At 43.2% G+C, this 144,179-nt stretch overlaps 1 protein-coding gene across 1 annotated transcript; it reads right to left on the reverse strand.

Annotated features, from left to right (window-relative positions):
- Positions 1 to 32,673: 32,673 nt before the first annotated feature.
- Positions 32,674 to 111,544, reverse strand: LOC126175607 (D-beta-hydroxybutyrate dehydrogenase, mitochondrial-like). Its single transcript, XM_049922490.1, has 5 exons — positions 111,166 to 111,544; positions 78,384 to 78,536; positions 53,796 to 53,948; positions 35,095 to 35,213; positions 32,674 to 33,115 (listed from the first exon to the last, which is right to left on the reverse strand). The coding sequence occupies exons 1-5, from the start codon at positions 111,536 to 111,538 to the stop codon at positions 32,846 to 32,848; spliced, it is 1,068 nt and encodes a 355-aa protein (XP_049778447.1). The 5' UTR covers positions 111,539 to 111,544; the 3' UTR covers positions 32,674 to 32,845.
- Between the last annotated feature and the right edge of the window lie 32,635 nt (positions 111,545 to 144,179).

The following is a 144,179-nucleotide window of genomic DNA, read 5'->3' on the forward strand; positions in this document are numbered from 1 at the left end:
TTTTCTGCAAGTTCTCCAGCATATGGCCACTTTCCACCAGTGTTTACATTGAACACTGCTCTTCTTTGTGTTCCCCAGTCGTATTCAAGTTTTTGATTAAAGTAATTTGTTAGCAATGGCTTGTTTTTTTCCAGTGCTGGCTTTTGGTCTTCCTTAGCAGCAATTGTTTTCATCAAATAATTCAGTTTATGTTTTTTGAATTCGATTTTTAGTTTTCTTTTTCGTACAAACAACACACTAGTAGCACGTAAGGAGTAATTTCTTTAATATGAAACGGTAGTCTGTTCGATACATTTGGTATTTTTTCCCTTGTGACCTGTGGAATAATAGTATTTGTGGGAAACCAATACTAATTCGGCATTTTCCCGAGCTTTAATATAACACTTCTGTGTATTACGTTAGTGAATTCTGCGTAGTTTACGGGTACGCCTGATGGCAGGCAACCCACCTAAGGGATGTCAAAGGGATTGCCTGCCATCAGCGCCAGAGCTGCCACGAGGCTTCGCTCAGATGAATGGGTGTCCAAGTCTCTGACGAGTACATTTGTAACGAGCTCAGCAAAGGGGTGTGGGTGGCACCAAGGATGTTGACGATCTGGGAATCACAGAGGGACCCTTTGCCATTTATTCACGCACATGTCAGTGTTGCATCCATCCGTGATGCCACAGGAAAGCGCAAAACAGGAGGGTTCAAAAAATGTAAGTATCCTTTGCTGCTTTTGATCACGTCAAATTTCGTTGAACATTTTTGAATGGTTCCTGGTGGTTCCACCCTGTATACCAGCGCACAAAATTGCAGTTGCACTACACTCCAAAGTGGTCAGATCATGTTCAATGGGGCTGCAGCCCTACAATGACCTTAGAGTAGTGCTGAGTCGTCTGGGGGGGGGGGGGGGGCGTTCATCAATGTCGAACGTTGTCAAGAATGTCGTACTGTTGCTCACTGCACAGCGAATTGTCGTTTTGACTGCTAAACGTGTGGGAACCAACGTCCCAAGGGAAAGGATTGTTTCACTGATATCCATTATGTCACCTCCTGAGGGCTCTTCGTGTCATTTATGAGCAGCAACATATCTGAAACGTTTTCCTCGTCCAACCATAAGAAAATCCCGTGATTCAAACGCTGGATGTCCCGGTTCTGACCTCCATAGCAGAGGCGTCGTAAGAAGGGATGAAATGTGTGTAAGAGGAGGGGTGACGATCTTGGTATCGTACGAGACGTCCACCAGGACATTGAGCAGGATCGTGGACAAATTTTGTGCTAATGCGACATCACTAACCCGCCTTACAGCTCACATGATTTCTGATCTGCGGCCATTTTTGTGATATGTCAACACCTTGCTGTCTGAAGCGTCGCCCAACCCCAGAATGACGTCGCAGGACGCCACACTTTTGCACCATTACAGAGGAAGGTTGTAGGCGATTCTGAGCCAAACTTCAAACTTATTCTTCGCAATGTGAGACAGTTACGCATTTCGCAAAAGTGACCTTTTTTTGAGCAGTGTATATACTATAAAAATAACCGTCCTGTCGTATTTCCTTGGGGTAGTCCGGAAATTACCTCTACATTTGACGATTTAGTTCCATTATGATTGATGCGTTAAGTCGTGACTGCAAGGAATTCGTGAACCCAGTCACAAATATGAGCCGATACTGAGTAAGCCCGTATTTGTTTCACTAAATGACAGTGCGTAGATATTTCAAATGCTTTCCTGAAGTCCAGGAACACGCCTTCAACCAGAGCGCCGATGTGTCTGGCGGCTGAGTTTTTCGAGGTATCTGCTCGTGAAATCCGTGTTGATTTTTCTCCATTAAAGGTCACCTTAAAACATGCTACATAATTCCACAACAGACTGAAGTCAGCGTTAGGAGAACGCATTGCGGTCGGGGTGTACCGTCAATAAAGTAATAACAAATCGCAGTGATATGTCCTAGTTACATTCCGCGATTACCACCCGAGGACTTTAGATTTCTGATTGTGGAATTTAAGGGTCGTAGGAAACCATAGTTTTAACCTACTACGGTCAAACTGGTCTCCATACGCATCTTGTAGCACATACAGGACAAAATATCACGAAGCCTAGTACCACCTAAGTAATAGTGACCCATTTGGATCTCCCGGTAGGATCTACTGTGACATTGCGAAGCTGGTTAATGGGGAGACCCCACCTTAAACCTACAGTTATTTTCAAAATAATTTAATTGCTCTTTAAAATTTTTGAATTGTTTGTTCTTAGATGCCGAAACGATTTGTCTGTATTCGAATTACGAGTACTAGGTGAAGTGTCACGACCTCACAGAGATAATACTCGCACTACTCTTAGTGCTGATGTTGCGGTCGAGATAGTACCTGTCTATCAGAGATTTGCATCTGATGCACTCCTGGCAGGATGCACTCATGGCGAGACACTAAATGACAGTGAAAGTTTGCACAGTATCATTTGTTTCTCGTGTTCCAAATGAAATTTTGCGTGTGTAAAAAGAAGATTCTTTTGGGTCTTGTGGAAGCTGTTTCTCTGTTCAATATGGGATGTTTGCAGACTGAAGGGTCCCAGCATTCTCCCCTCGGAGAAGAAGATCTGCTTATCTAGAGATCAACGAAACTGTCCACAAGATGCTGTCTGATGAAGAAAAAATTTAGGAAAAAGTCTACCCTAATCTTGAAATTACAACAAGAAGAAGCCTTACAGGAAGGAGCAGGAAGGGGAAACGTATGGTACTGATGAAACTGAATGAGTGGGTGTCTTGTGCTACCACTCATTTTTTAATATAATTTTAAAATCCATTTTCCCATGAGTTTATTTTTCTGAATTCAGTGCCAATATGTTTATTCTAAATTCTCATTTTTTAATACAATTTTAAAATCCATTTTTTCGTATGTTTATTTTTCTAAGTATAGCGCCAAATTTTATGCAAAATATTAAGCAATCTCAATGAAATGCTTGCAGGAATCAGTCTTGAGGCATCTGCAAACTTCTAAGCATTAATGTTATCGAAAATGTAGTTTGTTTTGTTAACACATTAATGTATCAGTAATTAAAGAAAATTTAAGTTTGAAATTTGAAAGAAATACTGAAACTAAATTAATAACATTTCTCTTAAAATGAGTGCATAGAACTATAGAACTATGTCCAGTAAATGTACCTAAGAATCTGGAATGGGAAAATTTAGACCCGAGTACAAAAAGTTGGTTTTCGAGAATATCATTAAAATCCTATTAACGATTCAGAGCTGAAACCCCAATGAAGTTCTGGATGGCAAAGCTTGGGTATTGCTACATCTTTACATGTTAAGACATGAATTTGAAATGTAGTTGAAATCGGTAAAGTAGAAGAAAAGTTAAATTTTCGGGTCAAAAACAAATGATCTGTGATACACAGCCAATAGAAAGCGCCAATTCGTTTTTCGTTTAAAAAAAAAAGTTAAATTTTAATATCCCATTCCATAGAGCGATCTCAAATGAGTCTAGTGAGATATTTGGGTTAATGATACCCCTCTAGCACTTTGTCATATCAGTAAACATTTCCTCTCCACGTTCCTTGCCCGACCAGCCCCACGCCGTTTATTGGTCCAAGCCACGCTTGTTTGTCAGTTCCTGTCACATAACCGTGTCAGCAAGTCACTGCTGGAGCTGTGGTAATTCTTCGTGCTTTGTACCTGTTAACGATACATATACTTACACTGATAATGCAACACATTAATCTGAGACTGCTCTATCGACTGGTTACATAAAATACCAAATTAACGGAAAACTATTATTGTAATTAGTAAGTAACCGACATTTGCCGTTGATTGTAGGCATATCATGAAACACGTTACGAGTAGTACGTGTTTTGGCTGACTCCAGCCATTTACATAGTGCAAGAGCTATACTGCAAATGTCTACCGAAGTGACGGAGAAAATACGAGGACTGTTTTTTTTTTCGACCTTTGATGGGTCACGAAAGTAAAACCATAAAGAAAATATGGTGAAGCTTTGCGCAAATGCGTTGCGCAGTGTCTCTACTATGCCCGCCTATCGTGCCAAGACATACTTTTCAGATCTGAGTGCACAGTGAGCACGTAAACTTGCCTGGAAAATACGTTGAAGCGCCAAAGAAACTGGTATAGGCATGCGTATTCAAATACAGAGATATGTAATCAGGCAGAATACGGTGCTGAGGTCGGCAACGCCTATGTATGACAACAAATGTCTGGCGCAGTTGTTAAATCAGTTACTGCTGCTACAAAGGCAGGCTATCAAGCTTTAAGTAAGTTTGAACGTGATGTTATAGTGGGCGCACGAGCGTTGGGACACAGCATCTCCGAGGTAGCGACGAAGTGGAGATTTTCCCGTACGACCATTTCACGAGTGTATCGTGAATATCAGGAATCCGGTAAAACATCAAATCTCCGACATCACTGAGGCTGGGAAAAGACCCTGCAAAAACGGAACCAACGACGACTGAAGAGATTCGTTCAACGCGACAGAAGTGCAACCCTTCCGCAAATTGCTGCAGATTTCAATGCTGGGCCACAAAGAAGTGTCAGCGTGCGAATCATTCAACGAAACATCATCGATATGGGCTTTCGGAGCCGAAGGCCCGCTCACGTACCCTTGATGGCTGCGTGACACAATGCTTTACGCCTCGCCTGGGCCCGTCAGCACCGACATTGGACTCTTGAAACATGTTGCCTGGTCGGATGAGTCTCGTTTCAAATTGTATCGAGTGGACGGACGTGTACGGGTATGGAGACAACCTCATGAATCCATGGACCCTGCATGTCAGTAGGGGAGTGTTCAAGCTGGTGGAGGCTCTGTAATGATGTGGGGCGTGTGCAGTTGGAGTGGTATGGGACCCCTGATACGTCTAGATTCGACTCTGACAGGTGACACATATGTAAGCATCCTGTCTGATCACCTGCATCCATTCATGTCCATTGTGAATTCCGACCGACTTGGGCAATTTCAGCAGGACAATGTGACACCCCACACGTCCAGAATTGCTACAGGGTGGCTCCAGGAACACTCTTCTGCGTTTAAACACTTCCGCTGGGCACCAAGCTCCCCCAGGCATTAAGGTTATTGAGCATATCTGGGATGCCTTGCGACGTGCTGTTCAGAAGAGATCTCCACCCCCTCGTACTCTTACAGATTTATGGACAGCCCTGTAGGATTCATAGTGTCTGTTCCCTCCAGCACTACTTCAGATATTAGTCGAGTCCACGCCACGTCGTGTTGCGCCACTTCTGCGTGCTCGCAGGGCCCCTATACGATATTAGGCAGGTGTACCAGTTTGTTTGACTCTTCAGTGTAGTTTGTCCCGCCCAGCGTTAAGTTCTGCCGAGAGCTTTCGCCTATTTCTTGCAGCCCACCCAACGTAACTGTCATGCGTTTCCTTCTTCATGACAATTCTCGGCCGCATACTGCAGATGCAACGAAGACTCTCCGCATCGTTTTCGATCACCCACCATACAGCTCGGACTTGGCTCCCTCTAATTTTCATCTCTAGGCTCATTTAAACCGCTGTCAACGAGGATAGCATTTTGAAATAGATAGCAGACAAGCATAGGGGATTGGCTGATATGCCAGGCGGCTGTCTTCTATGACAATGGTATTGGAAAGTTGGTACCACGCTACGATAAAAATCAATTAGAACGGTGATTATCTAGAGAAGTAACTGGTAGGTGTAGCAAAATGTTGCAAGTGAAACCATTTTGATTTTCACTGTAGTTTCCATTTCGCAACCAATCAGACGTTGAAAAACAAGTAGCTCTCAGAAGTTAGTGGCTAGACAAGACGTACGGTATAAGTAGACAGTATGAACATTAAGTCTTCCCCTGATTATACTAATTTATTCCTAAGGAGCTATGGTAGATACAATTATTCGGCTTGTTGCACGTGATAGCTCCACTCAGAAGTTTTTTATGGATACTTTTACACCTGTGCCCCGTTTGTTTCCCGGCGATATTCAATTTCTCTACGTCTCTTTGCCAAGATTTCTTCCGCCATAGCATCTCGTATTCGTGTTCCAAAAGTCTGCACATCAGGAACTGATGATCTGAACACTTTAACCTTAACGTAAGGCTAGAAGAAAATCAAGAAGGGCTATGCCTGGTGAACGTGGTGGCCATGATGTTGGACCCTCTCTATCGATCCATCTTTCCAGAGTGTTTTCATCAAAGAACTGGCGAGCAAACAAACCCAACTGCCTACAGCTGATATTACTGTAACTGAAAGCTGAGGTGTCAGAGCACTTGCAAAAGTGTATGCATAAGAACTTCATTAGTTTAGCTACCATTTGCGTAAGTTTGAGTGAAGCTACCATTTGCAACTAACCACGTAGCTGTATCTAGCATAGTTCCCTAGAAATAATTTTTTTAATCAGGGGAAATGTTTATATTCACCTTTGCAGCATTTGTAAACTTGTTTACGATATTATGGACATTGTTTACGACTCTTCCAAATGATTTGAAGTAACAATGGTTGAGGCACTGGACTCATCTTCATTTCATTAATTCAACTACAGCTTTAACCTATGAGTTCTCTTTTTAAATTCTCTAACCTTCTTAAGTGATTAAGGAATCGAAAAGTCCACGCTCTGACCAGTCGAACGCCAGTTTTATTGTTCCCAATGATTACATCCTCTTGTATAGCTCCTGCCCGGAGATCCAAATGGGTCAGTATTTTACTTCCGGTGTATCTTACCACAGAAGATGCTTCCAATATCAGGCCATACAGTACAGCTCCCTGCCCTCGAGAAAATAAACCATCCGAGGTTGTGCTCCAACTGCGCCCTTCGTCAACGAGACTTCATATGCCAGTTTTCTTCCCGTATTTTCCTAAATCGCTTGAAGTGAATTTTGGAATATTTCTTTAAGGAATACCACATATTTCCTTCCACATACAGAGCATGTATGCTCTAATAACCTCGGTAATAATGTCTGTTAAACTCCTTATTTTTTAATCATCTTATCTACATTCTCCTACGTGTACTCCCATCGTCACAAAAAAATGCTTTAAGAAAATACTATGTTTTGTCATAAATTAAAATCTCTATTTTTGTATAGTACTTTTTTACAGCAGATGAATGTCAGTACATTCTGGAAGAACATCAGTTCATCAAAAAGGAATTGCGCGTGAGACACTTCAAAATCTTTCATTCCCCACATTACCAGATATTGGTTATAAAAGGTATAAGTGCAGCTGTTTCCAAACGCAAATGTTTCTGAGTCTAACAGTCTTCCTACAAACACGTCACAAACTTTACGACCTGATGTTTTCTGCACAGTCGTAGCTGCACCAATATATGAATTACACCTGCTGCCCGTGGGGAAATAAGTATTAGTGGCTTGCTCTTATAACACGTACCTTGAGGTATATCCAATCTAAATGACTTGTAAAAGCTGTACGTAAGCTATATGTAAGTACTATGTAATGTTCACTGCATCGTCCTCAGTCGCCAATAGAAATAGCTGCACTTACACCCGTTAACACCTTGTATAAGACGCTGCCTCCCTATGTGAAAACTCCATTACGAAAAAGTTATTTTTGAGACTGAAATGAACGTTGTTCCAAAGATTTGTTACGTAAAAATTAGAGATAAAACTCTGTCCTCAACCCGAAGTTTGTTTTGAACACCATTCTGTTTTATTCGGCATTGTCGTATTGATGGTGGTATGATTTTCGTTTCTCTGGCCACTGAAGCGACAGAAATAGGGGGATTTACAATTCAATGCAAACTCTGAACCATAGTAGAACATTGCGTTTTTCACATGAACAAATCATTTTCAGCTAAATAAGTGAAGCTGGTAGTAAAAATAGACCTACTGCAGTTTGAACCAAATAACTTTGAGACTGACAGATTGCAATAACTCTAACAAGGCTCGACTCGCGCCTACAAAACAGGCAACACTGCGAGCACGTGGCGCTCGAGAACGAACTGCGATCCTATAGCTGCTGGCCCTACTACTTGGCTTGCTGAAACGCCCATGTGAGTCAACAAAACATAGAGAGCAGTTCCGGCTGGTTTCCGGACAAAAAAGCTGACGACCAAACATCTCCCACTCATATTCTGTACGTGAGATGTCAGGCGGACGTGCAGAAACAGTGTTGCCATCGTTCTTTGAAAGTAATTAGCACATTCCTCACCACATGTGGATGGACGTTCTGAATAAATTTGGGATGTACAGTTGCCTGAAAAAGAGGGTAAAATTTCCAGCTACAGAATCTCCCTGATGTGGCGATTGCTGTTGAGCAATACGTAGATGTCCTTCCTCTCCCCATGAGCCGTGGACCTAGCCAGAGGGCAATGGCTTGCGTGTCGTACTATAGGCGCAAGCATATAGGAATAGTATCTATGGAGGGAGAGACCGCACTAACAAGGTTCCTGAAGTGGGGCAGCTGCATTTCCAGTAGCTGCAGGGACAATAGTCTGGATGATTGACTGATCTGGCCTTGTAATATTTAGCAAGATGGCCTTGCTATGTTGGTACTGCGAAGGCTGAATCCGAGAGGAAACTACGGTGGTTATTTTTGTCGAGGACAAGGAGCTCTGCGCTACGGACTGGTAATGGTAGCATCCTCTATGGTAAAATATACCGGAAGTAAAGTAGTTCTCCATCTGGAGCTCCGGACAGGAGCTACTAAGGAGAATGTAATCGTTGGGAAAAGCAAAGCCGGCATTCAACGGGTCAGGGGGTGGAATGTTAGATTACTTAATCATTTAAGAAGATTAGAGAATTTAAAAAGAGAAATGATAGGTTAAAGCTACAGCTGAATTAATGAAGTGTGGCAGCAGGAAGACAGGACTTCTGGTCAGAAGACTACAGGGTTTAAATCATACAGGAGAAATAAAGGTGTAGGTCCAATAATGAATAAAGAAATAGGAACGCACGAACAGCTTAGTGGATGACACAGTGGATGATTCGCTAGCTTCTCATTTACATAAAAAACAATTTTGTTTTTGTTTATTAATTCTATATAATATGTATGTTTGATATCTTCATATGTTCCTTTCTGCGTTGGATTGTTTAAGCCAAGAGCTGACTCTCGCAGCGGTTTACGAGTCACATATTACTCGCAAAGGCTCTCTGAAAGTGAAAAACTCACGTGTATACCTAGCTTACGACCTATACAAAGGAAACGAACTTGAACATAATGTTATGCATAGGGAAATGGAATAAATGAAAGTGAAGGTGAAACGGTAGGTATGATACTGCAAGAAGAATTTGACAGAACACTGAAAGAACTTAAGGGCCTCTGGCTTAGACGAAATTCCCTTAATATTATTGGTATCCCTGGGAGAACATGCCAGGACTAAACTGTTCCACCTGGATGCAAGACCTACGAGACGGATGGGTAAGGGGTGGGGGGTGGGGGGTGGGGGGTGGGGGGTGGGGGGGTGGGGAGGTGGAGGGCGGAAGGCAGGTGCAGTAGGTGTGAATATTAACAAACTATCAGTTCAAAATATCATGGGTGCAAAATACTGGCAAAAATTATTTACAGAAGAATGAAAGGACTGATAGAAGCAGACCTCTGGGAAGATCAGTTTTGGTTCAACAGAAATGTAATAACACAAGGGGAAATGCTGACACTAACCCATAGAAGATAGGTTGAAGAAAGGTAAGCTTAGGTTTATTGCACATGTAGAACTAGACAGATTTTGACACTCTTAATTGGAATACACTGTTTGAAATTCTGCAGGGAGCGAAAAACTCATACAGTAACCACCTTGCAATTATAAGAGTCGAAGGACATGAAGGGAAGCAATGATTGAGAAGGGATTGAGACACAGCTGTAGCAAATGTATATAGCTTACAGTAGCTATGCAAGATGTCGAGGCTTGCACGTTATAGACTAGCGAGGAGAAGCAACAAATTGCATTAGACTAAAGACCACAGCAACTACGACATGTTAATTTCATTAAATAATGATTTATGTTCTGACCTTCAGTGAGATGGGTCCATTAGCACATGAAGTTCTGGGGGAACGCTGCAAACGACCTATGAGATGACATTATTAGCGAAGACAGTTGCAGGGAGGGATGGAGTTGGGCCATAATATGATACGACGTACTATTGTACGAACGGCGATAAGGCTGCTAGCTATTTCCTTTTTTATTTTACGTGTCCAAGACTTACACAAAAGAAAATAAGAATAATAACCAAGTTCTGCCAGGCACTGCTGATTTTCTGTTAGATGAACCATATAGTCCAGAAGTCCGCTGTCTTGATCACTCGCTGAATATAGATTTTCTCTGGTGTATAGATCGAGCAGGTTTATGCAGACCAGGATATGTTGTGGGTCCCGCAGGTCATCACACTCATAGAACTAATCTTAAGTCATGAAGCCCCAATTCCTGAGGTTCGCCTTGTATCATGACACCTGTCCTCAGTGGGTTCTGTACCTATGTGAAGATATTGCTAATTGTGAGAGATAATTTTTTTCTTTATCATTTCTCTTGCTTCATTTGTTCTGTATGTATATCTCTGATGGTCTAGAATAACGTATATCTTTGATGGTCTTGAATAATTATTTCGTTTTGGTCTGTAATAAGAAACGTGACTATGTTTTGCTTTATTTACATTGCTACGTGAATGACTATACAAAAGTTTCAATACACGTTTCATTTTCTTTGTAATGCTTATGTGTAATGAGCTGTGTGAAACCAAATGTAATATGCAGCACTGTTGTATGAACTGAGATGCAAGAGCGATATCGATAGCTACATTCGAACAGTGAAAACAGTCACAAAGTGTGCGGGTGTCGTGGCGCACGCGCGCTTATGTTGTGTAATCATGCTAGACAGAATCACACGAAAATTCGTGGTCCGTTCTTATTTTTAGGTCAGAACTTAAACTAAACTTCAGCGTGGACGTTATGGAACAAAATGTTAGACTCTGTGAGTTTAAGAGAATGTGTGAGGTAGAGAGGTCTTTGACGAACACATACGAACTTGGATGTACACAATAGCAACTACGTCTAATCGACCTGTGACGAAAGGAATTATACTGAGGTTAATATTATCGCTGTGAAAATCATTCGCTAAGCAAGAGGATGCTTCCATGGCAATTCGATGACTGATGAAGCTACATACATTAATTACGCCGTCAGCACCAACAAACACCCGTTGATGACACGACGCATCGTTTACAAACAAGAAAACATGCAATGCCAAACGCTCTCCCTCTATAAAGACTCAAAGCATTTCAAACTGTTTCAGTTGTAATTCCGTTTTATTTTGTAACTAACTTTTCTCAATATTCACTTTCCTCAAAAACAAAGGTGGTTTCTGTAAAGCGTGTTTGTAAATCAGTGTTGACATTGTTGAACACACCGTTAACAGCAGTTATTACTGTTTCTGTCTCTGTCTCATTCATTTGTTTTGTTGTCGCTCTTATTGCATGTGATTTTACGTATTCTTTTGGACAGTGTATTTTCGTGTATGTGGACAGCGTTTTTGTCGGGCGCATTTACTTGTCCGTTGTGGTACGTGTAATCTCGCGTATTTTGTGGCGTCTGCCAATCATAATAAAGCTGCTCGCTGGCTGTTGGTGTTACTCGCGCAAGCAAAGTTGACACTCGGCGCGCTGGCTGATGGGAGCGACTGTAAATGGGAAATGCCTTTACAGTCACTCCTTATCAGCCGTCGTGCCGAATATCAACTTAGTTTGCGCAAGTTATACAATACACGCTGTAGATGGGATCTTTGAATCTGACAGCTGTCAACTACGTAACCTGTGTTTACACTCAACTAGAAGTCACATTGTGGCATTCTCATCACCAAGTGAGAGTTAATTTGGCTTTATAGTTGAAAATAAACGAAATTATAGCCGTTTCATTGATTATACACGAATTTATTTCTGGGAGTTTCCGTGTTATATGTTCTTTTGGTGTTTGTTGCCGAACTCTGACGTGGTTACTTTCGTTAAGTCTGGGAAGTAAAACAGGTTTCTTTGAGATTAAATAATCGAAATTCATGGTCAAAGACTACGCCAAGTAGATGTCTGAGAACCGCCTTCTATGTCACAAATGGCAGGTGGGACGCCACAGCAGCTTCCTCTATGATGCTCTCCCCAACCCTTTACATTAACGAATTTCGCCATAGCTCTGTTCGGCAACTTCCGTGTGTTGATGGAATTGCTAAACGCTAATGGTGTGCAGGCGAAGCTCCTCCTTGACCTCACTGCAGGTTTTTGTGGTTCATATCCAAATAGTGGGTGCCTGGGATCGACTACCTGCTTCTTTTTCTTCATTTCTGCGACTGTACTTCTGCGGATATGACGTGGGACTATACACATAATTTGATAAATTATGTTGACAGGAAATGGTAGTAGGCAGTCACTCACAATGCTTTCAGTCTCGCGCAACACGTGTCCACTGTTTGACATGTACGGAATTTCACCGAACAGGTGCTGCATACTCTTCTGCAGAGAAGCGTAATGTCAGGGCAGATTAATAGTGCACGTTTGGCTGTGAGCTCCAGTGATATCAGTAAGTTAACAGACGATGATGTTTCGGGCAAATACTTTTAGCTTTATTTCTTGGCAATGATCATTGAATGTGGGACTACAAGTCATCTTTATTCCCAGTTGTTTTGGAGTATGGGAGTGGCATAGTTATAGCGCTCTACTCCTCCTAAGTTAAGAGGAATCCTAGAGGCAGATTCAAGGTCCAAGGTCGCTAGTTTCAAGCGTATACTTATGTTCATTAGTGGTTGGCACTGAGTTTGTTTAAATTATGCTGAACATTTAATAGCGTTTTTGTGCTTGGTCAGTTTATAAACATTTGTATGAGATACTCGACATATCACTTGCATGAGAGGACTTTATTGTTTCAACCACTGCAAATGTGAATACTTTGAATTCTACGACAAAATATTATGTCTCTGTCTGGTCGACCCTAACACAGAGAGCGGTCCGAAGATTTCGTTGCAGACTGCGTATTGTCCCAACGCCCTCTGCACAAATTTGTGTTAATAACGAGCGATGGTGTCGTAGAGAGTATCTGAGTTTAGGAAACTGGAAACACTCCAAGAACGACTATCTGATGACAGCAAACATATGAAGAGTCTTTCTACATCTACTTGATTACGCTGCAGTGCACTTTTGAGTCTTTAGCAAAGGTTTCTTACAACTACCTTCAGACTACAGACAAAAGACATGGGATATCTGATAATATTGTGTCGGACCTGCTTTTACCGGAAAAAGTGCTGCAACTGGACGTGGCATGGATTAGCAAGACGTTGGAAGTCCCCTGTGGAAATATTGAGCTATGCTGCCTCTACTGTTGTTCGTAATTGCGAAATTGTTGCTGATACAGGATTTTGTGGAGGAACTGACCTCTCGATTATTGTCCATAAATGTTCTATGGTATTCATGTCGGGTGATTAGGCTGGCCAAATCATTCACACGAATTGTCTAGACTGTTCTGACATGGTGCATTGTCCCCCAAAAATTCCATCAATATTTGGGAACATGAAGCTCCTGAAGGCTGAAAACGGTCTCCAAGTAGCGGAATATAACCATTTCCAGTCAACGATCGGTTCCGTTGGACCAGAGGACCCAATCCATTCCATGTAAACACAGACCACACCATTATAAAAATGGTTCAAATGGCTCTAAGCACTATGGGACTTAACTTCTGAGGTTATCAGTTCCCTAGACTTAGAACTACTTAAACCTAACTAACCTAAGGACACCACACACATCCATGTCCAAGGCAGGATTCGAACCTGCGACCGTTGCAGCAGCGCGGTTCCGGACTGAAGCGCCTAGAACCGCTCGGCTACAGCGACCGCCTACACCATTATAGAGCCACAATCATTTGCACAGTGCTTTGTGACAACTTTGGTCCATGGCTTCGTGGGACCTGCGCCACTCTCGAATCCCATCATCAGCTCTTACCAACTGAAATCTGGACCTATCTGACCATACCGCGGTTTTCCAGTCGTCTAGGGACCAACCCATATGGTCAAGAGTCCAGGGGAGGCGCTGCAGGCGATGTCGTCCTGTCAGAAAAGGCAGCAGTCGCATCAGTCGTCTGCTGCCATGGACAATAACGCCCAATTTTGCATCACTGCCCTAACGGATACGTTCCTCGTACGTCCGACATTAATTTTTGCAGTTATTTCACCCGTTGTTGCTGGCCTCTTAGCACTGAAAACTCTACGCAAACAACGCTGCTCTATGTCGATAAATGAGGGCCGTCGGCCACCGCATTGTCCGTGGTGAGGGGTCATGCCTGATATTTTGTGTTCTCGGCACGTTCTTGACATTGTGGACCTCGTAATATTGAATTTTCTAACGATTTACAAAATGGAATGTCTCATGTGTCTAGCTCCATCTTCTACTCCGCGTTCAGATTCTATTAATTCCCGTGGTGCAGCCATGACCACGTCGGAAGCTCTCACATGAACCACGTGAGAACAAATGAGAGCTCCAACAAGCACTGCTCTTTTTTACCTTGTGTACGCGATACTACCTCCATTTGTGTACGTGCATATCGCTATCCTGTGACATCTGTTACAGGGTGACGATTATTGAACTATATGAAATAAAATCGTCGTAACTTCTGAACGGTTTGCGTCAGAACGTTCAAACTGCACAGTTGCCCGCGGGGCATGATGGGAATTAACATGCGCATGGTTTGGTTTAACCCACTTTCATTTGGATGGGTTCGTGAAGAAGCGAAACTGGCGCATTTGGGGACTGACAACCCCCGTTTCGCAATCGATATATCCATTCAATCTTAACGGGTGATTGTGTGATGTGTAATGTCCAGTCAGGGAATAATGGGTGCGATGTTCCTTGATTACATGCTGACTACCGAACGGTAAGTGAAGGTTTTGGAAGATGATTTCATACCCATTATCCAAAATCATCCTGATTTCGACAGGATGTGGTTCTTGCAAGACAGACCTCGACCCCATGGAAGCAAGAGAGTGTTTGACGTCCTGGAGGAACACTTCGGGGTCCGCATTCTGGCTCTGCGGTATCCAGAGGCCACTGGCATGGGTCTCGATTAGCCGCCATGTTCTCCGGATCTGAAGACATGCGACTTCTTTTTGTCCAGCTATATTAAAGACAGGGTGTCCAGCAATAACCTCAAAACTATTTCTGAGCTGAAAACAGCCATTCATGAAGTCATCGACAGCATCGATATTCCGATACTTCAGCGGATCATGCAGAATTTCGATATTCTTCTGCGTCACACCATCGCCGATGATGGCAGGCATATCGAACATGTTATAACCCATTCCGAATATCTGTAGTGACGCTTACATATTGAATAAAGTGTGTCTGCGCCGTGGTTTGTAACTAAATTATGTTCAACAACTGTCACCTGTACCTCAGCGTATTCCTCGACCGTTCAACTCTCAAATAGCACGTGGGAAAAATGACCGCTTAAAGCTTTCGGTACAAGCTCTGATTATTCATATTTTATGACGGTGGTCATGTCTCTCTATGGAGCTTGAAGTCAACAAAATAATTTGAAATTCTGAGGAGAGAGTTGGTGATTGAAATTTCGTGAAAAGATCTTGCCGAAAAAAAGAAACGCTTTTGTTTTAACAATCGGCATCCCAACTAGTTAATCATATCTGTGACATTAATCCCCTGCCTCGCGATAGTACAAAAATAATTAGTCTTCCTTGAACTTTTTAGATATCGTCCGTTAGTCCCATTTGGTATGGATCCCAGCCGCTTAATAATACTACAGAACAGATGGGACGGACAAGCGTAGCGTAAGCACTCTCTTTAGTAGGTTTGTTGAAACTTCTAAATGTTCTGGCAATAAAACACTGGTTCTCGTTCCTTATAACACATTCCATGTGATGGTTGTAATTTCAGTTGTTTGAAACTGTAATTCCTAGGTATTTAGTGAAGCCACGACATTAAAATTTGAATTATTTATTGCATAACCACAATAAACGGAATTTTGAAGTACTCATGTGGAGGAGCTTACATATCTATGATTTTACTAGACAGAAAGTGACAGCATCATCTGCAAACAATTGAGGAGGGTTACTCAGATGTCTCCTGAATCGTTTATATAGAACATGAACAGCAGAAGGCCTATGACAGTTCTCTGGGGAACGCCAGATATCGCTTCTGTTTTACTCGATGACTTTCCGTTAGTTACTACGAACTGTGACCTTTTCGACAGAAAATGACGAATCCAGACGCACAACTGAGACGATACTCCAGAGACACCCAGTGTGATTAGAAGCTATTTGTGAGGATCGTTGGCAAGAGGCTTCTGGAAATTAGAAATATGGATTTAATTTGCAGTCTGTTGTCGATAGCACTTTAAATTTAGTTTTTCAGCGCAGTTATCCCTCTGCGGTTCAGTTGTAGAGTGAAAATCAATAAATGGCTAAGTGCCAAAAGACTGATTCCAAGTTATTTAGTTTTTCTTCTTTTGACAAAAATATTTTAATGAAAAAATCTCAACAATAATTTTTATTTATTGTCTGCAGTAAAAGTCATACAACTGTCGCAAAATATTTTTTTGAGTTCTCTTCTTTTTTTCAGTGAAAGTAAGCATTTTATTCCGACAAACGCAGAACATGATAACTGCCACATGTATCGGCCAATGAAAGAAATTTCAAGTATTTATCAGTTATTGATTAACTGATCGAAAAATGTTGTATTAGCTATTTTTAAATACGGCAGCATCTGATGCAGATCCTCTTCAGCCGACAAGTAGTTTTTACATTGGTGTGAAGGTACAGAGCCGAGTGGAGGGTCTGAATCAGAGGCTGAGACGGTTCTGCGACCGTGTGGGCTGCAGATTCCTCGACTTGCGCCGTAGGGTGGTGGGGTTTCGGGTTCCGCTGGATAGGTCAGGAGTCCACTACACGCAACAAGCGGCTACACGGGTAGCAGGGGTTGTGTGGCCTCGGGCAAGTGCAGAAAGGGCAACAGCCTCAACGGGTGCGGGGCAAAGTCAGGACATGCGGGGACCAAGCAGCAATCGGTATTGTAATTGTAAACTGTCGAAGCTGCGTTGGTAAAGTACCGGAACTTCAAGCGCTGATAGAAAGCACCGAAGCTGAAATCGTTATAGGTACAGAAAGCTGGCTGAAGCCAGAGATAAATTCTGCCGAAATTTTTACAAAGGCACAGACGGTGTTTAGAAAGGATAGATTGCATGCAACCGGTGGTGGAGTGTTCGTCGCTGTTAGTAGTAGTTTATCCTGTAGTGAAGTAGAAGTGGATAGTTCCTGTGAATTATTATGGGTGGAGGTTACACTCAACAACCGAGCTAGGTTAATAATTGGCTCCTTTTACCGACCCCCCGACTCAGCAGCATTAGTGGCAGAACAACTGAGAGAAAATTTGGAATACATTTCACATAAATTTTCTCAGCATGTTATGGTCTTAGGTGGAGATTTCAATTTACCAGATATAGACTGGGACACTCAGATGTTTAGGACGGGTGGTAGGGACAGAGCATCGAGTGACATTATACTGAGTGCACTATCCGAAAATTACCTCGAGCAATTAAACAGAGAACCGACTCGTGGAGATAACATCTTGGACCTACTGATAACAAACAGACCCGAACTTTTCGACTCTGTAAGTGCAGAACAGGGAATCAGTGATCATAAGGCCGTTGCAGCATCCCTGAATATGGAAGTTAATAGGAATATAAAAAAAGGGAGGAAGGTTTATCTGTTTAGCAAGAGTAATAGAAGGCAGATTTCAGACTACCTAACAGACCAAAACGAAAATTTCTGTTCCTACACTGACAATGTTGAGTGTTTATGGAAAAAGTTCAAGGCAATCGTAAAATGCGTTTTAGACAGGTACGTGCCGAGTAAAACTGTGAGGGACGGGAAAAATCCACCGTGGTACAACAACAAAGTTAGGAAACTACTGCGAAAGCAAAGAGAGCTTCACTCCAAGTTTAAACGCAGCCAAAACCTCTCAGACAAACAGAAGCTAAACGATGTCAAAGTTAGCGTAAGGAGGGCTATGCGTGAAGCGTTCAGTGAATTCGAAAGTAAAATACTAGGTACCGACTTGACAGAAAATCCTAGGAAGTTCTGGTCTTACGTTAAATCAGTAAGTGGCTCGAAACATCATGTCCAGACACTCTGGGATGATGATGGCATTGAAACAGAGGATGACAAGCGTAAAGCTGAAATACTAAACACCTTTTTCCAAAGCTGTTTCACAGAGGAAGACCGCACTGCAGTTCCTTCTCTAAATCCTCGCACCAACGAAAAAATGGCAGACAACGAAATAAGTGTCCAAGGAATAGAAAAGCAACTGGAATCACTCAACAGAGCAAAGTCCACTGGACCTGACGGGATACCAATTCGATTCTACACAGAGTACGCGAAAGAACTTGCCCCCCTTCTAACAGCCGTGTACCGCAAGTCTCTAGAGGAACAGAAGGTTCCAAATGATTGGAAAAGAGCACAGGTAGTCCCAGTCTTCAAGAAGGGTCGTCGAGCAGATGCGCAAAACTATAGACCTATATCTCTGACGTCGATCTGTTGTAGAATTTTAGAACATGTGTTTTGCTCGAGTATCATGTCGTTTTTGGAAACTCATAATCTACTATGTAGGAATCAACATGGATTCCGGAAACAGCGATCGTGTGAAACCCAACTCGCTTTATTTGTTCATGAGACCCAGAAAATATTAGATACAGGCTCCCAGGTAGATGCTATTTTTCTTGACTTCCGGAAGGCGTTCGATACAGTTCCGCACTGTCGCCTGATAAACAAAGTAAGAGCCTACGGAATATCAGACCAGCTGTGTGGCTGGATTGAAGAGTTTTTAGCAAACAGAACACAGCATGTTGTTATCAACGGAGAGACGTCTACAGACATTAAAGTAACCTCTGGCGTGCCACAGGGGAGTGTTATGGGACCATTGCTTTTCACAATATATATAAATGACCTAGTAGATAGTGTCGGAAGTTCCATGCGGCTTTTCGCGGATGATGCTGTAGTATACAGAGAAGTTGCAGCATTAGAAAATTGTAGCGAAATGCAGGAAGATCTGCAGCGAATAGGCACTTGGTGCAGGGAGTGGCAACTGACCCTTAACATAGACAAATGTAATGTATTGCGAATACATAGAAAGAAGGATCCTTTATTGTATGATTATATGATAGCGGAACAAACACTGGTAGCAGTTACTTCTGTAAAATATCTGGGAGTATGCGTGCGGAACGATTTGAAGTGGAATGATCATATAAAATTAATTGTTGGTAAGGCGGGTACCAGGTTGAGATTCATTGGGAGAGTCGTTAGAAAATGTAGTCCATCAACAAAGGAGGTGGCTTACAAAACACTCGTTCGACCTATACTTGAGTATTGCTCATCAGTGTGGGATCCGTACCAGATCGGGTTGACGGAGGAGATAGAGAAGATCCAAAGAAGAGCGGCGCGTTTCGTCACAGGGTTATTTGGTAACCGTGATAGCGTTACGGAGATGTTTAACAAACTCGAGTGGCAAACTCTGCAAGAGAGGCGCTCTGCATCGCGGTGTAGCTTGCTCTCCAGGTTTCGAGAGGGTGCGTTTCTGGATGAGGTATCGAATATATTGCTTCCCCCTACTTATACCTCCCGAGGAGATCACGAATGTAAAATTAGAGAGATTAGAGCGCGCACAGAGGCTTTCAGACAGTCGTTCTTCCCGCGAACCATACGCGACTGGAACAGGAAAGGGAGGTAATGACAGTGGCACGTAAAGTGCCCTCCGCCACACACCGTTGGGTGGCTTGCGGAGTATAAATGTAGATGTAGATGTAGATGAAGGTAAAACGAAGTTGCTTATTATATCAATGGTAATTGCTTTCTTGAAAATATTGTAGGTGCTCCACTCTTCAAGTTCGTTAAGCATTGTCCTCTTCTTGACAACATCAGGTGCAGTTTTTTTCACTTGAATCCAAATTTTCATTGTCTTAATATGTGTATCGGCTGCTTTTTTAAAATAAAAAAAGTCCTCAGGCTGGAGAATAGCAACCACAAATGGACTGTTGGGTACCGCATTCTCCGTAAGTTTTACAAGGTCCTTAGGTAGTTGACACTTTGACATTCTTCCAGCCTCTTACGTTTCTCAATCTGGGCAAAATTTCTGTCGCACGCTGCAAATAATTGCAATGCTTTGTGGCACTTAGCTCGCTTTAGCCTCACCAGTGGGCCAGCATATACAGCTACAGCCCTGTGTGAGGCAGTATGCGGAGCTTCAAAACTGACCATATTAATGAGAAAAACACTCTAAGATATAAAAACTAACACTCGTTTCTAAAATTGTCGGCATTAGTCTTTCTTTGTAGCACCCCAACGACTAGCCTGAAAGTTGAATTCCATTCAAATCAATTATCAAAAGTGCCTCAATACCTGGCCGCCAGTGGGCATTGTAAAACTTTCAATGTCAGGTTCAAATGGTTCAAATGGCTCTGAGCACTATGGGACTTAACATCTGTGGTCATCAGTCCCGTAGAACTTAGAATTATTTAAACCTAACTAACCTAAGGACACCACACACATCCATGCCCGAGGCAGGATTCGAACCTGCGACCATAGCGGTCACGCGATTCCAGACTGAAGCGTCTAGAACTGGAGGCCACACCGGCCGGCTTTCCATGTCAGGGATGTAGCCCTGGATACAAAGCAGGGATGTAACGGAACTGCATGTATCGGAATCGAAGTCTCAGTGAAGTCGACGAAAATACTGCGCAGTGTAAAAATTGTGAGAAAACTCATTTTTAAAAAAATCATATAACTACATCTTTAGAAGGATATTAAAAGTCCTTACACTTCTGAATATGAAGGGGGCAGGAAATAAAACATGAAAGAAGGGTCACTTTTAGTCATTCTGAGGCGCTACAATAAACGGAGAAACAGGTAAGTTTGAAATATTCTTTGACGACAAGTCGAAAACGGGATATTCTATATCTAAAATAGGAGAAAAAGACAAGTTAATTCGTGAAATGATTGTTTTTGAAGTCCGCCCATTTAATTGCGGGTTTAAACCCTCATTGTAATTTTTCTGCTATGTTATGAGTTAAGAGGATACCGCGTATTTTTATTTCCAATAGTCCTTGTAATCAGTGATTACAAAGTAATTGACACTAATACTAATTTTTTAATCTGAATAAATGAACTGACAATTTTTCATAGTGTTGTCGTTAATTTGAAACGGTAATTACACAGATACCACTGCCAGCCCCGACTTGACGAAACAACTGCACAGCCACCGACTGAGACTTCGCTTCCGATACATGCAGCTGCGTATCCGGGACTATTTGCCTCACAGGGGAAGTTTTCACAATTCTCCCTGGTGCCAGTTACTGAGGGCCTCGAGACGCTTGTCATTAATGATTTGACAGGAATTCAACTTTCGGGCTGGCCTCTACAAACAAGAATTAATACCTACAAGTTTTGAAACAAGTGTAAGTTTTTATATCTTAGAATGTTTTTCTCACTAAAAGCAGATAAATATACAAACAAATATTTTCCTTCCAAACAGTTAACGCAACAACAATCGGTCTTCATGTTTTCAATAGCAGTTTCGCTCTCGTCAGCAAACCATTTTTAGAGAGAATCTTGCCATACTAGTGTGTTTCACAATAATGATCAGTGGTGAAAGCATGCGTCTCTCACATCCAAACCTGTCTGCACTGGCTTTCGTGAGCAGAAATGGGTGAAGCATGCTGTCAGTTACATGCAATAAACTACTGCTACGCTACAGTGACCACTCTCACTCGACAAGTCGAATACCCTAACTGAGGAATTTTGACGGAAGCTAAATTTTTACTGGCATTCGAGTTTTGTGAATTTTTTGTACCGCTACACTTTCGGTATTTCATTGTTCAGCGGTTAGTCTCTATTGTCTTGCCTGCTGCTGTCAGAAAAAATTTCTAGTCAGCGTTCAGTGGTGTCAGCACGGCGGAAAGGAACTTGTTTCGCTCATGCGCTCGGTTTCATGCACTCCTCTATTCCTGTCGCTTGTCTTCATTTCATCCCTCATTGTTCACCGTCCGACCTATATGTATTGGCCTTACCTTCAACATCCCTTTAGCAACAGTTTTAGTAATAACTCGAATCATAATATGTGCACGACCAATCCCCTGCTTCGTTTCATTATGATCTTTATTAGATTACTTCTCGCTGATTTGTTGCAGGATGCCTTCATTTATCACTCGACACATCCATACAATCAACAGTTTTCAAAAGGTTTTATTTCTGTCTTCCCCTTTGTCCCCGGTTCTCACCCATACAGATCGGTTATACAAAGATAGCTTTGCGTCATACCTTTTTCTGATCTCAATATTCATGTTTTCGAATGTTAGGATCTGGTTCTCATCATAGTCGTTCACTTTGTTGTCAGCAAATTGCGCCGTCCTGATTTTCTGTTCGAGACAAGCCACTATCAGATGTCCTTTACACTCCTCATTGCCTTCTCAACTTACAATTTAAATGCCAGTGGTGAGAAAGAACAACCTTGCCTCACACCCTTCTTTATTTTGGCCTCCTGTACCTTTCCAGTAGTCCTTCGCTTCAAAAGAATGGATTACCCTTTCACCCCCGTAATTCACACCACATTTCCTAAGAAAACGTCTTATTATATTCCACTTGCCAAAAGCCTTAGAATTTAGAAATACAATGCACGTTTCCTTGTTTTTTCGCAAAACTTCCATCTACTATTAACTGTAGCGCTAAAATTCCATGTCAGTGCCCTGCTTCTGCTGGAACCAAACTGGTACTCGCCAAATCTGTTTTCAATTTTCCCTTCCATTCTTTGATAAAGTTCTCTTGTAACTAATTTTGTTGTATGTGATATAAGATTGTGTGGTAATTTTTTCAGTTCCAGATCTTCCTTTCATCGGAGGCGTAATACTCAAAATCCCCTCGAACTTCTCCAGTTACATAAGTTTCATTCACGAGGTGGTATGGTTATTGCTCTGCTCTTTATCCTTGAACCAGTAAGACTTTCAATGGAATTTCATTTGTTCTTTCGTGTTCGTTTACAGCTTTTAAATTCCCAACGAAGAGTAGTGCATAATTTTAAACAGCAATAACAGAGAGCAACGGTTCACAAACTACCAGTGTATTTTTTCCTGCAAGACGAGTGATTCTGACGCTGTCTTTCTTACATGATTATTAAGGAATGAATACAAAATTGATTAGACTCTGTTCTCATTCAGCTACACACTGGCTATAACTGACAATCAAGAAGACGTATTTCTCCAGTTCGAGGAGTTAATAAGAACGTTTTTACTACCTTTGGACAGGTACCTAGCATTATCAGGGTCATCTTTTTCTTTTAGTATTGGACCTTGCTAATTCCACGTCTTACCTATGACTTTGCTTGACAAGAGTTTGCTCCGAGCTCTTCATAGCAGACACTCGTTAATGCTAGGCTTTGGGGACGTTTAGGTACGCGAGATTCCCAAACGAGTCTTACATTTTACGTGGCGGCGCTTTTCGTAAGTTACTTAAAAAGGAAAAGTTAGATACATCTTCAGGCAGGTAAGCAATGAGACACCATTTCGCCAAATACTTTATGATAGCACCTAGATGAGGTTTACCGTTCCGTTGACGACTGACGATGAAGTCATTAAAGGCGGCGCATATGTTCGGGTCAGAGAAGCTTAGGGAGGGAATCGTTCGAGTGCTTTCCAAAAGTACTGTCCAGGCTTTTACCTTAAGTGATTTGGGAACGCAACAGGAAATCTGTCTGCTGAATGTAAGTTCAGTGCCCTACCACTGCACCGCCCCATTCGGTAACTGTCTTACGGCTTACGAGTCAGAGAATTCCTGGCGCTGGGAACACTTTTATCTACTCTGATGTTAGAGGTACTAAATCAGGGCATCTTTCGGAGGTACTATCTTGGATGCAAGTCAGTGAGTTTTTTTGTGCCATAGATCACTTGAACGGTTCTTTTATCGAAATGATATGGTATGAGTCAGTTCACAGGATATGTATACGTGATTAGTGTTAACATTAATGAACACACTATTATTATTTTTAGTCTTTTCACGTAACTACACTTCATTTTTTAAATTATTTACTGGCTATCAGTTTTTAAGTAGAAGTTCCTCAATGGAATAGAAGGAGTTGTCCAGGAGAAACGATTTTAAATCAGATTTAAATCTTGCTTCGCTACCTGTCAGACATTTTATGTAATTGGGCAAGTGATCAAATATCTTTGTTGCTGCATAATGAACTTCTTTCTGAGCCACTGACAGCTTTCAGAACGAATAATAAATGTTATTTTTCCCTCTAGTGTTGTGAGTACGGACATCACTCTTCTCAAACTGTGCTGGATCATTTACGACGAATTTCACCAGCCAATACATGCATTGTGATGGCGCGGTTAGAATGCCAAGCACCTTGAAGAGGTAGCTATATGACGTTCGCAGTTGAACACCACATATTATTCTTATAGCTCGGTTTTGCGCAATCAGTACTTTCTTTCTGAGTGACGAGTAACACCAGAAAATAATTCCTTAAAACATTATTGATTGGAAACATGCAAGACATGTCAGGTTGCTGATACATCTATTTACACGATTAGCGATTGTATGAAGACAAAAAGTAGCTGAACTTAACTGTTTGAGAAGCTCAGTAACATGATTCATTCAGTTCAAGTTTTCATCACTATTAGCACCACAAAATTTGGAGCACTCTACCCCACTTACTGACTCCTGCTCATATGCTGAATCAGTTGCTGGTGTGACCATTTGTTGTACAGACCTGAATATAGTATTTTTTTTCAAAATTTATGGAGAGTCTATTTTCAGAGAGCCACTTAATAATTCTTTGAAACATATCATTTGTCAACTCTTCTGTTGCTATTTGTCTAATGGGATTTATTACAATGTTTCGTTTACTAGTTTAGTAAGACAAACACATCTGACGAAGACCACATACGATCGAAGACTATTTTGAATTCCAAATAGATAAATAAAACGAACAAGTATAAACAAGGGCGTGGGTCTCAACTCACGAGGTGTTGATAATGGAGCTTTGATAGCAGATTGCAGGTAAGTACTGTAGTTAATGGAAAGCAAAACGATGTGCGAATGTCAATACTTAACTCTTGGAAACCATACTGCAAGACTATAAACACACGTTAAATTAAAAATGGATGCCTTCTTTTGACACTGCCTTTGTCCCGCAGTTTTCGCAGGGTCGGCAGGTTTACAATCGGATGTGGCATGGTTAATTTAAAGGGGTGGCTGGAGGCGCTTCCTGCCGCCACCCTCACCCTGTACCCCCCGCCCCCCCCCCTCTCCCCCTGAACATAATCAATGAAACCCAGCTGTCTGTTTCTAGTGTATATCATTAAAGAGTGCGAACGTGTTGCAGATGTCTGTGAGTCGTGTAACTGAGGCGGGACGTGGGGACCAGCTCGGTATTCACCTAGTAGGATGTGGAAAACCGCCTAAAAACCACATCCTGGCTGGCCGGCACACCGGCCCTTCATTGTTAATCCGTTGGGCAGATTCGATCCGGGACCGGTGCGCCTACCCGAGTCCAGGGAGAAGCGCATTAGCGCTCTCTGCTAATCGGCGGGGCCGGCCGGAGTAGCCGAGCGGTTCTAGGTGCTTCAGTCTGGAACCGCGCGACCACTACGGTAGCAGGTTCGAATCCTGCCTCGGGCATGGATGTGACGTCCTTAGGTTAGTTAGGTTTAAGTAGTTCTAAGTTCTAGGTGACTGATGACCTCAGATGTTAAGTTCCATAGTGTTCAGAGCCATAACCTGGCGGGTACTAAATTAAAAATGGACGTATTTTATTGAATTCAGATTCCTTTACAGGTATCTGTCTATTAGTTTGTCATTTAGAAGTCTAGCACTTTCTTTTTGTGCTAGAGTTCTTACAGTTGCGAAAATAGTAACAAGTAACCAACATCACATGGGAATGTTTCAGCCACTTCACGCAGAGATATAGATAGAGAGACTTTTACTGTCATAGATACACAGAAAGAGATCATCAAGGATATAGAACGTTCCAGTATAAATTGTATATAGTCAAGTAAACGTCCTCCTTCGTCACGCTTTTACCACATTAGTGGTTATACACTCTCTCCATCCCGTCACGTATATGAGTTCATTTATATAACGTTTTCCATAAGCGGTGCTCCGCAGTTGTCAGAGATTTAAAGAAAATCGCATCGAAAACTCCCCCGCCCGGATAGACGAGCGCGTTAAAGCGGCCGCCTCAGACGCATGGGGAGACGCGCCAGCCCGCACCGAATCCGCCCAGCTGATGAACGACGGTGGCTGGTGAGTCGGCCAGCCTGGATGTGTCTTTTAGGCGGTTTCTGACACCCCACTATGTAAATACCGGATTGGTTCCCGCGTTCCGCCTCCGATACACGCTTCGCAAACTTTTAGAAAACGATTTCGCGCTTGCACAGGATATTTACTCTAGATGCAGACAGCGGGGGTACACGGATTACGTCCTGGGGAGAGTGGTGGTGTCAGCGAGGGCGTCAGACCTCTACCACTAGCATTTGACACAGCCCAGTAACAATGCTGACCCAGTAGAAAAATGGGAAAAGGAAAAGAAGAAGTGCTGAAAATACCGACAGAATGTGAGATGAACCAATTTTTCGCTACCAGTTTTGATTATAAACCATCATACTCAACCGCAAAAACTACCAGCACGGCGTCACTACGCGTAACAATCATTATGTCGGCAACGACTACGCTCTGCTCCATTTGTTACTACTATAACGCCAAATCCAGTTAGAAATATTTAACCTCAAAAATAACATTTGTAATCAAACAAATGTTAAGATAGTTATGTATCTCAAATTTTCGATTTATTATTGATAACATTTAAAACAATATTATTAAACAGCGTAGCACATAGTTCTACTTTACGTACGATCCAGAGAGCAGGCGGCAGGCAGCGTGTCGATTAGAAATTATCGTCTGCCGAAGAAAGCACACATACAGGTGTTGGACAAAAGCACGGAAGCAGCGCGAGCAATGTATGTTTGTACATAAATACAGATGTGACTCTTCAAGCTTTCCCGGCGGATATGTTGTAAATCGTCTTCACGGGTTTGCCGCCGGATCACGTTGTGCAAATTCCACAGTATTTTCTCGGAGCAACTGCCCGACATCTTTCGACCTTGCTGGTGGCTAGGTACGACTGTACGTCGTAGCTAAAGATGTCGGACAGCTGCTCCGAGAAAATATTGTGGAATTTGCACAAAGTGATCCGGCGGCAAACCCGTGAAGACGATTTACTAAATGTAGACGCTAGCCAAGCCTGCTGGTTGCGCCGTTGTACTCGACCATGAGCGGTACCTGTGCAATGTCCCCAATATGTTGCATGTGTCAGCCGTGATCAGAGCAGTGTTCCGTCCAGTCGTGAGAGCATTATGTCGGAGCTAAGTGATTTCGAACTCGCGCAAATTTAGGTGCTCGTGCTGTGGGTACTTCCGTAACCAAGATGTCTGAAATGTTTCGTGTTTCAAGAGGCGCCGAATCGAAGATTTATACGGCATGCAGGGAAAGCGAAGAAACATCACCCGCTATGACACAACGCTTACGAAAGTATGTGTTGATTGACCGTGGCACACAGTCATTGAAGAGGATTGTGACTAAATGTAAGAGGGCGACATCAGCAAAAGTCAGTGCAGAGCTGAATGTCGCATTCGTGAATCCTGTTATCACCAAAACAACATGAGGGGAGCTCCAGAAGCAGGGAAGTGCAGGGTGAGCTGGAACTAAGCCACTCATCAGTCTACATCTAAATCTACATCCATACTCCGCAAGCCACCTGACGGTGTGTGGCGGAGGGTACCTTCCGTACCTCTATCGGTTCTCCCTTCTATTCCAGTCTCGTATTGTTCGTGGAAAGAAGGATTGTCGGTATGCCTCTGTGTGGGCTCTAATCTCTCTGATTTTATCCTCATGGTCTCTTCGCGAGATATACGTAGGAGGGAGCAATATACTGCTTGACTCTTCGGTGAAGGTATGTTCTCGAAACTTCAATAAAAGCCCGTACCGAGCTACTGAGCGTCTCTCCTGCAGAGTCTTCCACTGGAGTTTATCTATCATCTCCGTAACGCTTTCGCGATTACTAAATGATCCTGTAACGAAGCGCGCTGCTCTCCGTTGGATCTTCTCTATCTCTTCTATCAACCCTATCTGGTACGGATCCCACACTGCTGAGCAGTATTCAAGCAGTGGGCGAACAAGCGTACTGTAACCTACTTCCTTTGTTTTCGGATTGCATTTCCTTAGGATTCTTCCAATGAATCTCAGTCTGGCATCTGCTTGACCGACGATCAACATTATATGATCATTCCATTTTAAATCACTCCTAATGCGTACTCCCAGATAATTTATGGTATTAACTGCTTCCAGTTGCTGACCTGCTATTTTGTAGCTAAATGATAAAGGATCTATCTTTCTGTATATTCGCAGCACATTACACTTGTCTACATTGAGATTCAATTGCCATTCCTTGCACCATGCGTCAATTCGCTGCAGATCCTCATGCATTTCAGTACAATTTTCCATTGTTACAACCTCTCAGTGACGCAAATGCCGGTAACAGGGAAACATGGGGCCGAAGCCACAAGACCTGGGCTACGGAGCAGTGGAAGAATTTCATTTGGTCTGCTGTGTCTTGTTTCACACTTGTTCCTAACTTCTGGCTGAGTTTACGTCCCAAAAATGAAACACGGCGTGGGTCTAGTGACGATTTCGGCAGCGATATCATGGTATTCCGTGGACCCCATAAAGTACTCTGCAAGGTTCCATTGCTGCAAATTTTTACTGATCGGGGTCATCCCATGGCACAATGTTTCTTCCCCAATGGCGATAGGTTCTAAGACGACAGCGCCGATGTTCACACAGATCGAGTCGTCCAGGGTTGGTTTTGTGAGCACGACGATGAATTATAGCATCTCCCCTGGCCACCACAATAACTCGATCTCAGTATTATCGAGTCTTTGTCGTTGCCTCAATTTGCACCATTTTGCATGGTACAAGAGTCCCTTGAAAACCATACAGAACTTTTATTTATCCACTCCGCGATGAATGGAAGCTGTTTTGAATATCTACGTGGTTTCCTACTTCGTATCATGCTTCATAATATTTTGCGTTTTTGGTGCTTCCACACTTTTTATCCACCCCCTGTAAGTCGTTCAATGTTCAAAGGAATATTTATTAGTTTCTGTGACATCCAGAATATGATTTTGGATAAATATGGCTCAGTAAAGAAGTAACCCAAAATCTTACAAACAAATTCTGGAAAAGACTACATGAAGTGTCAGAAGCAACATCAGTTGCAGACGAATTTCGCCCCGGGACAACGGCGCCCACAATACTTTATCTTTAAGTAACCATTGTCTAGCAGAAACAAGATCCTTGAACGTCCATCTCATTTTCTGAAATGAACTCGTGTTGCTTTTTTCTGTTTCCTGAAATCTGCTCTCCTTTAAAATAGATTCATTTTGCGATGGTGTAACAGGTAAAGTCAAATACTTCTGCGCTGTAATTTCATGATAAATTAAAACTCGATTGGACGAACTCGGAACAGACAAAGTTCTGGGTTCGGATACATCCAGTACACAGGTTTACTCTGCCGCGAATTTTTATAGCAGCGCACACTGCGCTGCAGAATGAGAGATTTATTCTGGTTACTGCAGAACAGCTGCTTAGCTTCACGGAAAGTGCCGCGCGGAAACGTTTCGCGTAGTGAAAGAAACGATTGTAGATGGGCCTATGTAAAGACCTAAATGGACTCCACTTTGAAAGAGTCCACCGCCATCAACTACTGAAATCATTTGTGCTATCTCGAAAACCTGAAAATAGAAGTGAAACAGTTACGAAAAATAAATAAATAAAAACGTTCCATTGCAGCGATTGCAGGTGTTCCCATTCTTTGCATGCCACGATCCACTCTGCTAGGGAGTTAATACTGTTGGTCCTAATAGACGCCCAGAGGGAAAAAAAAGAAAAAAAAAACAGGGTGAATCGATTACATGTATTCTGGATCGGCACAGTCCTCCCAAGATGCAGCTTTTGTTTCATTCTTCTTGGGTACCTGTGAGCTACAGTTTGCTGGTAACAGTGGTCAGCTGATATTGCCGACCGTGGAGGATTACAACGAGACACATCTTAAATTGTTTGATAGCGGGTGACTGAATATATATCTCTGTGGTGTGCGCTGATTTAGCTCTGAACACTATGCGACTTAACTTCTGAGGTCATCAGTCGCCTAGAGCTTAGAACTAATTAAACCTAACTAACCTACGGACACCGCACACATCCATGCCTGAGGCAGGATTTGAACCTGCGACCGTAGCGGTCGCTCGGTTCCAGACTGTAGCGCCTAGAACCGCACGGCCACTCCGGCCGGCTGCGCTGATTCGCCAGGCTACTTCCAGTGCTGACAACACTCCTTGCCGCAAAATTCAATACAGGCGCAGTATTCGTTCGACATGACTCTTCGAAGCACACTGATAAACTAAACAAGTAAGTGCACTCAGACTGTGTTGCCCTGTCCTGTTGACTGGAGCTGCAACGCGCTCTGTTCAGCTGCACTAAGAACCTGCATTACACAGGGGCCATATCGAAAGAGTGCTGAGAAAGAGATTTTCTCTTGAAAGAAAAACAAAGCAATTTATAGAAGTCATTTTTTAGCTGTTTCATTACCGTAGCTTCCGCTACTACCAGTACATTCCGCCTTAAAGTAGTTGCCACTTGATAGCTAGTGGACTGGGCTGTTGCCACCAGCAGCACACCATTGGGAGGCTGGCACTGTGAGCTCCCACAAAGCTGCCACTTGCTCTGCGCGAAGCATTGTCGCTGCCAGTTCTCAGTGAGAGGCTGCAGCAGGAGACTGGTGTAACGTTTAGTTGTGCGCTGAAGGCAGTCGCAAAAGGGACATGGGGAAGGCACTGTAGACATTTATACCATACGTGATTTTTATAGAAGAGAGAGTTTGAACTTCATACTTGTACCGAGTTAAATGTCGACTGTAAGTAGGCTGTTTAGGTTCTTATATTGGTAACGCCGCCGCCACGTAGCGCTCTCTGTATGAAAATCACTGGCTGTGCTGTGTGCAGTCTGTGGCTAGTTTGCATTGTTGTCTGCCATTGTAGAGCGGCAGCTGGATGTGAACAGCGCGTAGCGTTGCGCAGTTGGAGGTGAGCCGCCAGCAGTGGTGGATGTGAGGAGAGAGATGGCGGAAGTTTTGAAATTGAACTGCTATATATATTATGATTATTAAGGTAAATACAGTGTTTGTTCTCTATTAAAATCTTTCATTTGCTAACTATCCCTATCAGTAGTTAGTGCCTTCCGTAGTTTGAATCTTTTATTTAGCTGGCAGTAGTGGCGCTCGCTGTATTGCAGTAGTTCGAGTAATGAAGATTTTTGTGAGGTAAGTGATTTTTGAAAGGTATAGTTTAATGTTACTCAGGGCCATTCTTTTGCAGGGATCTTTGATAGGCAGATTGCGTTGCGCTAAAAATATTGTGTGTCAGTTTAAGCACAGTCTTGTGTATAAATTGTTCAAAGGGGACGTTTCACGACAAAACTGTAAACAAACGACCCTTTCCGAAATTTATATATCAAAAGCAACATCCGTTGCCGAATGAGAAATTTTGATAACGAAATAAGTATTTCATTGACTTTGGTAGTTTTCAAAATACGAGTTCTGTTCAGAAAATAACCGAACATTTTGAATTACGCGCCAACAGAGATATTTAGTGACATGCGGTTGGCAGCACTGCTTTGCCTATTATCTTCTATGTAACCACTCGTTTTTGGAGAGTTGATACCTTGTTTACTTTTCGCGATATCGTCATCTGAGTGCAACATGTTTTAAGTGTTAGTAGTGATTTTTGAAATGTGCGATTTCCCGGAACAAAGATTCACAAAATTTTGCGTGAAACTGGGGAAAACTTTTACAGAAGCATTTCAACTTTTGAAACAAGCTTATGAGATCACGCTCTGGGTCTCATACAATGTTAAAAATGGTTTCCAAGGTCTGAAAGTGGACAATCAATTGATGATATTCTACGAAGAAAGTCTTTTACCTCACCTGGTGACTCAGATGTTCAGGAGAGTTTTTCAACTGTTACCTGAAAAAATCCGCAAAAAGAGACCAGAGCTGTGGCGAGGCGACTCATGGCCCTCGCACCACTAAAATGCTCCTGCACACTCAACTTTGTCAATTCGTTGGTTTTGTGGCAAAAACCACTAACTGTTCTCCAATGAAGTTATCCGCAAGTGCAGCACAGAGGAAACACCGCTGGGAAAAGTGCGCGATTGCAGGGGAGAAAGGGGGGGGGGGAGTGCTTTGAAGAGAACAAATACCAGTAATCTGTAAAATTAATCTTAAAAAAGTTATATTATTTTCTGAACAGACCTCATATGTCGTGATTGGTTTGAGGCTGTGTCACAATCGGAAAAATTCCTTCAGTTTCAAAATAATTAGCACAGCTGTGGCTTAATTAAAGAACAGAGTTATGAAATGCTTACAGACATAATAGAGGTCTCCATCAGACGTGAATATGGGTTTTTTCTTTTGCCTTTTTGGTAGGAGACGAAGATCAAAAGCGATTATCTATCGCCACGGGGAGCGGAACAATGTGGTGGTCAGCTTTGGACCTATAACGTCAGAGGCCACCTAATTTAAGTCAGAGTATAGAAGAGGAAGAAGCCGAAATATAGAACAAAAATTGTTGCTTGTTGTGATTACTGTAAGGTCAGTGACATTTTATTTTCAGCTGTTTTTACATGTTACAAAAAAATAGTCATCTTCGTCATCATAATCTGTGACAACCTTGACTGTAGAAATTCGTAAAGGCACTGGCAGTGGAACGTGACATCTTAGAGGAACAGAGATCGAAGTCAGGTGGTGTAGTTGGCAGAGGGAGTACCGAGTTTCCAGGACGGCAGCCCCACGAAGCGTCGCACGAGGGCGTCGCGCAGGGCGGTAGAGGGTGAGATGCGGCACAGCGTGTGGTAGACGCGGTAGCGCAGCGGTGCGCGCTCGTATACCGCTTGCGGGGAGACCAACGCCAGCGCAGAGTCCAGCGCCGCATTGATGCCCGCGTCCGGCACCGCAGACGGCGACTCCGCGCTGCACGCGCACGCATCGCCCAGCGGCCGCAGGTACGCCTGACAGACAGTCGATACAATTACTAATATCTGTGTGCGACTTATCCAACTGCAGAAACAAAGTGTAAAGTAGGGGAGAAACGCTAATGAGGGAGAAAAATGTGAAGATAAATAAGGAAAAAACGAAGGGATAAGAAGAGGGACAAATAAAAGTAGAGAGAGAGAGAGAGAGAGAGAGAGAGAAATAAAAGTAGGGGGGGAGAGAGAGAGAGAGAGAGAGAGAGAGAGAGAGAGAGAGAGAGAGAGAGAGAGAGTGAGAGAGAGAGAGAGAGAGAGAGAGGGAGGTAGGGAGGGAGAGTATCGAACTACGGAGCAAGAAAATAAAGGATGAGAAAGAAATAAAATGCAAAACGAAAAGTACAGAAGAGTAAAGGAAAATGGAGAAAAATGAAAAGAAAGAAAATATGAAGAGAAAGAGAATAGATAGAATTAAAGAAAATAATACAAGTAAGATTAGAGTTTAACATCCCATAAACATCGACGTCATTATAGACAGATCACAAGTTCAGAATGTTTCAATGCTGGGGAATGAAATCCACTGTGCCCTTTCAGGGAGCATTTTTCTTGAACGATTTAGGGAAATTATGGAAAATCTAAAGGAGGATAAATGGACATAGATTAGCAATATCATTTTTTCGAATATGAGTCCCTTGAAAATAAGAGAGGGACAAACAATGGGCAAGATAGAGAATAATAATATAGAAGAAGGAGAAAAATGGTTCAAATGGCTCTGAGCACTATGGGACTTAACATCTTAGGTCATCAGTCCCCTAGAACTTAGAACTACTTAAACCTAACTAACCTAAGGACATCACACACATATATGCCCGAGGCAGGATTCGAACCTGCGACCGTAGCAGTCCCGCGGTTCTGGACTGAAGCGCCTAGAACCGCACGGCCACCGCGGCCGGCTGAAGAAGGAGAAACAGTTATCAAGAGAGATAGTGAGAGAGAGAGAATGAAGAAGAAGAAGAAGAAGAAAAAGAAAGACAGGAAGAAAGAGTGAGAAAACAATGTGCAACAGAAAGAATGAAGAAGAGGGAAACAGAGAAACAATTTGGAGAGATACAGAATGAAGAACAGGGAGAGAAAGGTTGGTTGGTTGGTTTGGGGAAGGAGACCAGACAGCGTGGTCATCGGTCTCATCGGATTAGGGAAGGATTGGGAAGGAAGTCGGCCGTGCCCTTTCAGAGGAACCATCCCGGCATTTGCCTGGAGTGATTTAGGGAAATCACGGAAAACCTAAATCAGGATGGCCGGACGCGGGATTGAACCGTCGTCCTCCCGAATGCGAGTCCAGTGTCTAACCACTGCGCCACCCCGCTCGGTCAGGGAGAGAAAGAATAACAAGAAAAGAGAGAGAGAACAATGTGGAAAGGGAGAAAGAGAATGAAGAAGAGGCAGTGTGACAGAAAAATAGGAAGAGAAAGAGAAAATAAACAACAAGATAAGGGGGAGCTACAAAGAAAGTTGAACAGAAACAAAGAATAAGAAAAGAAGTTCAAGGCAGTGGGACGAAACAGAGAGAATCAGGAAGTCAACAAAGTTAGTTTCACCAGTGGTGAGATTAACAAATAAGAAGTTCGAGTACGAATGTCATGTCTGTGAACCACAAGAAAGTGTTGGTCTTTACATGAAGAATGACGAATGCTATGACAAATCAACTTTGTCATGTCTAATAACCGTAAACATGGTCCGTAGTAGGCTGTAATGTGTTTTTTTATTTAATCGTGCAATTAATTAATTTCGAGATAAATAAAAAATCACATTACAGCCTACTATGGACCATGTTTACATTTATTAAGCATCTGGTGGCTGTGGATCCACACAAATACAAAATTTTAACTTGTTCGTCATGCTTTGGAAAATAATATATAGGCTCCAAAAAAGCTATAGGACACTTACGTGGTCAACATTGCTGTTTTTGACAGTCTGTCCAGAAACTAAGAGACGGCTTGGAACGTTTGCTGGCAACTGACCTGATAGCGTTTGAAGTACTCGCCGTAAAACTGGTGCTGCTCGTCCGTCATGGCCTCCTCCATCTCGGCCGCGTGCTGCTGCTGGCGGGCCAAGAGGCCGCTGTGTGCGAAGAAGGAGCCTGCAACACAACACGCACCACTAGGCCGCACTCATCCCAACCCGCCTCTCACGTGCATCAACTGTACTATTGTTCCCGGCTATCACAAAATTAATCGTACATATTTGTGGGAGAGGTAGAGACCGCCAGGTAATCGTTGTGTCCCGATTTTCGTAGGAGTCCCAATGTTTAGTGGAGTCACAAACCGTTCCTCGAAACCATTATGCTGGACGCCAAATGTAACGAATTTTGGGCACTGTTAACAGTAACATAATACGTATTCACTTATAAAATGGTCGAGTACATGAAAGTTCCAAAATGAGCTTATAAACGCGTCGATGGCGCTAATGAAGGAAGCTGGAAAGCTGGAATACCGTTCTCCTGATGGTCGCAGTCAGCCGATAAACTAAGAGACGCCTTAGAGCATGCGCGAACTATAGGTTTCGAAAGCAGTCAAGTGGCTCTTACCATCACGCCGCTGTTTCCTGAACAGTGATCCAACTTTTCTCATAGACTTGCTACGACTTCTTTTCATATTCCTATTCCATAGGGGTCACCGCTCTTGGCGCTCTCTCATATGCTCGTTTCTAATGTGAAACGCAACGTGACAGAAAGATGACTTAGGTATGTGCATAACGCCTGCCAACATTCTCAACTTAGCCAGTCAGTGGAAATACGACTGATAAGTAATTTATACACCATGTTTCTGTATTGAAACATGGGTGACCGCAGAAATTTATGCTAGAAGGGACAAGATTCTAACACTTTCATTTTTTACACAATGATTCTGTAAGTGTCCAGTTCCAGGAACTAACGGGACAGCATGCATGTAAAACTTATTTGATCTCTAACAGTTGATAGTTATCCAGTTTGTACTCTTAAGGTAGATTACTTCGATACTAATTACTGGGCATATTTCAATACCATGTGCAAAGAACATCTTTTTATATTTTAACTATCATAAAACTGTACCATCATATGATTAAATCTAGGGTACTCAAAGAATTACAAAATATAGCTAGAAAATAATCATAAAAAATTTTATTATTCCAGTTGTGTTATGGTGACACTGAAAATTAAAAATCAGAAATTTAAAAGAATCGGAATGACAGAAAATCTCGTAGAATATCAACGAAAATTGCCAACAAAAGTGCCACATTAATGTTCCTCGAAATGGAAACATGACATAAAATTAGTTTGCGTACAGAAGTCTACAGATGATAATGTTACTGGGTATATTGCAATCTTTCGTTTCCTTTAATTTTAATGTAGACTGGCATACATAAAGTTAATCAAAATGTGTTTTGTAAGCTACACTTTGGGCCGATTGGGTATAGCGTAACTCTGGGCCAGTATACGACCAGTCAATGTGGGAGGCATCCCAAAGCTATCCTCTGCAGTTTGTCACGTTATTGGGCAGCCACGCCGTCAGACCTGCACAACTTGTAGCTGTGTGGCTGCACGTGGCACCCTGCTGCATCCCACAGAGCAGTGGTCGTCAAATTGCGGAACGCGGGCCGCGTGCAGCCCGAATCAGGTTTCCGTGTGGCCCGCGGTTCCCAGCCATATTTACTAATAATATGCTGCTAGCAACTAATAGCAGTAAGCAAAAACGTCCGTTAACGTTAAGAGGTTCTTAGGACTTTTATTTTTCCTCCTCAGTAACAAACAAAAAATTGCTACACCACGAAGATGACGTGCTACAGACGCGAAATTTAACCGACAGGAAGAAGATGCTGTGATATGCAAATCATTAGCTTTCCAGAGCATTCACACAAGGTTGGCGCCGGTGGCGACACCTACAACGTGTTTTTGTTTTTGAGTCGTCTGAAGTAAGGTAAGTCGTTTATATTATTCTTCACACCTCAGTTATATGAAGAGTACGGATTTGTGAAATATCAATGTTTAAACAACGTCTTTTGGCCTACAAATGTAGTTATTTATTATTTATTTCAGTTTGATAGTTCTTCTGAGGATCCCTAATTCCAGTGAAACTGGCCTACTTGTTCACCCCAATGAGAGTTACTTACTTCTATATATCACGCAAAAAATACAGATCAGACTACCTTTATATCCTTTTAAATATGCAAAGCAGCTGTTGTTGTGGTCTTCAGTCCTGAGAATGGTTTGATGTAGCTCTCCATGCTACTCTATCCTATGCAAAGCTATCACCCGCTATTCTACCCGTTTGTGACAATTTTGAATTTATAAATTTATATTATTTAAAACCGTTTCTGTTCTGTTATATTTGGCCTAATACCAGAGTCTGACTCAAAACGATATGCTACAGTCGCTTGGTATTCTTTCAGATAGTAGGACAATGGGATGTCTAGAAAATGTGCCCAGAAATCGGAACAAACATGGGATTTTAATGGCATGGGCCATAATACCCGAAGAGGGACGGAAAATTAGTCACCATGTAAGTCTTCAGAAAAATGCAAGTAGTTCCATTATTGTGTCCCATTCAAACCTCCCTGATTTCAAAGACACAGGGAAAAAAACAGTAGATACGACAGTGAAAAATGCAACACATTGTAGAGCATCTCAAAAAATTTATTTATTTATCGTCAGTACACCTCTATATGTGAACCATTTGTTGCACGAAGAATATCGAGTCTACATTCAATTTCTTGGCAAGTTCTTTGTAACATTTCCTCTGTTATTCTGCAATCGTATTAGTTATACGATGACGCAATGTAGGATTATCGTGTACTTTGGTTGCATACATGCGATCCTTCACGAATCCCCACATGAAGAAATCAAGCAGCTTTTGTCGTGTGAACGTGGTGGCCAGGCAATGGGTCCTCTGCGTCCGATCCAACGGTTGGGAAATTTCCTATACAGGAACTTGCGAACAGCCGTTGACCAATGCTGCGGAGCTCCATCTTGTTGAAAAATGATGTTGGGTTGCAAGTCTTATATCTGAGGGTACACAAACTGCTCTAACATGTCCAGATACACTGACCCATTCACTGTTCTGCAAAGATGAACGGTCCAAAAATCCTGTCATGCATTAGCCTGCACCAGATATTTAGTTTAGGGCTATCACGAAAATCTTCAATGACAATGTGCGGATTTTGCGAACCCCAAATTCGAACATTATGCCTATTAACCCTTCCTGATAGATGAAAGGTTGCCTCATCTGAGAATAAACATCTTTCCACGAAGCTGGCATCCATACCAATACGCTACAGCATATCTGCAGCAAATTGTTGTCAGTACCTATGGTTTCTCGTACGGCGTCATGTGTTGCAGAATTTGCACTTTGCAAGCACACACACGAAGACGCTGCTGAACTACACGATGCAGTGTTGATCGAGGTACATCAGGTTGCCTAGATGCTTGACGGATTGACTTACGTGGGCTTCTGAGAAACGTTTGTCTCATGTCCTCCACTGTCTCTTCTGAAACTCCGTAACGTGCACCGCCAGAATGTTTCGAAACACTTCCTATTGCCAGAAACTTCCTATACCATTCCTTAATTTTCTTCACATCAGGTGCATCACGTTCATACACACGACGATAATTTCTTTGCACAGTAATCGGCGATTTTGTTTTTACAAACCTCACTACTGCTTGCACGTGCTGCTGTGGAGGCGCCATTTTCACTTCATGGGACCATGCTGCACTCTGGCGACGTAACTAGGCACTTCTGACGCGGAAATATAAATTCTTTGAGTTGTTCTACAATGTGGTGCATTTTTCACTGTCGTACTGTGGTGTTTCTCTCCTGGGTCATTGAAATCAGGGATGTTTGAGTGGGACACCCTGTATTATTTACTTTTTCACTTACATATTTAATTTGATACCTTATAAGGTGTTGATTCAAAATGTTTAAATGGTAAGCTTTGTCGAGAGCCATGGTTTGGTGAGAATTGAATTTCTCCTTGAGTGGCCACTGCAATAGCTTTCCCTGCCTCTCAACTTTCGATGCGGGCTGAGGTGTCGCCCTGCAATGTCAAAATAGGCATATGAGCAAAACCTTTTGGCTGCCTTTGCTCTAGAGCTTGAGGGGACCTGAATTCTGGAGTGGACATCGTTCCGACCTTGAAATTTCACAGGTTGTCCGTGATTGCTCTAAATCACTTAGGGCAAACGCCGGGATGGTTCGCTCGAAAAGGCACTGCCACTTTCTTCTCCATCCTTCCGTAATCCGAGCTTGTGCTCCGTCTCTAATGACCTCGTGGTTGTTGAAACGTTAAAGACTAATTTCCTCCTCCGGCCTTGAAATTTCAGACTTTCTTGTCTTCTCCCCTGGCGGAAAAGTGGTGTCCCCTTTTTTAGACTGATGAATTTGGCCCCAATAGGGCTTCCGTATAAAACAGAATGTTTAATCAATAAGCCACCACGGACCTTCTAAGTCTACAGATTAACAATAAACCACTGTCGTGGTTTCGTTGTGCAACAGTCAGAGGTCGTTACGGGAACTGCAGACAGGTGTCGGACAAATCTGCTGCTATAACTTTCAAATTGTGCTGCGAACTGACGCTGGAATTTGTGCGCCAGTGCGTGATGCACCGGCTTCTTTCTGCAGCTTGGAAAGGACTGTGCGAGGAAGCTGCAAAGGAAAGATTCAGTACACCATTTATTTAGACACTTTTCTGTAACACTTCGCACCTATCTTGAGTGCAGAACAGCGCATAATCTGTCGCCGCATCAATCAATCAACTTAATTTCCCGTAAAAAAAAAAAAAAAAAAAAAAAAAAAAAAAAAAAAAGGTTCAGATGGCTCTGAGCACTATGGTACTTAACTTCTGAGGTCATCAGTCCCCTAGAACTTAGAACTACTTAAACCTAACTAACCTAAGGACATCACACACACCCATGCCCGAGGCAGGATTCGAACCTGCGACCGTAGTGGTCGCGCGGTTCCAGACCGAAGCGCCTAGAACCGCTCGGCCACATCGGCCGGCTCTCGTAAACAGCCTGACAACCAAAAACACCTCACATACATTGTTGTTGTGGTCTTCTGTCCCGAGACTGGTTTGATGCAGCTCTCCATGCTACTCTATCTTGTGCAAGCTTCTTCATCTCCCAGTACCTACCGCAGCCTACATCCCTCTGAATCTGCTTAGTGTACTCATCTCTTGGTCTCCCTCTACGATTTTTACCCTCCACGCTGGCCTCCAGTACTGAATTGGTGGTCCCTTGATGTCTCAGAACATGTCCTACCAACCGATCCCTTCTTCTGGTCAAGTTGTGCCACAAACTCCTCTTCTCCCCAATTCTATTCAATATCTCCTCATTAGTTATGTGATCTACCCATCTAATCTTCAGCATTCTTCTGTAGCACCACATTTCGAAAATTTTGTTACGCATAACGAAAATCGGTAACAAGATTCCAGGAGGAAGCAAGGGCCCTCTTTGCTGACACTTATGATAAATAGTTAAGACAAGAAGAGAATAGATTCTCTTCATGTCTTAACTATTTATCGTCCATGTTTCACTTCCATACAGGCTGCACTCCATACAAATACTTTCAGAAACGACTTCCTGACACTTAAATCTATACTCGATGTTAACAAATTTCTCTTCTTCAGAAACGCTTTCCTTGCCATTGCCAGTCTACATTTTATATCCTCTCTACTTCGACCATCATCAGTTATTTTGCTCCCCAAATAGCAAAACTCCTTTACTACTTTAAGTGTCTCATTTTGTAATCTAATTCCCTCAGCATCACCCGACTTAATTCGACTACATTCAATTATCTTTGTTTTGCTTTTGTTGATGTTCTCACATACATAGTGATTGCTAAAGCCACGTATTTCCCACTGCGCCCGGCAACGTGAAATCTGTGCTTCAGTACCAGACAACCACTGCTAGAAGTCCACGAAAATTTTTTTACGCATAACGAAAATCTGTAACAAGATTCCAAGAGGAAGCAAGGGCCCTCTTTGCTGACACTTACGCTTCGAAATACAGTAAAGGTAAACATTCTGAAGGCTGGTTACTTACGTCAAGTAACTACACTAATAAGGTAAAACATCGATCCGTCTTACGTTTTAAAGTTTCATTAGTACTCTTAAGAAACGTGAAACCTACAATTATATACTGTGTGTGCGTTTCTTCATATTTACTTATTTACACCGGTAATTATTTTTATGAAGGTTTTTCCATGTCTCGGATGGCTCTGAGCACTATGGGACTTAACATCTGAGGTCATCAGTCCCCTAGAACTTAGAACTACTTAAACCTAACTAACCTAAGGACATCACACACATCCATGCCCGAGGCAGGATTCGAACCTGCGACCGCCGCGGTCGCGCGGTTCCAGACCGTAGCGCCTAGAACCGCTCGGCCATCGATGTCTCGACTTTAAGTCTTGATCCTGGTGATTTTAATATCATTTCTCCTCCCCAAAGCACACACACTTCTCTCCTTCCCTCATACGTTAGTTGTCGTTCCTTCGGATCTTTGCAGATATTTAACTCATTTCCACGCTCACTTGATTTAGATTTGTTTTCGACACACTCCGCACACAGATTTTGCAGTAAGGGCGCCTATCCTGAAGTGAGGTTATCCTCAAATTGCACTGTGAATTCACTTTAAATCCCAATCGAGGCAGGAAAGCTAGATATCTTCGGTCGCTGTAGCGTCGTCGGAGGCGATTACCGGACTTCTCGCCCCCCCCCCTTCCCCCTACCCCCCACTACAATCACCATCGCCCGTTCCGCCATTTCACCATTTTTAGTGTTCGTACCTCAGTTGGTAAAAACGAACCCTTACAGGACCACTTTATTGTCTGACGGTTCAAAATCTTGTTCCTCATGAATGGGTAGACGTATCAAGTTGAGGTTCATGTCACATATTGAGGCCCATGGTCTCCCGGCAGTATAATAAACGTTAACTTCTAAGTCAATGCACTCAAAAGATACGGAGATTCATGTAATATATTTTGATACTCGCAAACTCACTCATCAAAACCTACAGAGCTCTTTCTGTTGACCTAGAATCATCAAATTTAGCAAGAAGCTAAGTTTCACACTACAACCAAAGAAAAAAAATCTACAATTGTTAATTTGTAGCTATATCGTAAGGAAAAAAATCCTTGTCATTTGTTATCTGACCTCAAACTTGAAATTATAACATTCTCGAAAGTGAAACTTCCTGGCAGATTAAAACTGTGTGCCGGACTGAGACTCGAACTCGTGACATTTTGCCTTTCGCGGACACATGCTCTGTCAACTCGCGGAAGTAAAGCTGTTAGGAATGGTCGTGAGTCGTGCTTGGGTAGTTCAGTTGGTTGCCTGCACGGTAGCTCAGCGTGTTCGTGTGAATGGATCAACGAAGATCCTAAACGGGTGTCATCGGACGTCCGCCCCGAACAAATTCAACGAGCAATATAGAACAAAATGAGATCAACAAAAACAAAACAAAAAAAGTTGGTAGAGCACTTGTCCACGACATGCAAAGGCCCCTAGTTCGACTCTCGGTCCAGTACAGAGTTTTAATCCGCCAGGAAGTTTAATATCAGCGCACACTTCGCTGCAGAGCGAAAATTTCATTCTGGAATTCTCGAAAATGCTGGAATCCTCGGAACCGATATATTGCCATTATCAATGTCGACAACAGGTAAAAACCGTCGAGATTCTCGTTCCCCGGAATGAATCAAGTCTCTACATTCATAATCAAGTCTGGACGGAACCCTCGGTGCGCGAATCCTACTCGCACCCGGCTTTTTTTTTTTTTTTTTTTTTTTTTTTTGTTCCATCCTCATCGCTGCGTAACTCGTCAGTTCGTTTATTGAGATAAATACTACTTTACAAAGGTATACAATTCAGTAGCTATTTCTTTGTACGATTCAGTTCAAGCCACTGGAACGACACACATTCCGAAGGTATTGATTGTGACTACATAACGATTCTGCTTTCATTGCTATATAGCCGCCCATAGTAATAATAAATAATAATAATAATAACAACAATAATAATAATAATAATAAAATCCTATGGCCCAATGACCGCGTGCCTCTCGATTGGGCACCACGTCGGTGACTTGCGTATTCCCAATCTACTCCAGTTTTCCAACCTGGGAAGGGATACCTACAGTTTAACGTGGAATTCTAACCACGTGCCTTTCTGGCTGCTCCTAACATCGTTGAGAGGTGAAGACTAGATTAACCCTCGTAGCACCTTTTGAAAATATCGTAATCTAGCATGGTATTTTGTATTTTAAAATTTTGAAACAAGAAATTACTGTTTTTAATAACTTCCATTTAAGTCCTTGTAGTGAAAGTAACTTTTCGTAAGAAATGTGTTATTCGTATTTTCAGGTTAAGGACGCTTCTTACAGATCTATATAATTTTAAAAGGTATGTTGTGAATGAAAATCAACGATGTTTATCGAAATGTCTATTTCTCAAATACTTTGTGGTGGTCATAAAATACCCTTCCGCTTGGTGTAAACATTGCGAAAAATGTGTTGGTGTTCCTAAGATTGTGCTAAAAGGTCTTTTCAGGTTCCGTACCCTACTTTTACACCAGTACCTTTAGAAAGTATCCCCCCCCCCTCCCCTCAGTATTACGTGTTACGGAAAATGCGTTGGTATTGCTAGGATTAAGGTAGACTGAAAATTTCCGTGGTCTCCCCGGTCTCGATACCACTACCTCTGTTTCCAGCCACGTGCTTCACCGCTGGACCGTCAGACCAGTCATTGCTGGTCAATGCAAAGCCGTAACAAACAAAACAACAAACGCGAATTATACTTTAATACTTTCGTCCCATCGTTGGTTCACTTGATATAACGGTAATATCTAGCTGGGACCTCGTCGGGACACTGAGTGGGGGTGTATAAATGAAGTAGGAAATTTATTTAAAATAATTTTTATTTAGAACACAATTCCATGGAACTTGTTGCAGCAGAAGTAGTTGGAACACTATAATTTTCGAAAGATTATACCTTTTTCAGCAAGTCTTTTTTCCCTTCTAACGTATTTATAAAACTGTATGCAAGTCAATCCGTAGTTGAATTGGCACTCTAAGACTGATACCCCAGTCCCTGGCGGTAGTCGATTTCTTTCATCGGTCCACTGGGCCGACATCAGCGAAAGTACTCTTTCAACAGTGGCGTTGTGTACGGGAACAGAAAATGCGGGAATAGAAAATGTGGGAATAGAAAACAATTACTCGCATAATTTTAGCAGTTGGTATTTGCGTTTAGGATTTTCGGTTTCCTTAAGAAAGTAAATCCAGCTGTTTCCCACGGAATGTTTAGATTTCCATTCTTCCGAGTCACGCTTAGTTTCCAAAAAGCTCTTCAGCTACACATATTTCTGAAAACAATTGCCGCCTTAAATCTTCACACCATTTTTAGTCAGAATGATAACCCAATCCGGGGTTTCAGAGAGCGCCATCCCATCAAATACTTGATATTTATTAAATGAAATAGCCCATTTCTCAAAGAAATAAAATGCTGTGTTTTAGAAAGTCATTGTCTCTTCCTCAAATTTCGAAACCAAATAATTATTTATTGGTTAGGGTTCTCATTCTTTAACTTGTTCAAATACATCTCGGTTTGCATGCCAATAAAATTGGCAGTCCTCCTTTCATCCAGACATCTTTGAGTATCTATTAACATGTTTCTTGTTTCAGTTATCGAGACTTTATTCTTCTCCACGCATTTTATATATTTTTTCAAACAAAGCCAAGTTTGACTGCTGAAACATGAAGTAAATTTCATTGATCCGACTGCTGAAAAAAAATGAAATTATTTTACATGGCCTGTCTTCGGCTTCAAAACATTATTTCAACGGAATCCAAAGCTTACGAATTCTCTCAACTGCGGGCGTTAACTACAGCCATCTTGTTTTTGAGTGAGATAGAAGATTCTGATTATCGACATCAACGCGTGAGCACAATTCTTTCAGCTTCTCTGTCCTTACCGAGTATATTCAAAAATAACTGAACATTTTCATGACGATTATTTCAGTGTCGACAGTTGTATTGCGGAGAAACGGCAATCGAATTCCTTCTACATTTTTTCTGGTTCTTCTTGAATATGGTGAAACACATTCTGCTAGCCGCGTCGATGAAGCCCTCCGGAGATAGTACTGGTACTGGCTCCTCAAAATGCGATTAATTTATGAAATGGAATTCGTAGTTGTCGTAAAGTGTCTACACAAAACTTTGCAACTGTCGCCGATGTTTCGTTGTTCAACGAATCAAACTTCAACAACTTCTGTCGGATTCCGTCAGTTACAAAAAAGTATTGAGCAGCTAAAGGAAACATCTTTTCAGTCCCGTGGTTCGATGCGACGGTGTCTATATCGTAAACGTACGTCCTTTCTCGACGAAAGACCACTCTCTTGTGTAGTCTTCCGGAAAGTGACACTTTATTTCTCGATCCTCAGGCATTTTCATAAACTATAATTAGATATGTGACTCCGTTTCTGGAGATACGTCGACGATACGTTTATGGTATGGCCACATGGGAGGCATGCTCTAGTTCGTTTCTTAGAATATTTTAATTGCCTGCATCCCAATGTTAATTTCACGATGGAAGCTGAAAAGGATGGGTAACTTCCGTTACTAGATGTCTTGGCCTACAGGAGGGATGATGGGACATTAGGACTTAGTGTTTATCGTAAACCTACGCATACGGAACAATATCTTCATGCATCACGTTGTCATCCATCGTACCAACGCAACGGGGTCATACGTACATTGGTAAAAAGAGCTTACGCCATCTCAGATGCTGATAGTCTGACACAAGAACTGGGCCATCTAAAAGCTGTGTTCACGCAGAATGGTTATACTGACAATCAGAGCCATCGTGCTCTACAGATTGGACCTCAGCGGGAACCAAAGGAAGATACAAGCAAATCGGTGGCATTCCTACCTTTAGCGGGGAGCATATCTTCAAAAATAGGCAGAATTTTAAAGAAATTTAATATTAAAAGTGTATTCCGTCCGCCAGCTAAGACCAGAGCCTTTTTGGTCTCAGTGAAGGATGATTTAGGTTTGAGAAAGTCTGGAGTCTACAAGATTTCCTGCCATTGCGGGAAAGTCTATATTGGACAAACAGTTCGTACGGTCCAGTATCGCTGTGTGGAGCATCGTCACCACACTCGTTTATTTCAGCCAGAAAAATCTGCGGTGGCGGAACATTGTCTTACGGAAGGATACAGAAGTAGTGTACGATGAGGCACAAGTGGTTGCTCCTGCGTCGCGTTATTGGGACTGTGTAGTGAAAGAAGCCACAGAAATCCGGCTATCTGACAATATTAACACTGTCCTGTTTGACATTAAGAAACAACGGTCCTTGTCTCGGTCTTCAAAAACTGTCAATAGTGTTTGATATCGATTTATCGTTTTTGCGAGCTTTCACCACCGATGCGCTGTTGTGCCTGTCGCTAGAGGGCAGTTATTTTCGCGCAAGTGCGGTGGACCCATGGTCTATGTATAAAGGAGCTGCCGTGGAGTGTTTGACTTCAGTTCCGACGAGATAGTGCGACGTTCTAGTCACCTGAAGATGGCGGCCAGATGGACCGCCGGAATATTGCGTCCAGTAGACGAGATGTTCCGGTTGGAGACCAGATATGAATACAACATATGATTAGACATGTTTATTAGACTGTAAACAGTCCACAATAACACTGTAGTCATCGAAGTACATGTCGCTTCACACTTTACTCTATGTATATCCGCAGTAACCACTTCAAACATTACTGTCTTGCACTTGTTGTTCGTATTGCATTTAGGAAGAATCGTTATTCAAAAGGTAACTGCCCGATTCTTCCCGCTGTTTAAATAGTTCCAGCCTCGTTCCTGCTGGAGAAGTCTCAATTTTCTCGAATGATGGCACTAGATCTAGATGGTGCTTGCATCGTCGATACAGGATGAGCAACTGCAACGCCATCTGTGAATCGACCTTGTCAACAAACTTGTTAACAAAATAAAACTAACTGAAGCTGCATTCACATGTGCTAACAGATGGCATTACTTCATTACTTGAGCCAAGCTTATGGAACTATTGCCCACCACTGTTCAGTCCCAGTCTCCTCACGATTTTCTTTACATTTCGGTAGCTCCAACCTAATCCCCTGTTCTCGTTCTATTTCTTCTCCTTTTTCATATACTACTTCCTTCTCCTCCAACTGCGCTATTCATCTTCCCCCCCCCCCCTTTTTTTGGCTCATTTATTTCGCACGTCACGAAATTGCACCCTCATGGAAAAGGCCGCTGGTACCTGTTCCCAATTTGTTTCTCTGGTCACCATCTACAGTCGGGGCCGTTCCGAGGGGGTGGCGAGATATGTCCCTAACATAGGGGCAGGCACAGAGGGGGCGCAAAAACAGTGCGGAAATAAATCGAGGAGGACATACGATTTAAAAATTAGCCGGGAGGGGTACGTGATTTCTCCTACCGCTCATTTCGTGCTGCCTACGATAAGAAACCTTTCCGTCGAGCTGTGCTTGTAAACGCACGCTATTGTCACAATCTCACTTCTACGGCGTCATTTTGTCCAAATAGTTCCACAGACAACTACTGCCGCTGTCACTTATATGGCTTATGTGGCAACAGTGGTTCACACGCTGCCTACATAGCTAGCCGATGTACAACAATAGTCCTTGCTGCTGCTTCGCTACATGGGATGGACCTTACAGACTGGGAATGGGCGCTGAAGTTAATATGCTATTTGACCGGAGGTTTCCGATTTTGACCGATCTATGCCGACTAAGAGTGTGGACTGAGACGTAACTGTGGAGGAAACAAGCAAGAGGTGGAGAGAAAATGTAATTTACAGCTATACTTTGTTCATACAATTCAACTCCTAAGAACAAGCAACGAAAGGTTGTAGAATTGTAGTAAAAACACAGTTTCCGGACAGGGATATTTTCACAAGTCTTCATTATACTACTTTTTCTTTTATTTATAATTAATTTTATATTAATTTCTAGGTAGAAAATGTGTTATTATTACTTACAGTGATAGTTTTTTGTACTTTTGCAGCCAGACCCCATTACGCACCTTAGCGTAGCTTTTGTGTGTGTTTGTCGGGGTATGAATACATTCCAGAAAACAACTTTAAGCAACTGAATATAATCACTTTCACATAAATTACGCGATGTAAGCAACGCACGGCAGGACAGTTACCTAAAATATTCCATATTGAACTGGTTGCGCGTCACAGCAATAATGGGAGCACATTGCGATGTAAGTAATACGTTTACAACCAATGTACATATTATATGAGAGTGGTTGAGGTATGTTTGTGTGAATGATTCAGTATGTATCGGAGGTTGGCAGGGCTGGCACAAATAAAAGAAAAAATAAGAAAAAAACACGTGTTATGTACGTGTTGAGCCCGTATTACAGCACTACTCTTTTGAAGCTTAGACTCATTGCCGCAATTCTTTGTCGCGGACTTTTTATGGACGACTTCTTCACCACGTCACGGAAATAATTATGTCCACATCTAGGTTTGATTCAAAGGAGGCGGAAAGCTGAAAGTTGATTCATCTTCTACACTGCTGAAAGAACGTACTGTATGACGCATTCTTCTCGGGTTATCAGCCGAGTGGTAGCGTCGTCTTGTCGCAACGTTTCAATGAGTTTCGTACCAATCGTCTTCTGGCGAAGATCGCCACAATATTGATAAGAAAATCCCGCCAGAAGATGATGGGTACGAAACTCATTGAAACGTTGCGACAAGGCGACGCCACCACTCGGCTGATAACCCGAGAAGAATTCATCAGTGGAATATGCCGAGAAAGACTGCAATCGCAACGTACTGTATGTTAATGAAACAAAGCTGCTGAAGAATCTTTTCGGAGAAAGTTTAATAAAACTAAAACACCACATATTTTGGATTCGCATATTTTGCCGCAATGCGATTTTTCTCCTACGATCGTAGGAAACTAGTGGTTAAAATATTTGGTTATTTCAAACTGTAAGTCTCTCATCACAGCCTGATGAAGCGGTTATCTTTACATTATTGCCATATTTATTACGATACTTCAAAGTTGAGTAACTCACTGCCGGCTGTTCGAAGAATTTTGCAATGAATTAAGAGTGCGAATTGCTTCTGCTACTCTTATGGAAGAAGAAATTGGTAGTCTGAAATTGCCATCCAGCGTCCTACGATAGGACGAGCCTGTAATTCGAGCGGTTTTTGTAAAACGACGTTATTGTAAATCATTTTCTATCGTTCAACATACTAATACCAGTAAACAGTAAGACATAGATTTTTTTATTTTGTGTCTTTGGAAGAGCCCTGTACATGCTAAATAATGTGAAGTAGCCAAATGTGGCCCTTTATCCAAATGCAGCCACCCTATCTAAACTCTCTAGCATGTGGTGCGCTCATGCGGTATTAACACGAGCTTTTTCAGGGGGGTGTGGTGAGTCAAGTGCGTGAAGCAAGAAACATTCTCTGTGACCGTCCTGAATCTCGTGTTTTGTTTTCAGAGCAAAGGCGAGTTTTGGGCATGTTTTCGTTATTGAATGTGTTTCACTGTGAAATATATCGGAGAAGCAGTCTTTTAGTCACAGGAAGTTAGCTTTCTTCGCTTCATTTTAGATTTGTTGAACATATTTTACGTCAGCTGTTCCTTTGACAGTCAAACAGCATCTGCAGTTCTGGCCATTCTAGTAATATGGCCCTCATAATAAATGTTGGTGAATAAAGTAACGGCCGTGAAGATACAAATGCCCATTACGCAATGAACTATATTCACAGGGAAACCAAAGGACAAAAATTGATTCGGTGGAGTCGTGAAAAATGCAGTGGGCAAATTTTACGTAAAACTACAATTATTTGCATTCGTTGTTGGAAAAATGGACATATATACTTGGGTGTTTTCTAGTAACTAATTTTTGCAAGTTATTGTGACTTAGCGATTTTATTACCATCTCTCAAAATTTTGCATGCTTTTAATACATAGGGGCCACATTTGGATCACCTTATATCTACCGTAGGGGTCCGGTCCCAGATTACTACAGTCGTGGTTCCATTGACGAACGAAGACAGCTAGCCGTGCCGAGGGTCGACCAGCATAGCCTTCCCTCTCGCCGGATAGCTGCAATTGACAACGGCTAAGACTAACAAGACGCACTTGGCAGTCGACAACTAACAATCAGCAATGGCATCTGTTAAGAAGGGTGGGGTATTTACGTTGGCGCTTGTAGTGCGCTCTGTGGCTGTGGGGGTGGCAATGATATCGTGTGTCATGCTTTTTCTTCGCTGTAAGTTCTCCTAGTGACTTCAGGCTTTCGGTACTTCACTTTCCAGAGGCTTTTTTTCTGCTGGCTCGGCACCTGAATACTTAAAGTTGCGTTGCACCTAGCCTTCCTTACGAAACTCTTCTTTCTTACTATTACGACGGTATCTCTCGGCTTCGGTGATATCATACTTAGCTTGCAGACTTGGGCGCTGGGTCGATCCCCCGCGCTGCGATAGCTTTCGTGTTGGCCGCAACTCGCTCAGCATTTCCCTGTAACTGGCAGTCTGCTGGTCACTGACACGTGTGGATTGGCAACTGACGAATTTTTAGTGCCCGCTGGGGATACTATACTGAAGTGTAACACTACAGGGTGGTCCATTGATAGTGACCGGGCCAAATATCTCACGAAATAAGCGTCAAACGAAAAAACTACAAAGAACGAAACTTGTCTAGATTGAAGTGGGAAACCAGATGGCGCTATGGTTGGCCCGCTAGATGGCGCTGCCATAGGTCAAACGGATATCAAACGCGTTTTTTTAAAAAGGAACTCCCATTTTTTTATTACATTTTCGTGTAGTACGTAAAGAAATATACTTGTTTTACTTGGACTACATTTTTTATCTTTGTGATAGATGCCGCTGTAATAGTCACAAACATATGGCTCACAATTTTAGACGACCAGTTGGTAACAGGTAGGTATTTTAAATTAAAATACAGAACGTAGGTACGTTTGAACATTTTATTTCGGTTGTTGCAATGTGATACATGTACCTTTGTGAACTTATCATTTCTGAGAAAGCATGCCGTTTCAGCGTGATTACCTGTAAATACCACATTAATGTAATAAATGCTGAAAATGATGTCCGTCAACCTCAATGCATTTGGCAATACGTGTAACGACATTCCTCTCAACAGCGAGTAGTTCGCCTTCCGTAATGTTCGCACATGCATTGACAATGTGCTGACGCATGTTGTCAGGCGTTGTCGGTGGATCACGATAGCAAATATCCTTCAGCTTTCTTCACAGAAAGAAATCCGGGGACGTCATATCCGGTGAACGTGCGGACCATGGTATGGTGCTTCGACGACCAATCCATCTGTCATGAAATATCCTATTCAATACCGCTTCAACCGCACGCGAGCTATGTGCCGGACATCCATCATGTTGGAAGTACATCGCCATTCTGTCAAATAGTGAAACATCTTGTAGTAACATCGGTAGAACATTACGTAGGAAATCAGCATACATTGCACCATTTAGATTGCCATCGATAAAATGGGGGCCAATTATCCTTCCTCCCGTAATGCCGCACCATACATTAACCCGCCGAGGTCACTGATGTTCCACTTGTCGCAGCCATCGAGGATTTTCCGTTGCCCAATAGTGCATATTATGCCAGTTTACGTTACCGCTGTTGGTGAATGACGCTTCGTCGCTAAATAGAAAGCGTGTAAAAAATCTGTCACCGTCCCGTAATTTTTCTTGTACCCAGTGGCAGAACTGTACACGACGTTCAAAGTCGTCGCCATGCAATTCCTGGTGCACAGAAATATGGTACGCTTGCAATCGATGTTGATGTATCATTCTCAACACCGACGTTTTTGAGATTTCCGATTCTCGCGCAATTAGTGTGCTACTGATGTGCGGACGAGCCACGACAGCAGCTAAAACACCTACTTGGCCATCATCATTTGTTGCAGCTCGTGGTTGACGTTTCACACGTGGCTGAACACTTCCTGTTTTCTTAAATAACGTAACTATCCGGCGAACGGTCCGGACACTTGTATGATGTCGTCCAGTATAGCGAGCAGCATACATAGCACACGCCTGTTGGGCATTTTGATCACAATAGCCATACATCAACACGAATTGACCTTTTCCGCAATTGGTTCAAATGGCTCTGAGCACTATGGGACTTAACTTGTGAGCTCATCAGTCCCCTAGAACTTAGAACTAATTAAACCTAACTAACCTAAGGACATCACACACATCCATGCCCGAGGCAGAATTCGAACCTGCGACCGTAGCGGTCGCGCGGTTCCAGACTGTAGCGCCTAGAACCGCTCGGCCACTTCGGCCGGCCCGCAATTGGTAAACGATCCATTTTAACACGGGAAATTTATCGCGAAGCAAATTCCGTCCGTACTGGCGGAATGTTACGTGATACCACGTACTTATACTTACAGCGCCATCCATCACAAAGCGAAAAAAGTGGTCAACTAATCATTCATATTTCTTTACGAACTACACGAATATGTAATAAAAAAGGGGGTTCCTATTTTAAAAAAGGCAGCTGATATCCGTTTGACCTATGGCTGCGCCATCTAGCCGGCCAACTATAGCGCCATCTGGTTTCCCCCTTCAAGCTAGACGAGTTTAGTTCTTTGTAGTTTTTTTCTTTTGATGCTTATTTCGTGAGATATTTGGCCCAGTCACTATCAATGGACCACCCTCTATTGTCTCCATAAACGTGTTACAGAAGTGAACCTTAGCAGAAATAGTAAACATACTTGGGTGCGTAGTGTAGCGTGTACTCTTCTTTGTTCCAGCAATGTTATGGATATACAAGCTATTGTAAAAAAAAAAAAAAACCCTCTCTCCACCTGTACACACTCCTTCATCAGGGCAATTTCCAGCGCCTCCCACTCCTGAATGATGAACTTCGCCGTGACATATATCCTTCCTTCCAAATATAACATGGCCTTGTTCTCCACCCCCCTCCCCAGGGCCACCTTTTCCTTCTCCCCTCCTTCTCCCAGAGCGGATATTCCCCCTTCCACCCCCCCCCCCCCACCCCTTTGAGACCCTGCATCCCATCCTTGCCTCTCTCCTTCACATCCCTCCCTACCTGGCCCTCTTCGGCGCACCCCCTGCCCATCTCCCCCTCTCTCTTCCCCTCCCTCCCTTCTTCTGGTCTCCCTCATCTCCTTGCGCCTGGCAGGTCCTCCGTTTTGATCGTCGTCAGTGTGCCATGTCAGAGTTGTGTTTAGTGCTGCTTCTCCTGTGCATCAAGAGGTGTGATTTTAATTGTGTGCTGGCCTTGTACTTAGTGTTCTGCCAGTGTTTGTTATGTGCTACGCCATCCATCGATACTTTTATACTCCGGTCATACTGTGCCTGTGCTCTTAATTGTCCCAGTGTGTGGTTTTTTGTGTGCGCTACTTTTTTATGGTTTTTATCTCCATTTTACAGTCGCCCCTTTTCTGTATGTCGTCTTCCATGATATTCCCCCTTTTTTATATCTATGTTCACCATGTTTTCTCCTTTGTATATTTTTAAATGTCTTCTATTGTTTGTTCTATGTCTTTCGGCTGAAGAGCAGCGCATATGCTGCTGCCAGCCCGCCCCGCTGGGGAATTGAAATACAATTAAAAAAAAGGGGGGGCCATATTTAGGGATGTTACTTTACAGGTGGCAGCGCTGGTGGTCGGCAGTTACCTGGCAGCACCTGCACGACGCGGACGCCGAACTTGGCGAGCTCTATGCGCAGCGCGTCGCTCCAGGCGGCGACTCCCGCCTTGGTGGCGCCGTACACCGCCACGCCGGGCAGCGACACCTGCGTGCAGTGGCTGCTCACCGTCACCACGCGGCCTGCCGAACACCCACACTCCACGTCACCTCACTGCCTTGGTAGCTGCGACAACTGTGCTCGCTGTAAACTTGTTAAAATAAGCCGATGCAAGAACACAGCAGTCCGTTGCGGACCGTAGACCGTTCCTGTGTAACGCTCAGCCAGGCGGCTGGGTCTTAACATAAGACACCAGATCGACATGGGCCACACACACACACACACACACACACACACACACACACACACACACACACACTATCAGCGTATTACAGCAAAGACTGGGCAGGCATTGGACATTCTAAGTGAAATGGTTGGAGCCAAAGCTTCTCAGTGGCGGATCCATTCGGTTCTGGGCGGGGGTCACCCCCTTTTTTAACATGCCAGAGATGGGTACGATTTTAATAACAACACTTAAATATACAAAATTTTTAGTACTGCAATACTAAGTTGCTTACCTACCGTAAAATATGTAAAATACTAGCGGATGGTGCTGTAGTATACAGAGAAGTTGCAGCATTAGAAAAATGCAGCGAAATGCAGGAAGATCTGCAGCGGATAGGCACTTGGTACAGGGAGTGGCAACTGACCCTTAACATAGACAAATGTAAAGTATTGCGAATACATAGAAAGAAGGATCTTTTATTGTATGATAATATGATAGCGGAACAAACACTGGTAGCAGTTACTTCTGTAAAATATCTGGGAGTCTGCGTACGGAACCATTTGAAGTGGAATGATCATATAAAATTAATTGTTGGTGAGGCGGGTGCCAGGTTGAGATTCATTGGGAGAGTCCTTAGAAAATGTATTCCATCAACAAAGGAGGTAGCTTACAAAACATTCGTTCGACCTATACTTGAGTATTGCTCATCAGTGTGGGATCTGTACCAGGTCGGGTTGACGGAGGAGATAGAGAAGATCCAAAGAAGAGCGACGCGTTTCGTCACAGGGTTATTTGGTAACCGTGATAGCGTTACGGAGATGTTTAGCAAACTCAGGTGGCAGACTCTGCAAGAGAGGCGCTCTGCATCGCGGTGTAGCTTCCTGTCCAGGTTTCGAGAGGGTGCGTTTCTGGATGAGGTATCGAATATATTGCTTCCCCCTACTTATACCTCCCGAGGAGATCACGAATGTTAAATTAGAGAGATTCGAGCGCGCACGGAGGCTTTCCGGCAGTCATTCTTCCCGCGAACCATACGCGACTGGAATAAGAAAGGGAGGTAATGACAGTGGCACTTAAAGTGCCCTCCGCCACACACCGTTGGGTGGCTTCGGAGTATAAATGTAGATGTAGAAACCCGGCATTACCCAGGTATTTATTTATAGCTGTGCGTCCACGCCCGTACCACACAGCACCTGGCTTTGTGCTTAATGTTTACGACGTCATATCTCCTAAGCTACGTGTCGACCAATGATTTAATTTTGTAGCTACGTTTAGCCGCAAAATGTGCTGCTGCAAGTGGAGTTAGTAGCAATGAAGAAATAAATTTAAATGTCGTGCACGATCCGACAGTTTTTCACGTATCTCAGTGTTTATTAAGTCGTCTCTCCTGAACCGAGGCCCACGAGAAACACAGACCGTGGCGCGTACGTCACAGCACGTGACATTGAAGGTCTTACAAATGCCAGCACCTGTCTCCGGCAGGGAGCGAGTAACTATTTCAGAGGAGGTTAATAATTCTCCACGTTTAAATGCGTACAAGCTATCGACAACGTATGAGACGTGTAAGACCTGTAATGGGGACCTTTTCAATTATATTTTGATTTCCCGTGAACCCACCACGCAGCCTAGCATTCGCGAACTGTGGCAGAGAAGACGACTAGTGTGACGTCACAAGTTCGTTGCAGGGCCGACATATCTCGTTGACTCCGCCCTGAACTATATGATGTAACATGATATAATATTGTTGGTGCATTCAGCGTAATGTGCGGATACTGTCTGCGACATTTATTGCGAATATAGTTAATAGCAAAGAAGTAACAAATTTGAATGTGAAGCATTATGCAACAACTTCTCTCGTATCTCACTGTTCATGACGTCATATTTTCTGAACTATGTGTGTCGCACATTGATATAATTTTGCACTTACATTGAGTGATATATAAGCATACTGTCTGAAAATATGTCGCCAGTACAGTTAGTATTAAAGAAGCGTCCGCCTCGGTAGGTGAGTGGTCAGCGCGGCCGAATGCTGTGCAGAGGGGCCCGGGTTCGATTTCCGGCGGCATCGGAGATTTTCTCCGCTCAAAGATTGGGTGTTGTGTTGTCATCATCATCTCATCCTCATCGACAAGTAAGGCGCCGAAGTGGCGTCAACTCAAAAGACATGCACCCGGGGATCGGTCTACCCGACGGAAGGCCCTAGCCACATGACATTTCATTTTTCATTAAAGAAGTAATGTATTATAACGTCATGCCTCATGTGGTACTTTTATTGCACGACCAGCGGAAAAATTGTAAGCAATAAACATTTTTCCTTTCGTCATTTTGTTGGGATTCTCAGCAAGAAAAAAATCGTTAACGTTTGATATTATCTGTTAAGTATGTTGTAAGTCGCTAAGTCCTCTGGTTGTCCCGTACTGGATGAATGGTCTGGGATATCACGCGTCGTGAGTTACACTTCTTTTTCACCCCCACCCCTTCGATAGGTACGTGGTTCTTATCCCCCAAGGCGAGTGTCGCTTGACAATAGGGTACATGTGTACCAAGGTTGGCTGAAATTGATCCATTGATTTAGGAGAAAAGTAGAACATATTACATACATACTTACACACACATTTTTATAGTATGTAAGGATTTTAAAGTAATAATAATAATAATAATAATAATAATAATAATAATATGTTTACATTATTGAATATTACATTGCTTCGGCATAACTTCCAAGAAATTGCAATTCAGAAAATTTCTGCCTTTGAGAAGAATCTATCCGGAAATTTGAAAATACAGGTGTCACGCAATTAATTTAAGAACTGTAGGGGTTGGACAAAAAATGGAAACATCTCAAATGTATGTTTGAGCATAAATGCAGATGCTAGCCAAGACTACATTTTGCGCTGTTGTATTTGGTCGCAAACAGCATCCGTCCAATGCCCTCAGTACGTTGCAATTCTCGTGGTGGTCAGAACAAATATGTGAATTGCTAAGGGACCAAACTGCTAAGGTAGTCGGTCCCTAGACTTACACACTACTTTAACTAACTTGTGCTAAGAACAATACACACACCCATGCCCGAGGAGGACTCGAACCTCCGGCGGGAGGGACCGCGCAATCTGTGACATTGCGCCTCAAACCGCCTGGTCAGAACAGTGTTCTGTATAGTTGTGAGGGCGTTATATCCGAACCAAGTGACTTCGAACGTAGGCAAACTGTTGGTGTTCGTATGGTGGCTGCGCCTGTAACCAAGGTGCTGAGGTCTTTGGTGTTTCAAGAGTGACCGTATTTAAGATTTATACCGCATACAGAAAAAGCGGAAAACTTCACTCGCTAAGTCACAACGCGGACAAAGTGTGTGTTGGATGATCGTGACCGACGGTCATTGAAGACGATTATGAACAAAAATAAGAGGACGCACGGTATACAAGTCACTGCCGAATTGAATGTCGCACTCGCGAACCCTATCAGTATCAACATTACAAACACAAAGGAAGCTTCAGAAGCAGAGAAGTGCAGGGCGAGCTGGAATTCAAAACCCCTCATCAATGACGCAAATGCACCCACGAGGAAAAAGTGGTGCTGACGCCATAAAACGTGGCCAAATGGGGCAATGGAAAAAGTCATTTGATGATTCTTGTTTCACTCTGTTTCCAACTTCTGGCCGAGATTACGTTCCAGGAGTGAAACGTGGCGGGTGTTCCCCGATGATTTAGGCAGCCATACTGAGCTAGTCCATGGACTCCACGTCGCATTGCTGCCAAGGATTATGCGACCAATGTGGCTGATCTGGTCCATCCCATGGTGCAACATTTGTTCCTCTATGATGACGCTGTGTTCCAAGACGACAAGGCCTCCGCTCACACAGCTTGCGTCTGGTTTTGTGAGCACTAGGATGAGTTGTCACACCTCCCCTGGCGGTCATAATCACCAGATCTTAATATTATCTAGCGTTTGTGGTTATGTAGAGAAAAGGGCACGTTACTGCTAACCACCTCTTTCATCGTTACCTGAACTTGCCACTATTTTACAGGAAGAAAGGTGTAACTTTCATCTGAAAACCATGTGCAGCATGTGAATTTATTCATTCAGAGACGCCTGGGAGCTGTTTTGCTTGCCAACGGTTTTCCTGCACCGTACTGGGCCTGCTAATGGGTTGAGTCTGTCCTCCTTCCATGTTGTCTGTCCGCTCTAGAATAACAACAAATTATCACAATTTCGGTAGTGTCATAATTTACATATTATAAAATCTAAGTATACACTCACCAGTAGACTATGTTTATGCAGGCATGTAAATGAGGGAATACTGTTTCTTTCAATCGTTTCCCGCTAGCTTTAGGAATTCACGTTTTTTCGGTCTTGCCTCACTCAATTAGCCGATTCTACACGTGCACTCCGTTTCGAGACTTAGTTTCCATGCCACTTTATTCTCTGAAAGCGAGCTGTAAAATTTAGGAGTGGATACACAAAGTGTGATCAGAACGTAACGGGCATTTTTGTGGGTTGACGTGGTGTACTAGTCAGATCCGCAAGATTTTTTCGTTGTTGTGTTGGTGAGTGACTATTCCAACACAGTTGGGGCGCCTCTGCAATGCTGTTTGAGTTTTGGGGGAATACCGCCTGGGCTGAGACGTGACAGGGAGTTCGGACTGTGAACGGAGGCGTGCTAGTGTAATCACTGCGGCTGTTCATAGCCAGGGTGGCGTAGCGGTTAACACATCGTCCTGGTGAGCAGGAGACTTGGGTTCGAACCCTGCCCTGGGTACAAATTTTCATTCGTCGCATCAGCCTGCATATATTCCTCATAGATGTTTGAGACTTGCAGAGGTCTCTGGAGTCATAGAGTCAAATGCCTCAAAAATGTCTGTACAGTGTTAGCCATATCGACTATTTATTCTGTTCCAGATGACAACAGCTGCGTTCACAGGTGTGCACGAATACTTTCTGGTTTATCGACCACTGAGACGCCCCATTGCACCTCGACTGGTTCGTTAAAACATGGAATGTTCATTCCGTAGAGAGTGAATGACAAGGGGACCACAAGACAATCTGAGTTCCGTAATTCTTTTTTTACTTTTTTTATTTTATATGAACATCAGACACCCAAAGCAGTTCGATGCAATTGTCAAAAATTCTCGAGAAAATTGACTGAAGTTTTCTGAGGTTCATTAATACTTTAATGTAAGGTTGACTTTCCAACAGGAAGCTTAGTACTGCGATTGAATGGTCGCCTGCCACCTAGGTGGCATCGGTTCGATTCATGGCTGCGGCAAACTTTTAAACAATGGTGTGTGCTCCGCGAGCATTTCCATGAAGTGTAAAATAACTAAAGATGAAAAAAGTTTAATCGGTAATGTTTTTTAATTTAAATTTCTACAATAAACAATCTTTAATAAAAGATGGGTAACAAATAATTTATATTTACAGTGACAACTGGATATTTATGACATGTACAATTAGAAACATGGAGACGTTAATTTTTCTTAAAAATAACAATTAAACTTGTGTTGATTAGCATAAATTTCATGAAATTTATCTTTAAATGAGTAAGTGTAGAAAATGTGCGGAAAAAACGAAAAAAACGGCAAAAATAACACTCGAATCAGAGATTTACAATCTTGAGGCTGCTGATTTTTTTCCCATATTTATGTATTTTACGTTTCAAGGAGATTCTCATAAAACATCACCTTTATTTAAAAATTTGCATCGGCTGGGAATTGAACAGAGGCCCCCCAAGCGGCAGCTGAGAACTCTGCCGAAGTGCCACGCTGCCTGTCAAAACAGGGACCTGACTTCAGTGTGTTCAGGGCACTCGGAAAATTTCTAATTCGATTTTCTCGAGAATTTTTGAAAATTGCATTGAAATGATTTGGGAAATAGATATTTCAGTTCTGCACCTCACGTACCATGAATACATGCAAAAAAACTACAGTAATACAATAATCAGATTGCCGTGTGCTCTCCTTGTGAGACTATTCGGAAAAGCTTGTGAAACACGGCAGTTAAGATTCCACAATTTGGCAGCTCTACGATATCTAACAAAACAAATGACTTCAGTTCGATGTTATAGCTTACTTGAAGAATAAACTGCCCTCCTGTCAGAATAGTGGCCGTTGTCGAAGCTAGAGGCGGTGTTAGCGTGACGTCTCCTAGGGGTTGCCGATATTTTTTTTCGGTATGCTTGCATTTCGTAAACCTAGCTGCACGCTGTCGTCGAAAGGAAGATGACATCTCACTCTCTTTTCGTTCTGAGCTTCGCAACAGACTGTTTTGTCGGTCCCATAAGGTGATGAATTCAGCTGAACGATGTAAATTTATCGAATATCTCATATATATATATACACACGAGCTGCAAGGCCGGCGTAAGTAGTTATAAGGATACTTCATTACTGAAACATAAAAAAATGTAGAGAAGAAATGTTGCATGTAACTGAACTGACTGTTTTAGGGTTTTGTAGGTCAGTTGGTTAAAAAAATGTACCCTTACAGGATAACTTTGTTGTCCACCTGTGTTTGCCCGACTGTTCAAAATCGGTTTGCTCAGGAACGAGTAAAGGTATCAGCTTGAAATTTATATCACGTACTGAGGTCTATAGTCATTTGGTGGTGTAAAAATATGAAGCATCTAAGTCAATGCACTCAACAGATACAGACACATTGTCACCTATTTTGATACTCGTAAACTCACTCATTAAAACGTAGAGATTTTATAGGTATTAAAACCCATAACGTAGAATAATGAAATTTGGCAAGAAGGAAAGTTTCAAGTACCAGTAAAGGAAAAGAATAGGAAAATTGTTAATTTGTAGTTATATCAGCTTCTTTTGTTATTTGCTTCAAACTTGAAATGGAAACATTCTCGAAAGTCTGGGAATCCTTGGTACCGATATTTTGCGGGTATCAATGCCGATATCAGACAAACATCGTCGAGATCCCCGATTCCCAGGATGAATGGACTGCCGAAACACACAGTTAAGTTTGTACGGAACCCTCAGTGCGCGAGTAATACCCTCACCTGGCCAAATTTTTACAGCTTCGTTTTGAACAACTACAACTATACTTTTATTTCTGTTCTTTATTTTAGCATATCACATTTGCTATATTTTTCACCTTTTGCAAGCGGTTTTTTCTTGCTTATTCTCCATAGGGATGGAAAAAATTAGTGTCTGTGAAACTCATTAAATATTTTTAGAAAGTTTCATTCGAGATAATTTGTGTGATGTGATAAATTATGGTGGTCCACAGGATGATGATTAGGAAACATGAAATGAAAGAAGAAATAGTGGAAGAAAAGCACTTTATCAGACTATACGTGTGTACGTGTAACATTAAAAAGCAAGTCTCGAAAGCACTGCAAAGAGCAGTATACATAAAATCAGTGTAGCGCAAGAGTGTCTTTCATTCTAGATTTAAAAATCTTTGTTTTATCGCTCAAGGGTTTTCATTTCTGTTCAGACTCAATGAAAAGATAATTAGGACTACAGTCTGAATCTTTCTCCGCAGTAGTTAAATAAGATATATCGAAGTACAAACTGTTTTTCCATAATTTCGGTTCGGTGATTGAGACAGTCAAACAATGAAGCGCCAAAGAAACAGGAATAGGCATGCGTATTCAAATACAAAGATATATAAACAGGCACATACGACACTGCGGTCGGCAACGCTTTTAAAAGGCAAGTGTCTCGCGCAGTTGTTAGATCGGTTACCGCTGTTACAATGGCAGGTTATCAAGATTTAAGTGAGTTTGAACGTGGTATTATAGTCGGCGCACGAGCGATGGAACACAGCATCTCCGAGGTAGCGGCGAAGTAGGAATTTCCCCGTACGACCATTTCACGAGTGTACCTTCAAGATCCGGAATCCAGTACAACACCAAATCTCCGACATCGCTGCGGCCGGAAAAAGATCGTGCAAGAACGGGGTCAGCAATGATTGAAGAGAATCGTTCACGTGACAGAAGTGCAACCTTTCCGCAAATTGCTGCAGATTTCAATGTTGGGCCATCAACAAGTGGCAGCGTGCGAACCATTCAATGAAACATCATCGATACGGACTTTCTGAGCCGAAGGCCCATTCGTGTTGTAGGGAAGCAGCCTACTCACGCTGTATAAAATTCACATCGGTCTTTCCATTGTGTGCCAGCCTAGTCCGCTGTAACTAGTTCTGACGTCATAAACGTTGCGCAATACTTTAAAAATCAAGTAAATAATCTGAAACGTTTCTAGAATGTCAGGAGTAATACTAAATCAATATGTGTTGAATATCAGTTCAATAACTTTAACCATTTTCGAAATTAGGATGTTTTTCTCTAAAAATTATTGGCACAACAGAAAAGAGCTAGAAACTTAAAAATTTATATTTATGTTCCTTTTTCATAATAATTTAGTAGAAACAGTATTCTGGATCTCACAAATTAAAATTTTAGTTGAAATTCACGATTTTCTGGTTTTGTCTTAGAAATTAAGGAAGCAAGATAGATTAAGTAGGCGAATAAATAAGGCTAGGATGTTTAAATTTAAGTAGAAGGGAGATCCGCTATAACCGTAAATATGTGAGAAGTTTCAATTGAATAACTATAAAACTATAGCGATAGCGATCTCCACAGGGCAAGTTCAGAGCTCGTCTACTGCGTGTAGTGTAATTAAATTAATTCTCTCGCCCAAAATATTTGACTTAGCCACGTCAGACTTTTATTATGATTACTTACCTGTGTGCTGAATGCACATTTAAATTGAGAGCTTCATCGGCCATCAGCAAAGGAAGCGATGATTTATTCAATAACTTAAAGTGGTGCATTACTATTCCAGCGGCTAGTCGGTAGAGCGGAATTGATCAGGCGTTCCCTTAGCCGTCCGCACCGCGGCTTTATATATAAGACCGCTGCGCGAGAGAAAAAAAGGCCCCAGTTCTCTCCAGACGCTGAATAGCACATCACCTGTGCCGGGAGTCGCGTCCCGTCGCGTCGGTATCATTGCTGTAAACAGCCTCGGATGCCGTAATAAGTTACTCGGGATACGCGTAACCATGAAATCATTTTCGAGTGAAGTGTTAATTCTGGGATGACTTTAATGATCCATCTTCAGTTTGCGTATGTCGTATTTTCACGTGCCGCCGCGGGACAGACATTCTACCATTATTTAGCGTGGCGTTTGATGAACATTATCATCAACTTATGGCGAGCATTCACTTAAACATTTAATTTGAACAGTTATAGTTGCATCAGCGCATTAGACTCTGAACTGCTCTAGTAGTTGGATTGTGTGGATTCATTTTGGTCTGTGACTTTCAGAATATAGTGAACATTTTAGAGAGAATCATTTTTGATTATGAATCCCAGACAATCTCCTAATTCCTCAGAGATATAAGCTGTAGCTATAAGTGTATTTCTCAGATGAAGTGGGCACTAGGAATTCTAATTACAGGCTTCACGTTTTTGCTAATCACTTTCTGGTTGCCAATATTGTAGTTAGAGAGCCGGTGTTGAGAACGGCAAACAACAGCATTAAAGACTGCATAAATAATAGGAACATTTATATAACAATTAACTCCACCCGCCGCCCCACATATGGTGCATCGGCCGGGAAAAATAAATACACTACATTATTAATAACAAATAATTCCACCCGCCGCCCCACATATGGTGAATCGGCCGGGAAATGCATCTTCGGATTCGGGAGTGAAATGCGACACGCAACTGAGTAATAGAACAGTGATAGTGTTACGTGTGCATGTGGATGACGGAATTGGACTAACAACGCATCTGGATTGAGGAACTGGCGCTGAGTCTAGCGGCGCTGCCGGTATCGCGAGAAGCCAGTTTCGCCTCATCGCAGTCGTCCGCCGGAGCAACGGGAGCCGCGCCTGCAGTTGCGGGCCACGCAAACACACAGCAGCCGTCGAAGTGCCGTCTGCAGTTCAACGCGCCGCGTCGCGTCAGTAATCCTGGTACGCCGCGCCGGCAACGCCATACGTCGTGCAGGAGGAACTAAGTTAAGTGAAAAGCTGTTAAAACTTTAACTAACCTGCACTAAAAGACTGTCGGCGATGGAACCGCAAAAAGAAACAGAAGTTAAACTTAAATCAGAACCTATGTCTGTGGAGGGAACTGTAAATCCAGACAACGGTTCGAGTGTAAATATGCATGAAAATAGTAATGTTAAAGTGAAATATGAAGTATTGTTTCCTGACAGTAGTGTGGCAAGGGGCAATGATTCAATAATAGAGACCCCTGTAGTAAAGCAGAAATCAGAAATTGTTAATTTATTGGATGATAGTTTATCTGATGAGTTAAAAACGAAACAGTCATCAGAGGTGGTGATCGATCAGACGTTTCAGTTAGTTTTGATGGTTCTGGTGTTGGAGCTAGTTTTTTGTCACCTGAGTGTGATAAAAAACCAGCTAGTGAGCAACCCAAAGATACTGGGGCTATTGATTTAAATGTTATATTACAAGCAATAGCTACCAGTAATGCTAAAATGACAGCTGAATTAAAGTCTGAAATAGCTGAGATCAAAAGCAGTAATGCTGAATTAAAGTATGAGATTGTGGCCAGCCTAAGCAATTTTAATAAACGTTTTGAGGCAATGGACAATAAATTAGAATCCAATAAAGCTGAATTAGAAACTTTCTTCAAGACTGGCTGCAATAAGTTGAAAGAGGATCTGGACAGTTTAAATTATAAAATTGATTACAACCATGAGGATATTAAGAAAAAGGTTGCTCAACAATTTTTTGAAATGTATAAAACAGTAAAATCCGAAGTTGCTGAGGTTCGCAAAGACTTCCAAATGGAAGATGCGAAGCTGGAGCACAAGTTAACAGAAAAGATCGAGGAGGAATCTGAACTGTGCTCAGATAGGTTTAAAGATGTTAATATAAAAGTAAACATATGTCAAGCAGAAGTAGACGCAATCAAAACTGATACTACTCATATTGTGCAAAGAGTAGATAATGTTGAAATGAGAGTAGAAAATATTAGTACTAACATCGCTAACATTGAGAGTAAAGTAGCTTCAGTAACTTCTGGTAATGGTAGTATGCAACAGATTGTAGCTGCAAACGCCGCTTTTATCGGGTGTCGGCAGTAGTCTGTATACATGTTTATTCATATTTATAACTTCCGCTGTGCTCTCTCAGCCTGAAGGCTTTGCAAACGGCACTCATGTCCCGAAGAATGAGCTTTCAGGTTGGCAATTTTGAACATCCCTCATGCATACGGAAATACATCTCTCACTTTTTAAATTTATGTTAAACACGTCCTATTTTGTAATTTCTCTTCTGCCTGAAAACTTCAAATCTGAACTGAGAGTATGGAGACCTGCTCACAAAGGAAGCCTCTGATGCCAACATTTTTAGGCACTGCAGTATCCTTCGAGGAAATAAGACTACAGGTAAAAAAAATGGTTCAAATGGCTCTGAGCCCTATGGGACTCAACTGCTGTGGTCGTAAGTCCCCTAGAACTTAGAACTACTTAAACCTAACTAACCTAAGGACATCACACACATCCATGCCCGAGGCAGGATTCGAACCTGCGACCGTAGCGGTCGTGCGGTTCCAGACTGTAGCGCCTTTAACCGCTCGGCCACTCCGGCCGGCACTACAGGCAATGTTAAGTCTTCGAAGATATAGAAAAGCCACTTCCTTCTTTTAACTATTACACATATGCCGAGACACCACGACGTACTCCGCATAATAGCTTTAGAAGGCCAAGATCAAGTAAAACGTGCACTGCAATTCTTGCAGAAAAGGAAAGTGCTATTGACGTGCCGTTGTCGTAGAACAGGTTAGTAGTCAGGGGCTCGTATTGTTAACCGATAAACAGATTGTAATAATACTTGTAAAATGTTGTTTTTGCGCAAACATACACTTTTGTAAATGTGACAATGTCTGTTGACATTAAACTAAAAGCAGGGCAAATTACAATGTTTGTTGCGGGATTCTAGTGCGAGTCGTTTACCTGATATCGTATTCTGAAAAGTTTCCACACCGTCACTTGTTTGTGCCATTCAATCTGCGTAGTTGCTAGGTAGATGATGTTCACCTGCTTACAGTGTGCTTCTGTGTTCCTTGAGTGCTCTGCCACTTGCCAGTCAATGTGGGACAATCCAAGCAGTAGGTCATGAGTGGACGAGGGGATTTGCCAACCCAGAAAAAGCCAACACGCTCGTGGTTTATGGAGAGTGCAAAAACGTTGCAGTTCATTCTTGTACGGTGTATGCGACAAGATATCCCAGATACGTCCACCATCTCGGCAATTATTTCTCAACCTCTTCAACCAGTTATGTAAAAGTGGTAGTGTAACACCTAGAAAACATAACGGAAGGAAACAAGTGTCGACAGATTAGGGGTCTATTAACGTTCTTGCTGCTGTTGCAGTTAATCCGCACGCTAGCTCCTTACAATCACAAGACGAAGTGGAATGAGTCAGACAAGTGTCCCTTGCCTTCTCCATCGACATAGGCTTCATCCCTATCATATTTCTCTCCATCAAAGGCTGCATGGAAACAACTATGCATGGTCTCACTCCTGATGTATTTTGTATGTTGTTTAGTGATGAAGTCACATTTGGCAATCACTGACAGATAAACCGCGGAAACATGCACTACTGGTTTGCTGACAATCCCCGTTGGCTTCGTCAGGTAGAACGTCAGCGTCCATGGAGTGTAAAGTGTGGTGTGGGATAGTGAACCATCAGCTCATAGGGCCGCTCGGTTTTCATAGGCGGGATATAGAGCGGACACAAGTGTTGCAGCCTCCTAACAGACCATCTTCCACGGAGGCTAGAAGACTCCTCTGTAGACTAGGAGGAATCTGTTTTGTCCAGCCCATAGTGCTGAAAGTACTACAGCTGTCTCCACGAATTATTTCCAAATCGTTGGATTGGATGTAGAGGACCTGTACATTGGCAGGCCCGTGCCTCCAATTTGACAAGTGTAGACTTTTTTTCTATGTGGAATGCTGAAAGATGCTGTCTACAGGACCATATCAACTGCAAAGACTTACTACTGCAGTCTGCTCTGACATATCCACTGAAATGCTTGCACTTGTGCAGTAGTTCCATACCAGACTGGAAGCGTGTATTGCCGCTGCCAGTGGTCAGTTTGAAAACAACCTACATCTACATACACACTCCGCAATCCACCATACAGTGCGTGGCGGAGGGTACCTCGTACCACAACTAGCGTCTTCTCTCCCTGTTCCAAACAGAACGAGGGAAAAATGACTGCCTGTATGCCTCCGTACTAGCCCTAATCTCTCTCATCTTCTCTTTGTCGTCTTTCCGCGAAATATAAGTTAGCGGCAGTAAAATTGTACTGCAGTCAGCCCCAAATGCTGGTTCTCTAAATTTCTCCAGTAGCGATTCACGAAAAGAACGCCTCCTTTCCTCTAGAGACTCCCTCCCGAGTTCCTGAAGCATTTCCGTAACACTCGCGTGATCAAACCTACCAGTAACAAATCTGGCAGCCTGCCTCTGAATTGCTTCTATGACCTCCCTCAATCCGACCTGATAGGGATCCCAAACGCTCGAGCAGTACTCAAGAATAGGTCGTATTAGTGTTTTACAAGCGGTCTCCTTTACAGGTGAATCACATCTTCCCAAAATTCTACCAATGAACCGAAGACGACTATCTGCCTTCCCCACAACTGCCATTACATGCTTGTCCCACTCATACTGCTCTGCAATGTTACGCCCAAATATTTAATCGACGTGACTGCGTCAAGCGCCACACTACTAATGGAGTATTCAAACATTACGGGATTCTTTTTCCTATTCATCTGCATTAATTTACATTTATCTGTATTTAGAGTTAGCTGCCATTCTTTAAGCCAATCACAAATCCTGTCCAAGTCATCTTGTATCCTCCTACAGTCACTCAACGACGACACCTTCCCCTACACCACAGCATCATCAGCAAACAGCCGCACATTGCTATCCACCCTATCCAAAACATCATTTATGTAGATAGAAAACAACAGCGGACATACCACACTTCTCTGGGGCACTCCAGATGATACCCTCACCTCCAATGAACACTCACCATCGAGGACAACGTACTGGGTTCTATTACTTAAGAAGTCTTCGAACCACTCACATATTTGGGAATCAATCCCATATGCTCATACCTTAGTTAGGAGTCTGCAGTGGGGCACAGAGTCAAACGCTTTCCGGAAGTCAAGGAATATGGCATACGTCTGATACCCTTCATCCATCGTTCGCAAGATATCATGAGAAAAAAGGGCAAGTTGCGTTTCGCAGGAGCGATGCTTTCTAAAGCCGTGCTGATGCATGGACAGCAACTTCACTGTCTCAAGGAAATTTGTTATATTCGAACTGAGAATATGTTCGAGCATCCTGCAACAAACCGATGTTAAGGATATTGGTCTGTAATTTTGAGGATCCGCCCTTCTACCCTTCTTATATACAGGCGTCACCTGCGCTTTTTTCCAGTCGCTCGGGACTTTACGTTGGGCAAGAGATTTGCGATAAATGCAAGCTAAGTAAGGAGCCAATGCAATAGAGTACTCTCCGTAAAACCGAATTGGAATCCCATCAGGACCTGGCGATTTATTTATTTTCAACCCATTCAGCTGCTTCACAATCCCAGGGATGTATATCACTATGTCCTCCATACGGGAATGTGTACATACTCAAACGGAGGTATGTTTGTACGATCCTCCTGCGTGAAAGATTTCTCAAATGCTAATTTTAAAATTTCAGCTTTCGTTTTGCTGTCTGCGTTGCCAGGCCAGACTGATCAGTGAGTGACTGGATGGAAGCCTTCGACCCGCTTACCGATTTTACGTAAGACCAGAATTTCCTTGGGTTTTCAGCAAGATCTTTTGCTAAGGTATGACGGTGGTAGTGGTTGTATGCTTGTGATGATAAGTTGTCTCGTTACTTGTCAGAACCCACATAACTAGTGTATGCATTTGTGTTGTTGTTTAGTTTGTGCTACCACAGGTACTGCACAAGCGCCGGTGCGTGGACTTTCCAAAATACGGTACCTCGTAACGACTCGCACTAAAACTTGCAACAAAACCCACTGCCATTTTAATTTACCCTATTTCTAGGCTGTTCATGTCAGTAGGCATTATTCCATTTGAAAAGTGTTAATTTGCCCAAAGATACACTTTCTAAGCATTGTCATAATCCGTTTATTGGCTAGCCCCTGACTACCAATCCATCCTGTGAAAACCGCACATCAATAGCACTTTCCGTTTCCGCAATATTCGTGCTGCAAGTTTTTGGTGATTCACCCTGTATGATTTGTAAATTGGAGCTCTGTCGACAGAGCCGGCTGGAGTGGCCGAGCGGTTCTAGGCCCTACAGTCTGGAACCGCGCGACCGCTACGGTCGCAGGTTCGAATCCTACCTTGGGCATGGATATGTGTGATGTCCTTAGGTTAGTTAGGTTTAAGTAGTTCTAAGTTCTAGGGGACTGATGAACTCAGAAGTTAAGTCCCATAGTGCTCAGAGCCATTTGAACCATTTTTTCTGTCGACAGATAACTCTTACAGCATGTTTCTGACTTAGATGATCATCTGCTTCAAAACTATTTTTGCTACTTGATTTTTCGGTGTGGTGTGTCTTTAATATGGGATGCCTAACAATTTAACCGCAAGCTGTAACCAATATTCTAGAAATCGTGTCCCTCTAGTTCCATTTCCTTATCGTACGGCTCTCAGGCTCAAATGGCAATGGCTGTTCAAGACAGTCTCTAAACATTAAGCTTACATTATGAGATGACTGACAGCTGTTACCGGTTCTGATTGTAACATCTGGAGCACACAGACGACACTTGTGCATATGTAAGAAATCTTCCTCATCTACATTTCATCGGGTGAGGTGTAAACACACTGACCTAGTATCCAGATGGAGTGGGATTCAAAACTCTGTTCGACAGCGGCATTTGACTTTTTCCTCGGTTGCCGTAAATGGCTTGAGACAAATCTGGTGTGGGGGACAATACCATAACCCGTTTCTACCAGCCTTTTTCAACCTAAGATTGAGACTCGCTTCAGATGACTTCAAAGTGGTTGCTGTGTTACCCTCCTTCCTCCCTTCTAATTAAGTTATTCTAAATTGATTATTATCAATCATCTAGATTTGGCGTACCAAGTTGAAAAGTGTTTCAGCAATCTAGGAAAGTAAATGAATCTTCACTCGCAAGTTTTATTCTTTCCGCAAACCAGTAACAACGCTAGCTCAGCGCCGTTGATGGCATTAAAGAGATAAAGAGAACAAAGCACTACACGCAAATAAGACATAACCTCTGCTTATCGTACAAGTACCTTTACCCCAGAGTGAGGAAGGTTACTGAAAGCACAGGCATTCACTGGTACGCCACAAAAATTGCAACAGCTTGGCAGCGACTTCTGTCTCAGGAGCTGTGATTAACAATTTTTCTGAATTACTTTTGAATACATTATGGAAGTGACAGTGATCAATGTGTTACAAATATTTCCTATAAAAACAGCCTTGATCACGATTTTCCAGCAGAAAGAGGTTCCTGCTCATTGGTCTGAAGATGACCACAGTAGTGGTCGAAACCGGTCAGCAGCAGTGACATGGATAAAAAAATTAAATCTCTCTTGTCTCAGTACCGACGAGAGAAAAGAAAAATAGAGGAAAGTAAAAAATCTGGATGTGGTACTGACACTTTACGAAACGAAGTGGTTTGGATTTAAATATCTACGTTTCCTGGATGATGTAGAGCTATTTGGAACTGTTTGAGATATGGCTGGCTTTGATAGGAGTCTCCTGATGCCAGAAAACGAAGAGTAACAGCAAGTATTTGGTTCACAGGGATTGCTTTTCTGTAATTTGTGACTTCCTTTGAAACAACTGGTCCTATAATATTCAACAACACTTCAAAATGTGACGGCGACATCCTAGTGAAGTTACAAAAGCCAGAACCGTCTTCCAAATTCAGCTCATAAAGCATGTCATTCCCGCCACGTCTTCTATAGTATGTTTTGGTCCACCGACGACGACTACATCGTTTTCTTCGTCTGTTTATTTCGTTAAGTATTATTAATGCAGCACCAAATGTCATTAATTGTTCCTCTTCACTTGACATGACGTATCTCTTGATGCGAATACACAAAGTAACCTATCCGTTCATCGCAGCAGACTACGCGAATACGTAGAAATGTTGGTCGCTAGTGTAAACGGGAATGCGAACAATGTTGCCAACATGTTGAGGGAACAAGTTGCACAAAATGTTCCGAACATAAACATGTTCTTAGCTCAATGGAAACGCGCCTTCACAGAACTACGTGAACTTGTCGGGCGGGCGTGGAATAACGTATCCCAGGTCGGTATTCAGCATCTGTACGATCGAGTGGATGCCGGATCAGTGCCTGCATTGCTACCCGTGGAGGCTACACTACGAACTAAACCGGGTGTTGCGGCATGGGTCGATACATGGTACATCAGAACCGTTTGTGCTATTGATTTGTACATGTAATAATTTCTTTAACTCCATATGCACTGTTGCAACAATAAATCTTTAGTCAATTAGAAACCTCTACAAGGGTGAACTAATTTTTTCTGACAGTATATTTTGACCAACACCAATGTCGTGTATAAAGTAAGTCGCAGTCCTTGTAAAATTTCGGCTGCGTTACTTAAACATGATTAAGCTTGATTTTCTGGGTCACGTATAATAGCAGCCCATTTTAGAGGACAGTGCCTATTGGAGTTCCGACGCCTCGCCTGAGACAAACTACTTCGAGTGAAGGCTCCACGTCGATACAATTTAAGCAATTCTGCGATCTTTTCCTACACAACAATATACAACGGCGACCCTTACACGGACTGCACGCTCAGCACAAATAAAGTCAGTACTGTGTACACAATACTAAGATTTTTAGCGGACGTTATTAAAACCTATAAAATATAACAATTTATAAAATCTTCAGACAGGCATTTCAATCATGAAATGAGAGACCGCACAGTCTCTCAACTGAGAAACTTACATGAAAACCGCAAAACAACGAGACTTGCAGTTTCTATTATTCAACGCTACACATTACAGCGAAGACGGGAACGAGAATTCGGGTGATATTGATTCTCTTTCCGGCTAGCATTCAAATGCTCCATGAATGCAGTGACAAATTTCCTGAGAGACGATAAATGTGAGCCGAATGAGGCTCGAACCCGAATCCTTGCCATTCACGACTACTCTCGAGAGGACCTCGGTATTTCACAACGTATCTAACTCCACGGATACTTCCCTAGAGACCAGGATACTGGGGGGACCGGCTGAATTCCTCAGCTCGCAAGTGCCTCACAGCATGTAGTCTTACTCTGCGGACTCCTTTTCTTGAGCTCTGTCAGAGAGCGTGAGAGAAGGGGAAGCTCCTTCTGGTACTCAGAATGTCGCTGCGAGACGAGCGAAGTAGAGGGAACACGCTCCACCTCCTCCAAGCAGTGTAGCCATAAGATTGCCCTACCCCTTTTTGTGTTAACACTTTGCACTGCTGTTAGCTTTTTCTGGTGAGGTCTTGTACACCATGGACCAGGAACTGCTACATCACTCATTTTAAGCACACGATCCGAAACCAGAACAATGAAAAACTATATCAACAGACTTCGAATAGGGCACTTCCCATTCACACATGTTCCGTTTCTGGCGACAAGCCCCTCTAGGATACCATACTTGTAATGTATCACTCTTGGTACTCCACCTTTAATTCATTGCACTTTAATTTCCTGATGAGAGGGGGTCACCATAATTAGCCCACTATTTTAAGTGATGATGACGAGAGTTTTAAAATGTTGTTTAGTGCTATGACTCCTCTCTAAATTGTTTGGTCATAGCTACTTAGTACTTACGCATGTCAGAGGGGTTGGCTCTTTAGAGAATCGGCACCCTAGACAACTCCGGTGCGGCAGCCAGTCCGACATCAAAAGCTCATAGCAGTTCGCCCTCTAGGAAATCAGGAGTACTTGTGCTTCGTGGCCGAGCGACATCGGATCTGCCGATTGGACAACGTCCTTGCTGTCATAAGAAATGCACCTTTGTCATTTATTAAATGGTGCAAATGGCTATGAGCACTATGAGACTTAACATCTGAGGTCATCAGTCCCCTAGAACTTAGAACTACTTAAACCTAACTAACCGAAGGACATCACACACATCCAAGCCCGAGGCAGGATTCGAGCCTGTGACCGTAGCGGTCGCGCGGTTCCAGACTGAAGTGCCCAGAACCGTTCGGCCACAGCGGCCGGCGTCATTTGTTAAGAACCGAAAAATGTGTCTGCAGTCAGCTAAAGGTACTGTGTCTCTTCCTGGGGGTTACATTCAAAATCGATTTCGGAGCAAAGAGTTTAAGAGATTTGCAAGTTTTCAAACACGTGCATCGCATGTTAAATGGACCCACGAAATTTATCGTGACCCCGGTACATTGTTTGTCCACAAAAGCTTGATTTGAAGCGTTATGTTTTTTTGAAAGAACTCCTCTGAAAGAACTGGTGTGCTCTATTTGCGGATAGATAAGTAAACACTCCATAACATTCCCAATAATATGCGATTAGTATGGAGGAAGAAAGTGCAACCGTCGACGAAATAAAGACCCAAACTGAAAAAGAAACTGATTCCACGTTTGCAAAGCGGCATGCTCCAAGAACTAAGACGACGTCCACAAAGGAGACTGCTTACAAAACACCCATGCGTCCATGGATGTTTTACAACCATTGAAGCCCATTTCAATTAAAATTAATAGGTGATACAAAGCTAGCTTTAACTTGCTTATCCCGTGTAACATGGATCCCGCGCCCTGGTGCAACTTGGAGGAGGAGATTAGTGTTTAACGTCCCGTCGACAACGAGGTCATTAGAGACGGAGCGCAAGCTCGGGTGAGGGAAGGAGGTGGAAGGAAATCTGCCGTGCCCTTTCAAAGGAACCATCCCGGCATTTGCCTGAAGCGATTTAGGGAAATCACGGAAAACTTAAATCAGGATGGCCGGAGACGGGATTGAACCGTCGTTCTCCCGAATGCGAGTCCAGTGTGCTAACCACTGCGCCACCTCGCTCGGTGCAACTTGGCATTTTTAATTTGTGCAAATGACTGCCATAGGTTAAAAAATGGAAATATGAAACAAATAATATTAATGTGGTTCTGAAGATCAGACCTTTAGGATAGCAGTTTAGTATTTATAGACTGTGCCACTGAAACTGGCAGGCATCGTCAGTTATAACATACGCATACAGTATTTCAGTAGCGGGACACCCTATTTGTTAACATAAAACTCTTTGTTAGTCGCGACAATGGAGTTGGCAGGTTCTCATTTATGAAGCAATAAAAGGTAAAGTAAACTGCAAGGTAATTTTCACTTGAAGATATATCGAAGTGTTGGTTTACTTCGTCTGCTTGAATGGCCATCGGCACGTACGATTACGCTACCCCGACTGCAGAGATATCTATCGGTTCGTGCACAATTATCTTATTTAGCGAAATTCGCCATAACTCTGGACACGAAGAAATTCGTATACTAAATAAAAAGCCGAGAAGCAGCGATACGTAGATGGAAAGCCATACAGCAAGAAGCATCAATCCTGCATTTAACTAACCTTGTGGATACATTGGTCACAAATGGGTATTAAATGATTAAACTCTCATTTTATTCAGAGCTGATGTGTATCATTAACATCAATATGGGGTGTGATGTTAGCCCCATAGACACAAACGCACTCATGTTTTCAATGTTACATGTAAGCAAACCACCTTTGAATGTTATGTTCGGGAATTTATTGCTTGAGACACATGCTGTGTTAATTCATGAGTACTGCTAGTTGGAGGCTGGTATTAAAGTAAACGTCTTCCCATCGCATCCAAGATATGTTCCGCGGGTGACAAATCAGAGGACGGGGCAGGTTCCGGACGTTCCTTGAGGTGTCTGCACTGTGTATCGCAGCGTGGGATCTTGCGTTATCCTGCTGGAATACGCCATTCATTGCCCTGGTCGTGAACGGTATGACAGCAAGATCTACCGTTCTTTCCAGATACTGGTTAGCATTCAGGTTCCATTCAACAACTGGTAAATCAGTCCTGTTGTCATATATAATAGCTCTGCTCACTATGGTTCCAGTAGATGGAGGGCTACAGTCTTGAAAATCGCTAATATCTATGGCATTTCACCACGCTGACTATGCGGTTAATGGCGTCCAAATGGACGCCAGCTTTTCTAGTGATACTCATCGCTGACCACCACAGATGCACTCAATATCCCAGTCGACTCTGGTTCTACACTATGCAACTGTCTGCTGTGGGACGGTTGCATCGGAAAACGACGCACAACAACGTACAACGTCTTCTTCTGCCTCCAGTCCAAGGGTTTGTGTTGGCCCGTTCCGACACCAAAGGAATTTAACTTTTAGCTTTGGAGTTCTGAGTGCATTCGCGCAACTTGAGATCCAAGTCCTGTTTTAAGTTATCTTTTTCCAATGGTTCGTAATGACACTCTACCTGTAACTTCTGTGTGGACGTCAGCTGTTGTCAGTTGTCGATTCAACACAGCCAGCCGAAGAATCCAACGATTTTCTTGTGGTGCAGCTCTGAAGGAAGGACGGAAGGAAGACTCTGTGTAACGTCCCGTCGACACTCGGATGGGTCAAAGATGGCGAAGAAAATCGCCACGCACTTTAAAAGGAACCATCCCGGCATTTGCCTGGAGCGATGTAGGGAAATCACAGGAAACCTAAATGAACCGTCGTGCTCCCTAATGTGAGTCCAAGCTGCTAACCACTGCGCCACCTCGCTGAGTGGGCGCAAAGCTACAGGAGGGGCCAGTGCCTACACTTGTTGCCACACTTTACTGAGTCCGGCTCGTTCTGGGGTTATATAGGTACAAATATGAGTACTTTCACACATAGTCGCGTTTTTCAGTAGGTTATCAAATGACAGCTGTAACATTCTGTACAAATGAAAAAAAAAAAACACTTCGAGTAGTTTCGAACATCCCTGAAATGGGTTTGAAATATGCCCTTGACTACCGCTCCAGAATTTAGCGATGATCCAGTGTTTCTTACGAAACAAAAGTTAAACAATCACATGTTCGCCCTTCAGCTTTCGCTTTTGACTCGCGGTCGTGATGGTCGTGGGCCGACCGCTTGCATCTGGGTGTTCAAAATTTCGATTGCCGCAGTCGGCTGCCCAGGGCACGGAGCCCCTTACAGTGGTAAACCAGCCACGCATTCCTGAAAACAGTTTTAAGTACTCTTATTTCACTATTCACGGTGAAAGGTTATTTTATGTCATCATTATGACTTTACGAAACGTAAAAATATGTGGGACTCCTGTGTGTGCATGTATGTTGGAGTCCGTGAGCTTGCTGCTACGTGAAGAAGAAAAATCGAGATTTGTAATATTTTGGAGTGGCTGACACTTTCCTGTTATGTTTTACCTTTCTTTTTGCCAGGAATCAGCGACCTACATTTATCTGAGTTAAATCCTGAGCGTTTTCATTCTATTATTGGACTTTTAATCGAGACTTACTTGATCTTATAACTACAGCTATTACACTACTGGCCATTAAAACTGCTATACCACGAATATGACGTGCTACAGACGAGAAATTTAACCGACAGGAAGAAGATGCTGTGATATGCAAATGATCAGCTTTTCAGAGCATTCACACAGGGTTGGCGCCGGTGGCGACACCTACAACGTGCTGACATGAGGAAAGTTTCAACCGATTTCTCATACACCAACAGAAGTTGACCGGCGTTGCCTGGTGAAACGTTGTTGTGATGCCTCGTGTAAGGAGGAGAAATGCGAACCATCACGTTTCCGACTTTGATAAAGGTCCGATTGTAGCCTATCGCGATTGCGGTTTATCGTATCGCGACATTGCTGCTCGCGTTGGTCGAGATCCAATGACTGTTAGCAGAACATGGAATCGGTGGATTCAGGAGGGTAATACGGAAAGCCGTGCTGGATCCCAACGACCTCGTATCACCAGCAGTCGAGATGACAGGCATCTTATCCGCATGGCTGTAACGGATCGTGCAGCCACGTCTCGATCACTGAGTCAACAGATGGGGACGTTTGCAAGACAACAACCATCTGCACGAACAGTTCGACGACGTTCGCAACAGCATGGACTATCAGCTCTGAGACCATGGCTGCGGTTACCCTTGACGCTGTATCACAGACAGGAGCGCCTGCGATGGTGTACTCAACGACGAACCTGGGTGCACGAATGGCAAAAAGGTCATTTTTTCAGATGAATCCAGGTTCTGTTTACAGCATCATGATGGTCGCATCCGTGTTCGGCGACATCGCGGTGAACGCACATTGGAAGCATAGTGTATTCGTCATCGCCATACTGGCGTATCACCCGGTGCGATGGTATGGGGTGCCATTGGTTACACGTCTCGGTCACCTCTTGTTCGCATTGACGGCACTTTGAACAGTGGACGTTACATTTCAGATGTGTTACGACCCGTGGCTCTACCCTTCATCCGATCCTTGCGAAACCCTACATTTCAGCAGGATAATGCACGACCGCATGTTGCAGGTCCTGGACGGACCTTTCTGGAAACAGAAAATGTTCGACTGCTGCCCTGGCCAGCACATTCTCCAAATCTCTCACCAATTGAAAACGTGGTGGCCGAGCAGCTGGCTCGTCACAATACGCCAGTCACTACTCTTGATGAACTGTGGTATCGTGTTGAAACTGCATGGGCAGCTGTACCTGCACACGCCGTCCAAGTTCTGTTTGACTCAATGCCCAGGCGTATCAAGGGCGTTATTACGGCCAGAGGTGGTTGTTCTGGGTACTGATTTCCCAGTATCTATGCACTCAAATTGCGTAAAAATGTAATCACATGTCAGTTCTAGTATAATATGTTTGTCCAATGAAGACCTGTTTATCATATGCATTTATTCTTGGTGTAGGAATTTTAATAGCCTGTAGCGTATTTTAACACATCGCAAAGAAAGCTCTTACAAAAAAAGTGGATGAGTGCTAATAATCTAGAAGATCCACAGCTCAAAGCAACCCACAAAGAACCAGTATTTGTTGCAGAATTTCTTGACTGCAATAGTTGGGAGATAACTGAAAAAAAGAACACAGTCGATCCGACGTTTTCAGACTTGTGTAGCTTCGGAGAATTAGTGATCCAACAAGTCCGAAAAAAAGACGTGGATGAATGTGTAGTACGCGCTTAGTCTGCACTTGACATTAACTACGCCAGTACCTCTGGTACGTGCTGCAGACTGGCAGGTAGTTTTAACCTGGGACGTTTGTGCATCGCGGCCGGCGTCGACGCGCGAGCGGCCGTGGCGTACCTGCGTACTTGCGGAGCAGCGGGCAGAAGGCGTGCGTGACGCGCATCGTGCCCAGCAGGTTGACTTCCAGCTGGTGGCGCACCTGGGCCTCCGTCTGCCACTCGAACTCGCCGAACACCATCACGCCCGCGTTGTTCACCAGCGCGTGGAACCCTGCAACACAGCCGTCCACCAAGGACCGACACTGAGACCGCTCTTGAACATAAATAATTGCCATTCCAATGACTTTAAAGGATAGTTAAAAACCTGTGAAGTTTGCTGATGACAAGCGTACGAATCAAAAGTTCAGAGTGAAACTTACCACGCAGCTCGTATGACTTCCGAGATGAATTTTCACCCTCCAGCGGAGTCTATGTTGATATGAATCTTCCTGGCAAATAAAAACAGTGTGCCAGAACAGGACTCGAACGCAATACCTTTGCCTTTCGCGAGAAAATGCTCTACCAAGCAAGAAATATAATAGGGATGGGGCCTATGTCGATGGAGAAGGCATACGACACTTGTCTGACTCATTCCACTTCCTCTTGTGATTGTATGGAGCTAGGGTGCGGATCAATTACAACAGCAGCAAGAACGTTAATAGACCCCTAACTTGTCGACATTTGTTTATGTTTTCTAGGTGTTACACTACCACTTTCACTTAACTAGTTGAAGAGGCTGAGAAATAATTGCCGAGATGGTGAACGTCTTTTGGGATACCTTGTCGCATGCACCGTACAAGAACGAACTGCAATCTCTTTACACTCGCCATACACCACTAGCATGTTGGATTTTTCTGCGTTGGCAAATCCCTTCGTAGAGCACTTTCCCACGAAAGGCAAAGGACCTGTGTTAGAGGCCGGGTCCGGCATAGAGTTTTAATCTGCAACGAAGTTTCAGCACATATGATAGCTGAATAGGCCCACTGCTGGTTCGCAGAAGGCAGTTTGTCTTCATCTCACAAAGAATCGCATCACGCAAGCGAAAGTGATCAGTTAGTAACAGAAGTACGCATTATGGTCGTAAACTAAATGAAAAGTTATGTGTAAAATTTCTTAGAGTCCTGTTGGATAACAAATTACAATGGAGTCAACACACAAAGTTACAAACGACCCTGTGGTCGAGGCCCCACAGCTGTGGTAGTACAGTCTACAATGAAGTGACAAAGGTCATGGTGTACCTCCTGATATCGTGTCGGGCCTCTTTTCGCCTGGCGTAATGCAGCAGCTCGACGTGGTACCGACTCAACAAGTCATTAGAAGATCCCTGCAGAAACATTGAGCCATGCTATCTCTACAGCCGTCCACAAATTGCGACTGTTGCCAGTGCAGGATTTTGTGCACGAACTGACCTCTCGGTTATGTTCCATAAATGTTCGTTGGGATTCATGCCGGGCGATCTGGGTGGCCGAATTATTCGCTCGAATTGCCCAGAATGTTCTTTAAACCATAGATAACAATTATGGCTCAATGACACGGCGCATTGTCATGGCAACATGAAGTCATTGAATGACTGCAAATTGTTTCCAGGTAACCGCACGTAAACACTTCCAGTAACTGATAGGTTCAATTGGATCAGAGGACCCAATCCATTCTATGTAAACACAGCCCACATCATTATGGAGCCACTACTAGCTTGCGCAGTGTCTTGTTACCAACCTGAGTCTACGAGTTCGTCTGGTCTGCCCAAGAACGGAACCCTACCATCAGCTCTTACCAACTGAAGGCGGGACTCATCTCCAGTTCACTGTTTTCCAGTCGTCTAGGGTCCAACCGACATGGTCAAGAGTGCAGGAGTGGCGCTGTAGTCATGTCGTGGCGATTGGAAAGGCACTCGCTTCGGTCGTTTGCTGCAGTAGCCCATTAAAGCAAAATTTCGCCACACTTTCGTAACGGATACGTTCGTCGTACGTAAAACATTGATTGCTCCGGTTATTTCACGCGTTGTTGCCATCTGGCCGTGAACAACGAAAAACTTAGCGTAGAGAAGAAATTCAGCGCCCGTTTAGTTTTTCGACATCGAAGACATTATAAAAACGTATCTTTTTCTGCACTAAAGAAATTTGGTTTTTGAATAGCTGTATGCAGACGCTGGGAACAGCGATAAATCTCCTTTCTTTAGCGGGACTGCTGGAAGTAAAACCAAATACAATTTATGCAACTTTGTGTTTTGTAACCAAACGTCGGTTTTGTAATTAATGTTACAGAAATATTTATAAGAAAAAGAAGTAACTTTGTATCTTAAAAAGTGAAAGTCTATTACTATTTGTGCTACAAATTTGTCCTGTACTCAGATACAGAGTATGTTGTAGAAATGACTGCTACATTGAAAGATTTCATATATAGCTTTTTCAATGATAGTGTTTCTGGAAGGACTATAAAATAGGCACAACTTCTGATGAATCTGAGTAGCTGTAAATCGTTTTGCGAATAAAAGATTGAGCTATAGCAAGCTGTTCGCAACTGGCGGTAGCAACGGTTTTCGAAGCCATCGTTGTTCGCTCTCATCCGCGGTCAAACGACTACTTAACCAAAGCAGCTATTCCTGTGGCTTGGTAAACAAACAACAGATGTCACTGCTTTCGTACTACTTTGTTCTGTCTGCCAACATTTAAATACAAGCAGACAATACTTTTCCTGTATGCCTTATGGATAAACTAATCATATGCTCACAACGACATGTTTTGCTTTCAGAAGTATCTCTCATATTATTGACCTTAAGACAAGAGTGTTAACTAATTCTACATATTTGCACTTTGTTATCTTAAAGAATTATCTTGTAGTGGACTGCACTGGAAGTAAATAATTATTCAGCACAAACGAGCAGTAAGGCTACTGTGTGCAGTAGATAGCTGCATGCATTCAAGACGCCTCCTTGAGGAACTTTGAATTCTTGCACTCACTTCCGAATGCATTTACTCGTTAGTGGTTATGGTTATTGACAATAAAAATCATTTTCAGTTGATCTATGATCTACACAATCAAAACACAAGACACAAAAATAATTTCCATGTAGACTTTACCTCCTTGTCTAGGGACGTAAAGCGGTGTTACATACACTGACGAAAATAAAAATTCGAACACCAAGAAATAATTTAGTTGGCGTAATGAAATTCCGGAAATACATTTTTCTAGTCAACATGTTTAAGTGCTTAACAACTTCATAGGTCAGTGTAAGTGCGAGAAAAGCCGTTGCAAATGTGAAATTCTGGTGCATTAATAACCTGTGTAGCTATCAGAAAGTTTAATGCAAGCAAACAAACATTCTAGATGTATACTAAAATGTAAACTTTCACGGCCGGAAATATCATGTCCATTATAATTATCCGGGCTGTTATGCCGTGGTCGGTTGATGAATTCTATGGTGATTCCCAACGTTTCGTCTCCGACTGCGGGAGACATCTTCAAGGGGGTCCGTAGCTTGATGGAAGTCAGCCAGTGTGTGTGTTGGACCTTCCATCAAGCTACGGACCCCCTTGAAGATGTCTCCCGCAGTCGGAGACGAAACGTTGGGAATCACCATAGAATTCATCAACCGACCACAGCATAACAGCCCGGATAATTATAATGGACATTCTAGATGTATGTTTGTGGGGCGGCGGCCATGCTTGGTCGGTCAAAACAGAGAAGGTTGATGCTGTCTGTGGAGACGCTGGAGCTGTCCCACATGTGCTCGATTGGAGACAGATCCGCTGATCGTGCTGGCCAAAGCAACATGTCGACACACTGCAGACCATGTTGGGTTACAAAAACGGTACGTGGGCGAGCGTTATCCTTTTGGAAAACTACCCCAGGAATGCTTTTCATAAAAGGTTTAGCAACAGGTCGAATCACCAGGGTGCTGCCGAAATCTCACCCCCGACCACAACTCCACGTATAGGTCCAGTGTGTCTAGGCTGCTGAAACGCTGGATGCAGGCGCTCACCTGCAGGTCTCCTAAGCAACGCACGGTCATCACTGGCACCGAGGCAGAACCGCTTTTATCAGGACACGCAACAGACCTCCACTCCGCCCTCGTGTGAGCTCTCCCTTGAAGTCACAAACGGTGGCAGTTTTAGGTTAACGCAATGCGCGCTACAGACATGTAGCTCGGAGTCTTCTTGACATAACCGATTTGTAACTGTTCGTTTTTCACAGAGGTGCCAACTGCAGCTCCGATTGCTGCTGCAGACGCAGTTGTGATGCACCACAGACGTACGCCAGATACGACATCCTTCCCTCTCTGTAGTGCCACATGGCCGTCCGCAGCCCGGACTTCTTGAGACCGTACCTTCCCGTGACCAATTCTGACAGTAGTAATGTACAGTGATGTCTTTCTCCAACATCCAGCTCCTCGTAACTCTATTACACGACCTCATTCAAACTCAGTGGACTGTTGAAAATGGCGTCTTTGTCGCCTTACAGGCATTCTTGACTAACATCAACTCACTACGCCCAATTTTAAAGGTAAGTACCGCTCGCGACCGTTATAGCGCGTATTTAAAGCAAACCTGGTTTGCGTCTTCACAGTGGCTCTACAAGCGCATTCTTATGCGATTAGCGCAAAATTTGAATATACATCATTTGTCAAATGTAAAAACACGCCTACCAACTGTTGTTTATGTCGCACAACTCTTTCTTGCTGTGACGACTTTCTTTGGGCATTGTACTCTGGTTCTAGGGTATTCAGTAAGTTTCCTTCTGATAAGAGGCGTATTTTTTAAGTAAGTACCGTTCTGAAATTAAAAAAAGACGTGCTAAGATATCTCAATAATTTTATTTTTACATGAGAGCCTGTACCTTAATCTACTTTTCAACATAATTTCCGTCAATATTGAGGCACTTGTCATAACGTTGTACCAGTTTTTGAATACCCTCCTCATAGAAGTCTGCCGCCTGACTTGTTAACCACTGCATCACCACTGTTTTGACTTCGTCATCGTCTTGAAGACGCTGACCACCCAGATGCTTCTTCAAGATGAAACATGGGTGGCCTACGTCACATCAGAATCAAAGCAACAGTCCATGGAATGGCGGCATTCACATTCACCCAGAAAAGTGAAGTTTAAGCAAACAATTTCTGCCCGGAAAATCATGTGGACAATTTTCTGGGACAGAAAAGGAGTATTGCTTGTGGAATTTCTGCTTTGTGATGAGACAATCAATGCAGCAGCTTACTGTAAGACATTGCACAATATGCGCCGTTCAATTCAGAACAAAAGACGTGGCAAGTTGAGCAAGGGCATCGTTCTGCTGCAAGACAATGCCCGTCCGCATGTGGCGAATCAGACCAAAGATCTCATCACATCTTTTCGATGGGAAACTCTAGATCATCCTGCGTACAGCCCCGATCTTGCACCCAGTGACTACCATCTGTTCCTGCACTTGAAGAAACACCTGGGCGGTCAGCGTCTTCATGACGAAGTCAAAACAGTGGTGATGCAGTGGTTAACAAGTCAGGCGGCAGACTTCTATGAGGAGGGTATTCAAAAACTGGTACAACGCTATGACAAGCGCCTCAATATTGACGGAAATTACGTAGAAAAGTAGATTAACGTACAGGCTTTCATGTAAAAATAAAATTATTGAGATATCTTAGCACATTTTTTTTTAATTTCAAAACGGTACTTACTTAAAGAACACGCCTCGTATTTAGCAAGAAACTGGGAATCACAACCAGTTCAAAAGAAATATAAAAATGTTCTTCATTAGCAACTCTTTCTACAAATTATCTGATTATCCAGAATCAAGGACGTAAAATTTATGTTAGCTACATAACAGCCTGAAATATTCCTTATTGACCTACATGATAAGTTGTGGTGTACTATTATAAAAGAACTTGAGTATTTACAGTTATAGATAATACTTTCTTTGAAAAATACCAATGTAATCGAGCTAACGCGAGACTACTAATAGGAGAAATAGCAACTGTTTAACATAACTGAGAAAGCAGCAGGTTTTTGTTCGAAGTATTTGCTTTCTTTGTAAATCACTAGGTTAAGACTAGCTCGAATAAGCACAAATAACATTAAGCAGTATAATGACAGTTTATTATTAATATGTGTACAAATTAAGTTTCTACGAGTCGCTTGTTCTTTGTTGCTGTGTATCTAGATTCGTTCTACATCCCTGGATGTTCTCTTTCGTGGCGGGATTTGCAAACCACAGTGAATGACTAAACACAAAAAATGAACACCTATGGACAGCTTTCGCGTCTCGTAGCTCTGCCACTGTCCAAATATCGCCACGGTGGTTGACGATGGACCAAACTCGCTTGGTATCACAAGTGAGAGAAGTGAGAATTGTTGGGGGTTTTGACACGCTAGATAGGTGAGGCTACTAGTACCAATTAAGTGCGCCGAAGTAGCTTACAAACAGATAATTAGATCTAAAAACATAATCCTGAGAGCACTGGAGATTTAGCTATCGCACTTACGTGGCATGGTGACAAAGGCACTGCCCACGAGCTTTCGGCAGAGATCTCCTCAGTCATTGTCAATTGATTGACTGTCGTCCGAATGCCGCTGCCGTGTTTATACAGCCGCGCCACCGTCAGTGAGTACTTCGTCCTGCGGCATACATCGCAATGTTTTGGTTGCACGACCGCCGCGCCCGCGAAATTTCGCAAGCAGTTTCTGCTAGGCAGCGAAAACAGATCTCCGGGGAAGACACGAAGAAAACTGCGTTTTTTCGATTTTTTAGCTTAACCACAGGGAAGAAACATAAAATCGGTACAGTCTTCAGGCCCCCAGAGGAGATCCGGCAACTAATGAAGCCTGTGAGAGATGATGTGGGCCTCAGAACACCAGGAATATACAAAATGCCGTGAGGGATTGGGCAGTTTTATGTCGGTCAGACTGTCCGTAATATTAAACAGCGTCGCGTAGAATATGACAGGTGTTTCCGCCTACGCTATCCCGAAAAATCAGCTACAGCGGAATATGCACTGGAAAGTGGAGACCGAATTACATTCAACGATACTTCTATTGTTAAACGGACCAACGGCTTCTGGGATAGCGCAATACATGAAGCAATAGAGATCAGAGCTCAATAAAGACGGCGGACTGCAGCTTATTCCGTGACCGGGGAGTTGAAGCGGGCGCGGCGGTCGGGCAACCAAAACATTGCGATGTATGCCGCGGGTCTAGGCACCAGTGACGTCAATGACGGCGGTGCGACTGTATAAACACGGCAGCGGCTTTCAGACGACAGTCAATCACTTGACAATGGCTGAAGAGATCTCTGCCGAAAGCTCGTGAGCAGTTAACCACTTGACGCAGCTGGAAACACGAGAATGTTTTACTAACATACACTAAGTGATCAAAAGAATCCGGACACCGCCAAAAACATATTTTTTCATATAAGGTGCATTTTATGCCACCTACTGCCAGCTACTCCATATCAGCGACCTCAGTACTCATTATCGTGAGGTAGCACAATGGGTTGCTCCGCAGAACTCGCGGACTTCGAACGTGGTCAGGTAATTGGGTATCACTTGCATCATATGTCTGTACGCGAGACTTCCACACTCCACTGATTCCGATGTGATAGTGAAGTGGAAACGTGAATGGACACGTACAGCACAAAAGCGTACAGGGCGACTTCGTCTGTTGACTGACAGAGACGGCCGGCCGCTGTGGCCGAGCGGTTCTAGGCGCTTCAGTCAGGAACCGCGCTGCTACTACAGTCGCAGGTTCGAATCCTGCCTCGGGCATGGATGTGTGTGATGTCCTTAGGTTAGTTAGGTTTAAGTAGTTCTAAGTCTAGGGGACTGATGACCTCAGATGTTGAGTCCCATAGTGCTGAGAGTCATTTGAACCATTTTTGACTGAGAGACCGCCGACAGTGGAAGAGAATTGTAATGTGTAATAGGCAGACGTCTATCCAGACCATCACACAGGAATTCCCAACTGCATCAGGATCCGCTGCAAGTACTACGACAGGCGGGAGGTGGGAAAACCTGGATTTCATGGTCGAGTGCCTGCTCATAAGCCACACATCACGCCGGTAAATGCCAAACGACGCATCGCTTGGTGTAAGGAGCATAAACATTGAAAGATTGAACAGTGGAGAAACGTTGTATGGAGTGACGAATCACGGTACACAATGTGGCGATCTGATGGCAGGGTGTGGGTATGGCGAATGCCCAGTGAACGTCATTTGCCAGCGTGTGTAGTGCCAACAATAAAATTAGGAGGTGGTGGTGTTACGGTGTCGTCTTGTTTTTCATGAAGGGGGCTTGCACCCCTTGTTGTTTTGTGTGGCACTATCACAGCACAGGCCTACATTGATGTTTTAAGCACCTTTTTACTTCCCGCTGTTGAAGAGCAATTCGGGGATGGCGACTGCATCTTTCAACACGATCGAGCACATCTTCATAGTGCACGGCTGTGGCGGAGTGGTTACACGACAGTAAAATCCCTATAATGGACTTGCCTGCACAGAGTCCTGACCTGAATCCTATAGAACACCTTTGGGATGTTTTGGAATGCCGACTTCTTGCCAAGTCTCACCGACCAACATCGATACCTCTCCTCAGCGCAGCACTCCGTGAAGAAAGGGCTGCCATTCCCCGAGAAACCTTCCAGCACCTGACTGGACGTATGCCTGAGAGGATAGAAGCTGTCTTCAAGGCCAAGGGTGTGCCAACACCATTTTGAATTCCAGCATTACCGATGTAGGACGCCACGAAATAGTAAGTCATTTTCAGCCAGGTGTCCGGATACTTTTGATCACCTAGTCTACGTTGTTGTCGGATAACATGGCGAAGTTTCTGACAAATCGTAGTCAGCCTGTGAACAAGACGAAGACATTGTGTTGCTCTGATCCGACTGACATTTTTAAGGGAATTTTGATGTCTACAGCCTCTTGTGGCGTCAATCTTAGAATAGTATATATAATTTCGAGGCCAAGTGATAATGGAGATACAGTCTACAAAGTGCGTGGGAGTTTCCTACGAAGCCAGCATAAATCGGTGCGGAAAACCAGCCAGCTGTTGCAGAATACAGCGACTGAAGTTGTAGGGGAGGTAAACGGTGGATCCAGCATGCAAACTGCAGCCTGATAGTTCCGCAAAAGAGTGTTCATTTGTAGGAATTTTATGGCGATTACAGCAGAGTTACAAGGTTTGCCAGAACGAACCCACGTGATTGATTAAACGCCATTTCATTTATCTGTAAACCGTGCGCATGTGTGGGGAGATGATTCGAAAAAAAAAATCTTGTTTGCGCTATTTCTAAAGAACAAGAGTGTGGCCTATTTCTCTTGGCTGAAGGTTACTATCATGGAACGCGTGTAGTCGAAGATTCATTGTTCGATGCGAGGAGGGGAAGGAACAGTTTATTAGCAAACAGAAAGGGACGTCGCCACAATGGAATACGAAAGGCTGGGAGTATCTCGACCGTGACTTGCCAAATCAATGTACTGTTCTCTTTACACATGAAATTTGGTCTTTCTATATGGTTCATCCCCCCATGAAACATAGACCTTGCCGTTGGTGGGGAGGCTTGCGTGCCTCAGCGATACAGATAGCCGTACCGTAGGTACAACCACAACGGAGGGGTATCTGTTGAGAGGCCAGACAAACGTGTGGTTCCTGAAGAGGGGCAGCAGCCTTTTCAGTAGTTGCAAGGGCAACATTCTGGATGATTGACTGATCTGGCCTTGTAACAATAACCAAAAGGGCCTTGCTGTGTTGGTACTGCGAACGGCTGAAAGCAAGGGGAAACTACGGCCGTAATTTTTCCCGAGGGCATGCAGCTTTACTGTATGATTAAATGATGATGGCGTCCTCTTGGGTAAAATATTCCGGAGGTAAAATAGTCCCCCCATTCGGATCTCCGGACGGGGACTACTCAAGAGGATGTCGTTATCAGGAGAAAGAAAACTGGCGTTCTACGGATCGGAGCGTGGAATGTCAGATCCCTTAATCGGGCAGGTAGGTTAGAAAATTTAAAAAGGGAAATGGATAGGTTAAAGTTAGATGTAGTGGGAATTAGTGAAGTTCGGTGGCAGGAGGAACAAGACTTCTGGTCAGATGACTTCAGGGTTATAAACACAAAGTCAAATAGGGGTAATGCAAGAGTAGGTTTAATAATGAATAGGAAAATAGGAATGCGGGTAAGCTACTACAAATAGCATAGTGAACGCATTATTGTGGCCAAGATAGATACGAAGCCCACACCTACTACAGTAGTACAAGTTTATATGCCAACTAGCTCTGCAAATGACGAAGAAATGGAAGAAATGTATCATGAAGTAAAAGAAATTATTCAGATAGTGAAGGGAGACGAAAATTTAATAGTCATGGGTGACTGGAATTCGAGTGTAGGAAAAGGGAGAGAAGGAAACGTAGTAGGTGAACATGGATTGGGGCTAAGAAATGAAAGAGGAAGCCGCCTGGTAGAATTTTGCACAGGGCACAACTTAATCATAGCTAACACTTGGTTTAAGAATCATGATAGAAGGTTGTATACATGGAAGAACCCTGAAGATATTAAAAGGTATCAGATAGATTATAAAATGGTAAGACAGAGATTTAGGAACCAGGTTTTAAATTGTAAGACATTTCCAGGGGCAGATGTGGACTCTGACCACAATCTATTGGTTATGACCTGTAGATTAAAACTGAAGAAAGTAGAAACTGCAAAAAGGTGAGAATTTAAGGAGATGGGACCTGGATAAACTGAAAGAACCAGAGGTTGTACAGAGTTTCAGGGAGAGCATAAGGGAACAATTGACAGGAATGGGGGAAAGAAATACAGTAGAAGAAGAATGGGTAGCTTTGAGGGATGAAGTAGTGAAGGCAGCAGAGGACCAAGTAGGTAAAAATTACATCCGGAGATATTGTAACCTAAAGTTGACGCTTGAGTACCACTCCTCCGCTGTTCGATCGTATGTATTGGAGAGCACCGAATTACGTAGGGATCCAAAGGGAACGTGATGGACCTTAGGTACAGAAGAGACTGGAACAGCACATTACGTCCACATGCTAACACCTTTTTATTTGTCTTCTTGACTGACGCACATGTACATTATCATGAGGGGTGAGGTACACGTACACACGTGGTTTCCGTTTTCAATTACGGAGTGGAATAGAGTGTGTCCCGAGATGTCAGGCCAATAGATGTTCAATGTGATGGCCATCATTTGCTGCACACGATTGCATTACACCAGATGTACTGCGGCGTGTACGACATTCATTACGCCAGAGATTGCAATTGTGTGCAGCAAATGATGGCCACCACATTGAACATCTATTGGCCTGACATGTCGGGGCACACCCTATCCCACTCCGTAATTGAAAACGGAAACCACGTGTGTACGAGTACCTCACCCCTCATGGTAATGTACATGTGCGTCAGTGAAAAAGACCAATAAAAAGGTGTTAGCATGTGGACGTAATGTGCTGTTCCAGTCCCTTCTGTACCTAAGGTCCATCACCGTTCCCTTTGGATCCCTACGTAATTCGGTGCTCTCCAATACATACGATCGAACAGCGGAGGAGTGATACTCAAGCGTCAACTTTAGGTTACAATATCTCCGGATGTAATTAACATTTTACAATGCAACAAACGGCACTGATTACGTATTTGTTTATATGTTCAGATGTGCTAACAAAACTGACGGGGTTCCATTTAAGAAACGTAGGTTTGTGTTAAAAAACATACTTCCGTGCATTTTTGTATGGTTTGTATTAAACAATTACACTAGCCCCTCTCCTCTCGTTCGGTCTGTGGAATCGGTTCGTCAGTATTTGACGTGGTTTACGAAATATATCCAGCGGTAATGTTAGGTGACTCACCCTGTATATCGGCAAGAACAGCTACCACGTCGTTCATCCATCTCTCTCTTCACCACCGTTTTCCGTGCCGAAATAATTTTTATTCCTTGGATTCTTTGGCATTATGTCTGCCATCATCCTCTCCATGTGCGCTAAACAACCTGCTCCACGTGATTTAGTAATTTTAACTGTATCTTTATCTAATAATACTTCCTGTAATTTGTAACTACCTATTATTATGCAACCCTTCGCCTCTCATATAGGACAATAATTTTTTCGCATGATTGTCCTATTAAACGATCTAGGCTGCCTGCATCTGCTCATACCGTGATTCAGAAATCTGATCCGTAACTGACTGCCTACGTTAATAGTGCAATTTCAGTTCTGATGTTCTCCTTACGTAATTTATTTATAAGTACTACTTGAAAGACGACACGAATGTGAACAGAATTTTCAGCGTTCCTCCAAGTGTAGAACGCAAGTGGTCAATACGACGGAGACTTTGTCGCCAATGATAGCCCGCCACAAGTGGTCACTCATCCGAACCGTCGTTTCCCTCCTTGAAACTGTATGAGGAGAGTGGTGAACGTGCGCGAGGCTGGCGCCTGCAGCCGACTGCAGCTGACACTGCAGCCAGAAGCTGGCGTCGCAGAGTCATCACCGCCTGCACAGGCAACGTGCCAGTCCTGTGTCAGCGAGGAGACTCATTTTTCGCTAACATGAACGCCGCTGCGGATACCTGAAAGGCGACCGATAGACTAGAAAGTTGTTTTAACGGAAAATGCACTGATCCTCTACAGTTAACTACACTACTGGCCATTAAAATTGCTACACCAAAAAGAAATGCAGATGATAAACGGGTATTCGTTGGACAAATATATTATACTGGAACTGACATGTGATTACATTTTCACGCAATTTCGGTGCATAGATCCTGAGAAATCAGAACCCAGAACAACCATCTGTGGCTGTAATAACGGCCTTGATACGCCTGGGCATTGAGTCAAACAGAGCTTGGATGGCGTGTACAGGTACAGCTGCCCATGCAGCTTCAACACGATACCACAGTTCATCAAGAGTAGTGACTGGCGTATTGTGACGAGCCAGTTGCTCGGCCACCATTGACCAGACGTTTTCAGTTGGTCAGAGATCTGGAGAATGTGCTGGCCAGGGCAGCAGTCGAACATTTTCTGTATCCAGAAAGGCCCGTACAGGGCCTGCAGCATGCGGTCGTGCATTATCCTGCTGAAATGTAGGGTTTCGCAGGGATCGAATGAAGGGTAGAGCCAAGGGTCGTAACACATCTGAAATGTAACGTCCACTGTTCAAAGTGCCGTCAATGCTAACAAGAGGTGACCGAGACGTGTAACCAATGGCACTCCATACCATCACACCGGGTGATACGCCAGTATGGCGATGACGAATACACGCTTCCAATGTGCGTTCACCGCATTAAATACATTATTCAAAAATAGCCCGTTTTACAGGTGAGCTGGTTTGTAAGTCCAGTCGAATGTGTGAACTTCTTTATTTTCGGATGCGACCATCATGATGCTGTAAACAGAACCTGGATTCATCCGAAAAAATGACCTTTTGCCATTCGTGCACCCAGGTTCGTCGTTGAGTACACCATCGCAGGCGCTCCTGTGTGATAGAGCGTCAAGGGTAACCGCAACCATGGTCTCCGAGCTGATAGTCCAAGCTGTTGCAAACGTCGTCGAACTGTTCGTGCAGATGATTGTTGTCTTGCAAACGTCCCCATCTGTTGACTCAGTGATCGAGACGTGGCTGCACGATCCGTTACAGCCATGCGGTTAAGATGCCTGTCATCTCGACTGCTGGTGATACGAGGCCGTTGGGATCCAGCACGGCGTTCCGTATTACCCTCCTGAACCCACCGATTCCATATTCTGCTAACAGTCATTGGATCTCGACCAACGAGAGCAGCAATGTCGCGATACGATAAACCGCAATCGATATAGGTTACAATCCGACCTTTATCAAAGTCGTAAACGTGATGGTACACATTTGTCCTCCTTACACGAGGCATCACAACAACGTTTCACCAGGCAATGGCGGTCAACTACTGTTTTTGTATGAGAAATCGGTTGGAAACTTTCCTCATGTCAGCACATTGTAGGTGTCACCACCGGCGCCAACCTTGTGTGAATGCTCTGAAAAGCTAATCATTTGCATATCACAGCATCTTCTTCCTGTCGGTTAGATTTCGCGTCTGTAGCACGTCGTCTTAGTGGTGTAGCAATTTTAATGGCTAGTAGTGTAGTTTCAACGAAAATTTCTGAACAGTGGAAGAGCATCAGGAGCGGGTGATATATTGTACCACTGGGATTCTACAACGATTGTGCGAACGAAATTGCTGCAGTTCTTGCATCAGTTATGGTAATGAAGGTAACTGAAGCAACGAAGGATACTCATCGTTTTAAAAACAACTAAGAAAATACAAGGGTTAGAACTTTAATAGTGGCAACTACTTATTTACAGCTCGTACAAAATAGATGTATGTTTCAAAATTTTACTGACCTTCAAAGCAGTCACCAGCATTGTGTACAAACCGTTGCCAGCGATGTGGAAATGTTAGGATACTCTTAGCAGTGCCAGTTGTGTTGACAGTTCGAGCAGCGCCGTCTATTGCCTGACGAATTTGTAGCAGTTCTGAAGCGAATGCCGTGAACTGTTTCCTTCAGGTTAGAAATTGAGTTGAACTCACGAGGGCTTAGTCAGGGGAGTGCAGTTGGTGGTATAGCACTTAGCAGCCCCATCAGTCAAACAAATCAGTAACAGCTTGCACTGTACGTGCTTGAGCATTGTCTTGCAAAATGATGGTCAGGTCCTGCAGAAAGTCATCGCTTCTGTCTCTAAGATGATTGTAGGTTGTGTTCCAGAAATGAACAGCATGTGACCTGTGCAACTTTCCAGTCTTTGGGTTCGGATCTTTAGTCGAGCGAACGGTTGAATATGGTTGTTAAGTATGGAGCTAATACATCAGCATACTCCGAAAGGAACCTAATTGGTATACAGTCTGGACCAGAAGAGTTGCTTTTATTTAGTGATTTAAGTTGCTTCACTACTCCGAGGATAATTACTTCTACGTTATTCATGTTGGCAGCTGTTCTCGATTCGAATTCTGGAATATTTACTTCGTCTTCTTTTGTGTAGGTTCAAAATGGTTCAAATGGCTCTGAGCACTATGGGACTCAACTGCTGAGGTCATTAGTCCCCTAGAACTTAGAACTAGTTAAACCTAACTAACCTAAGGACATCACAAACATCCATGCCCGAGGCAGGATTCGAACCTGCGACCGTAGCGGTCTTGCGGTTCCAGACTGCAGCGCCTTTAACCGCACGGCCACTTCGGCCGGCTTTTGTGTAGGCATATCTGAAGGCTGTGTTTAGTAACTCTGTTTTGGCAGCACTTTCTTCGATAGTATCTCCATTGCTATCGCGCAGAGATGGCATTGATTGTTTCTTGCCGCTAACATACTTCACATACGACCAGAATCTCTTTGGATTTTCTGCCAGGTTTCTAGATAATGTTTCGTTGTGGAAACTGTTGTTATAAGCATCTCGCATTGAAGTCCGCGCTAAATTTCGAGATTCTGTAAAGATCGCCAATCTTGGGGTTTTTTGTCTGTTTATATTTGACATGTTAGTTTCGTTGTTCCTGCAACAGTGTTCTGGCCCGTTTTGTGTACCAGGGATGATCAGCTCCGTCGTTTGTTAATTTATTTGGTATAAATCTCTCAATTACTGCTGATACTATTTCTCTGAATTCAAGCCACATCTGGTCTACATTTATATCGTTAATTTGGAAGGAGTGGAGATTGTCTCTCTGCTTTTCTGAATAGGTACATTTTTCGTTTGTTTTTGGAGAATTTGGGGGTTACACTATTCAGTCTCTCTACGACAACCCACTGTTCACTAAGCCCTGTATCCGTTTTATGCTCGTTATTAGCTAAAGATTATTTGTTGCTAAGAGGTCAAATGTGTTTTCATAACCGTTTACTATTCGCGTGGGTTCATGAACTAACTGCTCAAAATACTTTTCAGAGAATGCGTTTCGCACAATTTCGGATGATGTTTTATGCGTACTTCCGGAATCAAACATGTATTTTCGCCAACATATCGAGGGTAACTTAAAGTCATCACCAACTATAATCGTATGAGTCGGGTACGTGTTTGAAATCAAACTAAAGTTTTCTTTGAACGTTTCAGCAACTATCATCTGATTTGGGAGGTCGGTAAAAGGATGCTATTATTATTTTATTCCGGTTGCCAACAATGACCTCTGCCCATACTAACTCACAGGAACTATCTTCCGGGTGATCAAAAAGTCAGTATAAATTTGAAAACTTAATAAACCACGGAATAATGTAGATAGAGAGGTAAAAATTGACATACATGCTTGGAATGACATGGGGTTTTATTAGAACAAAAAAAGTATTGCTATACGCGTGAAACATCTCTTGCGCGCGTCGTTTGGTGGTGATCGTCTGCTCAGCCGCCACTTACGTCATGCTTGGCCTCCCAGGTCCCCAGACCACAGTCCGTGCGATTATTGGCTTTGGGGTTACCTGAAGTCGCAGTGTATCGTGATCGACCGACATCTCTAGGGGTGCTGAAAGACAACATCCGACGCCAATGCCTCACTGTAACTCCGGACATGCTTTACAGTGCTGTTAACAACATTATTCCTCGACTACAGCTATTGTTGAGGAATGATGGTGGACATATTGAGCATTTCCTGTAAAGAACATCATCTTTGCTTTGTCTTACTTTGTTATGCTAATTATTGCTATTCTGATCAGATGAAGCGCCATCTGTCGGACATTTTTTTAACGTTTGTATTTTTTTGATTATAATAAAACCCCATGTCATTCCAAGCATGTGTGTCAATTTGTACCTCTCTATCTACATTATTCCGTGATTTATTCAGTTTTCAAATTTATACTGACTTTTTGAACACCCGGTACTTCGATTTCGCGACAAGATAAGCTACTTCTAACAGCAACAAACACGCCACCGCCAACCGTGTTTAGCCTATCCTTTCGGAACACCGTTAGGTTCTTCACAAAAATTTCGGCTGAGCTTATATCCGGCTTTAGACAGCTTTCAGTGCCTGTAGCGATTTGAGCGCAAGTGCTTTCTATTAGCGCTTGGAGCTCTGATACTTTCCCAACACAGCTACGACAATTTACAACTGTTATACCGATGGTTCCTGTATCCACGCTCTTCCTGTGTTTGGCCTGCACCCTTTGTGACTGAAGCCCTCCTTGTGTTTTCCCGAGACCCTCTAACCTAAAAAGCCTCCCAGTCCACGCCACACAGCCCCTGCTATCCGTGTAGCCGCCTCCTGCGTATAGTGGACACCTGACCTATTCAGTGGACCCGAAATCCAACCACCCTTTCGCGCAAGTCGAGGAATCTGCAGCCTACACGGTCGTAGATCCGTCTGAGCCTCTGATTCAGACCCTGCACTCGGCTCTGTACCAGAGGTCCGCAATCGGTCCTGTCGACTATGCTGCAAATGGTCAGCTCTGATTTCATCTTGCAAGCAAGACTAGCGGCCTTTATCACTTCCGTTAGCCGCTCGAAACCAGAGAGAATCTCTTCTGATCCAAAGTGACACACATCATTGGTACCGACGTGAGCAACCACCTACAGTTGACTGCACCCTGTGTACTTCGTGGCATCCGGGAGGACCTGTTCCACGTCTGGAATGACTCCACCCGGTATGCACACGGAGTGCACATTGGTTTTCAAAAACCATGATTCATCGGCCCAAGTGACAAGTTTCCTTGGATCCACTGCCTATACTCTCGATGATCTCATACCCACAGGAATCTTAACTAACACGTCTTGGTTCAACGCTGGAGCACATAAATGTCGTCTGCTGCGGAGCCCCAAGTTCAACAGTAAGCGCTGAACGTTGTGCTCTGAACTGTGCCGGTAGAGGCGCTGTACTCTGTCGCCAGATCTGGCACAGGTTGCCGCCTATCCCTCTTTACAGAGCGGGAAGGTCTCCGAAAACCACGGTGTGGCCCCTGGACGTCAAACACCTTGCCGCCTACTCTTAGTTTCGCAGTTCTTCGCCCATTTTCGATAGATTCTGACGACAGTAGCAAGCGAACAGCCTCGCCTTTTAGTGATGCTCTTTCCCAGGTGCCAGACCATACCATTCTACCATTTGATGATAGAATAAGGCTTTCACAACTGGATGACGTAGCTGCTGTGAACCTTTCGGAATGTAAGGTCGTGGTCCACGAAACTCTTCTGTACAGATCTTAATTTCATATGAATTCGAAACAATCCATTAATTCTGTACCTCACTCTTAACACTTATATGTCGCTGTCAGACGTCCGACTCGTCAGTCGCCAAGACTCAACGGAGGAGCAACGTCTCTGACGATGTACAGAGCAGTTCTGGACGAAACGTTACGAACAGAAGAGTTTCGTGGACCACGACAGTCTATCCGGGTTTCCCCATTTGGGGTTCTTGCCGTCTCTTCCCTTCTTATATACTTTCCTTGCCGTGTCAAGTGCGAATAATGCCATCAGATGGCATTCACTAGAGTGCATACGGAGGTTTTCCGACAGCCATTCTTTCCCCTCATCAACCACCAACGGAACGGAAAAGGGGACAAAAGGTAGCGCTACCAGAAGAACATCTACGTTTACTTCTACACCTGTGCTCTGCAGACCATTGTACCGCTTATTGGGTTTTCCCCCGTTCCATTCACGTATGGAGCGTGAGAAGAATGACTGCTTACACGCCTCTGTGAGCGCTGTAATTAGTCTAATAGTATCTTCGCGATCGCTATGGGAGTAGTATGTTGGTGTTTGTAGTGTGTTCCTAGATTCATCACTTAAAGCTAGTTCTAGAACCTTTCTAAGTAGGCTTCCACGGAATAGCCTGCGCCTGCCCTTAAACCTCTGCCAGTTCAATTCTTTCAGCATCTTCATGACACTCTTCTACCAGCCAAAGAGACCTGTCATCATTCGTGCTACCCTTCTTTGTATTTGCACAATATCGCGTGTAAGTCTTCTTTGGTACACACATCGGTAATATTCTAGGATGGGTACCACGAGTGTTTTGCATAGACTGATTGCATTTCCCTAGTATCCTACCAATGAGCCCTATACTCGTGGTCGTGCGGTAGCGTTCTCGCTTCCCACGCCCGGGTTCCCGGGTTCTATTCCCGGCGGGGTCAGGGATTTTCTCTGCCTCGTGATGGCTGGGTGTTGTGTGCTGTCCTTAGGTTAGTTAGGTTTAAGTAGTTCTAAGTTCTAGGGGACTGATGACCACAGATGTTAAGTCCCATAGTGCTCAGAGCCATTTGAACCATTTTTAGCCTACCAATGAACCGCAGTCTGGCGCCTCCCTAACCTAGGACTGAGACTATGTGATCATTCCATTTCATATCCCTTCACTTTTCCATTCACGTATTTGTATCAGATGATTGATCGCAACTGAAACACTAGTACTGTGAGCATACGATACCTTGTTTCTTTTCGTTTTGCGAAGCGCACAGTTTTACACGTCTAAGATTTGAAGTAAGTTGCTGTCTTTGCAACACCGTTGCGTGGCTTTCGGAATGCGGATACAGATTTCAATGACTCATTTGCAGCTCTAGTTCCTAGCTCAATCATCTACTTGAATTACATGCCGTAAGTATGCGGAACGAGCTAGTTTCAGGACTAATAAAGTAATTCACTTTTAGACATGAACGCATGTTGTCCATGTACACATATGGAAACATAATAGTGAGAACATTCTTACATTCAGCAACATTAAATGCACTATGTGATCAAAAGTATCCGCACGTCTGGTTGAAAAAGACTTAAAAGTTCGTGGCGGCCTTCATCGGTAATGCTGGAATTCAATACGCTATAGGCCCACCCTTAGCCTTGATGACAGCTTCCACTCTCGCAGGTATACGTTTAATCAGGTGCTGGAAGGTTTCTTGGGGAATGACAGCCCGTTCTTCACCGAGTACTGCACTGAGGAGAGGTGTCGATGTCGGTCGGTGAGGCCTGGCACGAAGTCGGCGTTCCAAATTATCCCAAAGGTGTTCTATAGGATTCAGGTCAGGACTCTGTGCAGGCCAGTCCATTACAGGGATGTTATTGTCGTGTAACCACTCCGCCACAGGCCGTGCATTATGAATAGGTGCTCGATCGTGTTGGAAGTTGCAATCACCATCCCCGAATTGCTCTTCAACAGTGGGAAGCAAGAAGGTGCTTCAAACATCAATGTAGGACTGTGCTGTGATAGTTCCACGCAAGAAAACGAGGGATGCAAGACCCATCCATGAAAAACACGGCCACACCATAACACCAAAGCCTTCGAATTTTACTGTTGCCAATACACACGCTGCCAGATGACGTTCACCGGGCATTCGCCATACCCACACCCTGCCATCGGATCGCCGCATTGTGTACCGTGATTCGTCACTCCACTCAACGTTTTTCCACTGTTCAATCGTCCAATTTTTACGCTTCTTACACAAAGCGAGACGTCGTTTGGCATTTACCACCGTGATGTGTGGCTTACGAGCAGCCGCTCGACCATGAAATCCAAGTTTTGTCACCTCCCGCCCACCTGATGCAGTTGGTAATTCCTGCTGTGTGATGGTCTGGACAGATATCTGCCTGTTACACATTACCATCCCCTTCAACTGTCGGCAGTTTCTGTCAGTCATCAGACGAGGTCGGCTTGTACGCTTTTGTGCTGTACGTGCCCCTTAACGTTTCCACTTCACTATCACATCGGCAATAGTGGACCTAGGGATGTTTAGGAGTGTGGAAATCTCGCATACAGACGTATGACAAGTCCCACCCAATCACCTGACCCCGTTCGAAGTCTGTGAGTTCCGCAGAGCGGCCCATTCTGCTCTCTCAGGATGTCTAATGACTGCTGAGGTCGCTGATATGGAGTACCTGGCAGTAGGTGGCAGCACAATGCACCTAATATGAAACACGTATGTTTTAAGGGCTGTTCGGATAATTTTGATCACATAGAGTGTGTGTGTGCTATTGTTCTGTATTACTATATTACGCATGTGACCAAAATACACACACACAAACACACAAACACACACACACACACACACACACACAAACACACACACACACACACACACACACACACACACACACACACACACAGAGAGAGAGGGGGGGGAGGGGGGTACATATTAATTTGGAGAAAGCCTGGTGCTACATCACTGTCGTGCGGGTAGCATCTCTCGACTAATTTTGCACACTGCACATACGAATCTATGATGAAAATGTTTTGTTTCAAAATTTACTAAACGTGAGCAATTAACATTTAAAAGTCCCTCAGATAAAGCGCTTATGAAACGCTTAAGTGAAACATCACGCTTGTTAGTTTCTGGAAGTTGGGGGTGAGCTACCGAATTAATGCAGCGTGTTTCGAAATCATATGAAAGTAAGATCTATACAGCTGCTTTAAAATTTATGATCCCAGCGAGCTAAACTAGGTCAAGAGCGTTACCGAAAGAGCATAAATGTGACGAAGCAGTACACTGCGGTGACAAAACTCATGAGACAGCAATATGCACATACACAGATGGCGGTGGTATGGTATCGCATACGCAGGGTATGAAAGGACAGTGCAATGGCGCACCTGCCATTTGCACTTATGTGATTCATGTGACGCGGTTTGCGACTTGATTATGGCCGCAGAACGAGAATTAACAGAATTTTCAATGCGAAAATTAGAGCTAGACGCATGGGACATTCCATTTCGGAAATCTTTACGGAATGCAGTATTCCGATATCCACAGTGTCAAGAGTGTGCCGAGAACACCAAATTTCAGGCATCACCTCTCACCATACACAACACAAGGGCCGGCGGACTTCACTTAGCGATCGAGTGCAACGGTGTTTGTATAGAGTTGTTAGTGCTAACAGACAAGCAACACTGTGTGAAATAAACGCAGAAATCAATGGACGTACGACGAACGTACCATTAGGACAGTGCGGCGATATTTGACGTTAATGGGCCATGGTACCAGGCGACCGACGCGAGTGGCTTTGCTAACAGCACGACATCGTCTGCAGCGTCACTCCTGGACACGTGACCACATCGGTTGGACGCTAGATGACTGGAAAACCGCAGGCTGGTCAGATGACTCCTGATTGCAGTTGGTAAGATCCGATGGAAAGGGTTGAACGTGGCGCAGGCCCCACGAAGTCATGGACTCAAGTTGTCAACAGGGCACAGCGTATGCTGGTGGTGGCTCCATAATGGTGTGGGCTGTTTTTACACGGAATGGACAGCGCCCTATGGTCCTGATTTAGATTTTCCGTGATTTCCCTAAATCGCTCCAGGTAAATGCCGGGATTGTTCCTCTGAAAGGGCACGGCCGACTTCCTTTCCCGTCCTTCCCTAATATGATGAGACCAATGACCTCGCTGTCTGGTCTCCTCCCCCAAAACAACCCAACCCCCCTATGGTCCAATTGAACTGATCATTGACTAGAAATGGTTATGTGCGGTTACTCTGCGACAATTTGCAGTCATTCAATGACTTCATGTTGCCATGACAGTGCACCGTTCCACAATTGTTCGCGGCTGGTTTGAAGAACATTCTGAACAAGTCGCGAGAATGATTTGGCTACTAAAGATATCGGCAAGATTTTCGCAGTTATGACGGCTATGGAGGCAGCATGCCAACGTCCACCGACTTGTTAAGTCCATGTCAGGTCGAGATGCTGCTCCACATCGGGCAGAAGGAGAACGACACGATATTGAGAGGTATCTCATGACTTGTCACCTCAGTGTAAGACAGTTAAAGATGTGTGTGCGTCTGTATCTACTTTCGTTTCTCTTAGCATATAAAACAGTTAAGAACAGGGAGAAATAAGCCTAGCGCACAGAAAGCTGTGAAAGAGGACGTGATCGACATTCATTATGCCTTACATTTTTATCTGTCAAATGGTTCAAATGGATCTAAGCACTATGGGACTTAACATCTGAGCCCCCTAGACTTAGAACTACTTGAACCTAACTAACCTAAGGACATCACACACATCCATGCCTGAGGCAGGATTCGAACCTGCGACCGTAGAAGCAGGGTGGTTCCGGACTGAGGCGCATAGAACGCTCGGTCACAGCGGCAGGCTTTTATCCATCAATTCTAGATACATTCATCAAGAGATATTTCGGTTGAAAAATCTCGTTTCTACAGCACTTCCATCAGATAAAATTACGTAGACACCATAACGTGAAATTTTTCCAGAAATATATTTCAATAGCGGGAACGAATGAACATGAAGAACGTGTCTTACGAAAGAGGTTTAATTTGCAGAACAGATTGCTGCAGCCTGTAACCGTCTAATTCAACAGTACGGAAATCCTATTTTGAAATGCAGAAATTTCAGTGGCGTAGCTTTCCGGGAATCTATACTAAGGAGCTAAAATCAAAGACTGTCACTGAAGATCAAGCTAAGCTCTGGAATCTCTCGTGGTCAATAAATATGAAGCTCCAAAATATTTTCTGTTGCTTCTACTCCACGGTTCAAAAATGGTTCAAATGGCTCTGAGCACTATGGGACAACATCTTAGGTCATAAGTCCCCTAGAACTTACAACTACTTAAACCTAACTAACCTAAGGACATCACACACACCCATGCCCGAGGCAGGATTCGAACCTGCGACCGTAGCAGCCTCGCGGTTCCGGGCTGCAGCGCCAGAACCGCACGGCCACCGCGGCCGGCTCTACTCCACGGCTCCGTTGTCAAATGAAAATGTGTGTGAAATCTTGTGGGACTTAACTGCTAAGGTCATCAGTCCCTAAGCCTACACACTACTTAACCTAAATTATCCTAAGGACAAACACACACAAGGACAAACACACACACCCATGCCCGAGGAAGGACTCGAACCTCCGCCGGGACCAACCGCACAGTCCATGACTGCAGCGCCTAGACCGCTCGACTTATCCTGCGCGGCGTTGTCAAATGAAAACTTGATGGATGGAAGTAATCTTTTTATTATTTCAAAATCGAATTTGTTGCATTGTGAGACAAGACGGTCGATGACTTCACGGAAAAATGTTTGTCGCTGCCTACAGAACCATAACTGTACTCAGACGTCCACCTTTTGTCCGAATCAAACAGAAGGCCACGAATGTCGTTCTTCAGGTCCAAAAATATGGAAATCGGTTGGGGACAGATCGGGACTTTGTGGAGAATGTGTAAGGGCTTCCCAGCGAAACTCCTGCATAGGTGTAGTTCTATCACTGCGTGAGGAAATTGCAGCTTCTAGAATGAATTTTCACCGTTTAACGGAGTGTGTGCCGTTTGAAATTTCGTGGCAGATTAAAGCTGTGTGCTGGACCGGCACTCAGATGTGGGACCCTTGTCTTTTACGAGAAAGTGCTGAGGTATTCAAGCATGACTCACGATCCTCTCTAACAGCTTTACTTTCGCCACTACCTCTTTCGAGTCGGAAGAGCATTTGCCCGCGAAATGCACAGGCTCGGACTAGAGTCCCAGCCCGGCACTGTTTTCATCTGGAAGTTCCAGAGCGCGGCTAGTTCACCTCGCAGCTCGACTCTCTGCTCACCATCTGTGTGTTGGGCTTCAGATGGCAGAGCTTGGTTCCCCCGCACCCTGTTCAGAGCGCGGTCAGGACGTCGTGGGAAGCATTTTGCAACTGAGCAGTTTCACAATATGTGCACAGGCGGTAGTCCGTCTACCACGCGTCTTCTGAGCTACACTGAGAGGGACCTGGACTACAGTAAGCGGCTACTGCATCCATGACCGTGACCTCCCGCGTGAAGGAGGTCTTCCCCAATCTCTTGTGACACTGTATAGTATGATTTAAATCAGTTGCCATGTGATGTTTAAGGTCGAAAATTGTGACGTTGTCGCGACGTGTGTTGTACAGGTAGCCGAAACGGTGACCCACTCTCTGCGCCGATGGAAAATTGCTTTCAAGTCTATCTACTACGGAAATCACGTAAAAAATCTGAAATCCACGTACAGTGTAGATCTCTACAGTGTCACAATCAAAAAGTCCTTTCGTAATCCGAATTAGGGTCAGAGCTAAGTTTTATAAAACTGGTGAAATTTTACCGTCCAGCGAATATAAGGAGCGACGAAAATGTTGCCGTTCGAAACCCGTACAATCGAGAATCGTTATGCCAATCAGGTAAAATCGTCGTGAGCATTGAGGCATTCGTCCCAAAAAAGCAGCAGGATGAAGTTACTCTTTTCGTAAAACACCGTGTCCTGCTGCATGAAGAAGTCCGTAACTGCCGACTGCACATCCTCGTCCGACAGGAATCGTCGACACTTCAATACCTTTTTAAGGGTCCGAAGGCGTGATAATCGCACGGGGAGATACCAGGGTATAAAATGACTTATCTTAATAATATGAATATTTATATAAATGTTTGGAGAGAGAGAGAGAGAGAGAGAGATTGATTTTGATTGAGACTTGACTTTAAGTCGTAACTGATACCTGAATTTTGGTTGTTGCCTCGTTAAATGATCAGCTTCTGCACCAGTTGGTGAAGTATCATAATTTGGAAGAAGTTATTGTTCTTTAATATTTAAAGTACGACTCTGTTGGTTACTTGGCCGTATTGCAGATAGCTTTGAGCCCAAGTTTTCGTAGCTAAACATACGTAAGGGACCACTGCTGTAAGTAAATAAGATCAAACAGCAATCTGCTTTTCGTGAGAAAAGGAGAGTGCTTGGCACACAAACTTCCTTCAAACTACACGTCCTGCTACATCAAAATTGGTCAGTGGAGTTCAGTACCAAACTATTGTACAAGAACATAATCCAATTACCGTAATTAAGAAATTATGAGAGGTTGTTACTTATTAAACGAAAACTATAGAGAATGCATTTCTTTTCCTGTATTTTAGTGAACTTTGTACACTTACAGTTCTGTCGACTGATAGACGGCGACGACAATGAAGTTCACCTCCGTTTCCAAAAACAAGATATTTCTATTCTTCACTTCCACAAAATTTGTATACATAAATGTTTGGCAACTCTTACACATACTTTACTCGGTTTTATCACTAGGATATCAATTTTCATTAAATGTAACAATACGTTCTGAGCGACGGCCTAGCAACACGTCCTCTTCCCACAAGACACAGATTAAGAGTTTTTTTTAATAAATCAAATGTCTTTTTTTTTTAGAGTCCATACTCAAAGATTGACAACTACCGTCGTTGCGGGGATTGCACGCTAAAGAGTTTCTTGCTGTCCAGCTGCGCTCCACTTCACTTCAAGCGCTTTTTGAATCACATTTACATTTACGGTATTTACATACATTACTGAGCTTCTCAGAATAAAATCAGGCACAAATTAGTTTAAAAAAAAAAGGGCAGAGAGGTTCACATAACATTACAAGGGCTATAGCACAGGTGCACGGTGTATCCCACTTCACTTTGCGACATGGGGACGTGCGTATCACGGAGCAGCTGCACCCCTCAGTACACCATTCCACAACGGTGGTTTTGGACAGACATGCTGCCCCATACACATTCTTCATTTTCCGGTGGATATCTACTGGTGTTTGTCCTTCAATAGCCACGAAAAGAGTAACAGCAGGTTAGTCCTATTTGGACGCGTTTGTTAATGAAGTCGCCGAAGTTCACGGTTCGGCGTTCACCGCACGCTCCTCGGAAACACAAGAACGTCATACTAATCAAATGGTTCAAATGGCTCTGAGCACTATGGGACTCAACTGCTGAGGTCATTAGTCCCCTAGAACTTAGAACTAGTTAAACCTAACTAACCTAAGGACATCACAAACATCCATGCCCGAGGCAGGATTCGAACCTGCGACCGTAGCGGTCTTGCGGTTCCAGGCTGCAGCGCCTTTAACCGCACGGCCACTTCGGCCGGCGTCATACTAATCCTTTCCCTACTAGCCAGTGCTTACATTCCCGTATCGGAGTCGCGCTACGTTGCATATAAGCTGCAGCAAAGACCTCAAATGGAAACATTCTGATTGCCCCTTGCAGTTTTGTATACATAGTATCATATTTCGAAAACTGTGAAACGCACAAGAAATGCGTTTGCGCATTGCTTTCTGTAGCGGAAGCGCAACACCGTGAGAGCCGACAGTGGCAGGCTCCCACTGGCGTGCAGTCCAAACGCCAACTACTTTGAATCGCACTATAATAATGGCACCTTGTACTGCAGTCTACAAGAGATCGCGTTACTAATGGACTCACTTCACGAGCGTCACAGAGAGCGAGGGAAGAGTTGTCGCTTATACAATTTCGGTCAAGCTGATACCAAACATTGTTTCACGACCCGACTTCGTTACTTTTCATGGTGCAGTTGCTTTTGTCATATTTACTACGAGGGGCAACTGCTGTAACGGTAAGTGTTCGATCCTTTTTGTAGAACTTTTAATTTGTCCATCACATGTTTTTGTCAACTGTTGATGTCCGTTCTTCTATTTAATAAATAATTACTCTCTTGGCCCGTTAGTCCCTTAAATTATGTACTTCTCTCAACTGATACTGTCAGTTTGGTTTACGGAAGCAGTGGCAGTGTCATTTGTTACCGGAAGTTGTCCAATTTACAGGAAAGTTAGTAAGTTTTTCTGGGCGATATGGAACATAAAAAACTGACAAGACCATTTTGCGTCTAAATTGTAAATGTGCTGCCACGTATATCCGATTGTAGAAGGCTGCAGTCAGAACCTTTTCAGGGTTTTAGTAAGTGAGGGTTCGTTCGGCAGTTTTCTTGTTAAGCTAAATTTTAGGCAGTGAAAGTTCTCTCTGCTGTACAGAGTGTAAATTATGAACCAGTGAAATCTGGCGTTGTTTGTCTAGTGTGAGATAAAATTTAGGAGTGCTGAGGTCTGGCCTCGTACGCTTACGCAACTTATGCCTCACTTCTTGCAGTGCCAACAAATGTCACATAACCAAGCTCCAGTACTAAGTTCCCTAGATTAACGTACGAGACTTCAGTCGTGCATTGTCCTCGAATAGTAACCTTGTGATAACGGACACGGCCAAATAATAGCCCACGAGTACAAAATCAAAATGAATAGCGAAGTGGTATTCGTCGTGACGATTAATGTGGGGCAGTTTACTTTCTGTTTAATTCACAAAGGGGTTTTCACACTTCGTGTTTTCCGTGACTATCATTAACAGCAGCTATATGATGGTAGCGTGTGTAACACGTGCCTTGTGTAATATTAATCTTATTATTTTTATGCTTGTATTCTTTCGGATGTAATAATCACAAGTCAAAATAAAATCTCATTTCTGTATTTACATGTCGTACATTTCATCAATATCACTAACTGAAATACACTTTTTATGGCGGTGGCAGTACTAACAGCGAGGTCTAGCACTAATACGTTGCACAGGAACGATAAGACAAATGACCTTGCGCCTTCACCTCAATCGCTAGTTCGATGATAACCACTTCGAAGGATTTCTATTACTTTAGCGACCTATTTTCACATTGTAGAAGATACGTCTCCCTCGAGAATTCGAGACCAACAGTGTTTCACTGTATTTATATAACATTTAGTGTGATCGATACATTACTACATACAACAGCCAAGTGTCATAAGCCATAACTGAATTTAAAATTATGTTGTATGTCTTTCCTACTAGATGTAAGCTAGGTGCTGCGTATACGATCCAACGTTAGATTCAGTGACGGGAAATTTATTCAGTTAACTATAGTAAACTATTTCCAAAGTCAAACAATATCCGTTGTGCTAAATGTCTATGTCTAATCATAGTGGAAAGGCAGTTATATCCCGTAATAATGTTACCTATCTGGAGTTTATTCACTTAGTGAAGTGAGCATCTTTAATCTTGGCAATTTTATGTGGAGCATATTGACCACTACTAAAAGACAAACATTTTACAGAGCTCATACAGTGGTTAGAGAAACTAACTTGTGAGGAAGTACTGAAACGAACTGAGGATGGGGGGTGGGGGGGGGGGGGGGATGTGGCACGACTTGACTATAAGAAGAGATTATTCGGTAGGACTCACGCAGAAGCATGAATGAATCGTCATTTTGGTAATGGAGGGAGGTGTGCGGTGTTGAGGGGGGGGGGGAGAGGAATGGCGGCGGGATGGGATTGTGGTGTGTGTGGGGTGGGGGGGGGGGGGAGGCAAGCATTATAAAGGCAGACCAAGAGATAGATAAAGTAAGTAGGTTCAAATGGCTGCAGGTTGTAGTGGTTATTTGGCGATGAAGAGGCTAGCACAGGATAGAGTTGGCGTAAAAAGCCCCAAGAACCCAATCTTGGGACTGAAGATCACGACAACCGCTGAAGACTTCAAACAAATCCTTAGATTTCTCAGCCTGCGAACGAGAATTGAGGTCGCGAGGAAATACACAAGCACACGCACTATGGGTTGAAATGTATCGCAAAGTATCTTCCAAATACCGATACAGCCAAGTCAGACAATGGTGGTCCCTCTATACCAGTTGTTTCAAAGACAGGGTAATTACACCCTGAAGGGTAAAATGTAATTTTCTGACGAGCAAAAAGAAGAGGGTTCAATTTTGTTTCGGTCACGAAAGAACATTATTTGTGAAAGATCGTTTCTAATATCACAATTTCCAAATAGTGTAGCACTGATTACATAAGTTACTAATAATTAAATTTTTTAAGCACTGGCATTAACACGTGAGAATATGATGGAGGCTGCAACTTTTGAAACGAATGTACGAACGTCATCTTCCTCACATAGTCCACCTACTACGTATATACTTTGTACTTCATACCATGCAACTATGACATTAAAATTGAGAAGTAGAGCTCTTATATCACGTATGCTTAAATATATCATGAAAACACTTTCTCAGAGCTATAGATAGTTACCGCAATTGACCAGAAATTGCTTCATTATTCACTGCACAAAAATGTGAGGTCATCCACAAATTCTGAAAAGAATGTGTAAAATTTCGATTACATGCTAACTCAAAGATATGAAAAGGCTGTATACAAGTAAATACTTAGCGACTGCAATTAGGAATAACTTGAATTGTAAGAATTACGTAGATAATGTTGTGGGGAAAGCAAACCAAAGACTTAGAAGATGCTACAGAGACTGTCTACGCTACGCTTGTCCGTCCTCTTCTGAAGTTTTGCTGCGCGGTATGGGATCCGTAACAGAAAGGATTGACGGAGGTCGTCGAAAAAGTTCAAAGAAGGGCAGCTCATTTTGTACTATCGCAAAAGAGGGGAGAGAGCGGCACGGATATGATATTTGATTTCGGATGGCAATCATTAAAACAATGGCGTTTTTCGTTGCGGCGAGATCTCGATTACTGGATTTCTTCTTCCGAATGCGAAAATATGTTGTTGGCACCCATGTATATAAGGAAAGAAAATCATTATTATAAAATGAGAAATCAGAGCTCACGCGGAAGAATTTAAGTGTTCGTTCTTCCCGCACGCTTTTCGAGAGTGGAACGGTAGAGAAACAGCTTGGAAGTAGTTCCATAAACCTCTGCCAGGTACTTAATTGTAAACTGCAGGGAAGTCATGTAGGTGGGATAGAAGTCGATAAACGAACTGACTGCACGGAAAAAAGTAACTAGGTAATGGCTACTACATTTGTGTAGCACCTACACATTATCATTATTATTAATTTTATTAGTGGCAGTGGTCATACACAAAGCACTGGCAGCCTGAACTCTTCCTATTTCTGCCAGTTGAGAAGTAGGACTTCCAGCAATCAAGGGTTTTACAAACAGCAGGCCTAAGTATAATGCACACATTGTAATTTGGTTGATTTTGAATTGGGATGCAGAGTACTGGAGAAACAAGTGTCATTAGGGAGAGAAATGGCGCAGAGGTTCAAATGGCTCCAAGCACTATGAGACTTCTGAGGTCATCAGTCCCCTAGAGCTTAGAACTAATTAAACCTAACTAACCTACGGACATCACACACATCCATGCCCGAGGCAGTATTCGAACCTGCGACCGTAGCGGTCGCGCGGCTCCAGACTGTAGCGCCTAGAACCGCTCGGCCATGCCGCAGAGGAAGCATGTTTAAAGCGCCTAGGCTTAACGTGGATAGCCTTTTCTGAGTAGGACTTTCAGACAGCACTCGCTATGCACTGAGAACAGGTTCATCATTCTCTAAAATACGGTTGCTGGAAATAAACAGTAATAATTATCCCACTGACTGATTAGTTTGTAGTTTAATAAAACACCAACAAAAACTGAACATGATTTATCTTCCGGCATTTTGAAAATGCAAGTTTTCAAACGATATTGCTTTTCATTCTAAAATGTAGTTAGATGCTAATGTGTGTTCTGCACTCACAAGGGGATGACCTTAGAGTCGTGCAACCCATTCGGCTCGTATCTGACAGGTCGCTTGTGCAGGACCTAAGAAGATGGACTTAAAACAGTTTTGCTCTACACCGCACCGTTTCTGAGGAAACCACCCTTATGGTTCATGAAGTACAATCGACTTTGAATTGAAGGATCGGCAAATAACAGAAAACTGTGTATTTCCCATAGTTACATATAAGGGAACCGTAAGCGCATATTTTGCGATAAACCAGGGAAAAAACCGGTGGGACTGCAGTTTATCTATCCATAAGGTAAACGCTATTGAACGAAAGCGCTGCTGGCGTAGTGACCAAGGCACCTGGCACGGGAGCAGAGAACCTGTGATCGATTCTCAAATGCATACTGCAGTTTTTTGATCTGTTTTTCTCCCGTATCGTAATTTTAGGAATAGGAGGGTTAATCAGGCAAGGACATAAATAAGGACGAAAACAAAGTAAGCAAATTTCTCGGACAACCGGTAGACAAATGAAAAAAAAAAGGACTGCAGAATGCATTTGGGAACCGGACACAGGTTCTGTGTTCTCCAACCATATCCTTTGGTCGCTACGCCAGCGGCCCTTTCATTAAATAACTTATCTTTTGGGTACGTAGGTGGCAGTAGTAAGGGTTTCTAGCTTCGATTTCTAGGGAACGACGCGTTTGTGGACCTAGTATTTGACGAAAAATTCTAAATTTTCAATTATTTATCGATCCCGTCGATCCTGAGTCGCCTGAGCGTCACGAATTTTAAGGCGTGTTTTATCAAAAAATGAGGCGGTGATAGCCAGACTGAGTCTTTCATTTTAGTTTACACACAAACGACCTGCCAAATATTAAGGGGGGTAGGGCGTGAAACGGGCCGACTTGGAGCAAAAGAGGCACCACAGGACATTTTAATTTCCACTGTCTAAACTTTTACAAATAAATTCATAAAACTTTGTCAGCACGACCAAGAAGGATTCAGGATTCATATTCATAGCAGTGGAAGTTCAAAAACATAACAAATTAATTTTTTTTACATGTGAAATTTCATCATTTTTTCACTTATTACTGGCTGCATTTGTTGCTATAGGTACACTTTTCTTTATAAGTAACAGAGATTCTTCGATTAATTTTGCATAGCATACACAACATAGTTACAGGTGTGTGGAACTCTAGAATATTCCAAATCTATTAAAAAATGTGGTAAAAATTGAGTTAGCTAATTATAAAATTTGAGTTTTTTCTAAACATGAAGTTTAAAATGTAACAGGTCATTCATTTTTTCATAAATTAGATAAATTCTAGAGTTTCATACATCTGTAAGTATGGCTTGTATGCTGTGAAAAATTGACCAAAGAATCTCTCTTACTTATGAAGAAAAGTGTACCTATAGCAATAAATGCAGCCAATAGTAAGTGAAAAAATGATGAAATTTCACATGTGAAAAAAATTATTTTTTCACGTTTTTGAACTTCCACTGCCATGAGTGTGAATCCTGAATCCTTCGTGGTCATTCTGGCAAAGTTTTATGGATGTATTTGTAAAATTATAGACAGTGTAAATCTCCTGCTCCAAGTCGGCCCGTTTGACGTCCTACCCCCCTTAACCGAGTGTCCGAGCTCACTCCCTTGCGAGGGGTAAGGGTCTCAGGAAGGTTGGCAACCACTGCTCTATACACACAGTGCGGTACCGTGCTCGGGCCGGGGTACTCACAGAGGCCGGGTTCTTCAGACAGGGCGCGCTCGACGGCGGCGACGGCCGCTCGCACGCTGTCGCGGTCGGTGACGTCCAGAGGCAGCAGGCGCACCGGCGGGCCGCCCCGCTGCTCGGCCAGGCGCCCGGCGCCGGCCCCCTGCGGCTGCAGCACGCCCGCGAACACCGTGAAGCCCTGCCGCTGGGCGTGCAGCGCCAGCGAGAAGCCGAGGCCCGAGTCGCAGCCCGTGATGAGCACGACGCCGCCCGCGGGCCGCACCCGCGCCCGGAACAGGTGGCGGTAGGCCGCCACCGCCACCACCGCCGTCGCCGAGCACGCGGCCAGCGCCAGCTGGCTGCAGTCCGCCGTCCACGTCTTCCACTGGGCCAACATCGCCGGAGGCTGTCTCGTCTGCTACTGAAGCGCTAGGCACGCCGCGCGCGCTGCCGCCCCGCCCTCGCCTCGCCGTCGGGTTCCGGGCCGGGCACAGCCGAACAATTCCGAGCACGTCCGCGCAAGCGCATTGACTCGCACCCACCACCTCCGGCTGTGGCCTTGACCATGAGGGGGAGGGCGAATACAATGCTGAGGAATGTGAGTCGCTATGCTAGATAACAAACTGTATACTCTGCGCTTAATAAATTATTCATCTCTGGCGATCTCTTTCTCTCTCTCTTACTTTCTTTCTCTTTTCCCCTATTCAAACACGAATTCATCTTTCCACATTCACTGACGGTATACCGCGGTACCATTTACTATGCGCCCTTCCCGAGCATCACGATACTACACCTACACATTGCTTTAAAGTGCGTAATAGAGAGCACGTTTCATTGTGCCGTATATTAAAGTTTTTCCATGTATCATTCACTGATGAAGCTTCTTAATTATTTTAAATTTAAGCGAACTGTAAAAATCGCAGTGTTATTAATATTGCCGTTCTACATGTAACTTACGTCTGTGCTCCTCAAGCCATCTTAACGATGTGTGGTGGAGGATACTTTGTGTACCACTCCTTTCCTATTCCAGTCACAAATAAAAACGATTGCTGGTAAGCTACAGCGCGAACTCGAATCTCTCTAATTTTACCTTTCTAGTCTTTTCGTCAGATATACATGTGAGCGAGCAATCTAACGGTTGACGGTTCCAGCAACGTACGCTGCCGAAATTTTAAAAGTAAACCACACACTGAGGCAAAAAGTTTCTCTTGCAGCGTCTGCCAGAGAGTGCTGACCATTTCCGTAACGCTTTCATGCTTACTATATGAACATGTAACGAAACGTGCTGCTCTTCTTTGTATCTTCGCTATCAATCCTGTCTGGTATGGATCCCACACTGACGAAGAATTTTCAAGTATTGATCGACTGAGGGTTTTGTAATCTACTTCCTTCGTGGGTAGACTGCCTTTCCTGGTGATTATTTCAACACCTCTCAGGCTGGCATCTGCCTTGTCTGTGATAATTTTTATGTGGTAGTTCCGCTTTAAATTGCTCTGCACGCATATTCCTAGATATTTCATGGAAATGATTGTTCTGCAATTGTGTAATCATACAATAACGTGCCTCTCAGTCAATGTATTCGTGATACGTTACATTTGTTTATGCTGAGAGTCAACTGTCAATCCGTTTACCAAGCGCCTATCCTCTGTAACTGTTCCTGAATTTTGGAATAGTTTTCTAGCATTACGACTTGTCTGTCTACGACAACATTTTTTGTGAAAACGTCATGCAGCACCCGTCGCCGCATGCTGAGGTTTTACTGTTTTTCTGTTTCTTTTATGTGTGTATGTCTTCTCGATTACAGTTATTTTTCTTTCACACTCTTGCCACATTTCTGTTTCCCCAATATCTTCACTGTGGAATACTGAACTATTTAAACTTTCACTGTTAGTCTTTACAAACAAAATTACGATAGCGGAAGTTTGAAAAGTGCATTTTATCAATTTGAAGACAATGAGGGAACCAGAAAAAGCGTTAGACTGTAAAGGAAAGCAAATCACAGCACATGGTAATAAGAAATAAAATAAAAGTCCACTGTTTCATACTGAAACTTCGTCGAAACATGTGTGGGTAACAGAAGAAAAGTAAAATTATGTTTTACTCAAAGGCGGATCCCATCCAAAAACAAATTTAATGAATTTACTATTTCTGTCTTCCCTCTGTCATTCTCCCTTACGATGTCATTATGCTCACAGGACGTCTGGACAGATGGCTTCGATCCGTTTCTGATTAAAAGTAAGACCAAAACTTCTTAGGATTTTCTGACAGATCGATTTCTAGAATTTTCCTTTCGAATTCGTTAAACTCTTCACATTTGACTCTCCACATGCTGGTTTTTGCATCGTTTGGTTTTTGTTTATCTGTGAGGCTTTGGCTACTTTTAAATCAGCAGTGAAGCTCTTTTTGCTTTCGGAGAAACTTTCGAACATGTTTATCGAGTAATTGCATTTAGTCTGATATCTTGGCCTGACGTATCTTTGCATTTGAATTGCTTGGAAATATCTGCATAATAGTGCAATTGTTAACGGTGTACGAGGTGTGATCAAAAAGGGTCGGAAATTTTTGCTTTTCTTCAAGAATCTGTATTTATTCATCAATAGCAACTTTATCCCTTCAAAGTAATTTCCCTCGGATATAATACACGTGCGCCAACGCTGTTTCCAATCTTGGAAGCACTTCTGAAACTCTCTTTTTGTTATGGTGTTCAACTCCTTTCTGGTTTTTCTCATCAATGGGAGCAAAACGACGTCTTTTCGTGGTTCTCTTCAGCCTCTGGAATAGAAAGAAGTCGCAAAGGTCCATGTCAGGCGAATACTGCGTAGGACGAGGAGATTAGTCCCGTCGACAGCGAGGTCATTAGAAACCGAGCACAAGCTCTAATTAGGGAAGGAAATCGGCCGTGCCCTTTCAAAGGAGCCATCCCGTCATTTGCCTGAAGCGATTTAGGGAAATCACGGAAAACCTAAATCAGGATGGCCGGACACGGGTTTGAACCCCGTCCTCCCGAATACAAAACCAATGTGCTAACCACTGCGCCACCTCGCCCGGTGCGAATGCGGTGGCTGAGGCAACATAGTAGTTTTTAGTTTTGTTTTTTTTTTTTTGCCAAAAAATCACGAACGGACATTGGGGTGTGTTGTCAGTAATTGATATGCTAGGGCGTCGAGGGCGGTCGTCGTCTTCAACGTCTTCTCGACCCTCTTTGAAACGTTATACCACTCGTAAACTCTTTTGTCTGACTCATAGTAGATTCGCCATAAGCTACAGTCAACATTTCAAATGCGGCGCTGCCATTTATTCTATCTTTCAAGCAAAATTTAATGCAAAATCTTTTATCCAGTTTTTTAGAATGTAAAAATTCTCCGAGCACTCAAAAACACGTACAATATTTTCTACTGTCAATATTAAACTAAATATTTCAATACAGCTGCAGCTACAAACATATATCAGAACATGTGTATCAACAAGATAAAAAACTTGAAAATCGGATATATAAAACCCGCGAAATCAAAAAATTCCCGTTAATTTTTGATCACACCTCGTGTGCGTTGTGTTTTATTTGAAAACAAGCTTGTTCCATTCACTTGCGGTACATGCTGTTGACAGCAGAGTTGTCCACTTTACTCTTTGTCTCAAGCCTGCATTCAGTACTGCTCGGTTTTGTTTTTCTGGTAGTGTTAGTTGGGTGACTGTTGAAGTGTTCGCAGACGTGCACCTCGTGTATCGGTTTATTCAATACAATGCAAGAGCGACAAAACAACGTTATGCTGAGCTTTTCCCTCAGTGACGGAAATCACGTCACAGTACTATTGTTTCCCTAAGGATTGTTGCATTACTCTGTTTTGTTGTTTTACGTTTTATGGAGTGCATTTTATAGGCCCTTTTTTATTTTTGTGAAAGTATTTTCACAGAAAGAATGATAATTGGGACAACAATCTGACTAAAGTATAATTACTTTACTTCTCTGTAACGGGCCATCGTGGACGACACGCCCCTGGCACCAAATTACACAGAAAAGATGCCTGCACGACCTCCGAAATTTTGTCAGTGGAGTTCGGGTTCACCTTGTACAGCAGTGGAAATCACTATAAAGGCATGGGTATTTGCAGGAAAATTAACATTGTCAGTTGGAATAGTTGTGCAAAATGTATACGCAATAGTATGAAATCGAGTATACCAACAACTGCAGTCAAATGGTACCACGTCTGATGTCACTAGTACAGTACATAAAACAATATTTAACAAGACATCGACGATTCAGGTGGTAGTGGGTGGAACTCAGTATAAAGATAGTCGACTATGTACGGTAGTGGTCTGTGCGTAGGTGCCTTTGCTACAGATAGGAAACAGACACCATTAGTAACAGTGTGTTGTGTGTATATAAACCACGACTGTGACAGGTCACAAGGTTCAAATGGTTCAAATGGCTCTGAGCACTATGGGACTTAACAGCTAAGGTCATCAGTCCCCTAGAACTTAGAACTACTTAAACCTAACTAACCTAAGGACAGCACACAACACCCAGCCATCACGAGGCAGAGAAAATCCCTGACCCCGCCGGGAATCGAACCCGGGAACCCGGGCGTGGGAAGCGAGAACGCTACCGCACGACCACGAGATGCGGGCCAGGTCACAAGGAAAACTGTTATCATGTGATGAAAAAGCAAAAATCGGTACTCACAAGGAAATTGGGCTCTGTAAGTGTCAAATTGCCAAGAAGTTGAAGTGTTTAGGTACAGTGATTGGTAATTTCGTAAGATTGGGCGCACGATATAGACATAGCGGAAAATATGGGCAATGCAGAAAATTTTCTGTGGCATGGAAAGGATTACTTCTGCGCAAAGCAAGGGCCACAACCGTTGTTCTTCTCAACTTGTTGCTGATTTACAGTTGCCAGTAACAGCCAGACGTGTGAGATAAATTTTGTCACATGACAAACATCTTGCATTCAAGAATCGACTGCAGAAGCCCATTCGAATACCCAAGCATAAACAAGCTAGATTGGAGTTTCCAGAATGAGATTTTCACTCTGCAGCGGAGTGTGCGCTGATATGAAACTTCCTGGTAGATTAAAACTGTGTGCCGGACCGAGACTCGAACTCGGGACCTTTGCCTTTCGCGGGCAAATGCTTTACCAACTGAGCTACCCAAGCACGACTCACGCCCCGTCCTCACAGCTGCCAGTACCTCGTCTCCTACCTTCCAAACTTTAGAAAAGCTCTGGAGTTTGCTGGAAAACATATGTCGTGGACTTTTGGATAGACAAAGTGATAGACTGTAGTTTGCTGAAATACGTACGTCATGGAGTTCATCAGTGATGAGAAAAAGTTTAATTTGAACAGGCAGGATACATTTCAGTATTGTTGACATGATCTGAGAACAGAGCAAGTAAGAATGAGCAGAAATTTTAATGGTGGAATTATTATGGTTTGAGCAGCCCTCTGCGCTAACCCATTGCATTTCTGAACACTCGAATGAACTCTTAACATATTGCTGCGATACTAAGGGCACAACTGATCAGAATGTATGAGGACCCACGGGACGGAAGTCTAATGTTTCAACAAGATAATACATCTGTGTGCGTTTTTGCTTCAACAAGAAATTGTTTGGGATAAATTTATTGATGTCTTGCCCTTTCCTGCACGTAGCCCGGTTTGAGCCCCGTGGAAACCTTCGGGGAATATTTGCAAGGCGTGTTTACCGCAGTGGAGCTGAAAAGGGCGACACGAGACGAGTGGGCCACAATTTCACAGTAAGAACGACTAACCCTACCAAAATCAATGCCGAAGAGAATTTTTGAGGTAATTAGGAAGAATGGAGGATAGACAAAGTGCTAACAAAGCAATAACTGAATAGGACAGAGAGTATCTTTATACCAGTTTCCATCCAGGTAATGGAAAGGTTTTATTTTGTTACTCAGGTTATAAAGAAAACTATGTAATTACGTCGTCAATGTTTACGTCTTATATGTATCTATTACTTTCATAACAAATTCCATAACATGTGTGGGTCAGACTTTGTATTATTGCTTTCGTGGAGCCATGCCTTTATACTGATTTTCACTACTCTACTTATGGTCCGCGGTTGCACCTAAGGGTAATTAAATTAATGCAATGTCAGTTTCCCCGTGCTCGTCTCGCTTTAATTTCTTTTGTAGAAAACTTGTGGCCCGGAATAATAAATGTTGTGAGGTACCGGTTGAGCTGTTTAGCATACTTCTGAGTTGCTGTAGATCCTATCCCCTGGGGCCTACGGGGATTGGAAGCTCCTCATAAGATCATGCAAATTTAAAAAACAACGGATCACCTCTTATTAAGTGAAAATTAGTACGGGTCGTCCAATCAAGCATGAAAGTATGAGTACCATACCTCACGTGGGCATATTAAAGAGAGGATCCATCAAACTACGAAAAGAAACTAACGGTCACTATAAAACTGTCTTATTGCCAAAAGACATAAAAAATGATTTTCCTGCTGAATTAAGACTACGAATAGTTATAAAGTGGACAAGGGATTGGAAATACGGTTGGATGGATACATAAAAGAATGATATAAAAGTATGCCGCGAACATGGCTAATGATTGTGGAAAATGTTAGTGATTTCGAGAAGGGTGCCAGAAAAGCATGAACGGGCACCGATGTTCTGGCCTAAGCCCATGATGGGCGCAACTAGTTGGCAGTGAAAATTAAATTAACAAAATGAAGGCCTGATGTAAATTAACTGGCTTCGCGCTCATCTTGTCTCAGTGGCTGCAACGACGGCCCATGCTTACCAGTCTTAATCTGTGTGAAGGCGGAAAGCTGCAGTGATGGCTGGAAATTCTAAAATCGGCTCGGCCTCTGTACTCTGCACTAAATAGGAGACATCTCTCTGCGCCTCTCTACGACGACCTGGAGCAAGTATCTTCTGCGGCTGCCTAAGAAGTGCTCTCGACGGCGTCCCTGAAGCAAGTGTGTTCTAGCCTTTAAACTTCCTGGGAGGTTAAGATGTACGCTGGACCGGGACTTGGAAACTCAGGACCTTTGCCTTTCGCGGGCAAGTACTCTACCATTTGAGCTATCCAAGTTTCGCAGGAGGGCTTTTGTGAAGTGTGGAAGGTAGGAGACGAGATATTGGCGGAAGTAAAGACGTGGGGACGGCTCGCGAATCGTGCTTGGGTAGCTCATACGGTAGAGCACTTGCTCTCGCAAAGGCAGAGGTCCCGAATTCGAGTACCGGTCCGGCACACAGTTTTCTGCAAGTAAGTTTCAAATCTCGATTTGCCTGTAAAATCACCTGACCTGAACCTCATCCAAAATATGGGACATGTAACTTGCTGCCAGATTTAAGCTGTGTGCCCGACCAGGACTCTAGCTCGGAAACTTTTCCTTCCACAGGCAAGTGCTCTACCGAAGGAGCTACCCAAGCACAACTCATGGCTCGTCGTCATAGCAGTATTTCCACCAGTACCTTGGCTACTCTCTTCCAAAATTTCACAGATCTCCTGCGGAATTTGCAAGACTAGCACACTTGGGAGAAAGCATATTGCGGAGGTATGGGTTTGCCACAGTCTGGGATATGTTTCCAGAATGAGGTTTACGCTATGCTGCTGAGTATGTGCTGATGTGAAACTTAGTGGCGTAGTTAAACTATGTGCCGGACCAAGACTCGAACTCGGGACCTTTGCCTTCTGCGGACAAGTGCTCCACTGACTGAGCTATCCGAGCATGTCTGACGTCCCGTCTACAAAAATTAGCTGATTCTTCCAGTGTCGGAATCTTGCCGGCCAATTGCAGCAGACCTTGAGAGTTCGACGGATGATAATTTAATAAACAAGTTTAACAATTTCCTATTCTTGCAGATTTTGTCGTGAGTAACTAATAATGTCTGCTTCTCTCATGGCGCAGAGAAGAAATCAGAAAATCTCTTCCACTATATAACACAAATTCAGTCACGGCCAACTAAAAGACATGTTCATACGCACGTGCAGGAACTCTACCGAAAGCACCTGTCACTAAAATTTGAACAAACATTGAAGCAAGCCGCGCCTGGGATTAACGGCTGTTCTCACACTTCGTAGGCTCGTGTTTTATCCTGTCTTTTAGTGTCTTATCTTAGCTGAAGAGGATTCCTTTTCACAGTTTCGTGGCACACCGCCCAGCCTCCTCGATGCTCCTGGCTCCTGGGCTGGGATGGCAGACTTTCTTGCACGGAGAATCGCTTTTACCAGAAAACAGCTTTACGACTATAACATTCCCCTAAGTGTAAACTTGGCTTCTCAGAACCAGGTAAAAGACCCACGGTGTCGGAAGAACTAGACTGTTTAACTGACTGTACAACACTGTACCAAGAGTAAAGGGGATATGGAAATACAGCAGGACCTGGATAATGCTGCATGTTCAGGGGCCTGTTAATGCCAGAGTATCAAATATGCCGGATTATCGAGGTCATTTGTAAGAAAACTAATTTAAAGAGAAGCTGTATTAGCAAAACCTATAGTTTTAACGTGGAAAAACAAGTAATTGTTATTTATTAAAGAGAACAGGAGAGAATATAAAAAAATTAAAAGCATATATTACTTTTCTGTAAAAACAAAATTCAATGAAAAGCTGAATACTGTACTTCTCTCAAGTTTAAGGCTAAAAGTTTCAGGTAAGTTCAAAATACATTAATAATTTTTTGAACGTCGGTTATGAAATTAAATAACCACCACTGATTTGAAAAATCCAGAACAAGGTAATTAATAAAGATTGTTGCCATGTAATTGGTACAGTTTAAATTGAATCACTGTCTTTAAGAATGGAACAGACGTCTCACTGTGTCTAGGGCGTGGAATACGTCAGTCGGTTATCTACCAATGGTGGTTTACCTGAAATTTTCTTCTGAGCACTCTGGAGCATTGTAGGAATGTGAATATGTTTCTCAGGTTCAGCATTTTTTAAAAAAAAAAGAATATTTTGTATGTTGTGCCGATTCATAGCTTCAGAAGCGTTGTATTGTTAGCTACTCTCAGCGGATTTCACAAAAGTTTTTAAGGCTTTTGAAGCATCAGCCCAAGAAATGTCAGTTGAAGGCGTTTCTTCGTAAGCGTATCTCTTCTTCGATAGCTAAACTTCTGTCAACATCGATCCATTCGTCAACTTCTTCTGATGAAAACGCACTCAGTTGATCAGTGGATGCTGGTTTTATCACTCTTAAAATTTAAGAGCGATCAGTTGTCGACTCAACATTATTTAAATGACTTTCCATCTCTGCTTCTTCGACCAGTTTAGGTCATAGTTTTCTCCAGGCGCTGTGCAATGTTGTATTTTTCATATAGGTCTTTGATGTTGATATTGCGTCCGAGTTCTTTTACGCTGCACTGTGGGAATAGCAGCTTTTGAGCAAACATTCCTCTGTACCAGCACCTGAGATTTTGTATGATCCCCTGGTCCTGGCCGGACTATCGGATCTGTCGGATTATCGAGGGCCGGATTATCACGGTCCTACTGAAATTAGAAATGCAGTCGCTGGCAGTAGTGAGTACTGTTGGAAATTTTCGTTCTGTGTTAGCGTTTTGACTTCACTGACTATTGCGATCTGCATGTTAATTGTACAAAAGGGTGCGGGACAGTTTGGGAATTAACTGCTACGTGACAATGTATAAGTCCTTTACAGCAAAATATAGAATCCATTTATTCTTCATAAACATAAATTTAATATTACTACCAATTGAGGAGCAACAGGACAACAGCATTACAGATTTTTAATACGAGTTTTAGCCAACGCGTTGGTAACAGTTAATTGAAAATATCTGACAGAGTGTAACAAGTAAGTTAAGGAACTCTAGTTCGGAGGCGGTAAGCATTTAAAATACCAGCAGTGAGAACTGTTGTCCGCTTAGAGGAACAGATGTCGATATGTTAACATCGGAGCGTAAAAGAAGATTTGTCCTACAAACGATTTAAATATCGCGCATGTGTTGTCTTAGAGGATACTGCACTACAGTTCACTGTATTCACGTATATTCAGGAACAGGCATCGTGCTCAGCATCAGACAATGATTACTCTTTTCTCGACCTCCGATTGGTCGTGAAATTAAAACCAAAGTGATAATCTGGTGAAGCTTTTGCGCAGATATAGTGTGCAGTGTCTCTAGTGTGCCCGTACATCGTGTCATGTTGCACTTTTCAGTTCTGAACAAGGAGTGAGCACGTAAAGATGCCTTGAAAATAGTGTCTCCCGCCAAGTGTGAAGTCCAACTGAGGGCTTTCTCCTGATTGCATGCAGCCCACATGCTGTCATGCATTTCCTTCTTCATGACAGTTCTCGGCCGCATACTGCAGGTGCAACGAAGAAGCTCCTGCAGCTTTTCCGAGGGGAAGTGTTTGACCAACAACCATACATCCCGGACTAGACTCCCTCTGATTTTCAGCTCTTCGCTCAACGTGAATCGCTGGCTATGAGGGCAGCGCTTTGGCACTTTGCTCAGACAACGAGCTGCAGACGACCAGCGTAGGGAATTGGCGGAAGTCGCAGGCAGCTGCCTTCTGTTGGTAAGTTGGTACCACACTACAACAAATACCGGTATGTAATAGGCTGGAACTGCGACTATGCAGAGAAGTACCTGGAAGGTGTAGCTAAATGTTACAAATAAAACATTATTAATGTTCACAATGATTTCCATTTCGCGACCGATCGCAGGCTGAAAATCAAAAAATAACCTTCGTATCATACAGAAAAGTATGCGGACGATCTGAATTGCGTTCCACCTCATTTTTATGTAACACACATAACATAACTGTCTTGCAGGTCCTCTAATCAGTTTTCTGTACAGTTGTGTTACTTGCAACATTACGACACAGTGCCTCATAATTACCAAATAAATAATTCTGTAATTTAAAGGTAATATCTCGAATATATATTTACTTCGTTAATTTTGTCAAAGTCTGTTATTTGAAAAACCTTAATGTATTTGTGAAAAGCTAGTGAAATTGATACTGTAAAACTTTTGGGTAGAAGCGCTAGCAAAGTCAAGGAAATTCGTATTCTATAAATTCCAAAGAATACGTTTGAAGTGTGGCTGTAATACTGTTGAGCGCGGGCGCACTCTGAAAAAGAAGTGCAAGGAAGATTTAGATGCAAGTTATCGATGGTGAATTATAGACGCGATGTGGCGACGCTCAAGCACGTAACGGAATGTATATTGTCGAAATGGTGTTTTAAATATGGCAAGGCATTGTAAATAGACGAGAGCACATATCTCGTCATAACACAAAGCATGCAAGACGAATTGATAAGTGAAGTATTAGAGGAAGAGTACTGCGTGGCAGAAGATATTAAAAGTTGCTCTTCCTTGAAGAAGAGGCTGTTGCCACTAATTATTGCCCCAAAATGCTTTACGTCGCACCATCTGCAACTCGCCTCAAACTAAGATTGAGCCATTCAGCTACTTAGTAAAGTATACGGCTTGCTAGCGTCGTTGATGAGGTGTTTTGAACTTTATAGTGTTTTTACTTAAACTGTAACTGACTTGATTGGTATTCACTATCCCACATCACTAACCATCACCAGGTTTCTACCCTATCACCGTTATCGTCGAATGTATCTTAAGTGAAAGAGATAGTGTCATTTCCACTGAGAGAAATTTAATTACATTAGCTTGTTAATTTAAACCCAATCAGTTCATAAAACTAGGTGCAGTAATAATTATCTAAAGGTCATTGTACATTTAATGCTCATACTACGACATAGAAGTTACTAACCAAAAGTATCCAAAGTAAAAGTGACTTCAAATTGTTGGTAAAGTAAACAACTAATTCTGACTAAAGTGACTATTAAGATTTTGTTGTGTGTTTGCAAATATTTCATGTGTTGTGACATTCATAAATTCCTTTTGCAGAAGCGTTTGTCGTTAGTGAAATTAGTACGAGCTTTTCTGGTGTAATATTTATTATAAAATAGAGATTATTCGTGAGTATTTGCTTTACAAAACCTGACGACGGATAGCATTACAATGAGTGACGTTTCTCAATACAACTCACGTCATATGTTTCTATTAGGTGATCGTTAATGAGTTTCATTAATTACGAAGAATGCCAATGCATTGCTAATTAACGTCAATGTGTTTTGTCATTCGTGATTTTTCCAATGAAACTCGCGCATGTGCATTTTGTCCTTTTACTGCCTAACTACAAACTAGTGATTATTGTTTAATAATTTGCAATTATTAACTTAACGCACTTTTGAGCTGGCGACCCTAATTTTTTTATCTGTAGTCATATTTCATACTACACTCCTGGAAATGGAAAAAAGAACACATTGACACCGGTGTGTCAGACCCACCATACTTGCTCCGGACACTGCGAGAGGGCTGTACAAGCAATGATCACACGCACGGCACAGCGGACACACCAGGAACCGCGGTGTTGGCCGTCGAATGGCGCTAGCTGCGCAGCATTTGTGCACCGCCGCCGTCAGTGTCAGCCAGTTTGCCGTGGCATACGGAGCTCCATCGCAGTCTTTAACACTGGTAGCATGCCGCGACAGCGTGGACGTGAACCGTATGTGCAGTTGACGGACTTTGAGCGAGGGCGTATAGTGGGCATGCGGGAGGCCGGGTGGACGTACCGCCGAATTGCTCAACACGTGGGGCGTGAGGTCTCCACAGTACATCGATGTTGTCGCCAGTGGTCGGCGGAAGGTGCACGTGCCCGTCGACCTGGGACCGGACCGCAGCGACGCACGGATGCACGCCAAGACCGTAGGATCCTACGCAGTGCCGTAGGGGACCGCACCGCCACTTCCCAGCAAATTAGGGACACTGTTGCTCCTGGGGTATCGGCGAGGACCATTCGCAACCGTCTCTATGAAGCTGGGCTACGGTCCCGCACACCGTTAGGCCGTCTTCCGCTCACGCCCCAACATCGTGCAGCCCGCCTCCAGTGGTGTCGCGACAGGCGTGAATGGAGGGACGAATGGAGACGTGTCGTCTTCAGCGATGAGAGTCGCTTCTGCCTTGGTGCCAATGATGGTCGTATGCGTGTTTGGCGCCGTGCAGGTGAGCGCCACAATCAGGACTGCATACGACCGAGGCACACAGGGCCAACACCCGGCATCATGGTGTGGGGAGCGATCTCCTACACTGGCCGTACACCACTGGTGATCGTCGAGGGGACACTGAATAGTGCACGGTACATCCAAACCGTCATCGAACCCATCGTTCTACCATTCCTAGACCGGCAAGGGAACTTGCTGTTCTAACAGGACAATGCACGTCCGCATGTATCCCGTGCCACCCAACGTGCTCTAGAAGGTGTAAGTCAACTACCCTGGCCAGCAAGATCTCCGGATCTGTCCCCCATTGAGTATGTTTGGGACTGGATGAAGCGTCGTCTCACGCGGTCTGCACGTCCAGCATGAACGCTGGTCCAACTGAGGCGCCAGGTGGAAATGGCATGGCAAGCCGTTCCACAGGACTACATCCAGCATCTCTACGATCGTCTCCATGGGAGAATAGCAGCCTGCATTGCTGCGAAAGGTGGGTATACACTGTACTAGTGCCGACATTGTGCATGCTCTGTTGCCTGTGTCTATGTGCCTGTGGTTCTGTCAGTGTGATCATGTGATGTATCTGACCCCAGGAATGTGTCAATAAAGTTTCCCCTTCCTGGGACAATGAATTCACGGTATTCTTATTTCAATTTCCAGGAGTGTATTTCATTTACTTATTCAAAACTGGAGCTAATTGCAGTGAATTATTTAAACCATTACGAAATTTCATTCGGACATTTGTCGTACACGATAAGTATCTGTGTGATAACAGTCAAGTTATAATCTTGTTTGCATTCACTCTGTTAACATTATTTTCCTTTCTGTAAAAAACGGAACACGGGTAATTAATTCATTAATATACCGAAGAGGGTAGCCAGGTTACAGCCTGACTATACAAAATGCTTACTACAAGAAATCAATTGAGAACAATGCCCTGTATGCCTGTTAAATACATATAAACAAAAACAATTCAGTTTGCACTGCAAATACAATACACAGAAATATTTGACAGCTTCAGTGTTAACTATGAAATATGGAAGTAAATACTCGACGCATTGTTACAAAACATTCAGATATATAACGTAAAAACTGTACATGCTAATAGCGTTTGAAAACGGCAATGCAGTCGAAATAATCTTAAAAAAAGTAACTGTACTACTCTTGAATAAAGCTTCAAAAAATAGCAGTGTCTTGTTATAATATACTTAAAATGTCTTCACAATATATCTACTACGCTGCAGGCCCTGAGGAATACAAAATATTAAATATTAATCCAGATGCAAATTAATGCCACGACAATGCAAGTATCAGCAGACACGTTATTAGAGAGAAGTCTTCTACGCTCGTAAACGCAGATTTATTACAGTAAATGACATTTCAAAAATCAGGGTTCAACTTGAAATTACGAAATGACGAAAAGTTTTGTTCCAGAGTGAGTTTCGGAACTCCAGTCCAGCAACCACTGTCCCTGTTAACTAACCAGGAAAGATCTTAAATATGATAACAATCATAACTAACGAAACATGTGCATGAAACTTCCTGACAGATTAAAACTGTGTGCCAGACCGAGAATCGATCTCGGGACCTTTGCCTTTCGCGGGCAAGTGCTCTACCAACTGAGCTACCCAAGCACGACTCACGCCCCGTCCTCACAGCTTTACTTCTGCCAGTACCTCGTCTCATTCTGGAAATATGTGCATGTGTAAACTTGAAATGATATACGCTATTAATAAGCATTAAGTTCTGGTTTGCCTGTAACTGTAACTTCCAGGTCAGAGATTATCAATTAATAATAGTCTGTCATCAATTTTATTTTGTAACTGCTGTCCATCGTCTTTCGGAGCTACAACTCCATTTTCAAGGACTGTACGTATATGCTGGCCATTACAAGAGCTTCCGTTTTTCACCTAACAGTGACAGAACGATACAGTAGTTAGATTTAACGATATTAATGAGATCAAGCAAGAGAAAAGAGAGAAATAATGTGTAGTAAGATATTACCTGCGGGTGGGCACATGACTTTTGTCACCTGCATTGGTGAAAAACCTCCATATTTGCACTTACATTTTGAAACTATTTAACACATTTGTTACAGCACTACATAATCAAATGGTGCATGGCTAACCTATGTTACATGGATGTGACGGCGTTCTAGATTTACTACTATTTCCTTTTGTATAACTTCCGCAATAAAATAAGAAATTAAAAAATTTGTTGAGGAGTGACACTTAACCAATTTAGTTATACATACCTAGATATTCAACAAAAAGTCTGACGTGCTTATTTACATACAGAGTGGCTTAATAATCATCGCAGTTTACTGCTTGTATTGTTAGATATGCATTTTATACTTTTTGCGTTTGCTTCACGTTATTTTAGTTACGCATAACTGAAATTGCCTACAAAGTTGCAGTGATTACTGTAACACCCCAAATATAGAACCCATAATAACCACCCTTCTGTTGCAAAAGAAATAGCAAAATTACTCATCCTGACAGTGACGACAGCTACTGACAACAAAATTTACACACTTGTCAGTTTGATTAACAGGGATGTTATATAAATACTAATGATTATCATAAAGAAAGGAATGAATGAAAGAATACCATGCGATACAAAACCGAAACTTTAAAGAAAGAACTCAAAAATTATTATTTACGAAGGTTAAAGCCCAGACCATAAATCAACCAAAGATAACATTTATCCTAGGAGAGAGTTGTAGCCGCATCGAGCTGTAAGTTCGCTGTGACTACAATATAACTCGGCAATGGAGATGTGCACTTCTCTCTTGTATTTGGCAACAGTAGTACGCATGTTAAGCGTTACTGTAAAAACTAAAACTGCTGTCACTTCTCAATTTTTTAAAATTTCTTATTTTATTTTGCCAATTATGTAAATGGAAATTACAGTAAATCCATTAGACCATCACATCAATGTAATATAGATTATGTATGCATCACTTGAATAATGTAGTACTGTAACAAAACTTGTTAAATAATTTCAAAACGTAAGTGAACATGTGGTATCACCAATTTTCAGGCCGGCCGCGGTGGTCTAGCGGTTCTGGCGCTGCAGTCCGGAACCGCGGGACTGCTACGGTCGCAGGTTCGAATCCTGCCTCGGGCATGGGTGTGTGTGATGTCCTTAGGTTAGTTAGGTTTAATTAGTTCTAAGTTCTAGGCGACTGATGACCTCAGAAGTTAAGTCGCATAGTGCTCAGAGCCATTTGAACCATTTGATCTACACCTTACGTTGCTTAAGTCAAGCAAAAAGCCTTCAAACGCCGCAGAGATCTTCACTGTACTCTGTTACTTAACAATGTAAGTCTACCCCGTACTGCGGAGTAAATTCGACCAGGACCTCACCTGCCCGAAGATGGACAGCTGGTGACCTGACTGCTCAACCATGATGTTCCACCAAGCACTCGCCGCAGCCAGTGCTGTAAAAACAAAGAAACCTTGCCGTCTGGAATGTACAAGCTGTTAGTGCATTTCAGATAATGTGTTGTAAAATAAAATAAAAATATAACAAAATAAAAGAGGAAAGGTAGAATAAAAAATTGAAAAAGATCGGTCAAATATTTTGTGAGGTGATTTGTCTAAAAATAAGAAAGAAAACTGACTAAATAAGCATTTCACGCACCTCATTTGTTGTACATGATTTCGACATCATTCAAAGTTACGTCAATTTTTTTATAATCTGTTTTACTTCTTACTTTAAAATAATCATTTCACAAAACATTTGACTCATTTCTTAATTTTTTTCAAGTTTTCTTCAGTAATCATGATCTTATTGACACCTCATCTACTTTCCGAGCATCTTCTGTTCTTGAAATGTCCTGAATTTAGTACCTGATTCGAAAAAAAGTACTTTGATAGTAAAATATCACACCAATGTTTCTTATGCGCAAAATAGCTAGGCCTTGAAAGAATGAACTTTTTGACACTTTATTTATGTAGCGAACAACAGCTGTTTGAGAAATATTTCGATTTTTGGTCAAATAACTAAGTTCTCTCAATTACGCTATTTTGCAAAAGTAGACCTCGTGCACGTCAGCTTGAGAACCATTTGTCCATCTCCCTTTGGCTATGAACATTCGGATGAAAATCATGTGTAACTTATCTTCAAATCGCTAATTAAGCTCTCTTAGCTACCATAATTACTTTGAAGTTTTTTTTTGCAAAACTATACCTCACGCTGGTCAATTCTGTACCACATTTGTCCACTTTCCACTCTTCATGTAGCTACGAAAATTCGGATAAAATTTTTCCTCAAGCCACTAATTCGTTTTTCTTAATGACCCTAAATACTTTCAAAAAAAGCCCTTTTTTACAAACTTATTTTGACTCTGGTTTATTTGATACCTTATTTGTCGATTTCTCTGTCTTCGTTTGGCTATGAAAATTCGTGCACAACTTCACTGCGTAATTTGTATGGAGTCTTGTTTTCGTTCCGTTCAAACAATTGACCAAGAATGGAGGAAAGAGACAGAACAAGTGAAAAGTAAGGAAAAATATACAGGAAACGCAGAGCACGATAACATAAGTAACTTGATTTAGGTGGACGTGTGACGATAGACGAGCACTCACGAAGCAGCTCAGCAAAGGCTTTATAAGCCACAAACCGCAATGACCGCTGAGGGAGAAAAAGAACACCAGAATGGCATGTCGGCAGCACGCTTGGTAACTGGATGCATCTCGAGAAACACCAGCTAACGAGAAAGAATGCTGTCCACAGCTGAAACGTTACACGCAACCGCCTTCTTGCCAGCGGAACTTGCGACGATCTGAAGCCTTTGAGAGTTTCTAAAACTGTAAAGACGTGAGTGTTCTGTAAACTAAAGCAGTCCCTAATTGTTTAGCGCGATTTTGCAATTTCTTTAAGGTTGACGAGTACCAACGAAGAGTTAGTGAAACTAAAGTAGTAATTTACTAAGAGAGAAGGGAATCGGCAACCAACAGTCGGGAGTACTGAACTAAAGGAGGAAATACTACAGCAGTAAATTTTAAATTTACTCCCGAAGTAAATTTATTTACCACATAACTGGGGAGAGCATAATCAAGAGTACGCTATTATGTTAGTAACGTAAGGAGGAAATAAGGTCAAAATTTACTCCTAAGGAGTAGTACGAGTAAAGTCAGAGAGTAAGGCGTGTTCTTTGGTTTCTGCATCTAAATACTGAATTGTATGGATTACGTGGACTACGAATAATACATGGGAATGGAAGAGACATCCCAAGAATGAGGGTTTTAATGGGGAGAAGAGACCCATTTGCGAGGTATAGCGACGATGATTTCAAAGAATCTACTGAGTCACTGCTTGGTTTGCTGGAACCCTTAGTGCAGCATAATTGTGATAGGATCCGTGCTTTGTCTCTTGGACTGCAACTTCTTTGTGGACTCCGAATCTTCCGCACAGGTACTTGTCAAATTGTAGCCCTGAATCTGATTAACGTCCATCGTACTACTGCCGGAAAATATTTTAACATTGTTATAAACAGTTTAATTGCCTTAAAGCCACTGTATGTGACCATGCCGCAGAACCAAGAAAACGTGTCAAGGAACAAAAGGAATTCTACCGAACTGGTGGATTCCCGAACGTCATAGGGGCCATAGACTGCGTACATATACCCACACATTGTCCTTCTAGAGCACAAACAAACCATACAGAAATCGTAAGAATTTATTTTCTATCAGTACACAAATCATCTATGATGCCAATATGAAGATTATGAACGTGGGAAGCTGTTGGCTGGGTTCCACGTATTTGGGACAACACCAGAGTTACTGCAGAATTTGAAAATGGACAATATGATCGATTTCTTATTGGATATAGTGGATATGCTCTCTCCAAACATCTTACGAGTCCCATGTTTCAAACTCAGGAACCGAAGAGCGCTACAACAGAGCCTATATTGCTACCAGACATGTGTTTGGCAATAGATGTTTCAAAATTCTCAACAAAACAATGCGATATAAAGAAAACAAGTGTGAGAATGTTATTGTGGCTGCTGCAGTTCTGCACAACTTTGGAATATAAGTTGGAGATTTTCATCCTGATGTCGCTGAGATGAATGACATCAATAATATACATTTCAGCCAGAAACAGATGCTGCGGACTAAACTGTACCTAAGTTGCTAGTAAAATAACAGATTAGTGTAAAGTCCTTTCCTTCTTAACGAATAAATAAGGCTCTAGATCGTATCTATTGCAATGAAATGTGACCTGTTTTATCGTTACGTCCCTCTATCTCTTGTTTTCTTTCTTCTGCTTCTTTCTTTTTTTCGCAGTTGGGGGTTAATATTTTCATTTTATTTCTTACTTCAGTAGACAGAGTTGTACAATAAAGATGTTTCGATTGTTTCTGAGAAAAACATGACATCTATTGTTATAATTTTGATAATACAAATAAATATTAGAATGTGGTGATTAGAATATTAAAGGTAATGATACTGAAGCATATTAATCATTGAAAAAATATCAAGCAAATAAAATGTTATATACGTATAAAACATAATCATAATCAAATACAAAACTGCCGTCAGCTTCATTGTCGTCGTAACTGCCGCCTGCTTCACGTCTGCTGTGCAGCAAGCTACCTTAATTTAAGTATTAACTGTATTTTTCTTACTTGTCACTTCTTCCGTGTGTATTTGCTTTTAGGAAGCTTTAATTGTCGGGTGCTATTAATAGTGTTCCATAGATTTCGTGTTTGTTTTGAATACAGTCAGAGAGAGTCCCTTTAGTTAGCCATAGTGCCAGTAGAGTCAGTGTCGTCGTTACTGCCGGCTGCTTCACGTCTGCTGTGCAGCGAGCTACCTTAATTTAAGTATTAACTGTATTTTTCTTACTTGTCACTTCTTCTTCCGTGTGTATTTGCTTTTAGGAAGCTTTAATTGTCGAGTGCTATTAATAGTTCCATAGATTTCGTGTTTGTTTTGAATACAGTCAGAGAGAGTCCCTTTAGTCAACCATAGTGCCAGTAGTGCTAGTGTTTGTTTTCAATACAGTCCAGAGACAGGTAGTGCTATTTTCATAGTTTTCTACAAGGAGTGGCTAGCAACCACAGTTTAGTGAATAAACAGCCGCCTTTAGTGAATTAGCAGTCTAGTTAAAGGTTGATTAACTCTCTTCAGTAAATTGATTCCTTAGGATGGACTGCTGTGTACGGACGCAGGAGGAGCTGGCCACTGTCCGCGAACAGCTGAGTGTGTTGATGGCCGCGGTCAGCCGTCTTCAGGCTGCTGCCTCGGAGTGTAGCGGCAGTGGGGAGTCTGGTGCATTGCAAGGTACACCCCAGGTGTTACATGCTTCACCCACTGTCCCTGCTGTCGAGACGTCTTCGCGGGTACCGGGCGCGGTTGGGCCACCCTCTCCCCAAGGGGAGTGGCGGGTTCAGCGGCGTTCGCGGCGCGCGAGCCGGAGGGTCAATGTGGAGGCGGGCCGTGTGGCATCGCCCGCTCTGCCTGTGAATGGACATGTGGCTGCTCCTTCAGCAAGGTCCGAGCAGGCACACGGGGGGAGGGGTTTATTAGTTATTGGGAGCTCCAACGTTAGGCGGGTGATAGAGCCCCTTAGGGAAATAGCGGGAAGGTCGGGGAAGAAGGCCAGTGTTCACTCTGTCTGCTTGCCGGGGGGTCTCATCCGAGATGTGGAGGAGGCCCTACCGGCGGTGATAGAAAGCACTGAGTGTACCCGACTGCAAATTGTTGCTCATGTCGGCACCAATGACTCCTGCCGTCTGGGTTCAGAGGTCACCCTCAGTTCGTACAGGCGGTTGGCGGAATTGGTGAAGGCGGAAAGCCTCGCTCGCGGGGTGAAATCAGAGCAAACTATTTGTAGTATCGTTCCCAGAACCGATCGCGGTCCTCTGGTTTGGAGCCGAGTGGAAGGCTTAAACCAGAGGCTCAGACGATTCTGCGGAGATCTGGGGTGCATATTTCTCGACCTCCGCTATCGGGTGGAGAAATGTAGGGTCCCCCTGAATAGGTCAGGCGTGCACTACACGCCGGAAGCGGCTACAAGGGCAGCGGAGTACGTGTGGAGTGCACATGGGGGTTTTTTAGGTTAGAGAATCCCCTCCCTAGGCCCGACAAGACGCCTCCTGAGACGCGGCAAGGTAGGAGTAGGCAAAATGCAAAAGGGAATAACAATATTAATGTGCTAATAGTAAACTGCAGGAGCGTCTATAGAAAGGTCCCAGAACTGCTCTCATTATTAAACGGTCACAACGCCCTTATAGTACTAGGGACAGAAAGTTGGCTGAAACCAGACGTAAACAGTAATGAAATCCTAAACTCAGATTGGAATGTATACCGCAGAGACAGGCTGGACAGTGAAGGGGGAGGCGTGTTTATAGCGATAAGAAGTGCAATAGTATCGAAGGAAATTGACGGAGATCCGAAATGTGAAATGATTTGGGTGCAGGTCACGGTTAAAGCAGGCTCAGATATGGTAATTGGATGTCTCTATAGGCCCCCTGGCTCAGCAGCTGTTGTGGCTGAGCACCTGAAGGATAATTTGGACAATATTTCGAGTAGATTTCCCCACCATGTTATAGTTCTGGGTGGAGATTTTAATTTGCCAGATATAGACTGGGAGACTCAAACGTTCATAACGGGTGGCAGGGACAAAGAATCCAGTGAAATTTTGTTAAGTGCTTTATCTGAAAACTACCTTGAGCAGTTAAACAGAGAACCGACTCGTGGCGATAACATATTAGACCTTCTGGTGACAAACAGACCCGAACTATTTGAAAAAGTTAACGCAGAACAGGGAATCAGCGATCATAAAGCGGTTACGGCATCGATGATTTCAGCCGTAAATAGGAATATTAAAAAGAGTAGGAAGATTTTTTCTGTTTAGAAAAAGTGACAAAAAGCAGATTTCAGAGTACCTGTTGGCTCAACACAAAAGTTTTGTCTCAAGTACAGATAGTGTTGAGGATCAGTGGACAAAGTTCAAAACCGTCGTACATAATGCGTTAGATGAGTATTTGCCAAGCAAGATCGTAAGAGATGGAAAAGAGCCACCGTGGTACAACAACCGAGTTAGAAAACTGCTGCGGAAGCAAAAGGAACTTCCCAGGAAACATAAACATAGCCAAAGCCTTGCAGACAAACAAAAATTACGCGAAGCGAAATGTAGTGTGAGGAGGGCTACGCGAGAGGCGTTCAATGAATTCGAAAGTAAAGTTCTATGTACTGACTTGGCAGAAAATCTTAAGAAATTTTGGTCTTATGTCATAGCGGTAGGTGGATCAAAACAAAATGTCCAGACACTCTGTGACCAAAATGGTACTGAAAAAGAGGATGACAGACTAAAGGCCGAAATACTAAATGTCTTTTTCCAAAGTTGTTTCACAGAGGAAGATTGCACTGTAGTTCCTTCTCTAGATTGTCGCACAGATGACAAAATGGTAGATATCGAAATAGACGACAGAGGGATAGAGAAACAATTAAAATCGCTCAAAAGAGGAAAGGTCTCTGGACCTGATGGGATACCAGTTCAATTTTACACAGAGTACGCGAAGGAACTTGCCCCCCTTCTTGCAGCGGTGTACCGTAGGTCTCTAGAAGAGCGTAGCGTTCCAAAGGATTGGAAAAGGGCACAGGTCATCCCCGTTTTCAAGAAGGGACGTCGAACAGATGTGCAGAACTATAGACCTATATCTCTAACGTCGATCAGTTGTAGAATTTTCGAACACGTATTGTGTTCGAGTATAATGACTTTTCTGGAGACTAGAAATCTACTCTGTAGGAATCAGCATGGGTTTCGAAGAAGACGGTCATGTGAAACCCAGCTCGCGCTATTCGTCCACGAGACTCAGAAGGCCATAGACACGGGTTCACAGGTAGATGCCGTGTTTCTTGACTTCCGCAAGGCGTTCGATACAGTTCCCCACAGTCGTTTAATGAACAAAGTAAGAGCATATGGACTATCAGACCAATTGTGTGATTGGATTGAGGAGTTCCTAGATAACAGGACGCAGCATGTCATTCTCAATGGAGAGAAGTCTTCCGAAGTAAGAGTGATTTCAGGTGTGCCGCAGGGGAGTGTCATAGGACCGTTGCTATTCACAATATACATAAATGACCTGGTGGATGACATCGGAAGTTCACTGAGGCTTTTTGCAGATGATGCTGTGGTGTATCGAGAGGTTGTAACAATGGATAATTGTACTGAAATGCAGGAGGATCTGCAGCGAATTGACGCATGGTGCAGGGAATGGCAATTGAATCTCAATGTAGACAAGTGTAATGTGCTTCGAATACACAGAAAGATAGATCCTTTATCATTTAGCTACAAAATAGCAGGTCAGCAACTGGAAGCAGTTAATACCATTAGGAGTAATTTAAAATGGAATGATCATAAAATGTTGATCGTCGGTAAAGCAGATGCCAGACTGAGATTCATTGGAAGAATCCTAAGGAAATGCAATCCGAAAACAAAGGAAGTAGGTTACAGTACGCTTGTTCGCCCACTGCTTGAATACTGCTCAGCAGTGTGGGATCCGTACCAGATAGGGTTGATACAAGTCATAGAGAAGATCCAATGGAGAGCAGCGCGCTTCGTTACAGGATCATTTAGTAATCGCGAAAGCGTTACGGAGATGATAGATAAACTCCAGTGGAAGACTCTGCAGGAGAGACGCTCAGTAGCTCGGTACGGGCTTTTGTCAAAGTTTCGAGAACATACCTTCACCGAAGAGTCAAGCAGTATATTGCTCCCTCCTACGTATATCTCGCGACGAGACCATGAGGATAAAATCAGAGAGATTAGAGCCCACACAGAGGCATACCGACAATCCTTCTTTCCACGAACAATACGAGACTGGAATAGAAGGGAGAACCGATAGAGGTACTCAATGTACCCTCCGCCACACACCGTCAGGTGGCTTGCGGAGTATGTATGTAGATGTAGATGTAGATGTAGATGTAGATGTAGAAAGCTTAATTTCTCGAGCATACTGGCTGACGGACCGCAACCTGAAGTCCATTTTGTTCTTGGTCTCATTCATAATTTCCATTTTAATGTTGTGCTCTTCTTCTATGATTTCTCTTCGTCTTTCAATTAACAACATTTTTGCATTGTATTCCTCTAGTCGCATTTCTGATTAGCTCCCACCAGAGAAGCCGAGGATCATAACTATAGGATAAAGTTTCAGTTTCAGTTGTTCCATTGCCTTAGAACAGTTATCATCTTCGATGATCTTGAGAAGACTACATTATCTTCAGTTGCATCATTGCCGTAACTGCAGTTACTCCTCGAAAACTTGTGGGATCGTATCAACAACCATTTGGCTTATACCCTCTGACTTCGTCTCAGCTACTCCACCGCCAGTTTGGAACTGTTCTCGATTACATTTAGCTTTCATTTTCTTGCTTTCGCTTTCGTGTCCTTTCAAAATACTTGAAGCTGCTTTTGTGATCTTTGTGTAAGAGCTTATTCTGCACGTATTTTTTTCCAAGCATCTTTTTTTCCCCTTTGTAGCACGTTCACATCGTACTTTTTAGATTCAATAGTAGTTATCGACTTCTTCATTGTTTCAGCAAACCGATCTTTGTTCGCTTTCTGGTATATTTTTTGAACGTGTCGTGACTCGTAAACTGTCCTTGGCCGCCTCCTTGTTGCCGCAAGCTCATATCTCAAGTTCCATGTGCCGCTTAAATTAACACGTCTTACCCGCTAATAATGGACGATGATAGCTGTGGATTACACTAACACGATATTATTATCAAAAAGTGATGCAATGATATCTGCCGACAACAAATATTTTCAGAGAGGAAATGAAATGCATGTGCCAGCATTATGCTGACATGGCTTACTTTTTTTAGTAAAAATGGCGGTACTACTTTAGTTACAACTAAAGCATAATTAGAAATTCCGCTCTCGAACAGGTAATAAAAGAGTGTGTTACTACAGAACTAATTTACTTAAGTAGCCCAGATAGTTTAGACTAAAGAAGTAAGAGTTAGTAGAAGAGTAATTTACACTAGTTTGGTGCTCGCCACCTCAGTCTCTTACATGGATTCTAAAGAATCGTGAAGTTACAAGGCGATAACATATTTTTGTCGAACCATCAGTTTAGTAAGTAATGGCTGTAAAACGTTAACACGAATTGTCTGCTGAAGAATGGACGAGAAGTAGTAGACTGACCAGGAGAAGATCAATTTAGGTACTGGAAAAACGTGGGAACACGTGAGACGATACTATCCTCTGACTTGTATTAGAAGATAAGGTAGAAAGGAAAACCTACGTTTATAGCATTTGTACGTTTAGAAAAAGCTTCTGAAAATATTGGCTGGAATACTCTCTTTGAATTTGTGAAGATGTCAAGGATAAAAGAAAACGAAAGAAAAGTTATCTACAACTTGCACAAAAACCAGTCTGCAGTTATAACAATCGAATCGAATGACGTAAAAGGGAGCAGTAGTTCAGATGCGTAGAGAGGATTGCAGCCTATCCCCGACCTGTACACAGAACAAACAGTAAAGAAATGTCAGGAGAAATTTGTTAGAGTAATTCAAGTTAAGTAAGTTAAAGCAAAACCCTTAGAGGTTTACTCTTGACATTGTAATTCCGTAGGAGACAACGAAGGGCTTGAAAAATCTGGTGAACGGAATGGGTGGAGTCTTGAAGAGAACTTTTAAGATCATCAGCAGAAAATGAGGCACTAAGATTAGTAGACTAGTTTTGTTGTTTGGGTAACGAAATACGAGACTGTGGCAGAAGTAAAGAAGATATGAAATGCAGAATGTCATTAGTAAGAGAAACATTTATGAAAATGATAAATATTTTACAATCTACTATGAACCGAGGTGTTAAGATGTATTTTGTCGAAGTAAGCTTAGCGGACAAAAAAATAGTCGCCCCAGTACCCACGCACTGATGATTCGTTAAGCCTTAACAGATGGCGCAGTGATAGCGTCACTTGCTCATGCGCGCGCGCAGTGTCGAAGGCAGCAGCGGTCAGTGAGCCGCTTCTGTTTCAAGCGATCATTGTACGTGAACGTGGATAAACATAGGGAAGTGACAGAGTGCAAAAACGGGGTGCAAAAAGCGGCAATCGTGTTTGATCATGACCATACGGTATGTGTAGTTGCTGGATTTGGTGGTGTTTGCAGTGGACTGTTCAACTTGTCTACAAGCAGCGCTGTAACACATATGACTAGGAAACACGAGGTCAGAATTGCAGTCGGGGAAAGATCATAACTGAGAGGGACCAGAGACGCGTTTCACGGCTTGTGCATCAAAATTGCTTTCGACAAGAATTGCTGCAGGCGGTGAAGGAAGGTACATCCCAAACTTAGCGAGAGAACATTGTGACAGGAACTGCATGCGATGGACATTTGGAGTCGGTCACCCCTCAAGCGGCCATTTCTCACTCACGCACACAAAACTGTGCGTCTTCAGTGAGCTGGAAATCATCGAATGTGGACAGCAGCTGACTGCTCGAACCTAATGTGGTATGACGAATCAAAGTTTTTCCTTTATTCAAATGACACACGTCGTCGAATGCATCGAAGGGCAAATGAAACACTTGATCCTGAATGTGTGCAAGGTCAGGTTCAAGCCCGAGATTGGTTGGTTCAAATGGGTCTGAGCACTATGGGACTTAACTTCTGAGGTCATCAGTCCCCTAGACTTAGAACTACTTAAACCTAACTAACCTAAGGACATCACACACATCCATAACCGAGGCAGGATTCGAACCTGCGACTGTAGCGGTCGCGCGGTTCCAGACTGTAGCGCCTAGAACCGCTCGGCCACTCTGGCCGGCCCCGATATTGGTGTTTTTATTCTCATGAACTGGGCCCACTCACTTATGTGACGACTAACATGAACCAGCATGTTTATTTAAACATGAGTGCTATTGACAAGGGATTTCAAACTGATTCCATATTTCTATACTTCCAGAAGGGTTTTGAAACTGTAATGAAATCTCGTCTCAATTATGTGACTGGATTCATGGTTTGCGTCAGAGGATTCGTAGTAATTGACGGAAAGTCATCGAGTAAAACCGAAGTGATTTCTGGCGTTCCCCAAGATAGTGTTATATGCCCTTTGCTGTTCCTTACCTATATAAACGATTTAGGAGACAATCTGAGCAGCTGTCTTAGGATTTTTGCAGAAGACGCTGTCGTTTATCGACTAATAAAGTCATGAGAAGATCAAAACAAATTGCAAAACGACTTAGAAAAGATATCTACATGGTGTAAAAATTGGAAGTTGACACTAAATCGCGAAAAATGTGAGGTCAGCCACATGTGTGTTAAAAGGAATCCGTTAAGCTTCGGTTACACGATAAATCAGTCAACCTAAGGCGGTAAATTTAACCAAATACCTAGGAATTACAATTACGGACAACTTAAATTGGAAGGAACACACAGAAAATGTTGTGGGGAAGGCTAATCAAAGACTGCATTTTGTTGGCAAGACACTCAGAAAATGTAACAGATCACTGCCTACACTACACTTGTCCGTCCCTTATAGAATACTGCTGCGCGATATGGGGTTCTTACCAGACAGGACTGACAGTACATCGAGAAGATTCAAAGAAGGGCAGCACGTTTTGTATTATCGCGAAGTATGGGAGAGAGTATCACCAAAATGATACAGGGTTTGGGGTGGACATAGTTGAAACAAAAATGTTTCTCGTTGCGGCGGAATCTTCTCACGACATTTCAATCACCAACTTTCTCCTCCGAAAGCGAAAATATTTTGTCGACGCCGACCTACATAGGGAGAAACGATCATCATAATAGAAAAAGGGAAATCAGAGCTCGCACGGAAAGATATAGGTGTTTTTCCGCCCGCTGTACGAGATTGGAATAAGAGCGAATTATTGTGCAGGTCGCTCGATGCCAAGCTCTTAAATTTGATTTTCAGACTATCGATGTAGAGTATCCATGTAGATGTAGATTCTTAATGATGAGATGTAGCCTCTTATGATTACGCTATTGATGCCACTATTTTTCAAGACGACAGCAGCAAAGTTCGTCGGGCCGGATGAAAATTTGACTTGTTTTCCGAACCCTATCACATCTCGATTGCCTTTCAAAATCACCTGACTTGAACGCCACAGAAAATCTGTAGGACATATTGGAAAAGCGAGTAAAATCCCTACGTCAGCATCCTCGCAGTTTCGTGGAAATGGCCGATCAGATCCTTGGCGAGTGGCCTAACCTGGATGCGACGTACCTGCACAGCCCTGCGCACTTAACCTCTTAACGGAATCCAGGCGGTTATCAAGTCCAGGGGCGGAATTACGTGGTATTAAATTATGCTTCTAAGGACTTCTCTAGAGGTGCCTAATTTTTTTGTCCGGAGAATTTATTTGCGAGTAGTGTAATCTGATAAGGATATGAAATGTGGACGATGAACTGTGTAGACAACATGACAATCGAAATGCGGTGATTCAGAAGAATGTTGAAGATTAGATTGGAGAAAAGATGATTATGTCACACGTTGACTAGCAGAACATGTAGGTTGACAGAACCTATCCTGGGGCATTAAGGAATAATTAATTTGGTGACTGGAAGAGTGGGTGGTGAAAGTTTTGAAAACAGACCAGAGCCTGACGGCAGAAAGAGGTTCAGGTGGACGTAGGTGGCAACAGTTATGTAGAAATGAAGAGGCGTACACAGCACAGGCTAGAGTGGAGAGCGGCATCATATCAGGCCTCAAACTGAAGACCAGATTAGTACACAAAATTTAAAATGTATCATTGTATTTATACAGCTATTGATGTCACGGAACTGGGTGTTCGGATCGGGATCCTACTGAATATGAATCTAGCGTTTTGATCTCTGCACCAAGTCCTTCGATCAATATGGTGAGGAATTTCTTCGAAATGTCTTAAAATCTGAAAGAACCTGAAGACAGTAGATACAGTTATTACAAAATTCTTTGTTTTTTTTTAACAAAACGCCTACTATGCCCCCTCTCAAATAACCATTTATCTTAAAATAATTCATGCGCTGACCGAAGAGTTTGAAACGATTTCGTATTAGGAGCTTAAGTTATGGCTGAGTACGCAAAAAGGCCGTGAGGCACTGAATACTTTCGGAAGTTTATGTGCTGTAAATGTGTTTAATTAAAGCAATAATAAGATTTAGAAACGTATGTCACAAACTATGTATACATGAATAACTGATGCGTCTCTTGATGAATATACACTCCTGGAAATTGAAATAAGAACACCATGAATTCATTGTCCCAGGACGGGGAAACTTTATTGACACATTCCTGGGGTCAGATACATCACATGATCACACTGACAGAACCACAGGCACATAGACACAGGCAACAGAGCATGCACAATGTCGGCACTAGTACAGTGTATATCCACCTTTCGCAGCAATGCAGGCTGCTATTCTCCCATGGAGAAGATCGTAGAGATGCTGGATGTAGTCCTGTGGAACGGCTTGCCATGCCATTTCCACTTGGCGCCTCAGTTGGACCAGCGTTCGTGCTGGACGTGCAGACCGCGTGAGACGACGCTTCATCCAGTCCCAAACATGCTCAATGGGGGACAGATCCGGAGATCTTGCTGGCCAGGGTAGTTGACTTACACCTTCTAGAGCACGTTGGGTGGCACGGGATACATGCGGACGTGCATTGTCCTGTTGGAACAGCAAGTTCCCTTGCCGGTCTAGGAATGGTAGAACGATGGGTTCGATGACGGTTTGGATGTACCGTGCACTATTCAGTGTCCCCTCGACGATCACCAGTGGTGTACGGCCAGTGTAGGAGATCGCTCCCCACACCATGATGCCGGGTGTTGGCCCTGTGTGCCTCGGTCGTATGCAGTCCTGATTGTGGCGCTCACCTGCACGGCGCCAAACACGCATACGACCATCATTGGCACCAAGGCAGAAGCGACTCTCATCGCTGAAGACGACACGTCTCCATTCGCCCCTCCATTCACGCCTGTCGCGACACCACTGGAGGCGGGCTGCACGATGTTGGGGCGTGAGCGGAAGACGGCCTAACGGTGTGCGGGACCGTAGCCCAGCTTCATGGAGACGGTTGCGAATGGTCCTCGCCGATACCCCAGGAGCAACAGTGTCCCTAATTTGCTGGGAAGTGGCGGTGCGGTCCCCTACGGCACTGCGTAGGATCCTACGGTCTTGGCGTGCATCCGTGCGTCGCTGCGGTCCGGTCCCAGGTCGACGGGCACGTGCACCTTCCGCCGACCACTGGCGACAACATCGATGTACTGTGGAGACCTCACGCCCCACGTGTTGAGCAATTCGGCGGTACGTCCACCCGGCCTCCCGCATGCCCACTATACGCCCTCGCTCAAAGTCCGTCAACTGCACATACGGTTCACGTCCACGCTGTCGCGGCATGCTACCAGTGTTAAAGACTGCGATGGAGCTCCGTATGCCACGGCAAACTGGCTGACACTGACGGCGGCGGTGCACAAATGCTGCGCAGCTAGCGCCATTCGACGGCCAACACCGCGGTTCCTGGTGTGTCCGCTGTGCCGTGCGTGTGATCATTGCTTGTACAGCCCTCTCGCAGTGTCCGGAGCAAGTATGGTGGGTCTGACACACCGGTGTCGATGTGTTCTTTTTTCCATTTCCAGGAGTGTATATTTAAAATTTTCAACCTCTTCGGCGCTCTACTTTAATGAGCCGTGGACCTCGTCCTCAAGAGATGAAATGTTTCTCCATGTAACAGATGGGGCCGGCCGCTGTGGCCGAGCAGTTCTAGGCGCTTCAGTCCGGCACCACGCCGCTGCTACGGTCGCAGGTTCGAGTCCTGCCTCGGGCATGGATGTGTGTGATGTCCTTAGGTTAGTAAGATTTACATAGTTTTAAGTCGAGGGGACTGATGACCTCAGATGTTAAGTCCCATAGTGCTTAGAGCTGTTTGAACCATTTGTAACACATGGGACTTTTATATTTATACCGCCTGTAAGTAAACGATTTTATTTATCATTTGTCAGAACTAGCACTGGTTTGATTCGTTAGCTGACATCATATTTGCTTTAGCTACAGACTAATTTGTGTTATCACATTATCTACATTCTACAGTTAGCTAAAGCATCGTGATGAAAACAGAATGTATTCCTAGGTTAAATTTACTGAAAAACAAACAATTTTCGAGACTGTAGACAATGGAATGTATACTCTGCTCAAGAATTACAAGAGAATGTGGTGTACTTGGAAAAGGCCGAGAGATACTGGAAGATTACAGTTAGATTACACAATGGACAGGCAGAGATTTCGAAATCAGATATTGGATTATAAGACGTATCCAGGAGCAGATCACAATTTAGTAACGATGAAGTGTAGTCTGAAGTTTAAGAGACTTATCTGGAAGACTCAACGTGCAAAGAAGTGGGATACGGAAATACTAAGGAATGAAGAGACACGCTTGAAGTTCTCTGAGGCTGTAGATACTGTGATAAAGAACAGTTTATTAGGCGATCAGTTGAAGAGGGCAATCGCAGAAGTTGCAAAGAACTGTGAAAAAGCAATGGGTAACAGAAGGAATACTCCAGCTGATGGACGAAAGAAGGATGAACAAAAATGTCAGGAAATTCAAGAATACAGAGACCCAAGTCACTTAGGAATAAAATAAAAAGGAGGTGCAGTGAGGCTGAGTCTAAATGGCTGCATGAAAAATGTGAGCAATCGAAAAAAAAAATGATTCTCGGAACGACGGGGCCAGTGTACAGAAAGGTCTAAACAACCTTCCGTGAAATTAAAAGCAAGGGTGGTAACGTTAAGAATGCGATAGAAATTTCACTTTAAAATGCAGAAGAGTGAGCGAATAGGTGGAAGGAGTACATTCAAGGCCTCCATGAGGGGGAGTAGTTGTCTGATCACGTGACAGACGAAGAAATAGGACAAGGAAGAGGTAGGGAATCCAGTATTAGAAGTTCTGGAAGACAAGATCAAATAAGGAAAGAAGGATAGATAACATTCTGTCGAAATTCCTAAAATCATTAGGGGAAGTTGCAACAGAACTACTATTATCGTTGGTGTGTAGAGTGCACGAGACTGACTATATACTGTGAAACTTCCGGAAAAAAATGATCTACACAGTTCCGAAAAGTCGGCCGTTGTGGCCGAGCGGTTCTAGAGGCTTCAGTCTGGAACCGCGAGACCGTTACGGTCGCAGGTTCGAATCATGCCTCGGGCATGCATGTGTGTTATGTCCTTGGGTTAGTTAGGTTTAAGTAGTTTTAAGTTATAGGGGACTGATGACCTCAGATGTTAAGTCCCATAGTGCTCAGAGCCATTTGAACCATATTTGGTTCCGAAGATTGCAAGAGACGACAACCGCGTGAATCACTTTAACTGCTCGAGCATCCAACTTGCTGACAAGAATAATATACAGAAAAATGGCGATCAGTTTCGCTTTAGGAAAGGTAATGGCACGAGAGAAGCAGTTCAGAAGTTGCGGTTGATAATGGAAGAAAAACTGAAGAAAAATCGAGACACGTTCATGGGATTTGTCGATCTGGAAAAAGCGTTCGACAACATAAAATCGTGAAAGATTTACGAAATTCGGAGAAAAATAGCGGTATACTATAGGGAATGATGGGTAATATATAATGTATACAAGAACCAAGAGGGAACAATAAGAGTTGGAGTCGAAGAACGAAGTGTTCGGATTAAAAAAGGAGTAATTCAGGGTAGCTGTCTTTCGTCCCTACTGTTCAGTCTGTAAATCGAAGAAGCAATGACAGAATCAAGGTGAACGGATATCAATGATAAGATGCGCTGATGACATTGCTGTCCTCAGTGAAAGTGAAGGATAATTGTAGGGTACTTTGAATGAAATGAACAATCTAATGAGTACAGAATATGAATTTAGAGTAAGTCGGAGAAAGCCGAAAGTAATGAGAAGAAGCAGAAATGAGAACACCGAGAAACTTAACACGATAATTTCTGATCACAAAGTAGACGAGGTTAAAGAATTCTTCTACCTAGGCAGTGAAATAACCATGACTGACAGAGAAAACAGGATATAAAAAGCAGATTAGCATTGTCAAAAGGGCGTTC

The sequence above is a fragment of the Schistocerca cancellata genome, chromosome 1, assembly GCF_023864275.1.
Source record: "Schistocerca cancellata isolate TAMUIC-IGC-003103 chromosome 1, iqSchCanc2.1, whole genome shotgun sequence".
In the NCBI taxonomy this organism is placed as follows: domain Eukaryota; kingdom Metazoa; phylum Arthropoda; class Insecta; order Orthoptera; family Acrididae; genus Schistocerca; species Schistocerca cancellata.

Excerpts from the sequence above, each read along its gene's own strand:
- LOC126175607 (XM_049922490.1), bottom strand. The coding sequence starts at position 111,538 with ATGTTGGCCCAGTGGAAGACGTGGACGGCGGACTGCAGCCAGCTGGCG. Across the intron at positions 78,537-111,165 it reads GTCTGAAGAACCCGGCCTCT|GGTTCCACGCGCTGGTGAAC; the intron begins GTGAGTACCCCG and ends GCTGTGTTGCAG. Across the intron at positions 33,116-35,094 it reads AGTACTTCAAACGCTATCAG|GCGTACCTGCGGCCGCTGGG; the intron begins GTCAGTTGCCAG and ends ACTGTCTGTCAG.